Source organism: Ambystoma mexicanum, chromosome 10 (genome assembly GCF_040938575.1).
Source record: "Ambystoma mexicanum isolate Mex_15411 chromosome 10, UKY_AmexF1_1, whole genome shotgun sequence".
Classification (NCBI taxonomy): Eukaryota; Metazoa; Chordata; class Amphibia; order Caudata; family Ambystomatidae; genus Ambystoma; species Ambystoma mexicanum.
In genome coordinates, this window is record NC_090932.1 from 55,514,999 (window position 1) to 55,659,177 (window position 144,179).

At 47.3% G+C, this 144,179-nt stretch overlaps 1 protein-coding gene across 7 annotated transcripts; it reads right to left on the bottom strand.

The window, feature by feature from the left end:
• Positions 1-29,499: 29,499 nt before the first annotated feature.
• On the bottom strand, positions 29,500-79,369 carry LOC138491139 (receptor-transporting protein 3-like). Of its 7 annotated transcripts, XR_011275966.1 has the most exons (5): positions 78,976-79,107; positions 31,624-31,735; positions 31,373-31,502; positions 30,942-31,046; positions 30,467-30,506 (listed from the first exon to the last, which is right to left on the bottom strand). XR_011275966.1 is itself a non-coding variant. In XM_069617482.1 (3 exons), exons 1-3 carry the CDS (start codon positions 79,113-79,115, stop codon positions 29,720-29,722), a joined length of 1,128 nt encoding a protein of 375 aa, XP_069473583.1. In that variant the 5' UTR covers positions 79,116-79,346; the 3' UTR covers positions 29,500-29,719. The 7 variants fall into 7 exon arrangements, 2 of the variants coding, with proteins under 2 accessions (XP_069473583.1, XP_069473584.1); XR_011275963.1 differs by lacking the exon at positions 30,467-30,506 and having other exon boundaries at positions 30,706-31,046; XR_011275964.1 differs by lacking the exons at positions 30,467-30,506; positions 78,976-79,107 and adding an exon at positions 44,474-44,597 and having other exon boundaries at positions 30,706-31,046.
• Between the last annotated feature and the right edge of the window lie 64,810 nt (positions 79,370-144,179).

Genomic DNA, 144,179 nt, shown 5'->3' on the forward strand with positions numbered 1-144,179 from the left:
GAACTATATAGTATAAGTAATACTCGAGATTCCTGCATTTCCTTCAAAAGAAACGAGGTACTGGTACACGCATTGACCTAGATTGATTTAATTTCGATTTTATATTTGACCAGCTTTATGTCAGTAAATGTTTTAACCACAGGTTACACTATATGAAGCACACCTTTAAAAGGTACATTTTACTCCCTTTCATTCTAGGTTCGAAAACAGAACATCATTGTTAGGACACTCCTTTAAACACAAGGACCCCCCTTCTTTGTGGGTGTCCTCCTATCTCTCCGAGTACTGCTACTATATCTCAGGGGACCATAGCACCTCCTCCCCGCTCATCTCCTAGCGGACATTCCGGAAGGATCCACTCAAGGTCCACTTCTCTTCCGCCTCAACACCTCCAACCTCAGCAAAATCAGGTTGTATACTAATTGACCTTTTCACAATGGACTTCGGGAGAATTGACCTCGGGAGAATTGACCTAATTTAAAAGGTCAATTAGGACATATATGTAGGGGAGACCCCTGCAAACCCCACCCATTCCAAAACCCCCCACGACCCCCCACCCAATCCCCTTATATTATTTATAATCCAAAACCCAATACATATATAAAATAACTAAAATAATATAAAGGTCAATTGTGCAGAAGGTCAATTAGGACCACTATAGTTAGGTCAATTGTGCAATCATGCCCTCTTTTGGATCTAACTATCACCTCCTTGCTGGTGATACTCAAATCTTCTTCTGCTTCTCCTCCTCCAACCCTGCAACGCATAAACAATCGTACCACCAGCTGCCACTGAACGGCTTTAAGCTGCCTCATGCTCAACTCTCCAAAGACGCAGGTCCTCCTTCTGCCAACCTCCAACAACGCCACTCTCCCATCTCTTCCCCTGAACTCTTCAGCCATGGCTCGCAATCCTGGGTTCCATCTGACATCGACATGAAACTCTTGGTCAAGGCCCCTGCCACCGCAGCAAGACTCAACCCCCCAAACATAAGCACCTACACCTGACGCACCACTCAAGTAAAACACATATGGGCCTTACTTGTAATGGGACAGAGTGGGACATGGATCAGTACATGATAGGTGTAATGATTACATCCGTCCATTTCCCTCTCTGCACCGGTTTCGGGCAGTGAGGAGGTGGAGCCCAGAGAGGAAATATGATCTCGCCTCTGCTGACGTCCCGCATCTCGTTGGTGCATTTTGTTTTATGTCTGCATGAGAAGGTATAAAACGAATGCATTTCTATGGGCAGCACATAAGTGTCAACATTGGTGGTCCCCTGCAGGCAATTAAAGTTTTTTACAAAATGACCCGGTTATCTCTACTCTTGTGCTCAGCAATCTGGACTACTTCACAAGCCTAATTCCTGCTCTACTCTTATGCTCCCCGTAAAAGAAGTCCACAACTTTGGGACACGCACCATTTGCAACCTCACCACGCTAGACGGTGCTCCACACAAAATCGCTCTCTTTTCAAATTACTGCTACTTGTCTAGCAATCCATCCATGGATTTGCCCCCCACTACCTCAGTGACTGTGTCACACTGTATTCTCCCTCCCAAACTTTCTGCTCCTCATTTCTTCACAATGTACCCCCCTGCTCTCCCGTGTTAGGGCTCACCCTCAGAGCCAGAACCCAAACACATCCACCCACCGTGAAACCTACCACGCCAGGTCTAAAAAGCTGCATCTAGCAGCAGACTCCCACTGTAGCCTCTGGATGCTCCCACCCTGGTCACGAAAAGGCAATAACAAGGTGCACTTTTTGGTGCAGTTGTGAAAGACCTTGAGGGATCCTGTATCAAAGTATCGTAATGGGACTGCGCGTCCCACAATGCTGGTACAGCGGCCATCTTGACGCATTGCGGGGCTTTTTAAGCACCTGCCGCACCCAAGGCACGCTGCTTGCTGTTCTGTCTTTCTGCATGAGTGAGTGCGTTCACAAACGCTCTCGGCACACCAGGACAGCAGCCTGGGCAACAATAGGGAACCTCTGGGCTAAACTGCACAAAATACCCAGACTGACCATTAGTGGAAAAGGTTGCGTTAATGTGACAGGCCACGGCTTACAAACTACGCTAACCTGGACCCTCGGCCTTACAGACTAAACAAAACATTAAATATGTAGGTAAACACACTTCCACCCCCCTATTCCCTCCCTTCATTTTTCCTTCACCCTTCAACTCCCCCACCTCTAACAAAACTTTATCTCTTTCCTCTCCCCGTGCCACCATCCGTTCTTCTTCGCTACCTCTTCCCCTCTCTTGTATCCCCGGGCTAGCCTGTCCACCCAAGCAGCACTAACCACCCTCCTCACCGCAATAATAATCCTTTGGCTTCAACCAACAATCATTTAACCAACCAAGTCCCCGGCTACCGCTTCAATATCCCCAATCTTCCCAATATCCTCAGCTCCCAACTCACCACCACTCTCTTCTTCAATGAAAGCCAGGCTGACCTGTCACACCAGCACCAAAGAAACAACACAATACAAATCTTCCATGCCCCTGCCGCCCTGACCTGTACCCAAAAAAACACAGTCTCTCCTATTCCTCACCTCCCCTGCCCTGCACACCCCTTGAAGGAAAAAAACACTACCTCAAACTCAAAGTTAATTGGGTGGGTGGGTGGGCGGGCAACACGGAACGGCGTTAACCGCCAACTGTTTCTGAACCTTCGCCGGCACCCCTATAAATAACCTAGGAGGCACTGAAGCCCTGGGCCGGGGTGGTTGGCGGGAGTGGAGTGCCCAAAACCTCCCCAGCAAGCAACGCGTACAGCATGCTCCTCCGGGCCCCCCATCCGCAGGGCATGCATGTGCCTCCAGCCCTGACGCACCTGACCCTTAAATGCGTACATTTAAAGCGTTCCCACTTTTCCACCACTGCACCTGACAAATATGTGAAAGGATTTCTGCGCTGGGGAATTAGAGGGTCCGTCCTCGTTCACACCTACCCAGACACTCAGGGATCTCCCACAAGCTATTGTGCCGTTGCAGGCATGCTTGCTTGACACAGTCCTTGCTAGTTATAATGCCATAGAGTTTTAGAGTGCATTCTGACTGATGTACCTTTCCTTCTTTTCAGTCATAGAGAGCTGCACTCCTGATTCTGGACTTGACTTTTGACCCAAGTCATATCCAATCAAAATCACCCTAACCCTCTTCCCCCGGGGGGTCCTTTGGCAAATCAGTGTTACCATCTGTGCGGCTGGGGGACCTCTGGTGGGGTAGTTGATACTGGTGCATCCTGCTTCTGTGAAAACAGACTTGTACGTCTCTCTCGACAGAACAGCAAGTCCAAGTATGACTCTTGGCACAGGAAGGATGGGCCAGGGACAATCAGGAGCTGCATATGGAGGTGAGCGCTGTGTGGGCAGAATCCGCCACAAGAGCAACACAAATCCAGCATTTAATTGTACAAGACACACCATTCTCAACCGGGGCCGTGCCTAGGAGGCCGACTGGTTCTAGGACATCTGCTGGTCCAGGCGCAGCTGCACGAGGGCCGCCATTAGCTGTTCAAGTAACACAGGAACCGGTAATCCCCTACCTCCGCTAGAACTTTATGCGGGTCATAGCGAAGGATTTCAAGCTTCCCTGACCCAGTGTCAGTTGCACTTCCTGACCAACCCTACCACTTTCATTTCCTCTCAGGCTCGCGCAGCATTCATGATCCCCTATTTAACTGGGTGCCCTGCCAAGTGGGCCACTCCCCTCATCCAGAATGACAATCCACTGTTGTACAGCTGGGCAGACTTCAAGGACGAGCTTGGAAGAATATTTAAAGGTTGCACTCCCACCTTGGTTCTAGATAGAGAGCTTCTCACTTTGAAGCAAGGAGGTAAAGACATAACCACATACACAACTCAATTTAACCTCTTAGTGGTTGAAGCAGAGTGGCCTGAGGAAAAAATGTTAGCCATATTCTACCATGGTCTACGAGATGAGATGAAAGATATGATAGCACAAATCGACCCCAGCCTGGAACCAGTACTGCTATGATAGACTTGGTCCTCTGATTGCATTACTGCAATACCAAACAAAAGCAGAACAGAAGGAAGTGAGAAGGGGAAAAAAATGTGGTCCGTCTTGACCAGGCCAGGGTGGTGAAATAAAGTGATACACCCGAGCCCATGCAAATTGGGGAACATGCGGACCGTTATACGCAGAGGATAAGGAGGTTAGACATAAGAATAAACATTGTCTCTATTGTGGTAAAGGCAGGCATTTTGTGAGAGATTGCAGGGTCACGACAATAAAGGCTGAAAATGACTGAGTTTGCCATGCCTACAGGTCAGCGCGTTGAACGCAATTAAGGAAGAGACCTCGCACTCAGTGGCCAATACGTGCCGTTTATAGTTCCACACATAATGATACCCGTAGTTTTACTCACCACGATTGGATGCATAGAAACTCATGCTACTTTCATTTCAGGACCCACTGGCAACTTTACAGATGTCAAGTATGCCAAAAAACGTGAATTAGTTACAGAAAATACAACAACACAGAATTGGTAAGCTCCATCGAGGGGTCCGCGTTGATATCAGGACGGGTAAAGGTTCACACTGAACTCATGCAAATACAGTATCATGTAGATCGTCTATGCTTTGATTTGATAGTGATCCCCAAATTGGCATCATATTAGGTATGCCATGGTTGGCTTCCCACAAAACCTGTGATCGGCTGAGCTGCATGAATGTTGAGCTACACGTCCACCTACTGCGCAAGGCACTATTCACCCACAAAAATGTTGCAGGATATCCAAACCCAGGGGCTGTACTAGTTATGATTGTTCCACATAACAGCATAGGCTGCATCCAAACAGCAGCACCACCATCACAATAAGAAGAATATTCTGACATCTTTAGTAAGACATCGGCAGAAACCGTACATGAAGATTGACTGTATAATTGACGTATTGATCTAGTAGATGAGGCAGCACTGTCATGTAGCAGGATCTATGCTCTCACAGATGCACAGAACGAACATTCAAAAGAATACATTGAGAAGCACTTAAAGAATGGGTTTACCCGACATTCCACCTCCCCAGTATTGCCTCTCTTCTTTGTTCCCAAAACATCTGGGGAATCGAGAACATTCATCGACTCTAGGGCACTTAATGAGGTGACAATCAAGAACACGTACCCTCTTCCACTCATCCCCATGCTAGTAGATCAGGTACGTTATGCTAAGATCTTTACCAAGTTGGACCTGCTAGAAGCGTACCATCTGAGCAGAATGCGCGCAGGTGATCAGTGGAAGACTACCTTCATGACAAAAATGGTCTTATACGAATACCAGGTAATGCCATTTGGGCTTTGCAATGCCCCAACAGCCTTTCTTTGCTTCCTGTAGAAGGTCTTGCGTGGTCTACAAGATTTCTGTATTTTGTGATATGGAGGAAGACCATGCGAGACATGCCAAGGCAGTACTGGAAAGGCTTCGAGAAAACAAGCCAATGCGCCAAATTAGAAAAATATAATTTCACACCTCAGAGTTGGAGTTTTTTGGCTACATATTATCCCAGCAGGGGGTGGAAATGGATTTTTAAAAAAGGTGGAAGCTACCCATTTCTGGCCGTCTGCAACCACGATGAAAGACAAGCAAACCTTGCTCATTTTTATAGGCATTTGATAGCAATTTTCTTTCACATCATCACTCCCATCACCATACTCTTGCGTAAGGGGGTTCAATTTCAAAGGTTAAAAGAAGCGCAGAGGGCATTTCTCAAATTATGAAGGGTCTCCACAACCGCCCCCATTCTGAGAGATCCAGATATCATCTTTCCGTTCATAATCGAAACAGAAACTTCCAGTTATGACTTTGGAGCAATTTTGTCCCAGCATGACCGTCGTACAGCAATGCTTTATCAGTCACTTATTCTCAAAATCTCACCTCGCCAGAGATCAATTATACTAGAGCTGATAAAGAACTACTAACCATTAAAGCTGAATTTGAGTAGTGGCGTCAATACCCGATGAGGGTCAGACACACTAATACAATACTGATGTACCTTCGCAACCTTCAGTTCCTGAATGTTATAGACAACCAAAAGGCTGACATCCTGTGCCAATACCCAGCCGAGAACCAAGCTATCAAGGAAAAACCATACCACCAGACAAGCTAATAGAAAGAATCCAAACCCAGGTTGACTCCCTATTTGGCCAAATAACCTAAGGTATGTCACATCAAGAAATTGCTGCTTGGGTTCAACAAGCTTTGGAACGAACCATCATCGCAGGCTTCTGTACTAGGGGCAAGAAATCTACCTATCGACAGAAAAACTCCAACAACGATGCTCCAGTGTTGCCACGATTCCTTGATGAATGGGCATCCCGGGGATAAGCAAAAGGTGGTCTTAATTGGAAGATACTTCTGGTGGCCCACCCTGAAGAAGGATACCCAGCAGTAAGTGTGATCATGCGATATCTGCCCACAGGCTGAATCTAGTCATGAAAACCAGCCGGTCTGCTCAAACCAACAGAAACACCATGCAGAACCTGGCACACGCTCATGATTGACCTTATAACTGATCTACCCGATGCACAGGGCCACTCTGCAATCCTATTGATACCCTTACTAAAATCACACTTTTTGTTCCCTGCTCTGGTGTACTCACCACCAAAGAATTAGCCCAGATCTTTTTAACTCCCATAGTGAGGTTGCCAGGGGTGTCAGTTCACCTCGAGAGATACATTCTGTTAGATAATTGGAATGGAAGTATGACTATGAACCAGATATAATCCACAAGCGGAAAGCCAGACCGAATGTGTAAATCAAGTCTTAGTCATGTTTTGAACCTGTTAGAAAGGGTGGTTTTGGGCCTGAAGACAGATCCTGGGAGCCAGAAGAAAACCTTCATGCCTCCAATTGGTATGAGATTTTCATGCAATCAACCCACACAAAACTTATCCATGTTCCTTCCTGGGAGGCGGGAGAACTTTCATGGCTCATCCCCAGAGCCCGAACCCAAACATAAACACACCCCCTTGCCACCAACCTCCCAGGTCGAAACGGCTGCATATAGCAGCAGGCTCCCAAGGTGTGCCCTGGACACTCCTACCTTTCTGCACTTTTAGTGCCATTGGGAAAGCCCTTCAGGGCTCCTGTAATAAAATATATTAGCGAGACTACAAGTCCCAGGATGCGCGACCCAAGGACAAGTTCACGAAAACTCTCTATGCACCAAGGAAGCAGCCTGCAGAACAGGGAAGAGCCATCCACGGGGTATGTTCGTGTCTCCATCCCTGCCGCACCTGACAGATAAGTGCCTAAATTGTAAACGCTTGCACACCGGGGAGCCCGCCGCGGGGCATACCCGCATATCCAGCCCTGTAACATATGATAGATAAGTGAAAGCGATTCTGTGCTGGGGAATTAGAGGCTCTGCCCTCTCTGGCACCTACCCAGAGAGGCTGGGATCTGCCCTGATCACAGATGGAAGTGTAATATAAATCATTATTACGCTGTACCACTAGTTTGTTTGCTTTTTACAGAGCGTACCTTTAGTTCAAAGGCTCAAGAAACACGTTCTTGACGCTTTGGGCCTAATTCATAGAATCGTTTTATAATGACAAACCTCCATTGGAAAACGCTCTGTGAATATGGGCCAATTTGTCTTTCTCCCGAGTCAAATATGGAATCTGCTCAGGCCGGACCTTCAAGCGCTGCCAGTTTCCCATGTCTCAGTTATGCAAACACACACACAGCGTCCGTGGCTCTGCAGGTGGTTGAGGTGCTCAGGTTGCAAACACATTTCTATTATCAGTGGCAGAGACTTTCATATGCACAATGGAACATTTCCAACTCAAAGAGTAACACAAAGCACCCTTTGAAAGACTTGTTTACATCCCTAATGACTACTATCTTGACATGCAAAAAAAAATAAAGCTGCTTTATGTTAGTAATCAAATGTTTTCAACATCATGAATAACAATGAGATGGAGGTTTGCCATATCTACCGCCAGTTTATTACACAACTGCTTTTATTACATGTCTTAAATCCCTGAGAGTACAGTGGGTTTAAATAGATTTTTCAGGTTGCCATTATTTTGCATTCTGGGACTTATAGTTTACCATTCGGGATGTGAAAATTGAAGCCACAATGATTTTTTTTTTTTTTGCTTAACCCGTCATGTGGCTTTATTTTGCAATTTGTGTTTTTTATAAGTAAACTCTATGATACATTATTACTGTAAGCCTTGAAATCCAAACTATTTTTTATAGAGTAAAGCTTGGAAGGTACGTGGTCAAATTTGAAGAGTTGAATAAAATCCCTGCTTCAACGTTCAGCCAAGGTTTGTGATCCTGGTCCCCACACCCTGCGGCATTTTGTCCGGCCATCCCACTCCCTCCTTTTTGGATGCAGTCAGAGTACCACTAGTTCCTTTTTTCTACTTCCCCGATCTCTCCTGCCATTGTGGGCCTCTTGCTTACCCAAGTCCTCATGTATTTAGAGGCACACTTGCATGCTGGAGTCGTCGTACTGTGGCGGGCACGCTTGCTCGTCAGATTCCTTGCTAGATATAGCGCCACAGGGTTCAGGGTGCCTTCTGACTGATGTACCTTCCCTTTCTTTGAGGCACACAGAGCCAGGCTCCTGATTCTGGACTTTGCTTCTCGGCTGCTCCGCACTTCAAGATTCATGAATACAAATAAGCATGTTTTCGTTTTGTACTCAACTGAGGCCCTAATGAACCAATGGTTACTAATGTTGTTACTTTGTCAGGTTCACATGGGCATGCTCTAAGGTGTGTGGTATTTAATCCTTGATTGCATGTACCACCAGTGAGGTAGCTGCTATCTATTTCTGAGCTTGTGAAGGGTGTAAATCCAGACCAGTGGAGACAACAGCTTTTCTGGGATTTCAGGCTGACGGGCTAGTGAACGAAGTAGCCTTGAGCTTGTGCTGGTGAAGGTGACTAGCATCAACTAGAGCTGGTAGCATTATCAGAGTGTGCTCCGCACTGTTTAATCCATGACATAGTAGAAAGGTGTGCATGGAGTGACACGTTTGAGGAAACAAGAAAACAACCGAAGGCAACTGTTACCCTGCTACCATCTACCCATGTACAACCGCTTCCTAACCCTCTTCCTGGTTACCCTAAAACCCCTGTCCAATCCAATAAACAACGCCATAACTCTCTTCCCCCCTCGGATACTTTGCCCAATCAGTTTCACCATCTGTGCGGCTGGGTGACCAATGGTGGGGTGGTTTGTACTGGTGCCTCCCGCTTCTGCGGAGACTGGCTTGGACGTCTCGACACCCGGTTCCTCCTTGCGCTTTCTCTCCCTATCTCTACTTGCCCCACTCCACTGGAATGCTCAATACCCGGTTATCAAAGCCATATCCTCAGTGCATCTCTTCAAAATGTGACTCAAACTCTATCTGGTATCAACAGAAGGAGCCCCTCAACCCCCCCAACCTACTGTCCAACCTAACCAACTGACCTATCCCTCCTTTACTTTGCCCTAAGGAGTACTTTGTGCATTGTGTAAATGCTGGCTCTCAATGTCAAAATATGTTATGTCCACCTGTCCATGTTATATGTTCCTGATCTGGGATACGCCTCTCAATCAGGCAATGCTCTTATGCAAACACGCCTTGCCGTAGAACTGCCTCAGATTTGATCGCTCTGCAAGTCATGTCAGTTCAAAATGGCACCCGGCTCCTCAATACAAATTACTTATACAATTATAATTGCAATGCGATGTAGCACGCCCACCCCAATGACTTATCTCCTTTAAGGGCCGAGGGTGCTCATCTTTTTTGCATAGACTTGCATAATAGCCTGGCAGTTAAGCACTGACCATGTGGGAGAAGCATTGCACCAGCCACCATCGAGGATAAGCGTACAAAGGGATGTAGGGCTGCGGTGCATGAGTGTGGGGTTTTAGGATGTATGAAATAGGGTGATCATTGTGACAAGCCCCCTTTGTGGCTTGTGTCCAGTTCTAATGTTCTTGGATTGTGACACAGAACTGTGATTTACTCAGTATTGTATAACATGGACAAGTGCGGAAATGTTACATTGTTTGCTTACTAAAGAAACTCTTCTGTGACGTTTATAAAGGAGAGTAGCTTGAATTTCATCATTAATCTTTGAAGTAAAAGATATTTGATTCTTTTTGTATTACATGAATTATGCAAAATGAGGATGAGATAATGAATCCTTCGCATTTGTTTATGCACTAAGGCATTTGAACTAAACTTGGGTCAATAAATAAATATATTCCTTTGTACCAAAAGGAAGAGGTCGTTTTTTGAGGCACCTCGATTGGAGTGACCAGGTCGTTCATCAGTGTTTCTGATGAACACAATTGCAAGTTTATATTTTTCCCTGTGTAGCCAGGGTTTGACCCGTAGCACCTGAACATTTACAAAAACATCTTCACATAAACTTATATATTTTTTTAGATAATTAGAAAAACAGCAGTGCAGCCTGACCTTCATATACATTCCAGTTCTAATGCCAAGCCACGAGGTGAGCAATGTAGGTTGTATGGGGGGCGGTGCTTGCATCGTAGGCTATGGCTATGGTTATAAAGGCGTCTATCTCTGTTTGCTAAATCTGCTGGCGGGACAGTTGGTTATCCTTAATGGAAACATATCGTGCCACAGCACACAATCTCACAATGTGTGCAGTGTACTTTAAAGATAGCTCAGAGGCAACGCGCTCAGCTTGGAAGCAAGACGACACGGAGCACCACAGGTTCCATCCCTGGGTCCGCACTTAGAAACCTCTGGGTATTAAGCACGTTATAAATAGCCAATCATATCATATCATAAGATGGTGCGGAGTGGTGCAAGACCTTACCTCGCGGAAGTGCGCACCATGTATTGCTTCCACCCGGGCTGCACCTCCATGTGCTCTTCCTGCCCCAAAGTCCACTGTCCAGGCCGCCGGAGCTCGGCTATTTTGCTTTGGAAGACGCTGTGCCAAGTTTCCAGTGCCATACCGGTGGCGTTCAGCGCGTTGCCTTGTGTGTTACGGGTCCAGGTGTGGTGTGGTTGACCCCGGTGTGGAACTAGCACAGTTGAACAACAGCATTTGCGAGCAGACTTTCACTGGCTAACGATAAATAACCCTGTGTGAATACTTGCCAGAACCAGGGGGAACCTGCCTGCATAGGTTCGGTTCAGGATTTTCCGCAGCTGGGATTGGTGCTGCCAGAAGGCGCCAGGTCTGATGAATGGAAACTGAAAGTCTGGAGTAACCAGCCTGCATGCTGATAGGCTGTTTACTTTCCACCCCTTACCAGACCATGACCATGGGAGTGGCGGTCAAAGTACATGATGAGGATTGGCAGTTGATTCTTTGCTTCGCCTATCGCCTTACCCTCCTACTGCTCGGCTGCCAGAGTACAGCCTTGCTGTAACGTCTGTAACTTGACACACCTTCATTATGAGTGTGGCGGTGCAGGTAAAATGGTGGTAATGTGGTAATAATTCCGTTACTGCATTTCACCGCAACGCTGAACTCTGTGTTTGGATGTGAGATGGCGAATTTACCTATTGCAAAAATCTGGGGATATAACCTCAACTTTACCTCCAAAAATCAGAGGGTTCACTATGAGCGATAAATTGCCTTACGGCCACATTCTAGAAAACATGTTTGCGCAAGTGAGGGTATGCGCTTGCCATCTTCTCCCTTGCGCTCCAAAAAGTGTCTGTACAATTCACAAAAGACATCTGAATTAGCGCATCTTACCTGCAATCGTTAATATGCCCCTTTCCCGCCCTGTGCGTAAATAAGGGGGCGTTTCTGGGTATTTTAAAGTGCATTTCAAATTCACAATCAGGATGCACTTTAAAATGCCCAGACCCTAAGGTTTTCCCTGTGCGCCTGTTAAAAACAGTGGCAGGGGGAGACGCAAATCATGGCAGGGTCAGATCTGTTTTTGAAGTGTGACAGTCGCGGCTTAAATGGCGACTGTCACACTAGCATTTCCATCACACCAACGGTGTCTTGCCATTGCTCCAGGCGCATTCAAACAAGCTGAGCTGAGCTGAGCAGGCGCATTCTCTGCGCTCCTTTCATTTGCGCTGCATTTTGTGAATCTGGCCCTTCGTGTCCTATGGACTCCGAATATGGGGACCTAACCCAAGGCATAATCCTGGGATAAATCCGTGGGATCAAGCAGGGGAACAGTACATGAGTATGACAGCAACACCCCCTGAAATACCACCAAGCTAGTAATGAAACCTATTGCATGGAGTCGCCGAACTGGAGCAGAGCAGACATTCCCTGTTGAGTCTTCAGGCGGCATCGGAGGCAGGCAATGGAGCCTCGTTTGCGTACTGCCCCTGGCATCGACATTTCTATATATTTCTCTTTTTTATCACCCGAAACGGCCCTCACATCAGCACATCTAACCCCTAATTCGTCCCCAGTTTTTATCTCTGAAAAACAGCTAATCTAGCTGAGCGGGTCATAATTATATAACTCCATATGTGTCTCTGAAGCATTTAGTAGAGGACACATCGCCACAATGCACACAGGTGCGCCGTTCTCAGGCACATGGCATTGCCAAAGCATTGGACTAGACGTTAGAAGCCTCGCCTGGGAACCAGGAACTGGCGATTTGATCCTGGCTACTCGAGTACAGACACTGCGGAATGTATTTGGGGGAAAAAGGGATGCTTTTTTTCAGGTTGGTTTATCAGTTCTGCCCGGTTGAACCCAGAGAAAGACAGGGCTCACACAGGTGGACGGAGTCCCCCCACTTTCTTCAGAGGCCACGTTGATATGCAAATTTCTGGTGACGCCACATTAAATTGGTATGCAAATGAGCCCCCCTCCCCACCTTTTTTTTTTTTTAGGAAAAAGACATGTCAAAGACTATATCACGGTGGTCATTTTATTTTTGATTTTCACACAGACCCATTTCCTGCGAGTATGCAGGATGTACACATTTGAGCTTGATTACAGTAGGTATTTAAACCCTGAACTGCTGAGTCATGCGTGACATCAGCAGAAGAGGGGAACTGGCTGAATTAACTTGTACATTTAGCCACTGTCTAGTCCGATCCCGCCTAAGTGACCAATGATGGCTCTGGAACTGGCAGCATCTGCCAATCAAATCTCTCCACCTTTCAAAATGGCCGTCCTCTGGACTACCAATGCAGATTTCCTCTGCTTTTGTGGAGTTCTTCCCCTCTGCCTTTACCACATAATAAGAATTCTTTGTGTACTGAGCAAGTTGGATTTGGTCCTGTAGAGCGACGTCCCCACTGAGAGGCCCCCCTTTTCAGTGGACATCCACCTGCCCCCAGGGCTTTAAGTGGGATAGGAAATCAAGGGGAGCCCCTTACGAGCCGTGAACCAATATTTGAGGGCGGGGGTTAGGAAAAGTCTGGTGTGGCCTAAGAATCAGAAGTCGCCAAAGAACTTTTAAGAGATGTGCAGGCTGTGTAGATAAATGCGCGGCCTAAAAGACGCAATCGACTGTTTGTGCCTGTCATTAAAGTAAGCAAAATGTGTTTAAAATGTGTGTTACATATAATATATTTAATCGGCTGTCAGAAAATTACACAAATAAAATAACGAGACATAGCAACCAAATCAAAGCACAATAGGTCAATGAGTTGCCGATCCATCAGTACTTATGAAAGAAATCCATAATCTTTATGTATTAGTATAATTAAATCATTCTAATAACAAGCCCACAATACAATTATACATTTCAAAAATCAAACTATGTTTCTCTGTACTATATTTGCCCTTTCAGAGTATTACAAAACAAATAATCTTAACTCCAAGTGTATGAAACTGATGATGTTATTCTAAACAAGGGTGACAGTGACATCTACTGCAGAATCACTCGTAATTTTTTCATTGACTCTTAGAGTGGGAAAATCAGTTAGAGGAGGTCAGGTAGAGCTCAGACTTGAGGGACATTTTTACACCTTGCTGGTGATGCTACTCAACTAGCACCAGTTCACTTAAAGCCTTGCTTCCCCCACAGCTATCGCTGGACGGGCAGCATCTTCATTAAAATCATGGCTCACCTTAAGCTCCCCACTATAGCCAAAAGGTGATGGGTGGAAGGTTTTGAATAAATCCAAAAAACTGGCACTGCTCTAGGCAACCTTCCACACCACAGTTTTTTAGCCCGTCTGCGCCATTGCAAAAGGGGTCCAGCCATATGCAAATCATCAAGGTACTGCCACCAATGGGAGCAGGCCAGCCTGAACTGCAAGGCCAGCTCGCCTCTGCACGGAAACACAAGCAACCCCAGACATGTTTCAGCCTTGTTGGGCCTCATCAGTGCATTATTTGATACACTTGTTAATTTAACATGTACCAATGTAATTACACTATGATGGGACTAAAACAGCCTTGACAAAGACAAATGTCGAAACACGTATAGGTTGTGATCAAAACCACTTTGGAGGGAATTAAATACTACCCTATGGATATGAACTCTGATGTGTTGTATTTATTGAATTGTTAAATAACTTATACACCAATTGTTACAATTTATTATTGGCTAAGTGCGAAGCATTAGTGGAAACTTTGTATTGCACGCTAGCTCTGGGGTTTGGGGACAACCCCAGCGTATTAGTCACGCGGCTGGCCAGAATATTTCTAATACTGTGTCAAAACGCACTTAAAAGCGGATGTACCACAACATATGTACTCATTAGTGAGGTGCAGCTTGGTTCCCTAAGGCACAGCGAGCAAGGGACCCACGTCTGGGCAAACCCTCTCTCAGGAACTGAGACAAACTATAACCAAAAAGTGATGGGTGGAACTCTTCCTGTAGTGTGGCAGAGCCTCAAACAGAGAAAAGTAAGAAATATACATGAAGGAACCTCTACGTACATGACAATGTTGCTTGTAAAGCTTTTAACCCAGACTTGGATTTCAAGTGCCTCAATTACTAGCGATTTAAGTACAAACCTAGTGTTTGCCATCATCCATCATGTAATGGCACCAATCTCTAAATGGAGATCAGGAAGTTCAACGCTAGGCGGACTTCACGCAAACCGATCAAGTTCATCGATAGACCAGTGTTGACATGTGAGGCGGCTGCCATTAAAAGGACAATTCCTCAGGAGGAGAAGTCAAAAAGTGCCCCTGATTGTGCCATAGAGGAATAACTAAGTCCTCCACAGTTTCAAAGGTAAGTTATTGTGCTGGGAGTGTGTCTCTTTAATGTCTTCCTCTTTTGTGTGCTAGTATTTCTTGCATTGCCATTCGAAGAGATTGATATGTGGGGTATAGAACTGCGTGATATGTTATTGCCATTTGCAAGGGATTCATTCATTGAGTATTGGATGAGAAGTGTTAGAGAGAGAGAGAGAGAGAGAGAGAGGGGGAGAGAGAGGGAGAGAGAGAGAGAGAGAGAAAGAGAGAGACCAAGGACAAAAGGCTGACAAAACTAGAGAAAGAGAGGACTGACAGGCCGACAGAGAGAGAGAAAGAGAGACAGAGGAGAAATTCACAGAGAGGGAGAGTCCAAAAGGGGAGGGAAGGCACTAGTAAAGGGGGTGGATTGATGGCAACGGTGGACAGTGAAACTGTCCCAGTGAGTGGTCAGTACAGTGATGCAAGTTCACAGTCAATGGACTTCACACACAGCCATCTGCCCCCTGAAACCGCTCAAGATGGAGCCAGTGGGCAAAGCAAGGATGTTGCTCAAAGCATAGCAAATTGTGAGGTGGATGGTATTTAACAAAACAAAGCCCCTCCTCAAAATGTCCACCTCCATGCACACATGTAACACGCTAAATTTTATTGCAAGCAACATAGCTTATAGTGTGACACATGCCTTCCAAAAACAAAACCCCAATCACTAGAGACAAAGCAATGAGGATGCCCATGTTTGCAGCCACAGTCCCTTTGACCATAACACAACTCGGTGCAATCACACCCCTATGGAAGAGGCCGGCACCCAAGACACATTCACGTTCTTGATACAGCCCACATTACTCAGACACTGAATGATTCCGGGAGCGGTCGGCTGGTGGAGTGGGCTGGTTCCCACTGCGAGGAGGAGGAGGAGCAGCATTGCTGGGTTGGGCTGCTCTTATACACCCCCTGCCCCCAGAGTGGAGCGGGCTATTGCCCGTTGTACGAGGAGGAGGAGTGTCACCAAGTTGGGCTGAAGCTTATACATCCAATGCCCCCAGAGTGGAGCAGCTGGTGGAGTGGGGTGTTCCCTGCTGCATGGAGGAGGAGGAGCATTTCTGGGTTGGGATGCTCTTATACATCCCCTGCCCCCAGAGTGGAGCGATGATGAAGCGGGCTGTTTCACGCTGCACGAGGAGCAGAAGGAGCGTTGCCGGGTTGAGTTGCTCTTATACATCCCGTGCTCCAGAGCTGAGTGGCTGGTGGAGCGGGCTGTTTCCTGCTGCACGGGTGAGGAGGAGGAGTGTTGCCGGGTTGGGCTGCTCTTATACATCCCCTGGCCCTAGATTGGAGTGGGCTGTTTCCCACTACTCAAGGAGGAGGAGGAACGTTGCCGGATTGGGCTGCTCTTATACATCCCCTACCTCCAGAGCGGCGCGGCCGGTGGAGCGGGTTGTTTCCCGCTGCTCCCTGCTGAGCAACGTCCTGGCGTTGGTGATTGCCCTTGTGGGGTTGGGGGTGTTGTTCTGGAGCTCCTTTTCCTTACTTATCAGCGTCCCCTCCCCAGACTCCACGGGCTGCCTGATTATTTGCCTCGCCCCTTACCTTTGTTGTTTGGCTACACCGGCTGCAACTTTTATTTCTTCCTTGATGGTTATTATTGATCCCACTCCACTCAACACTGATTTTACTCTTGCCTAAATAGTTACACGATGAACATTATCTTTGTAGGTTCATAGATCTGTAATATATTGTGATGGACCTTTAATACTCACCCGGAAAGGATGCTCAGGAGCAAAGCTCTGATCTTGTAAACAAGACTACACTACACTTTGCAGGCGTTAAAAACCCAACCCGCAAAGGGACCAGGGAGCCAATTACGGTACCGCAATTTGCGGTACCATAATTAACGCCTTCCCCATTCCCATATGATATGATATGATATGATATGGTATTTGTAACGCGCCTATACACAGGTGTTTCAAGGCGCGACGAGGCAGGGAGGGGAGGGACAAGGGGAGACAGACAACGATCCTACTAGGCCAGGTGTCATTCAGATCGCGCAAGTGCAGGGGTGGGGGAGGGGGAAAAGTGCAAGGGGAAGGGGAGGGGGGGAAGTACAGTACAAGGTAAGTGGCGTAAAGTAATAAATAAATAAATAGGGCCAGCTGGTGGCAAGTGCGAGGTAAGTGCAGAGCAAGTGCTGGGGAAGGGGGGGCTGTAGGGATACAGAGACAGTCCCGCAGTGCAAAGGGGTTCCAGGGCATCAGTGCAAGTGGAGAGTGGCTGGGCCCAGGACCGAGGCCGTTTAGAGTGGTCCAGTTGCAGGATCAGTGCAGTTTCAGTGAACAATTAATTAGCTGTTCAGCAGGGGAGAGGGAGAGAGAAAGCAGAAGCAAAGAGGAAGGTTTTGAGGTGCTTCCGGAACCGGAGATGGTTCTCCTCAAGTTTCAGGGAGGCAGGAAGGCTGTTCCAGAGGGAGGCCCCTGCCGCGGAGAGAGATCTACCCCCAGCACGTTGCTTCGAGAAGCGGCTGACCCTGAGGGAGTTGGAGGCGGTTGAGCGAAGGGATCGGGAAGGAAGATATTTAGGAAGAGAGAGTTGAAGGTATTTAGGCCCCAGAAGGCCTTGTGGACAATGCAGAGGGTTTTGAACTTTATCCTCACAGCCACTGGGAGCCAGTGTAGAGATTTCAGTCCTGGAGAGATACGGTCCCTGGGCTTGAGGCCAAGGACAAGTCTCGCAGTTCTGTTCTGGATGAGTTGCAGAGGGCGGAGAGTGGAGGCAGGCAGGTTAAGATAGAGGCTGTTACAGTAGTCCAGCTTCGAGAGAACCAGGGCTCGGGAGACAGTGAGCTTCTGGGGGAAGGAGAGGAAGGGAAGAATACCTCTGAGGAGGTGCAGCTGGTAGTGTGACCTCTTGGCGACGTCAGAAATATGAGGAGAGAAGGAGAGTGTGGAGTCGAAGATGACCCCAGGGTTTTTTGCCTTGCCGGTAGGAGCAGGGAGGGGGCCAAGGGAGGCAGGCCAGAGAGCTGCAGGGAAGGAGGGAGTGGGAGTACCGATGAGTAGAATCTCAGTCTTACTGGCATTAAGGCAGAGGTCATTGGCGGCACACCATTCTTGGATAGCAGACAGACAGTCAGAGATGAGGGAAGGAGAGGGGGAGGCTGAGGGTAGCCTGAAAATGAGCTGGGTATCGTCCGCATAGCACTGGAAATTAGGGCAGAGAGCGGCGATGCAGTGGGCAAGGAGTGCCAGATACTGGTTGAACAGCCAGGGAGAGAGATTAGATCCCTGGGGGACACCACAGGTGGAGAAAAAGATGTCGGAGAGGAAGGACCCCAGTTGGACCTGGGAGGGTCGATTTGTAAGGAAAGAGGTCAGCCACGCCAGAGCCTGACCAGTGATACCCAGGTTTTCCCGGAGACGGTTGAGCAGGATGGCATGGTTGACAGTGTCAAAGGCAGAGGAGAGATCGAGCAGAATGAGAACACACGGAGTGTTGGAATCGAGGTTCAAGAGCAGGTCTTCACGGATGTTCAGGAGAGCAGTTTCCGTGCTTCTGGCAGCTCTGAAGCCAGATTGATGGTCATGAAGACTACCAACAGATTCAGGATGGAGGTTAAGCTGGGAGATGGCCAGTTTCTCCAGGAGCTTGCCCAGGAAGGGAGTGATGGAGATAGGGCGATAGTTAGCCGGGCAGGAGGGGTCGGAGGAGGGTTTCTTGAGAAGAGGGTGCACAAGGGAGTGCTTGAGGGGGGAAGGGAAGACTCCAGAGGCGAAGGAGTGGTTGCAGAAGTCAGCCAGGGCAGGAGCCAGGGAGTCGATGTGGTCCTTGATAGTTTTGGAGGAACAGGGGTGAACCTGTTTAGACGAGACTTTCATTGATGGGACTTGTCTGGAAACCTCGTCAGCAGAGAAAGGTGGAAAGGCAGAGAAAGAGGGAGGAGGGGTGACCGCAGAAGGGCCAGAGGAAGGGCCGGGTAGGGAGGGAGGGAGGTGAAAGGAGGAGAGCGAGGACAGGATGTCCTGAGTTTTAGAGATGAAGTGAGAGGCCAGTGCAGTGCAGAGGGCCTGGGAGGGGACAGGAGAGGTAGAGACTGCAATAGGGTTGGCCAGCTCCTTGCAGATTTTAAAGAGTTCGGCGGAGTTGTTTGATGCCGCAGAGATGCGGGCTTGGATAAGGGCTCTCTTCTTGGTGAGAACGGAGAGCCGGTACTGCCTTTGGAGCAGGCGGCAGGCCAGTTTGTCAGAGGATGAACATGAAGCACGCCATTTCCTCTCTGCAACCCTGCACTTGCGTTTTAGGGTGGCGAGATCCGAGTCATACCAGGAGTTACATTTGGCTTTGGGCTTCAGGCGTATTCTCATGACGGGGGCAAGGATATCAAGAGTAACAGATATAGCAAAGTGGAGCATGGAGAGGGCTGTGTCAGGGTGGGAGTCAGCCGAAGGGGCAGGGGGGGGCGAGAAGGTAGCAGCGAAAGCCTCAACTGACACACGTTTCATGGGTCGGATGACCGAGAAGGTGGGTGGCAGTGAAGAGGGTGGCTTTGCCTGTGGGGTAGGCAGGGTGAGGTGGGAGGATAGGAGAAAGTGATCACTCCAGGAGAGAGGAGTGGAGAGAGGGACGGAGAGGGGAAGGTCAGAAGAGATCAGAGCATCAAGAGTGTGCCCAGCAGAGTGAGTAGGCCCAGATGGGAGAATAGAGAGTGAGAGAGAGTCGCAGAGGTCACGAAAGAGACCAGTGGGGGGACTGGAGGCATCAAGGTGGATGTTAAAGTCGCCAAGAAAGAGGAGTTGAGTGGTTGAGGACAGGAGTGCGGAGGAGAGGTCAGCCCACTCAGAGAGGAAGGAGGAAATTTGACCAGGTGGCCGATAGATAGTAGCCACGGTAAGGGAATGGCTAGGAGAGAGAGAGAGTCGGCAGACAAGACATTCAAAAGAGGAGTAGGTCTGCGTAGGAGTGACAGTGGCAGGAATCCACTCAGGGAAGATAAGGGCAACACCCCCCCCTGCACGGTTGGGCCTGGGCATGGAGAGGATCTTGTAACCGTCAGGTAGGAGTGTGTCAAAGCAGGTGGCAGAGCTGGCTGTGAACCATGTCTCAGTGAGACAAAGGACGTCGAGGTCCAGTTCCTCAAGAAGGTGACAGATATTGGAGGAGTGCTTGATGGCAGAGCGAGTGTTTAGTGTGGCAATGTGGAGAAGGCTACCATCCTTGAAGAACTTCCGGGGAGGGGTACAGATCAGAGGTACGCCCTGCGGAGGTATTAAAGAAGGAGGTGAAGAAGGAGCACGAGAGGGGGCAGGGAGGGAGGGTAGAGGCAAGGTAGCCAAGGATAGAGGAGGGGGGACAGCAGGAGAGGAGAGGAAGTTGATGAGGTGTGGGAAGCGTCTATCGAAGAGGTGAAGGTTGGCCTGAGGGCCTTGGACCAAGACGGTCCCATTAGCGTAGACATTAATGATGGCCTTAGAGGAGCGGAAGGGGGCCAAGAGGACATCCCAACGGGTGCCACCATTAATGGGAGAGGAGGAGAAAGGAGAGAGCACAGAGACCATATGAAGGGTCCATAGGTCAGGCGAAGGCACAAAAAAGAGGATGTCAGTGAGAGTTTCCTTAGAGCAGGCATTAGTGTAGGTGTCAGCGATAGGGAGGCCTGGGTTGGAGACCAGGATGTCCTTTTTAAACTTTTTCCTACCAGATTTAGTGAGGAGAGCAGGATAGTCAATGGAGAAGCAGTTAGAGAAGATAGGCGAGACGGAGAGCACCATGGAGTAGGAGGGAGGGAGGGGGGGGGAGACAGACGAAACGAGAGCATGCAGACAGGAAGTGAGCGGGAAAGCACAAGTGACCACAATTAGAGCAAACAAACAGTAATGCGTATTAGGTACCGGGCCACCTAAGTTTGAGAATCCTGCAAGGGGAGAAAAAGCACCCTAGTATACCACAGATCAGAGCAAACAGTAATGCGTATTAGGTACCGGGCCGCCTAAGTTTGAGAATCCTGCGAGGGGAGAAAAAGCACCCTAGTATACCACAAATCAGAGCAAACATAGAGCCCTATGGGGCAAAAATGGGAATGGGGAAGGGCAATGGGGGAAGGGGGAATTACCGCCCCGCCAACCTTGGAATGGGGCGGTAATTCCCCTTTCCACCAAGGCGGTGCCGGTATTTTACCGGCATGAACCATGGCGCTGATAGCGCCATGGTTCTCCGCCATCCGTGTAATGAGGCTGATAGTATTTTGAAGCTGATTCTGCAATTGATAGGAAGCCAGTGGGTCTCCCTCCTGATGTTGGAGATATGATCCGATTTCTTTATTCCTAGTGCTGCCCGTAATGCTTTGTTCTGCATAAATTGTAATGTATTCAGATTGGTGTTGGATGTTCCAAATAACAGGGCGTTGCAGTAATCTAATTTTGATAAAATCAGTGCTCTGGCCAAGGTGATGCAATTTGTAGGTGTGAGGAACTGGCGGCTTAATGCGATTAATTTGGATGTGTAAAATGAGGAGGACGATAGTGCCGAAATATGTTTAGCCCTGCTGATGTTGGCATCCAAATAAACTCCTAGGGTTTTGACTTTATTAAGTACTGGAATCAAAGTACCATCAATATTGATTGCCGAGTAATCTGAGTGAAGGGAGCCCACAATGAGAATCTCTGTCTTCTCACCGTTAAGGCAAAGGCTGTTCAAAGCCATCCAGTTCTGGATGACAGCATAGACTTTATTTATGCTCAATGTGTCCGTGTCATAGTTCCCAGAAATCGGAATGAGGATCTGGGTGTCATCTGCAAAGTTAGTGTAGATGACACCCATATCATCTAAAGCCGCGGAAAGGAGTTTTGTGGATGCATTGAGTAGTGTTAGTGAAAGGCATGAGCCTTGCGGTACCCCAATAGGATCGGCCGCATCTTTGCCAATGGAGACTCTGCACGTAAGCTCGGCTAGAAAGGATTTTACCCAAAGGGTAGCATTGTTAGAAAAACTGAAATCTTTGGCTAGTGTGGTAAATAATTTGTCATGATCTATAAGATCAAACGCTGCGGATACTTCTAACAGCAATAGTATACATAGTTTGCCTGAGTCTCTAATGGTGTCCATCTGGGATTTCAAGTCGATGAGAGCCATTTCCGTGCTATGGTTTGGCCTAAATCCAGATTGTCGAGCACCTAGGAGCTGGTTTTGTTCAATGTGTGTTTGAATAAGCTATTTTATCAATGATTTTAAGTAAAAATAGGACCGTGGTTATTGGTCGGTAACTGGTGGGTACAGAAGGGTCAAGGGTGTTTTTTTTTTTAGATGCAGGGTGACGCAAGCTTCTTTGATGCTGGCTGGGACTAAGTTGGTGCTGAATGAGGCGTTGACAAAACTGGTGATAATGGGGGTGAGAGTAGAAGCACAAGATTTGACTAGGTGAGCTGGAAAGTTGTCTCCTTTGCAATTTGAAGCTTTCAACTTGGCAATGGTACTATTCACTAGTTCTTGGGTCACTGGAGTGAAATGGAATAATGGGGTATTATATTATGATCATTGGAGATTGTGGGAGTGTTAAGAGAGGCATTTTTTTCGGCTAGTATTTTTCTTTTCGTAGTTATTTTCTTTTGCAGCAGCTGGATTTTGGATGCTAGTGCATCTTGGATAGTAGCGCACCATTCTTTACTGGTATTAGTTGGGGTGGATGCTGGGTTGGGGTTTTCCAGTGCTCTAAGGATGGAAAACAGTTCTTTAGAATCCGAGGAGGCGTTGCTAATGCAGAGGTTTTATGAGAGATGATTGCTGCTTTGTAGGCTTTGTTTGCAGCATTGAAGGCATTTGCCGTTTCTATGGTGAGTGATTTTTTGTGGAGGTGTTCAAGTGAGCGTTTAGTTCAGTGGTCGAAGTGTACGAAAAGAAGTAGTGGAGCTATGTTCCCTACTGGCCTGCACCCACTCCCCACAAACCCCATCACCACGCTCCCTCCCACACACAATACAAATCCCCATACACATGCACCTGCTGTTTAAGGGAATGTTCAGTGCAGGGCACTGAAAGTGCAAACACATGCACCTGCTGTTTAAGGGAATGTTCAGTGCAGTGCACTGAATGTGCAAACACATGCACCTGCTGTTTAAGGGAATGTTCAGTGCAGGGCACTGAAAGTGCAAACACATGCACCTGCTGTTTAAGGGAATGTTCAGTGCAGGGCACTGAAAGTGCAAACACATGCACCTGCTGTTTAAGGGAATGTTCAGTGCAGTGCACTGAAAGTGCAAGGTTACATTTTTTTCCTACACTTTTATTTTAAAACGAAATCATTCCAGAACTGTTTCTTTTTAAAATAAAAATATAGGAAAAGTAAAACAATTTTAAAAAGTATGGGAACACAGCTCCCCATGGCTCCCGCCCACTTTGACCACTGGTTTAGTTCGCCTTAGCGATACTAATTCGTCATTGAACCAGAAGGAAGCTTTTTTTTAATCAGTACATCGCGTTTTGAGTCTATCGTAGTGGTGAGACATTTGTGATAGATATCTGCCAGGAGGCATGGATTGTCACTTGTGACCGCGTTAGTTGTAAGGGCTTTACTTAAGATTAGGTTTAGGTTCTCAGCTGTGAGTTTACGGCTGTTTCTCGTTTCATATGTGTCCAAATATTGCTTAGACCCAAAATGGTGGTCTCACGAGACAATGTAAACCATCGCCAGGCGCCGTACAAGGAAATCACCTTAGGGACTATGCATGATCTGGTGCAGCTGTGCTGTTTGTATTACTTAGCTTTGGTTCTTATATTTTTGAAGGATGTTTACTATTTGAGAGACTTTTGAAATCGAATATTCAACATTATCACAATCCTGCTTTTTTTACTACGTTAACTGTTTGGTGGCTCTTTAGTGTAATCTATATGTCAAAACTATTTAACTGGATTACAGATAGAAGTGAGATGAGATGTGAAGCGGAACACACAATTTATGGGTGTAGTTTGGCTTTTTACCCACCCATTGACCACCCATGAACATGCAAATCCCTATGGCCATTTTCCACTTTGCCCTGGCCCCCACCCAAAATACACCCTCCTTGCATCTCTTCTGGCTAAATCTAACACATATTAACATCAAACTGTGTGCTTCGTCAGGCCTGTCAGTGTTATTTCTAAGAAATGTCTTGAGACTTAATTGCTTAATTGCAGCCGTGTATTAGCTCATAATGTAATTAAAATGACATAACCAAGTGTTCCTTCATCCGCTTTTTTTATAACCAATAAGTGTATCCTCTATTAAAAACAAGCATTTACAAAGCCAACAGTTTTGGCTCATGTACAGGTGTTAGATTGCCATTTGTCAGGCACTGTCATCCCATGTCCTGTGTTACCACCCTATTCCAGTGGTTACAATGCTTTGGCGATTCCTACCCGAAAGGGGAAACTGTTGGCTTTGCCAATGCGTGTTTATTGTTGTCACGTCTGATCTTCACCACTCATAGTGGTTTCACAGACTGAGATATGTACGTATCATAAATACCATACCATTGCCCAGAATGTCATACGCCTGACCCACTGTTTGCAAGTATTCTTGTCATCATTTGCTGTTACATTTGTAAATATTTGGGATTTGTTTTCTCTCATCCTATTTAGCACTGACCAATAATTGAACAGCATGCTCGGTTGTCATACTTGATTGATTTAGTATATACTTTGGCAATCAAGGCCTCTTTGAAGAGCTGGGCTTCATTATGCGCTGGCAGTTAGTAAACAAGTGGAGTTCATTCCATTACTGACACTGTTTTTGGCATTAACAGAATTACCGCCATTTTTGCTGCACTGCCGAATTCTGGGTTAGACCTGGAAGTAGAGGCTGTACCGCCAGCATGGTGCTACAGGCGAATCCTCCACTTGAAAGCCAAAAATCCACAGACTTAAAATGTGTGATACATCTGCCACAATTCCACAAGAGAGCCCGTGGACTCCAGAAATGGGGGTTTAAACTGCCATACCCGGTACACCCCTTTTTGGTGCAGCCGTTTTGCCGCGGGCTGATTCGGCGCGCCCATTTTGACGCGGCAGCCACGTCTAAACTCCCTCACGCCAAATACTTCCACTATAAGTTGGCATGGCGGGTAACTCTGCTCTCCAGCATATGAGCCTGCTGGCAGTAGAGTGGGGCTGGCTTCAGAAAGCTCCTCCTGGCAAACATGTGCCCACCAGGGACAGCTGCTCTATCTGAGCCCTGAGTCGGGGGGAGACCCGCAGAGTCTCACAGGTCTGCTGAGGCCACAGGGCAAAGGTCCAAGAAGCCACGTGTGGGGTTGTGCGGGAATCACTGATCCCAGCACTCCCAGTGATAACATTACTGGCCATGCAACTAGGACACCTCGCTTGCAATCCCGGCTCTCGCGCAGGACCTCAACATGTGTGATCCCCGCACAATCCGTGTATCTCCATGCACTGGCCACTACCCAAAACCCCAAAAAAGGGTCCGCTGTAAAAAGATCAAATGTCCATTGCTACATTCTATCCGGTCCCAAACCGCCTGAACAAGGTTCTCGATCGGCCATGTACCGCCCAGCTCTCAGGGGGCTTGAGAAAAGCCAGGACGGGAGGCATTATGGGCGACATTCCATTCTAAAGCCACGCGGGACCCAGGGAGAAGAAAGTGCAGCTTAGCTTCTGTTTGGAAAATAAGAGAGCAAGAAACGGCTGGAGGCCAGATTTCCTAGTCTCTTCCTTGGGAGCCTAGGAGTAAGTTAATGAATAGTCTGAGATTGGAGGGGGTCAGGGAGAGGCAGAGGGTTCGCCAGTGTCACTAGAAGCACTCCATGGAAAGCAGTGCCTGCAATGGCCACCCACAGGTCTGAATAATAAGTTCCAGTTATCCCTTGCGCCCAAAGATCCCGGCGGCGAAACGTTCCCGCGTCGAAGTGGGCGCTGGCAAACTGGGCGCACCTTGTTGTCTCCTGCGCCAAAGTCGTTGCGGCGGATCGGCACGCGGCAAAGTGGCAGTGCCAATATGTCCTGCTCTGGCCATACCATCACTCATAATCCTGTAGTAAACCCACGGGACCGAGGGCAGGGATATCATTTAGGGATCACCAGGGGTCTCAACTGCGACCCCTGAGGTCTTCCCTTGCCACCCCTTAAAAAAAAAAAATAATAAGAACAGGAATGCCACAAGTCTAACACTTTCAGCACTGACCCTACATAAGAAAGAATAGGAATACCAAATAATGTGTCTTTCTGGAATTCTATACAATAATTGCTAGGCTCATTAAAGGTTTATTTCAGGCACACTTCAGGGGGTGAGTCACTGATTTAGTCTGTTCTTAAACGTCTCAACTCAGCTTTTATTCCTTCTGAGGTCGATAAATGAGTACCAACACAGGTTGGGTGATATTGGGTGTATATTTTTTCTATATAAAGCACTTAAGCGTAAGTGCTATATAATAACACATGAATATCATTTGGTCATGGACGTCTGCTTGCATTCACAGTAATTTGGTAATATGGGCCTATAAACACTGATCTTAACGATACATATGGCGATCCATTCTTGTATAAATGTATATCACATTATAGTGATATCGTAACCATATTTTTCGTAATGTACAATGCTATGTGATGCCACTTCCTGTTTTGTCAACGGGTGAAAGCTCATGTTCATTGCTTCACGCGATACCACTTCGGGGTGGGGTCAAATGACATCACTTCCTGTGATGTCATCAGGGGGTCAAGGGTCGTGTGATGTCACTTCCGCTACCCCTGGCATTTTGGTGAAATGACGTCCCTGACCGAGGGGTGGTAGCCGTAAGGCATTACCAATCGGTGGATTTACTGCCAAACTCTTGAGGTCCAAAATGTTCTTCAAGTGACTCCATTTTTCATGTAAATGGTGGTACTATTGACCTATTGTAAATGTTGATACACTTTATGAAACCAACATGTGCATATCTGGCTTTAACTGGAATTGGCGGGCATTGGGGGAGGTTTTGAGGGTGCACTCGCCATATCACGGCAGCACCTGGTTATGCCTGGCGGTAACTTACCTACTATCACTATACCTGGCAAGTGAAAAAAATGGTAGTGTCTGCAAATAACAGACACCACTTGGCATAGTATGACAGCACCAGGGAATGCAGGGCTGTACTTAGGATATAATGACTGTAGCTGGCATGTGAGAATATAACTGCCATAGGAGGGGCATTAAGTAGCCATATGAGGCTATACTGGCCCCCAGATACCCGGGTATGGGTGCACTATACAAACCTCAAAATAAATAAATAAATAAAGGCAGAGCCGTAGCTCAGCTGGGCATATTGCTGTCATTTCCACACCTCGGCCAGGTCCGATCCCCGGCAACAAGTGAGCCCCAAATCAGAATTTCAGTGAAGATTGGACTTGCGCCGAAGATTACATGATTGCGATGCCCGCAGAACGCTTTCACAATATTTACCGATGTCTGTAAATGACTGGATTCGCTTTGCAGAGAAAAGGGGCCAGATTCGCAAATAAGCGCCTACAATCAAAGTAGCATATTTATTTTACTATATTGTTTGCTTGTTAGGCGCTTATACAATAAGAAAATACTGCTTCACAGCGAATGAGCTTGCTTGATTTGAGTTACTTTTCGAACTGTGGCGGTCGCATTATCCTCAAAGGTGACCTGCACATTTCTTGGAGGCTGGCCAGAGTCTCACAATATGCACTAGTGACACTAATGTATGACAGGCCCCCATCACCATCTGGCGGGCAATTAAAGGCATCACTAGGAAGACACTCATGTGAGAGGCCCAGATCAGGGGAAGGAATTGAGGCAATCAGAGGGTCTGCAGGCAGATTTTGAGGCGGGTGGGGGGCTAGGGGCAAGCATGTGACTCCCAGTATCAGCACCACTTGGATGGATCACAGAGGCAACTATTCCAAACCCTGATCAAGTCATAGAAAACTTCAATAAAAACCCCTAACCTAAATTCATTTCAACTAAAGTGTTTCCCAAATGGAGTGAGCTGCTGAGGTCATAACCACTGATTCCGCCACATATAGGGTGCTCCAGAATTGATCTAGGCCTATATGGTCAATATGCTTTATCTTGGCGCTATAGCCCTTAACGTAGCATGCAAAAAGGGCCGGTCAACTCATTAAAAAGGTGGCGACTTGATTCCACTGCTTCCTTACCAAAACGGCAAATCCGCCTCTCAAGGAGTAGCTCACACCCAGCACCCCGATATTCTCCAGGAGGGAGAAGACTCAATCGAAGATATAGTATAAAACACTTAAGAGCAGGAGAGCAACGTGTTGTCAGATAAGATAGAGGGGTATTCAGCGTGAAGCCTTGGAAGGCAAAGTCTGTGTACCTTTTCTTGTCTGTCAAGTTTGCACTATTATTCATAATGTCCCATCCCCTAGACTTTCTTTTTATTAGCAATTCAGTACTAGGAGAGTGGGAGAGAGCCTCAGTGGATGGGTCAAGTACAGCAAGGAAACTAACAGCGGTCGAGCGTTACTCTAAAAGAAAATCATTGCTTGTACCCACCTAGTAGCCTGTCCCCATGAGTGCCATTACATCATTTTGGTACTCACGATAGAATCTCAGTTTCAAGTACAACAAGGTTCTCCAGACTAGCCATTGTGACTCCGAAAAGGCCGAGCCATACTCCGTTCGCAAAGCTTCAACAGGAACAGATTCTGGCAAATTAATAAACGAACGCAGAATTCGACCCTCCGCAGTCCCACGCCATTGTACATGTTTATGCTGTAATAGCGACAGGCCATTTAGCAGTCCTGGACAATGCTAACTTTATAAATCTACAACATCGCAGCAATGCTTTCCTTTCCTGGCTTTTTTATTGTTTCGTAGCTGCCCATTTTTTTTTCCAAACCTTCGGGATCATGACTTCCCCAGAATAGGTGTTTGAGGGTTCGGCACAAATTGAAAAGCCCAGGTAGGTGTAGTCCTTTGTTGTTTGGATTACAGAATCATGAGCCTTCCAGCTAAATGGCTGTTTCCCTTTATTTATGTTTGAGTCACCCAAGCACATTACATTGGTTTTGGAAATATTTATAATCATAAAGTTCTTTTGTGCATAGGCGAGAAGGGCTGCGATACATTGTTGGAGGCCTATCAGTGTTTGTATCCAATAACAAGGGAACATCCGCATAGGCCATCCAAGAGACCTGCCTTCCATTCATTTTCGGGGGAACCTTTCGAACTAGCTCAAGGTAAGCCTCCAGGTCCGCCACATTGCAATTACTCAGCAGGGCCATTCAGAATAAGCGAGGCACGGTGTGTGCTGGCTTGCAGCCTCTAAATGCACATCGCACATCGTATTTCACCAATTCATCCAGCAAGAAACAGTAAAAAGACCGTTTATATAAATATTTTTCCTCTGAGTGTGAGAGATGGTAGATTACTTCACAAAAGCAGATGACACACGCACAGGATGTGATATTTGAAATTCAAAATCTAAATTTATTTTCTGTAGTTTGGGAAAAATGTAAAGGATTGCTATCTCTGGAATGGAGGTTATCTTTATCCTTTAACACCTATCAGCATGTCTCTAAGTAACTAAGTATTTTGAAAACTGATTGAGGGGTGCCACATTGCCAGGTTTACACCCCTTATTTCACCAAAAACTAATCCAAAATGCCAAGTGCTCTACAGATTCAGAGCAAGACGCATTGGCAACAGATCTCCTCCACTTGAGCTGATCGGTAGCTTGGGTGATTTGCTCCTCTAATCGCGTATTTTGGCTCGTCTCTCAGTCGACGCTCATGAGGTATCCCGGTATGCAGGTCTGCATCTCTCAGATGAGGATACCCCCGTTCCATCAAGTCATCCCATTGGTCATAGGAAGTTATTCTTCTGGGCACACTTGGAGCAGTTTGCACGGCTGGTGCAGATCGTATATTTGGTGCAATTCGTACATCTGTTGCAGTTCGTACCCTTGGTGTAGTTCGTACACTTTGAGCAGTTCGTACAGCTGGTGTAGTTTGCACAGTTGGTGCAGTTCGCACGGCTGGTGCAGTTCGTATGACTGGCGCAGTTCGTACGGCTGGTACAGTTGATGCCATTTGTATAATTGGTGCAGTGTCCTTCTTGGCTGAAGGACTCTGGTCACAGAGCCCCAGGCGGCAAGCCTCGCAGTGCATACTGTCGTGGGGCCCTCCTGTCCGCCCACTAGTGAGGAAGGCGGGCACCGGTCTATCGGACACATCCTCTCTGTAGCATACCTTGCGTATTCTTGTGACCAACTGCTCCAGGGTCACATCTATGTTCTCAATGAGGAACTGAGGCTCCTCCAGTCTAGCCCCTTGACACTTCTTGCATTCCTGCTTGAAGATCCTCATAGTCACCCGGCCCTCTTGGACTCGTCTGCTGGCTTGCTTGATGTGGAATATTATACGCACTTTCGATGACTCCCACCTGCGGCCGCAGACTGAGCACCGGAAGCTAGAGAGAGAGACAATTCAAGTACAATTAACATAAGATATAGGCCCTGGAAGGCATATAATTGAGAAAAAATGAAAAACAGATTGACTACCCCTCTCTTTTAGTCTTATATGGATCTTAAGTGAGAGTTAAAGGCCTCCTAACTGTGTCGTTGGTTAGGAAGTCGCCGGTAGAGAAAAATTGCACTGAACGCTGCAACTTGTAACAAAAGTTCTATCTCTTTAATGATTATAAAACATCTTAAAAAACATTTCTAAATTGATACTCAATCATATCACTCATTCTACATTCATCTCATCTAACAGGGGAGTTCTAAAGTGAATATAAATCTATGTTGGCATAACATTTCAGTCTGAGTATGCATTTTTGACATGAGAAAAAAACATTGGATTTTCCTTGCACAGTCGACATATGTTTCGGCCCCTTATAATATACCACTTTTGTCAGCAGTGGTCACTAGAATAAGTAGAAGGCCATCTTCAGGACACCAATTGCTTTGTGGTTGATCAATCTTGTTCCCCTTTTAGTACGCACACACATCTGCAAAAAAATACATACATAAGTGTACGTGTATTAATCTCATATAAAACTCTACTATAAAACATTTGTTTAAAAAAGACAGAACAAATTGTGTATCTCAACTTTAACTGAATTTAAGAGCGATGGCTAGTTTTATGTTATTCTAAACCTGCCTTCACCCCACTAAGTCCATGTTATACAGTTTAGACTATTGAGAATGATCAGACATTGGGTGTCACTAACTGTGAAGCTACCCTAGACTCAGGTTTTCGTAACAGATGGGAAACCCTATAATCTAACTTTTTTGAACATTTTTCAAAGTGACTACATATATTAAATGCACTTACATGTCCACATCTTGTAGTTGTGTGACTAGGATTCTTTCTTGAATGAACTGCGATTGTCTCGCTGTCTGGGCTTGTTATACTCAAACCTCCTCACCAAGGTAACTTGAGTTAACCTCTGCGGTGTTGGCACCTGCAGTTAATTAAAACACCTGTTTAGATATGGCACCTGTAGTTGATTCAAAACCACTGTTTAGATATAACGATGTTTATCTCATAACTCTTAGATGATAAGTGGAAAAATAATAACTTACAGTTTGGCATCAGCTGTTTGTGCGTGAAAGGTCATTAATGCCATTGTTGAATACTGCCAAGTTCCTTTTGATGGATTAGTATGAACCAAAAGGCCGTGAATGGGTTTATTTCCTGTGGCAATGGAAACGAAACATAGTGGGCCTGGGAGCACATAAATGCGTGATGTGCCAGTTAGAATAATGCTCATAAATTGGAGCTCTGTTCGAGCTGTGAAACACGCTATTTTGTCACGTTTCACTATTACTGTTTTAAGCCTCATTGTTAAAATACCACAGCGCTTCGGTTTTTCGCCGTTAGATTTAAATACACCATTAAACTATTTGCAATCTCGTCATGTTTTATTGAACCTTGTTCGCTTCTGCACTAGCCGAGATGCTGTGAACAACAGTCTTATAAAGGAAAGGACACCCCTGCTAGGTTATCTAAACCTTGTGTAACCTTTAAACTGATTACACACCCAGACTGTCTCTCCTCGTGCAAAGTCAAAAGACAAGAAACTAAACGATTAACGTTTTTATGCTGAAGTTTCTAAAGGCGCAAGCCTATTTTACCTTTTAGTCCGCAAAACTTGCGCTGGGAAGAGAACTTGTCTCCGGCAGCGGACAGCAAGACCAAAAGTGAAGCTAAGTCTTATTTAAATAAAGTCACGATTCAGGGTTGCCATCACGTGATAACCGGTGTATTACTGAAAGCCCTAAGGATGTTGGGACTGGTAGTTTAAAACGAAAAATGACCTGAATTCGTTTATTTTTGTTCTTTTATTACACTTGTGTGCGTTTTACGAAACTGGCTTTGCTTGAATGTGCCTTATTTTTAAAATGTACGCTAATGTGAGTTACGCGAACCCTTTTATGACTATCACTATATATAGCTATGGTGATACATCCTCAACCTCGGTGGCTAATTGGTCAGTTTTGTTTTCTACAATGGCACAGCAAAAAAGCACACTCTTAAATCGTGCTTGTTAATGATCTAAATTGTACTTGTTACCTGTTTCTGTTAGGTATCTCACCCTCAGCACTGTTGGTGCGGTGTGATGATACTGTGGAGTGCTATTTCCATATCTGTTAGTTCAAACGAACAGCATATCTACGCTCATTCTTAAAGAAGTGTGTTCCATTCTATGGCGATGTTGAGGCCATGTTTCACAGTGTCAAGGTTGTATATCCATTTCTGCTCACATCTGGTCAGATTGAGGTCCATGTTGCCGCCCCTGGGGGATGGTTGGATCACTTGGATCACACACCAAAGTAATTCTGTGTATTTGTGCTGTTTATGAATATAATGAGCCACCAGGGGTTTGTTGTCCATTTTATTTCGAATGCAGGATTTGTGTTCGCAGATTCTTTGGCGTATCTGTCGTTTGGTTTTACCTATATAAACTAAATCACATGGGCATTTAATGGCATATACCGCCCATTTGGTGAGGCAGTTAGTAAAAGTCTTCAACTGTATTGTGGTGTTACATAATAGAATACTTTTCATTGTCATAGTCTGTGCGCATACAGAACAATTGCCACAACGATGATGACCTACCACCGGTGGTAAGCCCCACAATTGGGTTTGGGTGGTGATTGCCCTTGAAAGTCTCGGGTATGTATGGACTAGAAAGTCTTTTATATTGCGTTGCCTTTTGAATGCAAAACGTGGCATTAAAGGATTAAAGTCTTCCGTTTTGATCATATGCCAGTGTCTTTTGATGATTTTCGTGAGATGGCTACTGATAGGGCTGTATGTACTTACACATGTTATTTTGTCTTCTTTATTCCGTTGAATCGGTTCTAGGCATGTAGTTCTATTCATGTGTAGTGCTCTTTTATATGCCTGATGAACAGTTTTTTTAGGATACCCTCTATCTTGTAGCCTTCTTTTTAAGGATTTTCCATGCTGTTTGTACATCTCTACTTGTGTACAGTTCCTGCGAACGCGCAGAAATTGCCCATATGGCAAGCCTTCTTTCAGGCCCAAGGGGTGAAAGCTGTGATAATTAAGCAACGTGTTTTTATCTGTCGGTTTTCTGTAGAGGCTAGTTGCTATGTCTCCTGTATTTGTTTTTTGTATTTGGAGGTCCAGAAATGGAATGGTATGTAGATCTGTATGAATGGTGAACTGTATGTTAGGGTTTTGAATATTCAACCATTTATGAAAAAGTGCCAAATTGTCTGGTGTATCTCTCCATATCATATAGACATCATCTATATATCGTAGCCATGTTATGATTGATTTGGAGAAAGGATTTGATGGATCAAAAATGGAATGTTGTTCCAGGTCGTCCATATATAAGTTAGCCAAATCTGGGGCAAAAGTTGCTCCCATGCTTGTGCCTTTAAGTTGGTTGTAGTACCGACCATTATATAGAAAGACATTTTCTGTGAGGGCTAGTCTCATGCATTCTAAAATAAATGCCGTAGGGACGCTATCAAGTGTTCTAGTGCGTCTGTCTAAATACTTCGCCATCACTCTTAAAGAGTCGTTTTGTGGGATACTTGTATACAGACTAACCACATCCAAGGTAACCAAGATGTCCAATGGATTTAAATGAAACATTTCTAATGTCTTGAGCATGCTGGTGGTGTCTTTTACATACAATGTCATTTGAGACAAAAAGGGTCTGAGAAACCAATCAGAATAAATAGAAAGGGGCTCAAGGATTGAATTAATGGCCGCTACGATTGGTCTACCCGGTGGTGTTTTATCATTTTTGTGAATTTTGGGTATGATATAGAAAGCCGGGGTGGCGGGATGTGTATTGACTAAAAAGTCTTTCTCCTCCGGATCTATCCAACCCTCTTCCATCGCATGTTTCATAAGACTAGCTATTTCTTGGAGCCTTGGTGTGGGGTCCTGTACCAGTTCCCTATATGAAGTATTGGCAAATAAAATAGGCAGACAGTAAAGGATAAAGAAAATGTAAAGTACAGTAATGCTGTTTGGCTGCATCAATAGCTGCAGAAATAGCCAGTCAGACCAATTATTGGAGTAATACTGTATCACTCTGATAGCAAATCAGAAAATCACTGTACTAACAGAGTAACAATCAGACAGTGAATCGGACCAATCAAAGGATTATCTTTGAGTCACTGTGATAGCGAATCAGACCAATAACTGGCGTGACACTGTATCACTGTGATAACAAATTGAATTATATCATGCCCAAAAGGAATTATACAGATGATATATGTAACCACGTACAAAATGCATGATATGTGTGCTCAGGTAAGTGGTGGTTATGGAATTTAGGTGTAGAGGAGCACTCCTTAATTCAATGAACCTTGATATAAACTCAAAATGCGTACTTATTAGAATTAAATACAAACTTAGGTGCTAAACAGAGTTTGATTCTGGGCTACAGAATCAGAATAAACAATGGTTTGAGAGATCACTTCAGCAAAAATGATCATACTCTGTGCACACTTTTAGGCATGGACATGCACAACACAACTTAATGCAATTTTTGATTTCACATTTTATTCTTAACCAAAAACAATCAACCTTGGCTGTCTGGGTAGTTTCTCTATTCAAATTTGTTAGTAATTCAAAAAATACCAATATTTCAACAAAAATGTTACATGCAGTCTCGTGTTTCAAACAATATTCAATAAACCAAACAATATATCCGTATTTTCAAAAAGATTTTTTCAAAACGAAAGTGTTTCTAATGTCCCTTTAACACTCTTTTTCTTGTTAATCTTTTCAATTTAAAGTCCATAGTTCTCAAATGAAATAAAGGGACTATTGATCAAATAGTCTCTTATCTTTCCGTTGATGCACAACGCGTTTTGGTCTCTCTCTTAGCCCTTCATCAGGTGCGTCCAGATTCTATACTTCAATCTGATGTATCTGCAAGTTAAATATATATTTCTATTTAGACCCTCAGTTCATGTTCCATATAGCTTCACAATTACTTTTGACCAAGTAGACCTATGTACCTGTAATACTGTGGATCTCTCCCATCTGTCAGTCTCTAATACTTGTAACTTTCATTCCAGTATCGTGTTATTCATCCTCTCTTGTGTTTATCTTGAGTATTACGCCTGATCTGTAAAGAATAAATATGACGTGGTTTGTTCTACATGAATTTTGAGTGTTTATGTGCGGGTTTGGTGCTGGGAACAGTCGCTACATCATAGCGCTGTGCCCCAGTCACCCAACCCTAATTCAGCGTTTTTTTTTTTCATGCTTGACTTTTATATGTTGTCCCCGTTGTCTCACCTGACTGTACGGACTGCTGTCGGCTATTTTCTTTGGCTTGCCGTACGTGCGAGCTCGTTGTGGTTAGCTCAGCACTGCCGCAAGCCTCTCGTGTTGATGTCTCGTGCCGTTCACGATTTTGATTTTTCTCCTTCACTTGGTCCGCGCTCTCCTGTCCCATTCACAGCATGAGTGTCTCCGTAAGGTGGCTCTGTCGTTGCCTTGATTGTATTACTTAGAAATCCCTGGATGGAGTCCCTTCTTGCTTTCTACCAGGCTGTCAACTGACTGGTTTTCCGTGATTACATGGCCACCATCTTGGAATAGTTTCGATAACTGTAGTTTGAGTTCCTGTGGTGTGATAGTTGCATCTAGATCGTCGCTACAGACGTCTAGGGATGTTGCTAAACATGATGTTTGTTGTTTTCAATGTTGCTTGGCTCATTGTAAAGCACCCAAAGATAATTTTTATTTATTTCATATTCATTTGTTTTGTACCAGCCCGATTTTTTACAAATACAATTTTACACGTGGGGAGCTGTTTAGATTCTAGCTATCCGATTGGTGTTTCTGAGTTCTTTTATAGAAAACAACTTAAATCCCAATCTGCGTTCATCCCATTAGGTTGCATTGAGTTCAATTGGCAAGCAGCCGGCAAGGAGAGTTTGAGAAACATCTCTCGAGTTCTACCTTAACTGAGGTCCCTCTTGCTTCTTCGCCCATTATCTTTCTGATCTTATCATAATCTCCCTAGCCTACTCTCATTCCTCCTCCAATAATGTGGTCCTGCCTATGGCCGAACAGGTCCACCAGAATCTGTCTATGAAACTGTTTACCTCCTTCTCCTCACTCCTGCGTTCACCACTTCATGTTCCCACCATCTCCATGCTTCTATCACCTTCACTTCCAGATGTTTCCGGGTCCTTTTCCTCTCAACGCCATTACCTCCTCTTTACTGCTTTCACCTCCTGATGTTATCGCCTCCAAATTGCCACCTTATCGCCTTGGCATCATCCCCTCTGTGGTACGACCTACTCCTCCTTCCGCTACCACCTCCACCCGCTCTGTATCACCTTTCACACTTGATGTTTCCACCTCCACCGCCTCTGTATCACTTTTGCGCCATAAATGGCCACCTTCTTCTGCCGCCTTGGTCATACTAGCTCATCCTAGCTACCACCCTCTCCTCCTAATGGTGCCACCTCCCACCATATTCTTGATTTACCACTTCCTCCCTTAATCTTTTATCTCTCAGCATCTCCTTCTGCTCTTCACTACTATCCCCTCTCCAAGCTGCTCTGACTCTTCAGTCTCTACTTTCTCCAACTGTTTCCAGTCTCCAGCTACTGCTAAACCCGAGCCTCCTGCTCCTCCAACCTGCCGTTGCTGACTGGCAATCTAGTTTTTATGTTGCTCTCACTGGATTTTGTTCTTAGTAAGTGTCTGCACCTGTGTCTGGTAATTGTGGCAGGGTTGGGATTGCCTGCTGCTCCTGGGTGCTCCTAGCCTTAATTTCAGCCTATGGTCCTGGACCAAGCTGTAAACACGGTCCCAAAAATCCACACCAACCAAAATAAGGGAGCAAACAAAGGTGCACGAAGAAACCAGCTTTCTTGATACACTTGGCCAGTAGAAAGTCCAAAGATGATCTCAATTACTTTCTGGTAGCCCAGGGGTTATAAACTAAACACATTAGAACGTCATATTCATAAAACAAATTACAAGTTGGCATTGGGTGTTAAAATAAAGTCACATATACGTTATGTACTTTTCTCCTTTCAATTGGTCAATCATTATATTTAGTCCGCCCAGAGTCTCTCCCACTAAGCGAGACGTCATGTCCCGGACATCATCGGACCGTGCTCTGATTGGTTGGCACCACAACTTGCTGACAACGGTAAAATACTGGTGTCTCTTACTAATGTGGCCTTGGGTGTTACACGTATCCACAACAGCCCAATTAGCTTCTGGTGGGAAAGGAGTGAATGAAATGTTGTCCTGGCCAAAGAACTATCAAACTCACTCCCATTTCATCGTCCCACGCCGGGCCCCAACCGTCCAGACCGTTTGCTCAACCTTGGACAGCGCATCCCATACTCCTTCTGATACATACTGCTGCTTGCAGGTGTTTGATCTAATTGGGTCATGACGTGTGTAACTTATTCAGTGTAGTGTGAGGCCGGTGTATGAGACCTTTTAGCTTCAATTTATTCATCCTGTCAATGTGTTCTCTGGTCGTGCGTTGAACTGCTTTCACCATTTTGGGCACTCTGGATCTATTCTTCTAGTGTGTTATTGGCAATGTTACTGCGTGCACCTGGCAATTAAACTTCATATGTTTCTGACTGCTAACAGCAAAACTAACTACATTGTTGCTCATCTAAACTGGAAGCATGGGAAAGGACCATTCCTGCAGTTCCAATTATCGTGTACCAACAAAAATCCCATTAAGCGATTGTGAAGGCATCACGAAGCAAGACACAGACAACAGACTCAAAGTTCAAACAAAAGATATTTATTAACTTAAATGTCAGGATGGTGTAAAGCCTAACTTGCCATAAGCTAAGGTGGGATTTCCGTACAGGAACGAAACTAAGGAAAGTCTGAGTCAAAGAGTTCAACTCAAAATCCTGTCTTTGCCCAAAACCTATAGTTGCCCACACAACTAAAGCTAAACAATGCGTGGGGATATCAATCATAAAAAAAATAGTGATCAACACAAGGTTCTGAGCTTCTTACAGCTCTTAGCTTTCTCTTCAGCTTTCCTTCCCAAGTTCAAGAAAGTTCCACAGAAGTCTCAAGATTACCTTTTGTCAATTCAAGGCGATACTGTTCCACGCAATCCTCAGGGTTCCCTTCCCCAAGTTCTATGCAACACAGATCACAAAAAAGAGGGGTCTTGAGGCTCTGTCCTCAAGACAGAATTTGCAGTTCATCAAATCTCAGGGTACCCTTCCCCAAGATTTCAATGTAGCAACTTGCATGGATTTCAATCTTTCAAAGTTCAACACAAAACTAGGTCAACTTGACCCTCCTTCTAATGTGCTTTCTCAGCTCACTCACAGTGCTCCTTCTTGGTTTATTTCAAAGTGGCTTTGACTTTCAGCATTTAGGGCTCATTGGTCTGGGTGTAGTTGTCAGACCACACAGTCCACCTATCACAGATCGCGCAACCAGGAACCCCCCACTTGTTTCCCTTTGTCGGCCTCTTGGTTCTGTGTGCACTTTCATACACTCTTGGTTTCTCCTGGGTAGCCTGTTGGCTTTGCCACCAGATGTTACACACTTCTTGTCAGTATTTGGCCTTTCCGCACTGTTTTCATTCATAAAAATTCACTTTGTGGTGGTCTTTCTCACGTCCCACCGTTCTATTGTATTTCTTTCACAGTTGCGCTCTTTTCAGTAAGTTGCTTATAAATGGGCACTTTCCTTTTTGGTGGTCAGCCGTCGTTAGCTTGGCCCATAACATTTTATTCACTGTTGTATGAATTAAGCTTACTTTAGCTCAGTTTCAAGGTTTTCATACAGTTCGATATATGTGATTCATATTTGTTTCAAAGTTTCACTCATTTCAGCATTCAATAAACATCAATATACATAGTTCAGCTTTGTTTTTTCAATAACGGTATTAGCCTTGGTTCAAAGCCTCGTTCAGTTCGGTATTCAATGAATACATGCTGCACTTAATTGCCTATGCATAGCCCACTAAGAGAGCATTGGGGCAGAGTGACTTTCCCCGACACTCACCGGTCCTGGCGTTCCTCTCTGGGGCTCTGCTTCTCCTCTTCTGCTTCTCTGGATGAAAGACCGGCCTCAGTGAGCCCTGCTCGCATTCCGAAGGCAGTCATCCACACGCTGGCGGCTCTGCTGCTCCGGCACAAACGCAGACAGTGTCCTTTCTTCTTCCTTCGTTGGTCGCAGCTTCAGCTGCTCTCTTTCTCTCCAACGCGGAGGCTCCCACCTGTGGCAGCTCAACAGCCCGACTTGCCCTTGCTTCCATGGGGTCTCTGGGACACCAACCAGTGTCCTGGCTTCCTCTCAGGTCCCACCACGTCTGCCTCGTCACGACACGGGACCCGTGCTGGTTTCTGCCACACAGGCCTCCCTGTTGCTCTGTCTGCTGCACTTTTGGTCTCCCTTTATACACCTGCAACCCTTTGACAGGTCGCAGGTGTGGACTTTCAATTAGGTTTGCTGACTGTCATTAAAGGTTCATGCCTGGCCTTGCAAGTACTCTGCAGGCATCTTCTTCATCCCAGTACCAAAGTGGTGAAATTAGGTTTTAGTGTTCATTACTCTTAGTCGCCTCTTCCTCGTCTCAGTACTATCAAAGGGACAAAGTGGTTAAATGAGGGGAGAGGTCCTACAATAGCCCATAAAGGTTGGGGAAGGGTTAGGCTGATCTTCAATAGCAAAAGGGAGATACCATGTCTCACCTGCGGGCACCCCAATCCCAGAGGACCCTCCACCCAGGTGATCCTCCCTCTCTTCACCACCTCCAGGGTCGGGTTCCAAGACCGATGGCCTTTCCCTGGCCACCTGAGTAGAGGATCCAGGGGGAGTAAGAGTGAGAATACCCTCAGGTTTCTCACACTATTTAAACTGCAATGCTGTGCTTTCTTAACTATGAACTCTGCAGAGCTTTACAAAGCAAAATGGCATTTCTCTTGTCACTTATAATACTGTTTTGTATATGTATACCCTACCTAACTGTGCATATCACAATTTACTACATTCCCACTGCCTGTATTCCGCAACCTAGCCCCCCCCTATTATGTAGCAACTATCTCCTTACAATATAGCAAACTAACTCTAATGCTACTTGTGTTACATTCTACATGGCGGTGGCATGCAGAAAATGGCTACTTTACCAGGAATACAATAAGGCTTACGTATAATAATTGTCTCTTTCCAAAAGAGGAGATCCTTCTAATTTTAAACATATTAAAATCCTTTTATTCATATGTTTCAATACAAAAGTACAGAATGTTAAAAATATTATACGTCACCAGCACTATAAAGTGCGTGACCTAACCACTGTGTGACTCAAAATTCTTTATCGCAATCCATTGTTACAAATATATCAATTCAGGTTCTCGTCAGTGACCTAGACTCTTCAGAAGCTAGTTATTGTCACTCACTCACTGATTTCTTCTTTTGTATGGTGAAGATGTAACTATTGTTCTTTGTCCTTATGATGAACTTTGGTGCAGGAGGACCTTCCTCTGAAAGAGAGAACCAATGTAGCAATGTAGCAAGGGCTGTAGAATATTCTTTCTATGAGGAACAGTGCATTCTCGCTTAATAACTAGAAATACAGGAATTACCTGTATCGAGTCCGATTCGGCTTCCCTTCTAATGTGGCACCTTTCTCTTCATTATGTTACAGCATTCACTCCCATAACCTATCAGGATACATTTAGTTACCCTCTTCAGTATTCAAAGGATTGCCAGTCTGACCTCCCTTATCTCACCAGGTGCTCCCTTACCACTGTAGGTCGTTTTCCAAATGCATACGTTTTTGTACAATTGCTTGTTTGTTCACCCCTGTTTTAACGATAACAGTATGTTTACTATTTTAAAGATATAGGAGCTCTATATGTTTTGTTTTTTTTATGTTGGCTTACCTGTGGATTAAAATGTATCTCTAATAGGTTACTTTCTGATCCTGATTTACATGATCATTCTCCGCGTTATCCCATTTCCTAGGTTGGTTGTGAGTGGGGGATCTGCAACTGTGCAGAGCGAAACAAAGCTCAATGGAGCAGTAGGTCAATTAGGGGCTCTCCGTTTCTATCTTCTGACATTTTATGCAATGTTTATTCTACCTTCTTTCCTCTTATGATGTAATGTAAGGCCCACGGCATCTCTCAGTTCTGACGTGGCGCGTCACTCGAGTTTCTGCTGTGGTGTTAATTAACATCAAAAAAGGACTTCTGTACATCTGGGTGTTTTGTACGTGACATCACTATGTACGGCGGGACGCAATGTGTTATTAATGAACCCGGAAAGCCGGAAGCCCATTCAATTCAGGGCTGAATGCAAAACTGCCATGACGTGTCTTATGAACACTGCGTGACCAGGCCCGCAGCATACCGCTATGGTGCAGCACAGTCTCACACACTCAGGGGGGGCCCTACAGTAGGATACAACACTGGCGACGAGGCACGACTTGAACCACACACGCAAGCACAGTTTTCTCTGTGTGAGAAAGACATTATGCACATTTTTTTTAAAACACTGTGTCGTGCAGCGTTCCAATGGCAGGAACACATGCAGGCAAGTGCATCAACCTGTTTTGAACATTGAAAACCACCACAGTCAAGCTGGAACACATCGTCCAAGACAGGAACTCACCCCTGGCACACAGCACTACCACAGCTACCTACCAGGTGAGAGGCAATGGCCCCATCTAGCGCAGAGGAACACCATACCATGGGATATTCATATAAGAATACATGCACACCGGTTGCGCACTGCCCTGATTAGGCACCCCATCGAGGATAGCGGCATCACTGGCCTCGCTTGCCCCGACACCACAAAGTCATGGCGGTGCCACAGCAGCACTGGGACAGTCCGATCCCTACACGGACCCCTCATCAGTGGGACCGAGATGGAGGATCTGGATACAGAAATTTGAAATGGCATTGGAATATAAGGACCTAAGGACACTAAGGAAGATGAGGTCTCATCTACTACTGCTTGTCGGGGATGAGGTTTTACACATTTTCAACTCCCTGGCTGTAAGGGATGGCACGGCTGCATACCAGTCTGCTAAAGACGTGCTCACGGCGCATTTTATGCCACAACTATATGCCGACTACGAGACATTCAACTTCTGCACCACGATCCAGACAGAGGAGGAAACCCTCAACGCCTACCACACTAGGCTTTGGCTATTGGTGTTATCCTGTGAATTTGACGACATAGAGAAGGAAATCAGGCACAAATCATAAATGGCATAAACCTTGAAAAACTGCGACAGATACTACTTTGCGAGAAGGGGACTTCCCTACCAGGAATACTTGAATATGGACGCCATAGGGAACTGTCGCACACCAGAGCAGCTCAGATGGGCACCACACTGCAGAAGCTACAACTTGCCCCGCCAACCACAGTGGCACAAATTACCAATCGCACAGCGGCCAAAGACTAGAAGAATGAATCCCACACAACCCCTCGATGACAACCAAGGATACCTGGACCTAACGAATGTGGGTGTTATGGAGGTGCACGCCATGGAAAGAGAAACTGCCCCACCCAGGGCACCACGTGCGGCGCATGCAGACGCCGCGATCACTACCCACTCTTATGTCGATCGTCAGGACCACTGCAACGTGCTCAATCTCAAACAGCTCAACCTCAACCACCGAAAATCATACAGCAAGAAGAAGAAACAAGTGGACACACGGCTAGTGGCGACAACTCCACCACAGATGAATCGAGGGATGAACACAGCGGTGTAGCAGCAGCAGTTGAGACAGGACGCGCAAAGAAGAAAGGCAAGATTCACCTTATTTCGGCCTTAGAACACGGCAGCAATACATCCAAGAAAAAGAGGAGACCAAAGTGCCTCATACAAATACAAGGTCAGGAAACCGTGATGACGATTGATACCAGTGCATCTGTAAATGTAATGCCAGTTTTAAAATTTAAGCGGATGCAACCACAGCCGGAACTCCAATGCACAGACACTCTGTTGTTCGCATATGGGTGCAAAACACTGTGACCAGTTGTAGGACGATTCCAAACAATGCTGAGCAGAGGGGAAAAAGTAATCAGGTCTAAAGTATATGTCGTGAATGCAGGCAATGAGTGCCTATGCAGGTGGGAGCCAGTAGAAGAATTGGGACTAATCAAATGTATCTGCAACATCTCCGACTCCACAGACATCAATGATTTACTCACAAAACACCCCGGGCTTCTACAGGGCAGAGGGTGCCTGAAAGGTAAACTTATCAACTTAAGCATTGACGCCACAGTGCAACCCAAAGCAGTGCAACACAGAAGGACACTGTTCCACATGCAAGATCTAGTTGACAAGGAGTTACGCAAACTGGAGAATGCAGACATCAAAGAATCAGTATCGGGCCCAACGCCATGGGTGGCCCCCAGGATTGTCACTAAAAAGCCAAAACAACCTGGGAAAGTGTGAATCTGCATTGACATGCACCTACCTAATGCACCCCCACTTTGGATGCAATTGTGGCAGACCTCACAGGATCCCTGTTCTTCGCAATACTAGACATCAATGCTGGATATCACCAGCTGAAGCTAGACCGTGATTCAAGATATATCACAACGTTTTCAGACTTGCTGTAAAGTTCAATAAATAACAAGGTGGGCATGGCCTTTGCGCCCCAAAGCTACACTACTGGCTAATACGTCTTTTGTAAAAAACTAATACCAACAACTCTACCACAAGCCCTGAACTAACAGACCACCCCACTTCTGACTAGTGAACAACCTAATTTGTATGGAATGTTTGTTTGTTGTTTTGTTAATCAGTTCTATTGACCTTTCTGACTGGCTGCACAAACAGCAGAGACTTGATTGTATCATTTCCTTTACTGTTGGAATTTACTGTAATAATTATACTGTATCTTTGAAAATGCCAATAAACAAACTTTAAAATGAATCACAATGTTTACGACATACCTAGGCCTAGGATTGAGCTTCGGAATATCCTGTGCAGCAGAAGTATTCCAGCAAGAAATCCAAGAAGTCATCCAAGGGATACCTGGAGTACCAAACGTCAGCGATGACAGCAACAAAGAGGAACACCTACGCAGGCTGGAAATGGCACTCGAAAGACTGGAAACAGCTGGACTCACCATCCACAGAGAAAAGTGTGAATTCCTGAAGGAAGAAATTACTTTTTTGAATACATATACAACAGCAATGACATGTCCGCTGACCCTCTCAAGGTGGCAGATATCAAAGGAGCCTCTCCTCCCACCACACCGATGGAGGTGAGCAGCTTCCTAGGCATGGCAACGTACTGCAGCAGGTTTATCCCGAATCGGGCAACAATTTCGGAACCATTGAGGGAACTGACGAAGGCTAACACCAAGTGGGACTGGAACACCCGCTGTCAATACGCCTTCGAACAAGTTAAGACCTCACTGTCGGCAGACACTACCATCCGTACTATGATGCCACACTACAAACAGAACTATATGTGGACACCAGCCTGTCGGACTGGGAGCCATCATGGTCCAGCCGTCGCACACTGGAGAGATCAGGCCAATCGCGTATGCATCACGAGTTCTGACCAACGGAACAGTGACCCTCACACATAGAGAAGGGGGCCATTGCAGTCCTACGGGGTTGCAGACATTTCCACCTTTACCTATATGAGCGAATGTTCAAGGCATACACTGATCACAAGCCGCTACTGCCCATATTCAAGGGGTCTTCCCCGTCGGCCAGAATTGGGAAATGGTTGCTGCACTTCCACCCCTATACAACACAGTAGAATCCTGGATGGACCATAACTGGATGTGTTTAAATAGCAAGAAAACCGAGCTTATGGTATTCGGTTCACATCAAGCCAGGGCCAAACTTACTTCAAATTATGAGTCCTTCCTGATTAAGGATACTCAGATCCAGGTATTGAGTAAGGTAAAATCCCTCAGGATGATACTGGAAGCCTCTATGAGCGCCGACGTGCAAGCTCTTTACATTAGTAAAAACTGCTCCTACCACCTCCAAATGTTGAAAGCTATCAAACCCTGCTTGAGTGAAGATAACTGCACCAAAATAGCTAGAGCAACTATCTTGTCACGTCTGGATTACGGCAATACACTTTTACTGGGAGCCAACAAACAATGCGTTGACAGATACCAACACATTCAGAACAATGCGGTTTAGATAATCAAACAAAAATTCAAAAAACGAACACATCAGTAGTGCCAGAAGAGAACTTCATTGGTTGAGAGTGGAGGATAGAGTACAATTCAAGGCTCTCACGTTGATACATAAATGTATCTACGGAAAGGTGCCGGCTTACCTAAAGTCCAAGATCAATCTTTACTTGCCAAGCCGAGTGTTAAGATCAGCCACTCAGGGTACGGTATCCATCGCACCTCATGAATGCTCAAATGGTCTGGGGAAAGCCTTCCCTATTGTTGTAGCTGGCAAATGGAATAGATTGCCAGTAAATTTGAGATTGGAATCAAAATATTCACAGGCCGATTCATGGAATAAATGTGCGCCGAAAATCCCGGCGCAGAGGGGCCAATACGTGCGCTGCGCCTAAAATCAGCGCAAAGCGCAGGGAAACCAGCGCACGTCGATTCATGGAAGTCCCTGCGCAAGAAAAGCAGAGGACGTGCGCGGAAAAAACGCGCGGCGCAGGCCGGCGCACAGGTCAACCAACGTCGTGCGCCACGGCCACTGCGCCATCACTCCGAGCGCAGCGCACAGCTCTAAAGTAGGCGGGACACAGGGCGGGACACTCGGAATGGGGAATAAAATGGGGCACAACACTCGGAATGGGGAAGAATGTGGGCGGCACGGGGAAAGTTTAGGAGGCAAGTGCGCGGAACGCCCACACGCTCGCATACAACACGTATTCATGGAATAGAATAGGGCAAAAAAGCGCACGCTCAAAGCAGCGCACAGGCACAAACAGGCACAAACACGACCGCCACAAGAAAGCAGGCGGTAGCGTCTCTGCGCCTGCAAGAAATGTGCGCTAAAAGGTGCGCCAACAAATAGCACCTATATACAGACATGATCAATGTCCAATACTGTGGCCCTCCAGGACAAATGACGTACAAAGGGGTACCCACAAACACAGACACGCGCAGAGAGAAAAAATAAACGTGTGCGTGCATACCGGGGTGCGCGGTAAGTTGCACACGCGATATGGCCGGGTACGTGGATTTCAGGGGTGCGCGGGAAGTTCCACACGCGATATGGCAGGGTACGTGGATTACAGGGGTGCGCGGGAAGTTCCACACGCGATATGGCCGGGTACGTGGATTGCAGGGGTGCGCGGGAAGTTCCACACGCGATATGGCCGGCTACGTGGATTCCAGGGGTGCGCGGGAAGTTCCACACGCGATATGGCCGGGTACGTGGATTGCAGGGGTGCGCGGGAAGTTCCACACGCGATATGGCCGGCTACGTGGATTCCAGGGGTGCGCGGGAAGTTCCACACGCGATATGGCCGGGTACGTGGATTGCAGGGGTGCGCGGGAAGTTCCACACGCGATATGGCCGGGTACGTGGATTGCAGGGGTGCGCGGGAAGTTCCACACGCGATATGGCCGGCTACGTGGATTCCAGGGGTGCGCGGGAAGTTCCACACGCGATATGGCCGGGTACGTGGATTGCAGGGGTGCGCGGGAAGTTCCACACGCGATATGGCCGGCTACGTGGATTCCAGGGGTGCGCGGGAAGTTCCACACGCGATATGGCCGGGTACGTGGATTGCAGGGGTGCGCGGGAAGTTCCACACGCGATATGGCCGGCTACGTGGATTCCAGGGGTGCGCGGGAAGTTCCACACGCGATATGGCCGGGTACGTGGATTGCAGGGGTGCGCGGGAAGTTCCACACGCGATATGGCCGACTACGTGGATTCCAGGGGTGCGCGGGAAGTTCCACACGCGATATGGCCGGGTACGTGGATTGCAGGGGTGCGCGGGAAGTTCCACACGCGATATGGCCGGCTACGTGGATTCCAGGGGTGCGCGGGAAGTTCCACACGCGATATGGCAGGGAACGTGGATTTCAGGGGTGCGCGGGAAGTCCCACACGCGATATGGCCGGCTACGTGGATTCCAGGGGTGCGCGGGAAGTTCCACACGCGATATGGCCGGGTACGTGGATTTCAGGGGTGCGCGGGAAGTTCCACACGCGATATGGCAGGGTACGTGGATTCCAGGGGTGCGCGGGAAGTTCCACACGCGATATGGCCGGCTACGTGGATTCCAGGGGTGCGCGGGAAGTTCCACACGCGATATGGCAGGGAACGTGGATTCCAGGGGTGCGCGGGAAGTTCCACACGCGATATGGCCGGGTACGTGGATTGCAGGGGTGCGCGGGAAGTTCCACACGCGATATGGCCGGCTACGTGGATTCCAGGGGTGCGCGGGAAGTTCCACACGCGATATGGCCGGGTACGTGGATTTCAGGGGTGCGCGGGAAGTTCCACACGCGATATGGCAGGGTACGTGGATTACAGGGGTGCGCGGGAAGTTCCACACGCGATATGGCCGGGTACGTGGATTGCAGGGGTGCGCGGGAAGTTCCACACGCGATATGGCCGGCTACGTAGATTCCAGGGGTGCGCGGGAAGTTCCACACGCGATATGGCAGGGTACGTGGATTCCAGGGGTGCGCGGAAAGTTGCACACGCGAAATGGCTGTGTGCTCCCAGGCATTACCTGTACACCCTCCACGGCCCCTGCAGGCAGCACACACAACAGGGAACTACCCTGCACACCTGCTCATGTCTCCCACCACCCCCAACCCCCCATCCACCAGGGGCACCCTCCACCAGGCCCCCACCCATGTCCAACCCATGTCTCCCACCACCCCCACCCCCCATCCACCAGGGGCACCCTCCACCAGGCCCCCACCCATGTCTCCCACCACCCCCACCCCCAGCACTGTGGGGAACCTGTCAGCAGGCCCCCACCCATGTCCAACCCATGTCTCCCACCACCCCCAACCCCCCATCCACCAGGGGCACCCTCCACCAGGCCCCCACCCATGTCCAACCCATGTCTCCCACCACCCCCACCCCCCATCCACCAGGGGCACCCTCCACCAGGCCCCCACCCATGTCTCCCACCACCCCCACCCCCACCCCCAGCACTGTGGGGAACCTGCCAGCAGGCCCCCACCCATGTCCAACCCATGTCTCCCACAACCCCCAACCCCCCATCCACCAGGGGCACCCTCCACCAGGCCCCCACCCATGTCTCCCACCACCCCCACCCCCAGCACTGTGGGGAACCTGCCAGCAGGCCCCCACCCATGTCCAACCCATGTCTCCCACCACCCCCAACCCCCATCCACCAGGGACACCCTCCACCAGGCCCCCACCCATGTCTCCCACCACCCCCAACCCCCCATCCACCAGGGACACCCTCCACCAGGCCCCCACCCATGTCTCCCACCACCCCCACCCCCAGCACTGTGGGGAACCTGCCAGCAGGCCCCCACCCATGTCCAACCCATGTCTCCCACAACCCCCAACCCCCCATCCACCAGGGGCACCCTCCACCAGGCCCCCACCCATGTCTCCCACCACCCCCACCCCCAGCACTGTGGGGAACCTGCCAGCAGGCCCCCACCCATGTCCAACCCATGTCTCCCACCACCCCCAACCCCCATCCACCAGGGACACCCTCCACCAGGCCCCCACCCATGTCTCCCACCACCCCCAACCCCCCATCCACCAGGGACACCCTCCACCAGGCCCCCACCCATGTCTCCCACCACCCCCACCCCCAGCACTGTGGGGAACCTGCCAGCAGGCCCCCACCCATGTCCAACCCATGTCTCCCACCACCCCCAACCCCCATCCACCAGGGACACCCTCCACCAGGCCCCCACCCATGTCCAACCCATGTCTCCCACCACCCCCACCCCCCATCCACCAGGGGCACCCTCCACCAGGCCCCCACCCATGTCTCCCACCACCCCCACCCCCACCCCCAGCACTGTGGGGAACCTGCCAGCAGGCCCCCACCCATGTCCAACCCATGTCTCCCACAACCCCCAACCCCCCATCCACCAGGGGCACCCTCCACCAGGCCCCCACCCATGTCTCCCACCACCCCCACCCCCAGCACTGTGGGGAACCTGCCAGCAGGCCCCCACCCATGTCCAACCCATGTCTCCCACCACCCCAACCCCCATCCACCAGGGACACCCTCCACCAGGCCCCCACCCATGTCTCCCACCACCCCCAACCCCCCATCCACCAGGGACACCCTCCACCAGGCCCCCACCCATGTCTCCCACCACCCCCACCCCCAGCACTGTGGGGAACCTGCCAGCAGGCCCCCACCCATGTCCAACCCATGTCTCCCACCACCCCCAACCCCCATCCACCAGGGACACCCTCCACCAGGCCCCCACCCATGTCTCCCACAACCCCCAACCCCCCATCCACCAGGGACACCCTCCACCAGGCCCCCACCCATGTCTCCCACCACCCCCACCCCCAGCACTGTGGGGAACCTGCCAGCAGGCCCCCACCCATGTCCAACCCATGTCTCCCACCACCCCCAACCCCCCATCCACCAGGGACACCCTCCACCAGGCCCCCACCCATGTCCCCCTGGCCCCTGGTCCTGACGATACACAATAATGGCAGTAATGGCCAGCATACCCAGCACAAACACCCAGGCAAGGATTGCATGCACCCACATAGTGAATGCAATCACATGACACAACCCCAAAGGCAAGTATGCAAAAGAACACATGTCCGCCACACACACATACACAATGGGTGCAAGTGAATGTCAAAACACATATCATTACATGTAAGAAACCAAAGAAAAAATGACACAAGTGTAAGATAATATAAAAATGTATTAAATAAAAAAATAAGTAAACTAATACAACTATCTGGCAAAGCAAATAAAAGGTCCATGTCCGGGAACAAAAATGAGGAACCAAAAAACAAAGGATAGAAAAATCAATAGATTTTGTCCAAAGCAAACACATGTAGCATGAAATCAAAGAAAAACCATTACGACATGGTGTAAACAATATGAAATTAAAAAAATGTATCTCCCAAAAAATAACAATATATACAGGAATGTTCAAGGGTCCATGAGCCCAACACCACTAATGAAACCTAATACTAACTAAGTTAAAAAATATGTACAAAAAAGTGGCCATTGTCCAAGCGGTCCAAAATAATAAAAAGAAATAAAGGAAACCTAGCACTAACTAACTAAAAAACTATATACAAAGGCAGCGGGCTAGTCCTGCGGCTCACTTGGTGATGCTGGCCAGGGCATCCTCGAACTCCATGTCAATGTCCTGGAGGCGGGACTCAGTCCTGGCCCCGAGGTCTCGCAGGGACAACCCCATGTGCTCACCAAATTCCCTGCGAGCCTCCTCGAGGCACTCAGCCCGCCTCAATGCCTGATGCATGGAGATCTCCGCCCTGGCCATGGCGAGCCGCTCCTCTTCCGCCCGCTGCCGCTCCGCACCTATCCGCTGGCCAAACTCCTCCCACACGGAACACACCGCCATGCCAGGGTTGCCCTGCCCTCCGGCCGATGCCTGCCCCTCTGATCTTGATGGCCCTGAGCCATGATGCCTCCCACGTCGAGCCCGCTGCTGCCTCCGACGCCACTGCCTCTGCCAGCATGACGGCATCCAGGCTGATGGTAACCACCGACGCCGTCGTGCACGTGCCCTGCCGGATGATGCCGGCACATCTTCCATCTGCTGGGGTCTACTCGCTGTGTCGTCCACCCCTGCTGGACCTCCGACTCCCAACTGCGGCAGGGATGGGATCCCCACCGAGCTGGCTGCATTGGTCGGGGCAGGTCCACAGGGGGCCATGGTGGCATCTGGGCCGGAAGACGGCAAGGAGAACGACCGGTGGATAGCCTGCACAGAGGAGGAGAGGGCCGTCAGATTGGCCAACACATGCAGGAACCCCCCGAACATGGCCGATCCCAATTGGGCCACGTCGGCACGGTGCACTTCGTGATGACGTGCGTGCTCCTCCCGGGAAGCACGCACGGCATCACGAATCACAGCCGTGCGCATCGCGACCCCAATCAGGACCTGCTCCACGCGGCCAGGGGTTCCCACGGCCGCAGGTGGAGGGGAGTCAGTTGACATGGACATCCCCTCTACCTGCGGACGGGCCTGGGACGGGGCATCCCTGCTGGTGCATGGTGGTGCACTCACAGGGTCAGGGACAGCGACATGCACAGGCACCTCCACGGTGACCTGTGCTGCCTCCTGCCCCTGGCCCTGGACTGCACCACTTGCACCAGCAGGGATGCTCCCACCAGGCCCCATGTGTGCACCAGTGTCGGCCTCCTCCTCCTCTGTGCAAACCACCAACCTGGATGGCTCCTCACCGTCTCCCGCCATAGCAGGCCCCTGTGGGGGCTCACCCACCCCTTCCGCTGCAGCCGTGGGGGCATCCCCGCCGCCTTGCTCCACAGCGCCGTCTCCGCCCTCTTCTTCACTAGCCGCTGCGTAGAGGGAGACAAAGGACACAAGCATCAGGCTACTGTACAATGGTCCCCTAGACAGGAAGCAATAGCAGATGAGCACCCCTGTCAAAGTACACTTCCATCATGTCCCTCCACAACACATGGGTCAGTCCAGGCAAAACACACACAGTAACAGGCACGGTGCATGCCATGCACATTTCCATGCATGTCCAATTGACTCTTGAAACATTCAATGATATGTAACTCACATGCATCATGGCTCATGCATATCACATGCACACACTTCACCTCAGTCACATCCATCTGGCCCCAATCACACCGAACACAGGCAAAACAAGGGGAAGTTGGGTGCGTCACTGAATCTGTGCATTGTCACACACATGTGTCATGCATCCATGGCATGCACAAGTCACAGACATGCAGGTCAGGCACACAGACATGGCTACCATATATGTACCTGGCATCAGCACCCATCCTTCACCCCCATCCATGTCCAGGTACAGAGACTGGCATGCTCTCATGTCCCAAATCTGCATAGTGCTCCCCATGCCGCATTTCAACACATGCAACAACCATGTGGGTCACACATCACTGGTCGCACATGCATTACCATGATGTCCCAGCACACATACATGCATACATGGCCCATGGCACACATACAGGCAAGTATCATAGAACCAGCACACCGCAACATGCACTGTCTCACACAGTGATGCTTGGACACTTACCGCTCAACTCCAGACGGGTCTCCCTCTCAAGGATCTGGGCGTGGAGCGCTGGGCGTACGCGTTCCAGGACCCTCTTCTGGATGGAACTCATGTGGCCCCGGCCCCCCTCCACGAGGCGCCGGGCCTTCACAAGGGTCCTGGACCTCAAGTCCTCCCAGCGCTTCTTGATCTTCAAGACGTTGCGGGTTGCCACCCCCTCCGCGTTGATGGCAACCACACAGTCGGCCCAGATCCTCTCCCGTCCTTCCTTGCTGGCGCGGGACGATCCAAAGAGGGCATCATACTGCCCCAGGACATGCTCCACCAGGACACCAACTTCGGTGGCAGTGAAGCTGGTGCCCCTCTGCCCCTCTGGCCTGGGGTTGCCACTGGTGCCAGATGTAGAAGTGCCCGACATGGCAACCCCAGAGGCAGGTGTGGGTGGGCAACTGGGTCCTGGGGCTGGGCTGTGGAGCGATGTAATCCCAGTTGGGAGTCTTCAGTTCCAGCAGGGGTGGACACAGCAACTGGACCCCTGCAGATGGCTGATGTGCAGGCACCAAATGGCAGGGCACGGTGGCAGCAGGCAGGCAGGCAGGCAGGCAGCAGCAGATAGCACGTGGGAGGCTGCTCAGGGCACTGGGGGGGCAGTAACTCGGCCTTCGGGGCAGGAGCGTGGTGTTCCGTGTGTTTTCGGGTGGCCAGCTTGATACGGAGTGATTTGGCACGTGAAATTCCTGCACGTCAGCGTGAAATCCGAGGAAAGGCCCTTAGCGCGTAAGTGCGTCAGCACGCATACGCGATTCTATTGGACCAGAGTCCCTCATCGCGTAAGCGCGTCTGACGTGATCCGCACGGGCGTTCCCCACTCAGCACGTGAAGACGGAGCACACGCGGAAATACTGCACGTCAGAGTGTCATCGCGTGTAATTGGCCAAAAGTGCGCGTACACGCCATTGGCCTATGTACGTGTATTTCATCGCGTGTAATTGGCCAAAAGTGCGCGTACACGCCATTGGCCTATGTACGTGTATTTCATCGCGTGTAATTGGCCAAAAGTACACGCCATTGGCCTATGTACGTGTATTTCATCGCGTGTAATTGGCCAAAAGTGCGCGTACACGCCATTGGCCTATGTACGTGTATTTCATCGCGTGTAATTGGCCAAAAGTGCGCGTACACGCCATTGGCATAAGTACGTGTATTTCAGGGGTGCGCGGCCACTTACACAAGCAAGTACGTCAGCGCACCTGTATGCCTGCTGCGTGGGAATTTCCACACGCGATTGGAGTGGGAACTCGATTCCAGGGGTGCGAGGCTCACACGCTCGCCTACAACACGCGCAAGGCATTAATTTGCGCACTTTTCAATAAACAAGCCAGATGCCAGGATGAACATACCGTTCCTAGCAGCAGTGGCAGTGGGCTACCAAAGGAGGAGGAGGAGGAGAGTCAGGGCCAGAATATTCACACCCAGAACCAGCCTATTCGGGATGCCTGATGACCAGGTGTATGGGAGGTACAGGTTTCCAGCACACATCATACTGGACCTGGTCAGTGAGTGGGAGGATGACCTCACATCACCCACCCTGTGCTCCCAAGCACTCAGCCCCCTGCAGAAGGTCCTGAATGTACTGCACTTCTTGGCCACTGGATCCTTTCAGCGGACAAGTGCCATAGTGGGTGGTGTGTCACAGGCCACGCAGTCACGCTGCCTACACCAGGTCTTGAACATCATCACTGCACGGCCATCAGTCCGCAGGCACATATATCTCCCCAGGACTCATGCAGAAAGGCGGACGTGCATCCAGGAATTCTATGGTGCGGCTCAATTCCCCAAAGTGCTTGGTGCAATTGACTGCACACATGTGGCTCTACGTCCACCCAGGGCAACAGAGCACATCTATAGAAACCGCAAGCACTGGCATTCCATCAACGTGCAAGTTGTATGCAATGCCAAGGGAATAATCACATCAGTATATGCCAACTATCCAGGGTCCACCCACGACAGCTTCATCTACAGAATGTCTACCCTATGCCGGGACCTAGAGGCTGGACAGCATGGAGATACATGGCTGCTTGGTGAGCATGAATGCCACTGCACATGCATGCATGTCAGATACTGGGTCATGACACAACACCACTAATGATACCCATCACCACCTCCACAGGGGACAGTGCCTACCCTATCAGCCCCCACATGATGACCCCAATCCGGAACCCCACCACGCCACCCCAGGTAAGGTACAACACAGCCCACATTGCAACACGGGGCATAGTGGAGCGCACATTCGGAGTGCTCAAGTCACGCTTTCGCTCCCTTGACCGTTCTGGCGGGCAGCTGTTATATGCTCCCCGAATAGTGTGCAGGATCATAGTGGCAGCATGTGTCCTGCACAACGTTGCAACACGCCGGGGCCTGCCCGTGGACATGGTGGTGCCCCCACATCCACAACCACATGCACGCCCGCTGCGCATGGGAGGGGAAAGGGCACGGGGGGAGGCAGCCCGTACGCAACTGGTGGCCAACTTCTTCACCTAGGAATCACAGTGCTGGCTAGTGCACACTGCTCTGGCACATACCATCTGACAATCAATGATGACACTACCTGACAATGTCTGAAATTTACTTGACAATAAACTGTCAGATACACATCAGCCTGAGATTGTTAACATGGAAGTGTCAATATGTGTGCACCCCTAGCTACACATACACCAGCAATGCATCACAACGCAAAGACACAACTCCATCAATCTAATATGCATTGCCACAGGCGATTCACTACATGACAACATTGACATGTCACCCATTCCCTTCACAGTCCCGCCACTGAGGACACCATGTCATGGTATGTGACAGCAAACAAACTGGCCATCACAACATGACACCAGTGTCACAAATAGCAGTGCCCCAAATGGAACATAGCCGCACTTGAGCAGCTAACGGACCTGGAGCCACTACTACACACCTGTGTAAGAGTAATTTCAATCAAATTACACACCAACCCACCCTGAAGCCCACCCAAACAAGACACAATGCATGTAATCAATGGTAGTCTCATTACCTGATTCTGCTGGTATGTCCTCACCGTCCAGATGTACAGTGATGGCGCCATGCAAAAGTGTCAGTGCACATCTACCGACATGTAGTCTGACTCCAGAGAGTATGCCCTTGTGAAGATCTGTGTGAAATACCTGCAAAACATGAGCAACATATGTAAGTAGAGGCACATATCAAACCATCATGCATAGTTAGGTGCAACAACAATGAACACTATGAATGTCTACACAGTATTGACTATGGACTGGCCAACAGCTCATGGGAGTCCAATGTCACCGTGTAATTTGATGTCACTTGGGCACACCCTTTGCAAGCCCATGGAAACGGAAGCAGGAGGGGTGTGGATGTCTGCTACCCAAGCATCGAAACCAAACTCAGGACAAGCCTGCATGTGCCCAGCCACAATACAGTGTATGCCCAGGTACCCACACAAGGCAACACTCTTGCAAAATAAAAATAAAATAGAGAAAAAATGGCCATGAAAGGGCCGGCGGGGGGGGGAGGGGGCACCTATGAGGTCCGAGGACAGGATGCACGCCACAATCCACCTGTGTGGATCATGGGAAACGAAAACACCCCATAGGCTCGTGGCCCACACGGCTACTCTGTTGTGGGAGATGAGTCGCTATGGCTCTGGCCAGACCCTGCAGCTGACTCTGGAGGTGGGGGAGCTGCCTCAGAAGATGGTGTGACAATGGGAGGCAGCCCACGCAAAGCACGAGTTTGCTCCTCCATGGCTGCAAGCAGGCGGGTCTGGTAGTTCTGGTTCTGGGTTATAATCATGCGGAGGTCCCCATGCAGTAACTCCCGGGATGACCTGACCTCCGCACGAGTTGCCTGCATCTCGGGCGAGAGCGTCCGTGTCAGACGCTCCAGCTGCTCATCTGTCCTTCTATGGGATGAAGCCTCAAGCTCTAACAGGGTCGACCTGAGGTGACGGAGTTCTTCCCTCAGGCCTTCCCTGTGGCGCTGGGACTCCATGGAAAGTGATTCCCGCAGAGTCGCCAGTGCCGCCCGCCTGTCCATGTTGGACGCCAACATATCCTCCCTGTGTGCCTGGCAGATGGACTCTGTAGCCTGCTCCAGTCGCTCCATCAGCCTTTCTGGGGGGACAATGGAAGTGGCCACCCTATCCATGGCCTGTGCAATCATCTCGGATGATGCTGCCTGTTGGGTGGCCATACCGTAGATGGATTGCTCCCAAACGGTATTGCCAGGTGGCATACGGCCACCACGTTGACGGGCACCACACCTGCCTGGGGCAAGGCGGACTGCGCCTTGCTGTGCCGGCAAGGCCTCAGGCTGCAGGACTGCATTCCCTCTCTGATCTGCAGCCCCAGGAACAGGATCAGAGATTGGGTGGTGTGGCCCTGCATCCGTAACCACCGGAGGCTGATCTGCCGACACTGACATCCCCATTGAGGGCAATGGCCCGGCTGCAAGTGGGTCGGACAGAGGAGATTCTCTCCCAAGAACACTCACCTGCGACTGCACATAGGTGTCATCCTCCGAGTCTACACCTGAATACTGCTCGGGGGAGGAACCCCCAGAGACACCCCTCGACAGCACGACCTGCAGCACTTGTGGGTTTTCACCCACAAACACACCACGTCCCTCACTTGTGGTAGGTCGGCCCGGGTTGCCCTCCTGGGACGGCTCAACCACCACATCCCCAGCATCAACAAGTGCTTCGTCCCCTGCAAAGACATGAAAGAGAAAAATGGAAACAGGCATTAGCACCATGGCATGCAACAAGGGCTGATGAACAACAGAGGCAGTAGTTCTACGACACATGTCCCACATGACTGGGAGACCTCCTATGCATTCACCATCACTGGGTCTGTAGGGGAGGCTCAGGGCATACAATGTACAGATTGGAGAGCAACGCCTGCTCACCATGCTGCCTAGCACTGCCATCACACATTGGCCGGTGATTGCCATGTCAAAGGCACATGCCATCACACACATGGCATGTGACATAGCCACCAAGTGAAGAGGGAGAGGAGGGCGAGTTTTTTGGATTTCAACCACTCTGGTCCTGACATTGCATCGTCACTTCAATAAGTATACATGTTGTACATGGATCTGCTAGTCCAAATAGGCCACGATGCACAGTGCCTTGTCTACATCAACAAAATGCAGTAAACAATGTGATTCCACCTCCCCATCACCTGTAAAGGATTCATATTGCATTCGTGAAGCACCGGTCCAGAAATGTATGAAGGTACAGCGGAGCACTGAGGGGTGGTGGGGCAGAAGGGGATGCCAGTCAACAATCCTACTGGTGCTGGTGTCATTCATGTCACGCAAGTGCAGGGGTGGGTGGCACAATGAAGTGCAAGGGGAAGTGGCGGCTGGAAGTGCTGTACAAGGTAAGTAGGACTTGACGTCAAGGGCAGATGGTGTTAGGCGCAGACAAGTGCTGGGGGGGGTGGCCTATAGGGGTACAGAGTCAATCATGCAGTGCTGTGGGCTCGGAGGGGACAGGGGAGGTACACACTGCATCTGGCTCGGCAAGGTCCTTGCAGATTTCTATGTGTCCTGCAGAGTTGTCACATGCCGCAGATATGTGCCCTTGGATTGGGGATCTCATCTTGGTGTAAAGGGTGAGGCGCTATTGCCTTTGGAGCATGTGGCAGGCCAGTTTGCCAGAGGATGGCCATGATGCAGGACATTCCCTCTCTGCCACCCGGCACCTGTGGTTTGGGTTCACAAGATCCGAGTCATGCCAGGACTCTGCATTGGCATGGGGCTTCAGACAGGTGGTCATGACCGTGGCAAAGACATCCAGTGTACCTGACATGGAGTGGAGCATGGAGTGGGCCCTGTCAGGATGGGAGTGAGCCTAAGGGGGAGCTGGATGGGGGGGAGATTTTGGCAGCATGAGCCTCGACTGACACACACTTCATGGGTCGGAATACCAAGAAGGTGTGTGACAGTGGTGAGGGTGGCTTTGCCTGTGGGGTGGTGAGGGTGAGCTGGGAGGAGAGGAGAATGTGATCACTCCAGGAGAGAGGAGTGCAGAGATGGACGGAGAGGGGAGAGTCAGATGAGATCAGAGCATCAAGAGTGTGCCCTGCAGAATGAGTAGGGACAGACGGGAGTCTAGAGGGTGAGAGGGAGTTGCTGAGGTCACAGAAAGGTCACGTGGGGACGTCAACAAGCATGCAGGTGGATGCGTACAGCACCAAGGATGAGGATTTCTGTGTCTGGGGACATGAGTGAGGAGGAGAGGTGAGGACACTCAGAAAGGAAGTAGTACATTTGACCAGTTTTCCCAGACACAGTACGCACTGTTTGAGAATGTCAAGGTGTGGTGGAGAGAGACGTCACACAAGCCATTCCAGAGTGGAGTAGGTCTAAGTAGGAGTGACAGTGGCAGGAATACCCTCAGGGAAGCCAAGGGCACACCCCCCCTGCACAGTAGTGGCGGGCCAAGGAGAGGGTCTCCTGAACATCAGGTAGGAGTGTGTGAAGGATGCAGACAGAGCTGGCCGTCAGACATGTTTCCATGAGACCAAGGATGTCAAGGTGCATAACCTCATGTAAGTGACAGATATCGGAGGAATGCCTGATGCAGCCGCAGTGAAAGGAGTGTAATTGTGGAGGAGGTTGACAGCCTTGTAGGACTTACGGGGAGTGCTAGAGATCAGGGGTGCAGCATGTGTAGGAGTTGGAGTGGGAGGCGGAGAAGGTTCATGGGAGGGTGCAGGGAGGCAGTGCAGGATTGATGAGGAGAGAGGAGGGGGGACAGCAGGAGAGGTAAGGAAGTTGATGAGATGTGGGTAGCATTTCTCAAGGAGATTGAGGTTGGCCTAAGGGCCTTGGACTGGGACGCTCCCATTACCATGCACATCAATAGTGGCCTCTGAGGATTGGAAGGAGGCCAGGAGTACACCCCAACGGGTCCCACCATTGATGGTGGAAGAGGAGCAAGGAGAGAGGACAGGGACCATGTGAAGGGTCTATGGGACAGGCAAAGGCATGTATGAGCAGATGTCAGTGAGAGTTAGCTTTGAGTAGGCTCAGATGCACTGGTCAGCAATAGGGTGGGTCGCATTGGAGGGCAGGGTGCCCTCATTTGACTTTTGGCAAGCAGGTGTCGTGAGTAGGGCACGATGGTCTGAACTGTAGAAGTCATGGAAGATAGACCATGAAGAGCAGCATGGAGTGTGAGGGAATGGGGCTCGAAACCAGACGGTACCAAAGCCCACAGGTAGGAGGTGGATGTCAAGGCAACATCCACAGTATGACAGCATGTTGGTTGGCATTTATATACAGAGGACGCATTAGCATGTGGTATCATTGCATGTCAGGCATGTGAAGATGAAACTTGAATGGCTGGGGGAAAGTATAGGAATGGTATGTAAGACATCAGATGAATAGACAGGGGAGTATGAGCAACAATGTAGTGACAAAATGACAATTCAAGGGCAACTTCCATGGTGTCGGGCCATATGTGCACTGTTGCCAGTAGGGATAGTGCTGTGGGCAGATGGTGTTGCACTGAACATACTGGATGGGGCACATGGGTGCCACTATCAACTCTGCCACACACCCCCTTGACAGGCACCCAACATGAATGCTTCACACACACACCATGCACATGGATAATACACACATGCATGTGCACTCACCGGATGATGCCTCGTAATCAGGGAGGTCTCCCACACCTTGGAGTTGTCCCTCGGTGACGTAGGATCCAGCTACGGACTTGTGTGGTGTGAGTTCTATTTCCTGTGCTGGGGACCCACCTCCAGTCACCAAGGTTGCGGCATGACTTGAGGCCAGCTTATCCTTTGCCCTGCGCTTAAGGTCATTCCAGCGCTTCTGGCAATCACTAGCTGTGCGCCTCACTACTCCAAGGGCACTTATTCTGTCAGCAATGGTCTGCCAGTGTGCCTGGCGTCTGGCATGTGTGGTCTTGGACCCTGCAACGATGACCATTTCCCTATCATGATCTGACACATACTGAACAAGTGCATTCAGTTCGGCGTCTGTGAAGCTTGGCTTCCTTGATGGGCCGGACTGTGCAGCCGTGCCTGGTGCATCAGCCTGTGCCGGACGTGCACTCTTCCTCTTGCGCTTGGAAGGGGGTGGGGATCCAGAGTGTCCTACGCCGCTGTGGACACTAGGGGCAGGAGCCGTGGTGGACTCAGTACTGGGTGTGTGGGATTGCCCACTCAGCATGGGAGTAGGTGCAGGCATTGGGGGTAGTGGGATGGGGTCAGGCCTGATCTGAGGTGCATGAACTAGGACCGACACAGTCTTGGCAGGGTGTATGAGAGGTGGGGTGGATGGAGCCACACCCTGGCTACGGGGGCCAGCAGATGACCTATCTGGCATAGATGCGCGTGCCCTGATGACACCAATGTGCACCGGTGCACGTGCAGTGGACCTGCTGACCTGGATGTCAGCGATGGGATCACCCTCGGACAGGTCTGGTGCCACAATGGCCTGGTCCGACAAGGGCTGATCAGGGTTGGTATCAGCCACATGACTCTCAACTGGGGGGGGGGTGGAGGGGGGCATGGGTGTCCCTGACTGGTCCTCCAGACTGGGGGGGACAGGGGCACCCTGCAAGTCACAACCACGTCCCCTAGTGGATCCTCCACGGCCACCACGTGTGGCTCGGCCACCTTTGCCACCCTTACGGCTTGCACGCCTCCCAACCATGGCACTGATGGTATTGTGCGTATGGGAGTCGGTGTGCACAATTGTCCTGGGCAATTGGGTGTCAAAGGGGTTGGGTACCAGATGGTATTCGTACCCTAGTGCAGTGGCAAGGCTATATGACACCCCTGGGGAAAGATGACGGGTCACGCAACGCACAGGCACCCCAAAAAAGTTAAGGAACGTGCACAATACCCCTCCTAGACCACGTGTGCTGATGGAAAACCCTGCACTACGCTGTGGCATCCAGTAACACAATGAACGTATGCGTGTCACACGCAGCCTAGAATGACCTCTGAAGGGGTAGGCTACACACGGGGCAAGCACAGAAGTTAGATACGTGCGTGACTCACCGTCTGCCAGGTAAAAGAGCGTGAAAAATGAGCGCGTTTGGTTGGCAACACCCCCGCCAAAAGAAGATGTGTACGCTGTCTGAGGAGACAGGACAACAGTAGAAGGGGACACTGTTTGAGGGAACAGGCCCAGGTAAACCAGTACTAGAGGAAAAAGAGAAAAAGCTGTCAGAGGTAACAGGGAGTACGAACTGGAAACGCCGTGAAGTAAATCGCGTGTGAAACGACAAGAAGTACAGAATTCACCCACTAGCTCTCCACGAAAAGCACGTACAAGGAAATGGTGTTCAACACTACCTTTTATACAGGCCCACACGTACAGCGTCACTTACGGCGTGTACGTGCTTGGCCCATGTTCACCAATCACACGCTTTGTCACTTCTGCGTGTGGATCCTTTTTCACCAATCACACGCTTTGACACTCCTGCGTGTAGCTCACTTTTCACCAATCACACGCTTTGTCACTCCTGCGTGTGGATCCTTTTTCACCAATCACACGCTTTGACACTCCTGCGTGTAGCTCACTTTTCACCAATCACATGCTTTGTCACTCCTGCGTGTAGATCCTTTTTCACCAATCACACGCTTTGACACTGCACGTGCAGGTAACTATTGACGCAGATATGCTGGTGACGGCTTTTCGCGCGATTCGCTGAGTGTGGGGTTTTCACGTGCAAAATCACTCCCTATCAGGCTGTCCACGCGTTCAAACACGAAAGACCACGCTCCTGGCCAGGAGGCCGAATTAAAGTCCCCCAGAGCCCTGAGCACGCTCCCACCTGCCATCTGCTGCTGCCTGACTGCCTGCTGGCCACGTGCCCCACAGTGCTGGAGGGTGGGGGTGGTGGGAGACATGGGTGGGGGCCTGGTGGAGGGTGCCCCTGGTGGATGGGGGGTGGGGGTGGTGGGAGACATGGGTGGGGGCCTGATGGCAGGTGCCCCTGCACTGCTGGGGGGTGGGGGTGGTGGGAGACATGGGTGGGGGCCTGGTGGAGGGTGCCCCTGGTGGATGGGGGTGCAGGGGGACATGATCAGGTGTGCAGGGTAGTCCACTGTTTTGTGGGCTGCCTGCAGGGGCCGTGGAGGGTGTACAGGGTACACCTGTGAGGGCCCACCCAGCCTATTCGCGTGTGATAATTCCCGCGTACCCCTGTGATACACGTTCCCTGGCCTATCGCGTGTTCTACTTCACGCGTCCCCCTGTAATACACGTTCCCTGGCCAATCGCGTGTTGAACTTCCCGCTACCCCTGTAATACACGCACCCTGGCTGTTCGCGTGTGATAATTCCCGCGTACCCCTGTCATACACGTTCCCTGGCCTATCGCGTGTTCTACTTCACGCGTACCCCTGTAATACACGTACCCTGGCCAATCGCGTGTTGGACTTCCCGCTACCCCTGTAATACACGCACCCTGGCTGTTCGCGTGTGATAATTCCCGCGTACCCCTGTAATACACGTTCCCTGGCTTATCGCGTGTTCTACTTCACGCGTACCCCTGTAATACACGTACCCTGGCCAATCGCGTGTTGGACTTCCCGCTACCCCTGTAATACACGCACCCTGGCTGTTCGCGTGTGATGATTCCCGCGTACCCCTGTAATACACGTTCCCTGGCCTATCGCGTGTTCTACTTCACGCGTACCCCTGTAATACACGTACCCTGGCTGTTCGCGTGTGGTGATTCCCGCGTACCCCTGTAATACACGTTCCCTGGCCTATCGCGTGTTCTACTTCACGCGTACCCCTGTAATACACGCACCCTGGCTGTTCGCGTGTGGTGATTCCCGCGTACCCCTGTAATTCACGTTCCCTGCCTAGTCGCGTGTAGTACTTCCCGCGTACTCATGATTTGAAGATTGCCCGCTTTGCTTTCCTTGTTTGCCTGCCCTGTGAAGTGGTCCAGGGTTAGCGCAGCCCTTAGCGATGATTTAGCGATTTTGATGGCTTTTCCTTGCGCGAGGGCGTTCTTGGGGGCGTTACTGGCGCTGCTGCAGGCTCGCTGCGATTCTCTGCGCCACGGCTGGTTTGGGAGCTTGAAATCCATGAATACGCTGTGCGCGGAAATCTGTTTTAGCGCACGTGCCTGGCGCAGACTATCGCAGGCGCACGCTGTGCGCCAGCCGCGTGCGCTACTTGTGCGCTGGATTCTATGAATTAGCCTGTCAATGTTTAGCAAAAAATTGAAAACACACTAGTTTAAATGATCATAACTATCTTATTCCGCTAGACGGTTACCTGCTCCTCAGTGGTATTACCACTAGTCTTGTGTGTCTGTTGTACGATCCTTCAGTTGTAACGTGTTCATGTGAATGCGCCCCGATGCGTGCGAGCTTACGGCGCTATATAAATAAATACATATGAATAGGTGTATCAGGCGGGGGCAGACAACCAGGTGGACTTCCTGTCCAGACACCCAAGAGCAGAACACCACGCGAGGTAAAGGAATCAAGAGAGGAACACATTTACCAAAATTCAGCACGATGAAACCCAAGGCCATCAACATTGACGACATCCTGAAGGCAACTCAAGATGACCCCTGCTGTGACATTGTAAAGAATGCAATACTGACAGGAGAGTGGAAGTCATTTCTCCGGAATGTGCACAATCGCACGCTTGCAGCCAGGGATTTCCTCACAGGGATATTCTCAGTGCATCAAGAACTGTCAGTCACAGGCGAGGGGCTGAACGTAAGAGGCACATGCATTCTCATCCCCACTAGCCTACAGGACTGCATAATCACGCGGGCACACGAAGGTCACCAGGGAATAGTCAGAACAAAGGCCAGAATACGACACATGGTGTGATTCCCCCAAATTGACGAGAAAGTAGAAAGTACCATTGCCTCCTGCCACCCATGCCAAGTAACTGGGACACCCCCGAGACCAGACCCAATATGGTCCACGAAAAGAGGCACAGCGCAGTGGGAAGCAATCTGCATCGATTTCTGCATGCTACAGGAAGGAACATAGCTGTTGGTGGCCATAGTTGATTACTCACGATACCCCAAAATAATATCATCCACAGCAGCAGACATAGTCATTCCAGCTCTGGAAAAGATGTTCGCCAAACATCGTCTACCAAAATACATCAAGAGCAACAATGGGCTGCCATTCCAATGGAAGGAACTGAGTAAATACATGGAAGATCTGCAAATCTGCCACCACCACATTCTCAGAGGTGGCCACAAGCTAGTGGAGACGTGGAACTTTCATGAGGACCATAAACAAGGTGTTTACGGATATCAAGAGCTCAGAACAGCCAGTGGAAAGTTGATTTATATTGGTTCCTGCGGAACTACCGGTTGACCCCAAACAGCTCAACGGACATACCCCCAGCAGAGCTATTGTACGGGACAATACTAAATTCATCAATACCGCACCACCACAGTACGGCGGCGATGGAACTAGACACGGAACACAATCATGCTAAGCGAGTGGAAGCCAACGAAAACATGAGCACAAAGCAACAGGCAAAAGAATCAAATCTTGAGAAATGCAATAAAGTCAAAGCTGTCGACCCGCTATGACCTTACACCCTGGAGAGTTGTCCGGAGAGAAGGAACTATGGTAACAGCTAGCCGGGGACAGGGGACCATCACGAGGAATGCATCGTGGTTCAAGCGAGTCCCAAAGGACCTGTGGACAGAAGATCAGAACCAGCCACAAAGGGGGAGCGAAGGTGCACCACCGACCTTAAGGGAACATCACAAGAGTGAAGGTGAGCGAGGCCAAGGCCTCATAGGCCAGTCAGATGATGAGGAGTTGCCGCAAGTTCAGAGGGTGAGCAGGAAGAGGAAGAGACTGCAGAGCCTGTGCCTCGCCAGTGCTACAGGTATGACCTGAGGGTGGCACTGTGGGCCCCGGGTACGCTGAGAGACTATGGGGGTCATTACAAGGTTGGAGGTAGCCATGGCACTATTAGCGCCATGGATAGCCCCTTAGCGCATACCGGGTCCGGGTTCCCTGAATGGGGAATTACCGGGTCATTCCAACCTTGGAGGACCCGCTATTTGCCCATTCAGGGAACCCATCCCCATTCCCATTCGAGCCCCCATAGGCTCAATGGGAATGGGGACCATGCTAACAACGGGCACGTTAATAACGGACCCGTTGTTAGCATGCTGGTCCTTTAGCGGCTCCCACTAAGGGAGCCTGGTAAAACCAGCCGCCCTTAGCGGGACCTGCTAAAGGACCTCATAATACGGCAGTAAGGGGTTAATGGCACCAGCACCATTACCGGCGCCGTTAACCTCTTACCGCCAAACTCGGAATGAGGCCCCATGTTTGCTAATGCAGACTCTGTTTTTGTTGGGACTAGAATATAGACTAACAAAGCGAGTCTTTTATAGTTATCACAAGTTTTGTTATTTGGAAAAAAGGAGGAATGTTATGTATGCATCACGTCACCGCGCACGGCGGGATGTGATGTCTCATTTAAGAACCGGGAAAGCCAGAAACACAGCAGTTTGGGGCTGAATGTGAAACTGGTGCAACGTGTCTTATTAACGCTGCGCGACTAGGCCCACAGCATACCGCTATGGCGCAGCACAGTCTCACACACTGCACGGGGCCCCTGCAGTAGGATACAACACTGGGTTCCTGAACGCATGTATCCCGGGTGCCATTTCAAAAGGAAGAACTATGTCGTCTTATGTCGTCATGAGCCAACGTTTCATTACTTTTATTAACTGTGTTAGCTCCCTTGTGTATATTATATTATTTCAATCTCATTTGTATTAAATAAATATTCAATACAAATTAATATTGTTTTGGTTGCAGCACATTTTATATATATATATATATATATATATATATATATATATGTATATATATATATATATATATATATATATATATTTATTTATTTATTTTCTTCAAAAAAAGAAAAAATGCCCTAAAACAGGGCAAGATTAGATGGATTGCACTCCCAAGAGCAGCTGAGAAACGAAATCCAGTCTCAGCAAGGAAAAGGCATGATAGCAAGTCCAGGCAGCACAAATGTTTCTTTATTGATAAAAAGGTGCAGCAAAAAGGGAAAGCCTGGATACAAAACGACGCGTTTCGCGGTAGACTGACCGCTTGTTCACGTAGGTAGGGTATTTCTCTCATTTAAGTATAAAGGGTACATTCTTGGTCTACATGTCAGGTGTTTATGGCTGTTAGTTTTGTATCAGTTGTCCATTTTGTTCTTAGGCCTATATGGACTCTTTCTCAGATCATCGATCCCCTTCTTACAGACAACATTTTTATTTCCAAGCGGTATAGCTGTCATGTTTCACTGCCGCAAGCCCGGGGCTGTCAGCTGGTCGCTATGGGAATGCTGGCAAAGCGTTTTCCCGTTCCAATATGGCAGATCGGCTCTGCGACATGCAGATGCACGTTGCATGACGTCACACACCCAGAAGCCCGCTTTCACTCATCAGTCTGCAAAACAGCCGACGCGCTGAGGCTCCTTGCATTGCAATCGTCTCCATGGCCATAACGCTAGTACTCTGCTTTGGTAAGCCCTTCTTGCCCCTTCCTTGAGGCCTTTTACCTGCTCTTCCTTGCTGTCTCTATTCCTCCTTCTTGCCGCCTCCATGATTCCTCTTCCCTCCTGCCTTGGATTACTGATGTTCTGCTCCTTCAGTTCCACGGATTGTTCTTCTGCTCTACCCTTTTCAGGGATTGCTGGTATGCTACACTGCTGCATGTTTTTACCCTTGTTTGGGTGTTTTTCCCGCTATCTGCCTCTGCATTGTGTGGGCAGAGCCAGACAAGAAGTTCCATCTCCTGGGTCATGGTGGCTGCCCAGGGTAAAGGATACCATAATCAGCCAAAGAAATCGCCTTCAGACAACAAGGTAATGTGTGATCTTGATTATATCTCTTATTTTTACATAGAGATGGATTGTATTGCTATTTACTTCAGTTTATGCCATTCCACAGCCTCATTGGGGCCCACTATATGACTTTTAGTTGCCTAGATTAGTTCTTGTTCTTTTCTATGCAGTTTTTTGTCACAAGAATATTTATTTTGACTAGTTGCCTGTTGAATTATTGTCCATTTAAAGTTATTCTAATGGTGTCCTTTGTACATAAAATGCTTTATCATCGGTGCTGTGTCTGTTTTATTTTTCAAGCAACTCTGATGCTCAAAAATTCTTGGTTTTATTTTTTGATTGGTTTTTCCTAAATACTTTAGGTCGCATGGGCATGAGATCATACATATCACTCACTCTAAATTGCAATTTGTAAATCGTAGCTGTTTCCACGGCCTAGCCAGCCCAATGTCAATCTCTTCAGCATTAGAAGTATTTTTACATACTCCACAATTGCCACATGTGTTATGGCCTATAATAGCACTCATCCCCCATGTTTCTGTCAGTGTATGTTGTCTTTCAATTGGTTGTTTTGTCTTACTATGAGAAACCTGAATATTTCTCCCTAGCTAGTCCCCGGGGATCTGTCATCCAGATGGCCAGGACACGGCCATAGCTTTTGGATCCAGTTCCTGGGGGTGAACCAGTGAGGGAGGATCACCTGGATGGGGGTCCTCGGGGAGTGGGAGTGGGACACTGATGGGTAAGACACGGTATCCCCCTTCTTTCAACACCTTTTGCTCATCCTACCACGTAGGACATTCAAAACCCCTGCACCTCTGCCCCCCCTTTCCGATACAAACACTTTTGCATGACACACCAGAGAATGGACTAACACCAGAGCTGTTTACCTGACATGTCCCAATACAAGGGGCAGGCAAAGTCAGGCAATTGATCAGAATCACACACACCTGGTGGCCCTTTCCCTTCCCCACAGGGATAAAAGGTGGAGCAAGAGAGCATAGTACGAGCAGGGCAGACAGCACGACGAGACAGCTATCCAGACCCGACAGTTCAAGAGGAGGAGAAAGGCGGCAAACATCAAGAGGCTGTTGAAGAGAGACATGACCTTGCCCTCTTCAACAAAACCCTGCAAGCCTTCCGCTGAAAGAATCGTAAGGCCAAGGACAATAGCCCAAGTGTGCGGCAGTAACTGTCAACGGTACAAGGAGCGTGTTGACACTGATAAGTGGGAGCGAGGGAATCTCCTGCTACCGTGGTACCAACATTGACTACAGTAATGAGGAACGCCAAGCTGCATCACAGCCCGTGAGTCGAGGGGAGAGCCGATAAGAACCAGGCACAGGCACAATCCTCCCCAGCATCTAGGGTCCATCCTTGAAAACATCTTTGAGAGCCTTACTGGGTCACATTGCCATCTGTGCAATAGTTTAATACCTTACAGTGTATATTGGCACGCCATCAACATTTTGTGGGCATTCCTGCACAACATTCTCCACTGCTCTACACCCAAATTTAACCCCATGTCTTTCTCCCATCTGCTCTTGTGCATTTCTGCCCTCGACCAGTGCGGATATTAGGGCCTGGTACAATTTTGAGATCAGTTTCATTGTGGCTATATTGCTGCTCAACATCTCCTCAGTGGCTGCCAGCTCCCTCTACAGAGCCTCCTTCCATCTCACGCACACCCTTTGTTTTGTCCCTGCCATATAAATGTGTTAGTCTGACGCTTCAACTCTATAACATGGATGTCTGGCATTGCATCGGCAATGCTGGGTAAAGATACAATACTTTGGGGAGCAGTGTCATTTTAACTGCATTCATCCTACCGAGCCACAACAGGGTTAACCTCGATCACGCCTCCATGTCCCTGAAGAGTGTGTGCAGCAGCGGGGGTTAATTTATCAAGTACAAGTCATCTAGGTTTCTAGGTATCCGTACTCCCAGATACTTTATGCTATCTCTTTCAACCGGAAACCCGAGGTCGCCCATGTCCTCCACCTGATCCTGTGCATCTCGGCTAAAGGGGAAAAGGACCGACTTATCAATATTGACCCTGAAGCCAGATACCCATCCATAGTTACTCAGTATTCAGAGAGCTCCCCCGGACTAAGCTAGCAACATTGGAGATGTGGAGAAGAATATTGTCCGCATAGAGGTTGAGCTTGTATTCCGCATCCCCCACTCTTATGCCCGCTATCTGCTCCTCTAGCCTCCATTTTTATTCTGAATGGCTCTATAGATGGTGCAAAAAGCAGGGGGCAAAGGGTACCCCTGCCTTGTAGCTCTACTAAGGCGGAAGGCCTGAGACATCTTCCCATTGGCAACCACATGCTGAGTCGGCTCAGCATAAATGACACCAATTGGGTGCCATATTCTGCCCCAAAATCCACCTTGTGGAGCAACGAAAATAAGAACCGCAATTCCACCCAGTCGAATGTCTTTTTGGCATCGAGGTTGAGAAGTGCATAGTCTCCTGGGGCCTTCCCATTGGGGAGATGCTTAATAGCATCCAGCACTTCTTCCACGGTTATCGGACTCTCTAGGAGTTTGACTTCAGTTTCAGTGAGGAGGCCCAACATGTCCACGCCTTTGAGATATTCTTCAGACATCGCAACTGCATCTGGACATTCTGTATCGTATAAGCCTTCGTAGAACTGTGCAAAATATTCTCCTATTTCAGTGGGCGTATCCCTGGTGAGTACCCTTGCATCCTTCAGTGTTGTAACCCATATCTAAGCCCTCTGTGCTCTGAGCCTCGCGGCAAGCAGCATGTCAGCCTTATCCCCCCTCTCATAAAATGTTGTTTGCTTAAGATACTTTAACTTGCATAGTGTATCCCCTATTAGTACCCGGCGAGAGTCAAGCAGAATGCAACACGCATTCTGATTGGCTCTCGCTGGGTCATTACCCGGCCGAGAATCCTTTGATTCTCGGCCAGGATTCCAGCTGCCTTGTCCTCGGGGGGGGGCGTGGCAGCCCCTCAGCCAATGAGGAGGCTTGAAGTGGGGCCATCCCCGCTCCAAGCCTCCCCACGGCTGAGAGGCTGCCTTCGCCCCCCACACCCAAGGGGACTCAGGTAAGCTTTTGGTTTTTTTCCCCCCTTCCCTCCCTCCTCCCTGCCCTCCCCACCCCACTTACCTTCTTGCTCCTTCGTCCCCGGTGGGGGACGATGGCAGCCTCCAGCCGTGTGGAGACTCGGAGCGGGGCCATCCCTGCTCCGAGCCTCCACACGGCTGGAGGCTTCCATCGTCCCCCGCCGGGGACCAAGGTACGGTTTTCTTATTTTTTTCCCTTGACCCTCCCTTCCACCCTCCCAACCCCACTTTCCTTTTTTTTTTTTCTGGAGTGGACACGCTGGGAGCGCTTCTGTTCCCAGCGCGTCCGCTCCCGATGGCCGCCATGGAAAGGGCCATTTTCTTTGTCTTTTTTTTTCTTTTCTCTGCAGCGTTTTGGGACAAAAAAATGCTTTTTAGTGTCCCGGTCACGCAGTTCTTGTGGGCCGGGGTACTAATAGCTATATGCCCCTCACGGTGGGGGCATTACCGACTCTGGTGATGCCCTGGGGCATTCGTTAAGGCCCGAGCGAATAACTATGGGCCCCAAGTCGGTAATGCCCCCGCTGCTCGGGGCATATTGCTTTAATCTAAGTGCCTTTAACTCTGCTCTCTTCTTATGTATTGCCTCAAGCACCTCTTCATCATACCCACCCCCTGCATGCATCTGTGAGTCACTGTCTGGAATGCCTGTTCTAAGCACCTCTTCCTGCAGTCTGTGCTTTCATAAGGATCCCGCTCCAGGTGGCCTTCCCCGCATCCCAAAACACATTGATGTCCATCCCACCCATATCATTTATCTCAAAGTATTCAGTAATATACCCAGAAAGCTGTTTAGCAAAGAGCGGGTCCCTTCATAAGCAGTCATTGCACCTCCATCTATTGTCCGCTCTGTCGATCCCCACTATGTCTAACTCCATCAAAACTCTGTTGTGGTCGGTCCATCCTACCGGTCGGATAGTCCAGTGAATGACCCCTCCCCCTGATATCTGTTCAGGAGCAGATAATAAATCCTGGTATAAGTGGTGTGGTGGGTGGAGAAAAAAGTATACCCCTTCTGCCCTGGGTGCATCATTCTCCAAGCGTCCACTAGCCCCTTAGCTTCAATAGCACGGCTCAATGTCCCTCTCGCCGCTCTCCCTCTGTGATGGCCGAGCACTTCACCAATTTCCTATCCAGCGCTTTATCATCCCAAGAATTAAAGTCCCCACTGATGACAAAAGATCCCCAGCAAGGGCCAGTATGCATCTACGGCACGCTGAATGAATTCCACCTGACCCTGATTGGGGGCGTAGAGCGTTGCAAGCACAACTGTCTACCTGTCCAGGGAGCCCTGAATTGTAGGTAGGCGTACCTCAAACATTTTCCTAAACACACCCCCCTGTAGCCGACGCTGCTTGTGCAGTATTATTTCCACACCGTCCCGCTTCGCCGGCCCTGATGCCCAGGAAATTTGCCCTATTCCTGCGCCTCGCAACTGCCTCTCTTCCACTGCCACCTGCCTGGTTTCATGCAGGAACAGCATATCCAGGGCTGCATTGCGAAACTCACGCTCAACTAGGGACCTCTTTGTGGGTGAATTCATCCCTTTTACATTCAGGGTTCCCACGACCAGACTTCTCCTTTTTTTAGTTCCCATCCCCCCTTATTCCAACCTGATTGGGTCTTCACACACTCATGACATGCAAACCCCCATTGCCTCATAGCATATAGTCCATGGCATAGTTAAATCCACACATGCTACCCGTGAAACATCCCAGTGTAACTGAAACATGAACTGCGTGAACTGAAACCTGCAACCTGCAGTAAACGTTGCAGAGACGCCCTCTGTCCTGCCGAGCACCCCCTAGGGTGAGAGACAAATGCCCCCCTTCCAGCTATCTCACAGGTGCCACACTGTACCCCACATGCGTTACTCCATTCTGGAGATGGCGTGCACTCTCATCCACCACAACACCATGGGGACACTCAATGGTCCTTGTGTGGAGACGGGCCATTCAGATGCATGTACTTGTGCCCACTCTGTCCTCTCTGGTGCTGATTGAGGCCCAGGAGTGGCACCTGCTTTCTCTTCTTCTTAGTTTAGTTTAGTTTATTGTTTGCTTGTTAGGTGCTTATACAGCAAATACATTCCGTTTCAAAGTGCCCAGAGGGCAACAGGGAGGGAACATGGTATTTGCAGTACACAATAATATACAGAAATACAGTGGGGGAAGGAACGGCCGAACCTACTATGCCTTGGGAGTATTCAGAACGTGCGAGTGCAGCAAGGAAGAGGGCAGTGGGGTAAATACTGGGTGTCCGTGCTCGTGGGTGAGCAACGGGTGAAATGACAGGTATGGTAAGTGCGATGAGGCCAGGAGCCACGTTGGGTGGAAAAGTGTGCATCTCCAGTGCAGAGGGTGTGCCGAGGCAAGTGCTGAAGGAAGATAGAAGCTGGGGAGATTGGGTGTGAATGGTCAGAGGCCCCGATGATGCATAAGGGTCCAAGACACCAATCACAGCAACTGTGAGATTAGCAGAGGAGGGAAGAATGGAAGGAGGAGGAAAAGAGGAAAGACTTGAGGTGCTTTCGGAACTTAAGAAGGTCCTGCTCAAGACGCAGAGGGAGGGGGGGGCTGTTCCAGAGGAGGGATCCAGCTGAGGAAAGCGAGCAACCTCCTGCTCTCTGTTTAGCAAAATGCTTTACACACAGGCAGTTGGTTCCAGAGGAGCATAGAGGTCTAGAAGGAGAGAGTTTGTAAGAGAGAGTTGCAGATAGTGAGGTCCCAGGCCCCAGAAAGCATTGTGGATAATGCAGAGGGATTTGGATTTGATCCGTGAAGCAACCAGGAGCCAGTTTGAGACTTTTTAGGGCAGGAGAGATGCGGTCCCTGGGCTTAAGGCCAAGGATAAATCTTGCTGCTCTATTCTGGATTAGCTGAAGGGGTCGCAGAGTGGAAGAGGGGAGAGTGAGGAGGAGGCTATTGCAATAGGCAAGCCTAGAGAGAACCAGGGCTCTGGACACAGTGAGCTTCTGGGGGAAGGTGAGAAAATGGAAGATTCCTTTGAGATTGAAGAGTTGAAAGTGGGACTTCTTGGCAATGCCCCGAGTGTGAGGGAGGAAGGAGAGAGAGGAGTCAAAGATGACTCCAAGGTGTCTGGCTTCAGAAGACTGAACAGGGGGACAGCTCATAGAGGATGGCCAGAGAGAGGGGAAGAAGGAGGGAGCCGGGGTCCCAAAATGGTTTTGCTGGCATTGAGGCAAAGCTTGTTGGAGGGGACTTGCCTGCTAGTCTGGCTCTGCATCAGTGTCCGAGGTTAAATGGCATAAAGCCTGCTCTACTTCCACCGCAGGAGTGATTCGGTAGTCTATTGCATCCACTTCAAACTGCAGGGCGAATGGATACGCCCATCAGTACCTGTTCCCTTTTTCAATCAGCCACTTCGTGAGAGGCCGGCAATCTCTCCTCCGGGATAGTGTTGGGTTGGACAGATCTTAGTAGATCGCAAAATGTGATCCTTCATACTCCAGATCTTGCTGCAATCTTGCTCTAGACAGGACTTCTACTTTATCCTTGTATCTCAGGAACCTGGCTACAATGGAGCGCAGGCCATTACCGTACGGCTTGCAACCCCTGTGCGCTCTCTCCCGTTGCACCTCCTTTCCTCCTTCTGCTGCAAATAAGAGGTTGACAATGGCTTGCACCTTGCATTACACGTACAATGGGGTTTCTACGTCAGCTTCCTTCAGTCCCAATATATGGATGTTATTCCTCCTCTCCCTGTTCTCTAAGTCATCCATTTCCAGGGTCACCACCTCCATACACAGCTACAGCTCTGTCATTTGGACATAAAGGCACAATTTCAACCAAGTCGGCGTTGAGCCGATTGTTCTCCAAGCTCTCCACCTTACTTTCCACCGTTCCTTCCCTTCCTGTGAGGTCTGCAAGGGACGCTTGCAAATCTCCTCTGAGCGCCTTAATTTCTGCTAGGATACTCTCAATGTCATCTTTAGTGACGACATGCAACATGTCCACACCTGTCAGCATCCTCCCTTTAGGTGCACTCCTTGGCACCCCACTGTGTTTTCCCGTATGCATATCCCTGGGCACCGCCACTGGTCCGAGTCTCTGTGTGTGCCCTGTCCCTTTCACAAGCAATGCCTCTGGGCACCGCACAAAATGAGCTCGCCCTCTTAGGACTCTTGCAGCAGCCTCTGGAAGCACTGTGCACAGACCCCCTGGACTGGGGGTGCAGCGTCCTGTCGGGAGGTCACCCCTGTGGCTGGGAGCAGTGCTATCTTATCCCCACTGCTGTGCACGATGGTTCACACGACTGACACAGGCCTGTACCTAGGGCGTTTCATGGCTGATGGGGGTTGCCTCTCTTTCTCCTTCGACCACAGGACTGGTGTCCACCCCTCTCTACAGTCTTCACTGTAGGTCACCAGCCCATCCTGGGGGCGCATGCGATGCTGTGGCTTTTCTGCTGTCTGGTGGTGGGTGTTGCGCAGGTGCGTGCCAGATGGGGGCTGGAGGAGCCTGGGAACCCCCGCTGCCTTCTTGCTGCACTGTGACCAAAGCCTGGTGGTACCCAGGCCAGCAGCGGCAGTATCAGGCCAACCACACCTGCTGTGGCAGAGCGGGTACCTGCATGGAGGCTGTCAGCATCGAGCCGCCCCAGCCACATGTCAGATGCTGGATCCTGCAGTTCCAGTGCACTGTGTGCTCTGTGAGCAGGGGATGGGCGCTTTAGCTGCCTCCTCAATGCACCCCACCCTCCAGATGAGGACCCTGGGGACCTCAACTTGCCAGCAGGCCTCTGCTTTGTAGGTCCACCTAAGGGCTCTAAACCCCTTCCTGCCTGGGGAATGGAGTCTGCTGTATATTGACGTGACAACATGTGGGCCAATTGCTGTGGTTTCTGGCAGGCATTGCCTTCCTTAACACGCACGTACCTGTGTGGTAGGGGCCGCCAGAGCCTTTCTTCGTAGTCTCGTCCCTCCAAAGGAAGCTGGCGGGCCCCGGGCAGTGTGTTCTCAGTGGGCCCAATTCTCTGTGCCTGGCTTGTGGCTGCTCTCCGTGTGCTGGGGGGTGGGATGTCCCGCAGCATCCCAATGCCCAGCACCGTCAATGCCGGAGCCCTACAAGCCCGCGAGCCATGGCCAACCTGCTCGCCTCTGCTCTGCTGTTTCATCTGGGTACTTCAAATCCCCCTCTGCTACACTTAAGCCCCCATTGCCGGTGCCGGGACAGTGTAGTTCTGATCTTTCTCTACACTTTGTGCTGGAAGAAGTGGGAGCCTGAGCTGAGGCGGCCATACTTCTCCACCCCCCCCGGTGGTCTCCAATAAAATGATGTTTATATTGTTAAAATCAGCAGGATCTCCTCGTTTGGAAAGAGCCAACTATTACACTCAAGCCTTATTGTATTCTTAGTGTAGTATCCAGAGTCCAGGGAAATGTTTGAGTTCATTGAGTTTTTGAAACTCATGCGATCCCGGGATTCCCTTTAATGTACATAGATATGCAAAATGGCACCTTATTCTAGCTTCCTTATTCTATATGTTCGCTATCGCTTGGGAAGAGGCAGGGACATGGCCTTATGCATCACTGGTCTTATCTGCACCATCACATTCCCCCCTCTGATCAATTTACTTACCAACAGTCCCTTGTCTGCTGTGAGACTTAGGTTCACATGATCAAGATTCACATGCACATACATGCTCACCAACTGCAAAGGAAAAGAGGGTGCCGGGAAGGCGTGATAACTGCTGGTGGGCTCAGCAAATGAGTGTCAGGGTCTGGTTATGTGGCCGGCAGCCTCCTCAATGATGTCTCACTGTATTCTCCCTCTCATTCTTTGTGCTACTGGTTTCTTGACAATGTTTAGTTCCCTGCCCCGTTCCTCCTCCATCTTTGGCTCCTTTTCGCTACTTGACCCACTTCTTCATGCAGCCATCAAATCCATCTCTTCTCCACCTGCTAGCAATAGATGGAGCCACTCAAACCCCCCTCCACCCTCCTATCCAACCCAACCACCCCACCCATCTCTCCTTCATTCTGCCCTAAGCATTTCTAATTGTAATTTGTAAAAGTATAAGTACAGGCCTCAGGCCCGCAATGTTAAAAATGTTATGTCCTCCAACCTCTGTCTCTGGTAAATGGTCTTATTTGTTATTCAAACTAACAATGTCTCATGTTGCTCTACCCTGCACCAGTTTCCCTGCCTTCCAGGCAGCTACTTAAGGACACCAAGCCAGCAGCATTGAGTAGGCTGCTGGTCACGTGACCAGGCCCTGCCACTCAGTTGCTCTGCCCAACTCCAGTTTTCACACCTTCCAAGCCTTTACTTAAGGACTGTAGGCCAGTTCCAGGCAGACAGCATTGAGGAGTCTGCTGATCACGTGACCTTGCCCTGCCACTCAGTTGCTCTGCCCACCCCCAGTATTCGCACCTTCCAAGCCTTTATTTAAGGACTGTAGGCCAGTTCCAAGCAGACAGCATTGAGGAGTCTGGTGACCACGTGGCCTGGCCCTGCCACTCAGTTGCTCTGCCCACCACCAAATGGTGTGCCTTCCAGACAGCTACTGAAGGACTCTGGGCCAAAGGCACCTTACCCTAGGACTACCTCCGCTCTCTGTTCTTGGGCACTTTGTAAATCATCTCTTTCAAAATGGCACCCTGTTCTTAAATAAATAGACATATTTCAAAGATTCCATAGAGCACCTGGAGACCATTAAAATGGCAGTAGTGCGTGGTATGATATGATATAATATGGCATTTATAACGCGCCGAGACACAAGTGTTGGCATAAATCACATTAATACACGTAACATGGCTGTTTGGGATTATTCTGAGGCGGCACCAGATATGTATAAAGCCCCACCCCCTACATATTGCTTTGCCGTGCAACAGAGCCCCTTCATTTCTTCAACCACTCAAAGAACTGACTGTGTGGGTGGTGTGCATTGGACACATGGGCAGAGCAGTGTGGAGAATGTGGGGTACGATGGCAGTGTGTGTGAGGCCGCTTCAGGCTTTTGGACACACTAGAAGGGGCAATGGGCACATAGGTTTTTAGAGGAGCACTTTGACGCGAACAGTGTAGGAGCTGAGGGTCAAGAGGGGGGCAGCAGGCTCGCCATGCACTACTTAGGCTAAGTGTGCAAGGGGTTTGTAGGCAGAGCCTTAACTGGCCTGAAACTCGAGCCGCTGCTCTTAGGGGGTGCTGCCTGTCAGGGGGTTGATGCCAGAATTAAGAAACAACACTTACCTCACCTGAATGTTGCCTGTTAGGCTCTGCCCTGGCTAGCCCCGGCCCACTTAAAGCCCTCGTTGTAGGGGTTGGGGATTTTTGAAATAAGATGTTAATTGGGACAAATCTGGTCTGTGGCTTGTGTCCACTTCTAATGCGAATCCACAAAGTGTGCAATGCATGTTGTTTGGAGAGCGAGAGAGCGAGAGTGAGTAAGTGTGTGTGTCTGCGCGTGTGTGTTGGTCGCGGGCTGAAATCCCAGCTCTAGTATAGCTCAGTGCTGTAGTGTAGCTCAGTGCTGTGGTGTAGCTCAGTCAGTGCTGTAGTATAGCTCAGTCAGTGCTGTAGTGTAGTTCAGTGCTGTGGTGTAGCTCAGTGCTGTGGTGTAGCTCAGTCAGTGCTGTAGTATAGCTCAGTCAGTGCTGTAGTGTAGCTCAGTGCTGTAGTGTAGCTCAGTCAGTGCTGTAGTGTAGCTCAGTCAGTGCTGTAGTATAGCTCAGTCAGTGCTGTAGTTTAGCTCAGTCAGTGCTGTAGAATACCTCAGTGGGTCTGGTAGATTCTCTCCAATGTAAAAATCCACGCCACAGGTTCCAGCCGCGGCAAGATCGGTGGGTTTTTATTCGCACACAAATACCTGTCTGTTAGCTGCAGGGCTACGAAGTGTAACACATGCACGCCGCAAGCAAGTGCAAACGATGGTGGTGTGCAGGCAGCGTTGAGTCTTTCAATGGTCAGTAAAGGGAGTGTTAATGTTTCAGAGTTAATAAAAAGACGAGTGTGAATAGTTTACGAGTAGCGCGTTTCAGAACTGTCTGTACATTCTATAGCCCTTTTCTTTGGGGAAACGTGCTGTCATGTGCACGATATGGCACCATGTTTGCGCAATGGTCTTGAACGCACCCTCCCCTAATCGAGCCTCAAAAGTTCATATATTTACCCGCTCTACTTAGTTGGGAACGTTGACTGGAACCGGCCCTGCGTGCATTAATGGGCCGGTCTCATGCTCAGGCACAATCTCGCGATTTGTGAAGTGAAGTTTAAGGATGAAATGGGGAGAGGGGGGTGCAAGACCTTACCTCGCGGAAGTGTGCACCATGTATTGCTTGCACCCGGGCTGCTCCTCCATGTGCTCCTCCTGCCCGAAAGTCCACTGTCCAGGCCGCCGGAGCTCGGCTATTTTGCTTTGGAAGACGCTGTTCCATGTTTCCAGTGCCATACCGGTGGCGTTCAGCGCGTTGCCTCGTGCGTTACGAGGTGTGGTGTGGACCTAGCACAGTTGAACAACAGCATTTGTGGCTGACGGTTATAAACCCGTGTGAATACTTGGCAGCACCCGTAGACTGCGGGAACCCGCCTGCATAGGTTCGGTTCAGGATTTTCCGCAGCCAGGTTTCAGGTCTGGGGAATGGAAACTGAAAGTCTGAAGTCTCGCAGCCGGGAACTGAACGCCGTGCCTGGTGCCGCAGCCAGGTTTCAGGTCTGGGGAATAGAAACCGAAACTGAAAGTCTGAAGGAACCAGCCTGGATGCTGATAGCCTGTTTGCTTTCCACCCCTTTCCACCAATGTTGTCTCCAGAAATCAACAATAGGGGTCAAACTAGGGGGGCAAAAATAGAACAAGGGGGCCGGGGTGCTGGCACATCAAATAAGGGTCAACTAGGCAAACTGGGTTCAGTAAACCAAACTGGTAAAAGGGGGACATTATGCAAATGTGGAGTAGGTTTATGGTTTGCATCAGGTTAATATACACCTTAAAAGTGAACTCATGTACAAAAGACCCTCAAAAAGACGTACGCCTTTAATCTTACAAGGGTTTTGCTGTGTGCATTTAACTTAACACATTTTATCATCATTTGTTGCTGTATCTTTAAAACAATTCATACAAAATTACATAACAAAAGAAATGAACAGTCTCCCATCCCCCTTAGGCGTTTCTTGTCATGAATAACCTTCAAGGTGCAGCCCACAGCGTCCTGAGTGGCATCCCAGCTAAACGTGTAATGTACTTGTCATTTGTATAGCGCCCTTCACCACTGGTATAGTCCCAACGCGCAGTAGGTTGAACGCCCTTGGGGGACAAAAGGCCAGGTATGGGGAATTCGTCAGAGAGTTTTAGAATGCGTGTGTGCATTTTAGCTAGTACAGAGGTAGGTAGGGGTGGTCAAGTCCCTGCTAGCTACCCATGTCGAGCTGGCATGTGGGCGGGTGCAGAAAGGTAGTCTGGAGAGTATGCAAGAGAGACATTGAGCCTCATTACGACCCAGTCGCTAATGGGTTAACGGCACCGTAAAAGGCTGCGGCACCGTTAACCTATTAGCGCCTAATTACGAGGTCCCTTTGCGGGACCCGACCTTAATGGCTGATTTTACCAGCCGTTAAAGTAGGGACCCGCAAAGGGACCTTGGTGCTAATTACGGTGCCGCAAATTGCGTCACCGTACTTAGCGCCTTCCCCATTCCCATTAAGCCCTATTGGGCAAAAATGGGAATGGGGAAGGGCCATGGAGGAAGGGTGAATTACCGCCCCGCCAACCTTGGAATGGGGTGGTAATTCCCCCTTTCTCCATGGCGGAGTCGGTAACTTACCGGCATGGACCATGGTGCTAATAGCACCATGGTCTTCCACCAGGGTCGTAATGAGGCCCATTATGTGGGCAGACAGACTATGGGCCTCATTACACGGTAGGCGGTAAGGGTTTACCGGTACCGGTATTTTACCGGTACCGGTAAACCCTTACCGCCTTACTACGAGGTCCCTTTGCGGGTTGGGGAATTTAACGCCTGCTTTTTGCAGGCGTTAAAAACCAACCCGCAAAGGGACCCAGGTAGCTAATTACGGTACCGCAATTTGCGGTACCGTAATTAGCGCCTTCCCCATTCCCATAGAGCCCTATGGGGCAAAAATGGGAATGGGGAAGGGCCATGGAGGAAGGGTGAATTACTGCCCCGCCAACCTTGGAATGGGGTGGTAATTCCCCCTTTCTCCATGGCGGAGTCGGTAACTTACCGGCATGGACCATGGTGCTAATAGCACCATGGTCTTCCACCAGGGTCGTAATGAGGCCCATTATGTGGGCAGACAGACTATGGGCCTCATTACACGGTAGGCGGTAAGGGTTTACCGGTACCGGTATTTTACCGGTACCGGTAAACCCTTACCGCCTCACTACGAGGTCCCTTTGCGGGTTGGGGAATTTAACGCCTGCTTTTTGCAGGCGTTAAAAACCAACCCGCAAAGGGACCCAGGTAGCTAATTACGGTACCGCAATTTGCGGTACCGTAATTAGCGCCTTCCCCATTCCCATAGAGCCCTATGGGGCAAAAATGGGAATGGGGAAGGGCAATGGTGGAAGGGGGAATTACCGCCCCGCCAACCTTGGAATGGGTGCAGTTAGAATACTTTGTATCCTTATAACGTTTTATATAATGGCTTTTTGGTTACTTTGACAATTGGCTCAAGACAAGCTGGTGGCAGCAGTGTGATTATTACCAATTTTGTGATATTTTTCTTGTGCAATTTTGCAATTACTGTGATTGGTCACAAAAGGTGGCTAGCACGCTAAAATGGCTGTGCCACAGCATTTCTGCTTGTTCTTTGGCCATATTGTTCGTCAGCCTTCTTCCGGTCTCCCCAGGTCAGGAAACGCCTTATGTGGCAACCCCTTTCCCAGGAAAAACAGTGGCTTTTTTATGTGTGAGCCAAAGAAAGAGGCTGGGACAGTCCGATCCCAGACCACATCCTCTAGCGCCCAAAAGTCTGTAGCTGGATGGATCTGATGACCAGGACAACCCTGGGATGTTTGAATATTGCAGGTCCTTACCATGGGTGGGCTTGGGCTTATTCAAAGGCTGAATCTTGGATAAAAAGAGGGCTCCTGCAACTGTTCATGAGATCATTGTTGGAATCAAGACTTCTATGAAGAAAAGCAGCCCACTGACGACCTGAAGATGACCCCTCCAGCTGATCAGCATTGACTCCAGTGATTGGCCCGGTGAAGCCCTCCCCCTCTGCCTGTTCTCAGAAGACCCTTGTTGGAGCTTTGACCCTTGCAACAGGAGGTTGGGGGAACCAGTCTCCACCCCTGCTTGTGGATCTGTGCCTTCTGAGCATCCCTGGACCAGCCAATGGTCTGAGCAGCTCTCTCCTGGGCACCTCAATGCAACAGCCATCGTTCCAATTAGAGCCTTCAAGCTCTGCATAACTCCAGCCTATGCTTGTTTGTTTGTTTATTTTATTTATATCGCGCACCTGACCCGGAGGTAATTGGGCGCTATAGGATAGTAATGGTTACAAGGCATAGAATAGACAGTTATGTGCATGAATACAGTTTGAACATTCAAGGTAAAGTTACAATGGCACATATATACATATTAAACATTATACATATTATACATTGGGTCATAGCAGTAGTATGTGCCGATCACCTAAAGGGTAGTGGTATCAAGAGCTGTTGCTTTACGTTTTATTTAGTATCCAAGTGATAGCATGGCTTCTGAAACTGTTAAAGGTTTGGATGGTTTGAATATTCTGAGGGAGAGTGTTCCAAAGCTGGGCGGCTAATATTGGGAAGCTAGAACCTCCGGCTCTATTTAGATTGTATCTGGGCACCACCAGACATGGGGCCTCATTAGGACCCAGGCGGTAAGGGGTTTACGCTGGCGTAAACCATGGCGCCCCTTACCGCCTGAGTACGAGTTCCCGTAGCGCCATGGTGATTTTTACGCCTGCTTTTTGCAGGCGGAAAAATCCATGGCGCTAAGGGACTTGTTGTTAATTACGCCACCGTAATTTACGGTGGCGTAATTAACGCCTTCCCCACTCCCATTATGCCCTATGGGGCAAAAATGGGAATGGGGAAGGGTAAATGGGGATTGGGGACTTACCGCCCCGCCAAGGTTGGAATGGGGCAGTAAGTCCGCCAGGCCCCATGGCGGAGTTGGCAGCTTAGCGCCATGGACCATGGTGCTAATAGCGCCATGGTCCTCCGCCAAGGTCCTAATGAGGGCCATGGTATGTTGGAAGATCTGATGATTCTGTTGGATACCTTCCATGTGAACTTATCTGTAAGGTGGGGGGGCGGGCTTTGGTGGTTAAGCGCTTTGTGAGTGAGGCAGATAGTTTTTAGGGCAATTTTGTCCTGTATAGAGAGCCACCTGTGGTGCTTTCTGGTTTCTGATATATGCTCTCTTTTGGGAATATTCAGGGCGGCTCTGAGCGCATTATTTTGCATGATCTGTAGTTTATTTAAGATGGTTTTGTTTGCTCCTAGATAAAGACTGTTGTAATAATCTAATTTGGACTGTATGAGCGCTCTCACCAGAGTAAGGCAGCTAGTGGGGGATAGTAAAGGTCTACAGGCTCTGATCAACTTGCCGGTGTAGGCAGTGGCCGATGAGGTCATGTTAATCTGCTTAGTTAGGTTAGACTGGGCATCAAGGTAGAAACCTAAAGTTTTTACATGTTTGGCAATGGGTATACTGTTCCCATCGATGATGATATTTGTGTAGTGAGGACTTAGGGCCTCATTACATGGTAGGCAGAGGACCAAGGTGCTATTAGCACCTTGGTCCATGCCGGTAAAATACCGGCACCGCCTTGGAGGAAAGGAGAATTACCGCCCTATTCCAAGGTTGGTGGGGTGGTAATTCCCCCTTCCCCCATTGCCCTTCCCCATTCCCATTTTTGCCCCATAGGGCTCTATGGGAATGGGGAAGGCACTAATTACGGTGCCGCAAATTGCGGTACCGTAATTAGCAACCTGGTCCCCTTGCGGGTTGGTTTTTAATGCCTGCTAAACAGCAGACGTTAAAGTACCAACCCGCAAAGGGACCTCGTAGTAAGGCGGTAAGGGTTTACCGGTACCAGTGCCCTTACCGGTACCGGTAAACCCTTACCGCACTACGTGTAATGAGGCCCTTAGTTTGAGAAGGTTGTTAGATGATCCGACTAGGAGTAATTCAGTCTTATCATCATTCAGGCAGAGGCCATGTCTGGCCATCCATGCCTGAATGATGATGTAGACTTTGTTGATCCGTGCAACGTCTATATCATAGGTTCCTGAGAGGGGTGGGAGTATCTGGGTGTCATCCGCATAATTTGTGTGACACCCAGACGGTCCAATTTGTCAAATAGTGGATTTGTAAAAATGTTGTACAAAGTGGGCGAGACGCAGGATCCTTGAGGAACTCCGCAGGTGATGGGGATGGGGTCAGCAGCTTCTGAAGGTGAGAACACTCGCATAGTTCTGTTGGCGAGGAAAGATTGGATCCAGGCAACTGCAGAGCTGGAGAAATCGGCCGCTGAGGATAGGTGGTTACAAAGTATGGAGTGATCCACCAGATCAAAAGCCGCAGAGAGGTCGAGTAGAAGTAGGATGGCCATCTTTCCTTTGTCTTTCAGTTCATCGATCTGGCTTTTGAGGTCGACACGTGCGGTTTCTGTTCCAAGCTGAGGTCTGAAGCCAGATTGACTGGTGCCGAGTAATTTGTGGGCTTCAAGATAATCTTGTATTTGCAAGTAGGCTATCCTGTCCAAAATTTTCAATAGAAAGGGGACTGTCGTAACTGGTCTAAAGTTAGTGGCTATAGCCGGGTCAAGGGTCTGTTTCTTTAATAGTGGTAGAACCCAGGACTGTTTGAGGTTACTTGGGACGGAATTATTAGAGAAGGAGGAGTTTACAAGTTTAGTAATGAATGGGGCAAGGTCTCTAGCTGCATCTTTTATAATCTGGGCTGGGCAACTGTCGCCCTTGCAGTTAGATGGTTTAAGAGACGCGATGATTTTGTGGACTTCAGGAATGGTGACTTTTTTAAATGAGAAACCTGAGTTAATGTGAGGGGTAGGGGTAGGAGCCTGTGTAGTGACTGTTAGTTGGGATCTTTTGTCAGCTATTTTGGTCTGCAGTCCTTTGATTTTATTGGAGAGGGCATTTTGAATGCTGGTACACCAGGTTTTATCCTTAATGCATGTGTCTGGCGGTGGGTTGGGGTTCTCTAGTTCTCTTAGAATGTTGAATAATTCTTTAGTACTGGAGCTGGCTTGGGCTATTCTGTCATTATAGGTTTCTTGTTTGGCCTGGATTATCTCATTTTTGTAAGTGGCAGTGATAGTGGCCAGGTTAGTTTTGTTTTCAGGTGTACGGGATGATTTCCAACGTGATTCCCATTTCCTTTTTTCAGTGCGGAGTGTTTTTAGCTCTGGAGTGAACCACGAGTTAAGATGGGCTATGGGTTTGCTTTTACGTAGTTTTAGCGGGGCAATATCATCAATGGCTTTAGTCATGGTCTCATTGTAGATGTTAATTAGAGTGTTAGGATCATTGGGGTCCGGTAGGGCATTGAGTAGGGGGGCTACCAAAGGAACTAGAGCATCTGCTGTGATGTTACGTTTATTCCTTCCGATGCAGGGGGGGGAGCAATAATGGGCTTTTTCTTTTCCAGGTTGTTGATATGCAATTCAAAGGTGATAAGGTGGTGGTCTGACCATACTAGTGGAGTCAGATCTAGTAGGGTGATGGTACAATTGAGAACCGCAACCCAGTCAAGTATCCTTCCTTTTTCGTGTGTGGGTTTGGTGCTAATTTGAGTATAGCCTTGTTCTAGTAGTGCAGAGGCTAGAGAGATGGCGTGTGGGTCACTGGTGTCCTTATAACCGAGGTTGAAATCTCCTAAGATGATATTTTGTGCCGTGGGTTTGGTGGTGTCGGCTGCTAGGTCTGTGATATCTTCTTCAAAGGACCCCGGAGGTCCTGGAGGCCTGTAAATGATATGTAGTGTGATAGTGCTGTTAGGAGAGGTTTGGAACTTAACTGAGAGGAGTTCACATGATGCCAATGGGGTAGGGGTGGCTAGTTTTATGTTGAGAGTGTCTTTAAAGATAATGGCTATTCCTCCTCCGCGAGCCGTGTGTCTGTCTGCACGGAGAATGGAGTAATTATCTGGGACAGCTATTGCAATAGAGGGGCCTGCTGCCTCATGCAGCCAGGTTTCTGTCATTACAAGGAAGTCAAGGTTATTGTTCACAATCATGTCGGCAATCTCAGTTGCATGTGCTACCAATGACCTGACATTCAGTAATGCTCACTTAGTGGGCTGTGATTGTAGGTCCTTTGTTGGTGGACTGGGGCTAATGTCCCTTAGGTTGTTCAGAGGGGCTGTGCATCTTTTCTTTTGGCGCCCTCGATTATTGTCAGTGGATCCTGGGCGAACTGTGCGTATGATCTTATGGGAATATTCTATTGCTGAGTGCCTGCTGGACGGTAGTCTGCTGGTTAGTCTCTCGTTACGCTTAGAGATGTCAGGAGGGGAGGCGGTTGAGGCTATAGGCACGGGGGGGGCAACTTGTCAAGTGTAGTGCACATAGTGGAGGCTGGATGTAGTTTGGTTGTGGTTAGGGTGGGAAACGGGGGTAGTGTGGGAAGGAATGGTGTGGGGCAGGGGATAGGGTGGTGACGAGGACATCTCAGTCTGCCTAACCCTTCATCAAACTTAATGTAGTGACCTCTAGTGCAAGGGGTGTCAGATGGTATAATGCAGAATGGGAACATAGTTAAAGTTAGCAGTGCCTGCATTCTGTTATGATAAGGGGCAACTTTAGCGTGAGCTTGCTGATACTGGGTAGTTTACAGGGCACAAATATACTGCAACCTAGAATCGAAATTTAGCAGGTAGGGCTAAATAGATAATCAACATACAGTCAGCTGTTAACATTGATAGCAGTAGGGCGCTAATCACAAATATAGTGCTGGGTTGGACTAGGCTAAGATGCATGGAGTAGGTGCAAAATCGGCTGAGGCTTAATGGACATTGGTTTGGGCTAATATAAAAGCATAAACAGAGCACACCTAAATGCAACTTTAGCATTGGGAGCCAGAGTGGCGCTAATTCAAATGAGCACACCTAGATTCAACTTTAGCAATTCAAATGAGCACACCTAGATTCAACTTTAGCAATTCAAATGAGCACACCAGGATTCAACTTTAGCATTGGGTGCCAGAGTGGCGCTAATTCAAATGAGCACACCAGGATTCAACTTTAGCAATTCAAATGAGCACACCTAGATTCAACTTTAGCAATTCAAATGAGCACACCTGGATTTAACTTTAGCAATTCAAATGAGCACACCTAGATTCAACTTTAGCAATTCAAATGAGCACACCTGGATTTAACTTTAGCAATTCAAATGAGCACACCTGGATGTAACTTTAGCAATTCAAATGAGCACACCTAGATTCAACTTTAGCAATTCAAATGAGCACACCTGGATTCAACTTTAGCAATTCAAATGAGCACACCTGGATTCAACTTTAGCAATTGAAATGAGCACACCTGGATTTAACTTTAGCAATTCAAATGAGCACACCTGGATGTAACTTTAGCAATTCAAATGAGCACACCTGGATTCAACTTTAGCAATTGAAATGAGCACACCTGGATGTAACTTTAGCAATTCAAATGAGCACACCTGGATTCAACTTTAGCAATTCAAATGAGCACACCTGGATTTAACTTTAGCAATTCAAATGAGCACACCTGGATTCAACTTTAGCAATTCAAATGAGCACACCTGGATTCAACTTTAGCAATTCAAATGAGCACACCTGGATTCAACTTTAGCAATTCAAATGAGCACACCTGGATTTAACTTTAGCAATTCAAATGAGCACACCTGGATTCAACTTTAGCATTGGGAGCCAGGGTGGCGCTAATTCAAAAGCATAAACAGAGCAGGACAACATAGCTTCATGAGAACATTTTGTTAATCTGAAGTCGGTTGGGATACCTGTATAATCTAGCAACTCAGTATGCTAGTGCCATAATATGCAGTAGGTCAGGCCAGTACATTAGAGGCAAGCAGTAGGGTAGCAGTGGGGTGTCTAATAGGCTAGCTGAGGTAGATACTTCTCATAGCATAGTAAACAAATATGGTGGCTCACAGATAAAGGCGGTGACTGGCCGTAATGGGAGTGCATAGGGGATTAAGCTGAAGCAGTAAAGTCTTGTGGTACAGCGTTACTGGTACCTGTAGGAAGTCCAGGTGTGTAGGGTGTCCTGACCCACGTTTAAGCTACCCTGCTACAACATTTGGTGCTGTGGGCTTAGGAAATTCAAGATGGCGGAAAACCCACATGTGCGCCGAAATCCAGGAAAGCTGCGCAGTTGTGCGCACACCAAAATGGTTACCTAACTTGCCACCCACCAGGGTAAAGAAAGGTCTTTGTTAACAAAATCCACTTTTACTGATGTCAAAAAGTTGCTGAAATCGTGACTCATTGGACCACTTTAAAGATTCAACCCTTTTTGTGGGGTTCCACATAACCATCTTACTGTAAGGAGCCCCATCAAAACAATGTTAAGCAAGGATTTACTACCATGTAAGAACCATTCCTGTTTAGAATGCATTAATCCAAGAAAATCCCAAAAATGGGTGCAGTACCAGTACTCACCACTATCCAAAAGCCGGCGTTTTAAAACCCACTGTGTGTTTTTCTGAAGGCAAGCAAAATGCCTATTTCAAACCTTGCAACATGTGCAAAATATTCACTGAACACCAGCAGACATTTGGCAGAATGGAGTTTTGTGTGCCTACAAAATCTGGGAAATGAAGAGCCCAAAAACAATGCTTATAACAAAAATGCTATGGAGTCAGCAGCTTAAGCCTAACTGCAACTGGATTTAAAACCACCAAAATCGAAAATGTTAAATTAAATGAGTGACCTATGTTTGGTGTCACATGCCTTTGTAACTGTTGAAATGTCATAGTTTTGCACTTAGAATCAGCATTCTAGCTGCATGTGTAAAATTACAAGTTATTTTAAAAGCAACAAAAAGTTAGCTGAAGGTCTGGCTTAAGGAACTTGATTTTGCCTAGCAACGGATCCCATCAGGAGTGAAACTTGAGTCACAACTATGTTCCCAGGCCAATGTTCCTTTTGCTGCCCACACTAAGGATATGCCATCTATCTGATAATTGAATTTCCTGTGCTCTGCCAGAGAGTGAACAAAGCCCTCTCCACTCAGGCAAAGGTTTTTATTACAGACGTCGTAAAAAGTGGCTTCCTCCTGGAGAAGCTGGTGGGGCACTGCCTGTGAGAAGCAAGCTGGCTTGGCAGAAACTGGAAAGACTGGTTTCTGTACCATGTGACCTGAAAAGACACACCCCTGCAGCAAGGATATGGTTTTATAAAAAGGGGGATAATTCATAGTGCGGACATGTGAAAATTTTATAAATGATACCATAATTCTTGTGATTTTTCTGCCCACAGTTTAAGACGTGGTAGGAACCGGTGGTATGTTCAGGGGGGTTTTAGCGGAAAAGTGGATATTACTCTAAATGTGTGCATGTTAAAAATCTGAAACTTCATCAGTTAATGTCCCTACCCCTGCACACATGTATGTAAAGTTGGGTCCATGTCGGAAATTGAAAAAGCAGTTAAAAAGTCAATTATGTACACTCTTTGAATGCAAGCTCCGAGAATGAGCAGATTTGGACATAGACATGGCTAAATTCAGCCACACCATGTATATGTAATTTCAAACAACTGTGTAACTCTGAAGTATGGATTTTGATCATATATATATTTGGGTGCACAGATGATAAGGGAGGTTGTTTCAAGAGATCATAAAATGACATCAATCTGACTCACAGTTCAGTTTGCCAATCAAGCGGAGGAATGGAAGCCTGACCAATGACGAATGAGAGGGGCAAGTCTAGTGATGCAACACACACACCCATTCTCAAGAAACAGATAAAAGCAGAGAGTCAGGACACATAGAGACATTCAATTTCATCTGCCGCTGGAAGCCCTGCCGGAAAAATCCATACTTACCTCCATCAAACTCCAGAAAGCCAAACTAGAGACTTCAATCTATCCAGAGCAGAGACCAGACCAGAGAGAAAGCAGTGCTGTGCCTAGCCGAGACCAGACCAGGCGCTGTGAGCAGAATCCGGAAAGACCTGACCAGACTGAAGATCGTGACCAAGTCGCTTTCCTGTTCAAAATCTCTTGTGAGTACTTAGCAAAACTCAGAACACATCTCTTAGTTTAAATTCATCTAATTCAATCTATTTAACCTAAGTAGAACTGCCTCCTATCTGTCACCTGTCATTTCTAGTAAAATTTGTCATTTTGAAAAAGTGTGCGTTTAAAATTTACAATAACTTTCATTTGGAAGCTGAGATCCCCAGGCTTTCCTAGGACCCCAAAACGGTAGAGATAGTCCTTGCGGTTCCTTTGTAATAGCGCTCGGCGCATCCGCGAATTTTGCCGCGATTTGCAATTTCTTCACATGTAAAAAAACTGCTGCTGCCTGATTTCATTTGCCAGAAATTCGTTTAACCTGCTAACTATCCCTGCATCATTGCTAGTGTGAGCCTGGACTAATATTAACTAGATACCACTCATCCTGAACCTCTAAAAGGGAATTAAGAGCGTTTCCAGCATATTTCTCATTCATTGCTAGCACCTATCAAAGCATTTGCCTGTGTTTTCAAACTTCTGTTTAAGCTTGCTGGATTGAACTGAATTACAGTTGATTGCATTTCTGAGAACTGTGTGTTTTCCTTCCATTTCCTTGCCTTGCATCAAGGGGGGGAGGGGAGTAGCCAGAGAAAAGTGATTACATTGTTTGGTTGAAATCATATTGCGTATTTTCTGTACTGCATTCATTGAATATTGCATCCACCTGAGCTACATAAAGCATCCTCTACCACATTATACTTTTGTTCCTATTTACCAGTGTGCTACCTTATCCATTTCATGTCAACTCATTAGTGATTAAAGAAGTGTGCTAGTGCCAGATTCTCCGTTGTTAATATTTACCATATCAGATTAAGTGTGATATTCAATTATTAATTTATTAAAAAGTGTGATATATATTTTAATTTATCAAATAAACCTTTTAAACTTGCAAAACAGAATTACTTCTTGGCTCAGTGGGGTCAGGGGGATTCCAAGAGAGGGGTGTTATACAAGGGTAGTCATCCAGAACGCATGAACTGGACCTAAAGATATATCAATAAGGGTTTTCATTCAGTATTCTAGACTAGGCGTTAACTTGGCTGTAGTGCTGAATTGAATCCTCTTACAAAGTGGGGGCTCGAGCCGAGACGTTGGGTTAGATTTACCAGTTGTGCAGCTTAATACAGTGTGCTAACTGACGGGATACATACACCCGGTCGGATCACCATGCTGCATTACGCTGTGAAGCATTCCTCAAAAGGGACACTCCAAGAAAAGTTCTGTTCTGCAAAAATAAAATACTAACTTCTGTAAGTCAGGACAGAGACCAATCTCTAGAATGACGACCTTAGTAGACATGAAAATAGCCAGAGAGCACCTCTTGCATAAGCTATTTGTGAGAGGTGAATGGACCGAACAGGGCCAGGATGTGTGGTTGCAGGCCATCACACAACAGGTCACTGAAACAGGGTCAGATATATATAGAGATCAGGGTCCCTTACATGTGGCCCTGAGTGAACTATATATGGCTCCTAAAGCCAAAGAGGAACACAATAAGATCGCCAGGATAGCAGCATACCTGTACCTATATATGGGAGACATGCAGGATAGATGTGCTGAAAGCCAAAATCTGGCAAATAGGCAACAGATGGCATTACAGAAGGTCCAATCTGATCTGGACTCTTCTGAGCAGAGGCTGCAGAGGAGCCAGGAGTCAGAAAATGACAGCAGACTGTACATTACTAAAATAAAGGAGGATATGGATGTGCTGCAAAAGGAAAAGTCAGAACAGGATACTAGATTTCTGGCCCTGCAGAAGGAGCACCAAGACAGTTTGGACTCCTTACTGCAGAGCCAGAAAAAGCTGGAGCAACAGATCAATTTCAACAGGGCATGCACAGAGCAGGTAGCCACCCTGCAAATCCAACTAGACAGAGAGAAAGAGGAGAGCAATAAACTGATCCTGAAAGACCTGGATACCCAGGCAGAGTTTGATCAGGAGCGCCAGAAAGCTGGTGCCTTCCAAAGGCAAAGGGACGACCTGGCGGCACAAATGCAGGCTCTTAGTCAGGAAAGAGACGCCTTAGGCCAGGAAGTCTGCCATTTAAAAAGGAAAATGGAAGAAAATCACCTGGCCCACCAGGGACTGGGTGACCTCCAAAAAGAAAACCAGAACTTGCTAGAGCACACCAGGAGGGTGGAGGATGCTCTAGCAAGAAAGGAGCAGGCCAATAGGGACACAGCTCAGGAGGTAACCCTCCTGCAGCAAAGACTGGCCCAGTTCTCCAGGACCAACCAGGAAGCACAGAGGGAAAATGAGGCCCTCTGTCAACACAATGATAGGCTCCAACAGCAGGTAGCGATGCAGGAGAGACTGATAGAGTCGAGTAAGGCCTTAACTGAGGAACTGAAGGCACAAATGCAGGCTCTTGCATTGCAACAGGGAGCAGGGGCGGATAGAGATGAGGTTCGCTGGGAAATGGAAACTCCGGAGCATAACCTCAGGAGCCCTAGTACCAGAGGCCCTCATACCTCTCAGTCCCTGGACTCTGCCACCCCCATGTCCCCTGGCGCACATGAGCACAGGGCCACAGGGATGGCAGATTACTATCCAGCCAGAAGCATGGGGCTCATAGGCCAGTACCATCCAGGAATGGAGGGGTGGGCATCCGGGTATGGGCACCCAAGTACAATACAGTTCAGTGGGGAACCCCAGGAGAGTAGGCCCATTAAGGGCATCCTGAAAACCTCTGCCCAGTTAGGTCAGTGGAGGGGGTACCCATCAAATCCTGACAGCAAGGAGGAATCTGAAGACTCCTCTGAACTGCGCAGGACACAGGAGACCAGGTCCCCACATTCTGCCAGCCATTCCCAGGCTCGCAGAATCCGGGAAAACCTGGAAGAACAGACGGGAACCTCTGGGAGCAGTGCCTCTGAGTCCGACGAAGAATGGACAAGGGTTACCCGAACCAAAAAGGCCAATAAGGCAAAAAGGGCCTTGCTCAAGGACCCCTTAAAGCAGATTAAGGCGATCAGGAGCGTCATCACGCCTTACCATAAGAACGCTAAGTATTCTGTTTGGGAGCACTTAGAGTTGTTTGAACAAATGATGGAGACTTTCCATTTGAAGGACAGCCAAAGCTGCATTCAATATGTAAAGTGGACCTTCTCCCCGGAATACTCCAGTTTCTTTGCGGGGCTGGAGGACCAAAATCATTTAAGATGGTCCACCTATAAGGCGGCCATCCTGAAACATTTTTCTGTTCACAGAAATCCTCAAGAGGCTCGCAAGGCAGCCTACAATTTGCAATGTGGGGAGGATCAGGCCCCACAAGAATTTGTGCAGGAGTTAAAGCGGGCTTTTGCACAGACCACAAGAAGGGTGCGCACGGATAGCCGTGAATTTATAAACACGTTTTTCCATGCCTTGCCCAAATATATCATGACCCAGCTCGTGAGGGATTTTCACGAGAAAAGATCTTTAGACTGGGTCATTGAACAGGCTACCCGCATCTATGAGGTGCAGAAGCCCATAGAAAATAAGAGCAATGCCCAGAAAAACCCCAAAGCCAACAGCACCCCTGCTGCTGCCAAGGTGGCAGAGGTAAAGGTCACCCCCGTTTTGGATTTGGAGATGGGGGGGCCTAAAAACCTACCTGCACCTAATAATGCTAGGCCCAGAAGGTCCTCGGGCCAGTCGCAGACAGGGAGCCAGGGAGGCAGCCCCACAAATGGGGTCCCTCGCTCTCCTGACTATGTAAGTCCTCGCTACAAAGGTAACAGACCCATCCTGGGTTATGTGTGGACTCCTCCAGCCCAAGGGGGGGGATCCAGCCAAGCACCTAACCCAGGGAACTTCCCTCCAAACTTCCCACAGGAGGGCAGAAATTTACCAAACCCTGGGCAGAACTTTTTCCCCAGATATCCACCCGACTTCCAACCCCAAAATCATCCATCCTTCTTTCCTCAATTCCCTGAGCCCAGACCACTGAATCCGGGAGAGGGGAGGCCAAGGGTGGAGGGGTACCAAAATCTTCCCAACCAGGGGTACTACCAGAGGAGGGACAGCTACCCTTCCCGGGATCAGCCCAGGGGAGAAAACAGGGCCCCGTATCAGCCTGAGCGGGTTTCCCAGTTAGAGCGCCAGGTTCAAAACATGGCGCGGGATATGGGTCATATACTGAGGGCACAGCAGAACCCTCAGATCAGCATGCCGGCGCAGAACGCACCCAACTCTGGACCTGGTGCTCCAGAACAATGACGGGGGCAGCACCCCGATAAATCACCGGTTCCCAGGGAGGAGGCACAAAGGGAAGGGGGGTGTAAAGCCTTGGAGGAAGCTTCCTTCCTCACTTGTAAACAGCCCCTGGAAACCCAGGAACCGGAAACAAAATCTCTTGCCCCTGAAAGTCTGCCTCCTAAGGAGCAGAGGGGGGGTAGGAGAAACAAAAGACCCAAACAGACTCAGTTTGAGGAGGAGGTACAGATCTTCCAATTTGAGGGAGAGGGATCCTCAGAGGATCCTGGGAAAAGGATCTTCTCCTTCAGAGAGGGGGGAACTCCTCCCAAAGAAAAATGGGTCCCTAGGGATGCAAATCCAGACTGGGGAGATGTGGAGACTGAGCTACCGCCGCCCACCATCTCATCCCAGAACCAACAGCAAGAAAATCCCCTGGTTCAAACCCATCCTGGCGACTGCCTCCAAAAAGGGGGGGGCGGCCCAGAAACGGAGCCAGGGGAACCCACAATGGCTCTGATCTCCAGTTGCAAATTTTTTCTTTCAGATTCCCAAGACTCTCCACAGAATTCTGCCCAAATCTCCTCGCTAGCGATGTCCAAAACCAGAAAATTAGCCCACCAGTTGTCCAAAAATGTACATTATCTGTGCCCCCTTGAGGAGAAGGAGGGAAGATATTATGCACCGGTACAAGTACAGGGGCAGGGTACAATCTCGGCACTGGTGGACACTGGATCTCAAGCTACCCTTCTGTCCAGAAGGGCCTTTGACGAACTGAATGCAGGAAGGGGAGAGAATTACCAAATTCCTCTCACCTCTCTTCCTGGACAACTGCAGAACTTTGACGGGAAGGAAATTCCCGTTGAGGGGACTGCAGACTTGGACATTAAGATCGGGCGACACAAGTTGAAACACCCGGTCATAGTTGTGACCCCGGAGGGCACCCCTTGTTTACTAGGGAATGACCTCCTGAGAAGGTTGTCACCCCTAATAGATTGTGTAAACAAGGTCCTCTGGACCCAGACTAGCCGACCGATAAAATTAAAACAGAGTGTCAACCATGTTAGTTTAAACGGCACCTGCCACATGGTTGAACAAAAATCTGACCAAGTAGAATTTCACTTCCAGAACAACCAAATTCCAGACGTGACAGTCATAGCAGTAGGACAACAGACTGGTGATGGGGGGTCCTCTCTATTTCTGAAAATCAACCTTCCTTCCAGTCTAAAGTGGTATTCCACGCTGGAAGGAAACACTTTGAAATTCTATACCAATCCACAATCTGAAACTCCCACTTCTATAGTCCAGAAAGATGTGAAATCAGCTCAAAGCCTGGCTGATATTCAGCAAATTGGAGAGCAGTTGTTCATCCCTGTTCAGTTAAATGATGGGAAGGACTCTGTTCTCGCTCGAGTGTGTGTGAGCAACGGTAAGAGCTTCATCAGCGAAGCCATGTTTCGCCAACTCCCAAAAGATCCAGCCATTCCCACCTTCAAACTGATAGACAAATGGGAAATGGACCTGGAAGCACCTAATTCCAAACATCTCCTGCCAAGCAGGTGTATGCTCAAAATCTCCATTGGCAACAAGAGCATAGTCCACAATTGTTGGGTCGTGCGAGACGTCACTGCCGCCTTTTACTTAGGCAGTGACATTCTCAATCGCTTTGCCATTAGTTTGGACCTAATAAACTTCAAAGCTTGGTCCCGATTAGCGGATAATCCCATGGGCTTTGATGATCCAGAAAAAGCATTTAGGTCAGCTCAATTGCTACCTTATGCAGATGAAATTCAGATTAAAGAGGAAGTCACCATCCCAGAAAGGACCCGACAATTCTCCCTGGAAGTGAAAGTTAAAAGGGGACAAGAGTTGAAAAACCCTGATGCTTACATACATCTAAATGCTTCTCTCCAACAGCAAGGGTTGGGGGTAAACCCAACTCCATTAGTCAACATAGAACATGACACCATTCCAATAGAGGTGGATAACAGCGACTTAAAGAGTATTACTCTAGCCGCAGGCACCATTATTGGAATGGCGGTTGATGACCGACATTTTTCCATCGACTTAGTAAATGAACTGTTAGGACCAATCCCCAAGGACTGTTTTGACAGTGACAGTGAGGACAACGCAACACCAGACAGGATTTTTACCCGGCATGGGGGGAACTTCCTGGTGTACACTTCCTGCCCCTATGGTAAGGAAGATGTGACGTGTGACTTCAGGAGGGATGAGGTGATTTTCCAGGTACATGAGGGCTGCCTTTCCCACCTGAAGCCTCCGGTCCAAATCAGCACTCTGACCAGGGACTTCTCCACCCAGTTGGAGGAGGCCGCTGAGATAGCCAAACCAGAAGTCTTTCCAGGCTTCAGGCAGATGGTGGAAGAGAGAGTCAACCTAGCTGATGCCTGTGTGACTCTGGAACAAAAGCAAAAGTTGAAACAAGTTTTCTTGGATTTCCAAGATCTCTTTGCGGTAGACTCATATGACTGTGGTCGCACTGACATCCACACAACAACAATCCCCACGGACCCTGGCATGACTCCTGTGTTTGTGAAGCAATATCGCTTGCCTCTCGCATCAATGGAGTCCCTTACTGAAATAATTAAGAACCTTGAGTCCCGGGGAATAATCCGTCCAGTCCACAGCACCTTCAATAATCCGGTGCTGGGAATATTGAAGCCAGACGGCCAGTGGAGACTCTGTGCCGACCTCAGGGAGCTCAACAAACGGGTCCATACTTCCCGATGGCCTCTGCCCTACATTGACCAAGGGCTGGCCCAGATCCAGGGGTCACAGGTATTCACTGCAATAGACCTGACCAATGGATACTGGACTGTGCCTGTCAGTAGGGAGGACCAATACAAGCTGGCTTTTACCTTTGGGGGCCAGCAGTACACCTGGACCCGGACTCCCTTCGGATACCTCAACTCCGGCAATGAATTCAACATTTTTCTACACAAGGCCATGCCTGACTTGGGTGCAAGGGGTAACCTGGCTTATGTAGATGATGTCCTCATCAAAAGCTCAACTGTTGAGGAACACATAGCGGAGATCCGTTATGTTCTGACACAGTTGAGGGCCGCCGGAGCAAAACTTTCCTTTCAGAAAGCACAGTGGTGTAGAACCCGTGTTAATTTCTTGGGGCATGAGATTACTCCTCAGGGCCTCTGTCCCCAGGAAAAGAAAGTGGAAGCACTTCAGAAACTGAAAGACCCCACAACTCTGCGGGAACTAAGGAGCCTCCTTGGACTGACTAATTACAGCAGAAAGTTCATTGAGGGCTACGCAGAGATCACCAGACCCCTGATTCATCTCCTGAAGGGGGGGGTCAAGTGGGAATGGGGTCCAGAACAAGCCGAGGCAGTAAAACAACTCAAAAGAAGCCTCTCACAAGCGCCTTGCCTAGCTTACCCGGTCAGAAACAAGGAGTTCTTCCTGGAGACAGGGTTCTCTAATACGTGCTTGACGGCAGTATTATATCAAAAGCATGACAAGGTCAATAAAGTAATCTCCTATGCGAGCAAAACTTTATCCTCTGTGGAGGAAAAATTCAACGATTGTGAGAAGGCACTCCTGGCAACGGTGTGGGCATTGAAGAATTACCGCCCGTTTATCCAGGGGGAACACATCATAGTGGAGACTCCACACCAGCCTCTGCAATATCTCCAAAGTGACAGAATCCGGGCCGGAAATGTGAGTAATTCCCGAATTACTTCCTGGATTCTGTCAATGCAAGGCTTTCCTGTGGAGGTCAGATATGGCCAAAACAAGAAGAGTCCCCTCGCGCAAGGTCTGGCTGACTTGCATGATTGTGCCAGAGAAAACTGTCTCGAGGACGAAAGTCTGAAAATCAAGGACAACATGGAGGCATACCTTAATTCCCCCCACAAAGTCTTTGAAGAAGACAAGTGTGAGGGAATGCCCACTGTGTATGTGGATGGATGCTCTTACCATGTTGACAACAATGGGGAGAAAGAACTGGTGGCTGGCGTAGGGAATGCATGGGTGAATGAGTCCCCAGAACCCTCCGCTGGATACAAAATTGGTCCCCGATAAGTCAGGTGGCAGAATTGATGGCTGTGCATCAGGCCATCCTCACTGCTGTCCAGCATCAACTCCACGAACTGGTCATAATCACAGATTCGGATTATGTACGGAACGGGTTCGTGGAGCACCTGGTTAATTGGAAAACCAGAGGCATGTTATGTGCTAACAACAAACCCTTGAAACATGGGAAGTTGATCCAAAACATTGATGATCTGGTCACATCGAATGGGATGACCATCTACTGGAAAAAGATCAAGGGTCATTCCAAAGTAGAGGGACCAGACAAAACTGGAAATGACTTAGCTGATCAGCTGGCCAAAACCGGGGCCATCCAAGGGGATCTAATTGAGATTGAGTCCCTGTTGGGGGAAATCCAGGTCACTGCCATCACTAGGTCCCAGACAAATGCTCACAACGACCTTTCAATTGCACAATGGAGTAAGGAGACCCCTGATGCTGATTTGATTACTGCTCAGAAGGGGGATCCAATAATTGGTAAATTTTACCAGCACCTTGAGGACCCTGAGAACTTTCCCCTGACGGATACCGATTACATTGGGAAAGAGGACCTAAGAGTGTTGATGAAATGTCCCAAAATGTTCCGGATCCAAGACGGTTTGTTGGTAAGGAAATCCAAAGCTGGCCACGATCAGTGGGTGGTTCCTACCTCATTCCGAAGCCTGATGTTAAGTCACGCCCATGATGCGGCCACTGCCGGTCATAGGGGGTTTCACACAACATTGGAAATCTTAAGAGAGGTTGCATACTGGCCACACATGGGGCAGGACCTCGACCAGTACCTGAAGGGTTGCCTTGTGTGTGCACAATTTCAGCCATCATCCCTCACACACCGGGCGCCTTTACAAAAGAGGGGAATGACACTGCCATGGTCAGATTTACAAATCGACTTTGTAGGCCCTGTGATTCGCTCGGCTAGGGGGAATAAGTACATGTTGACCGTGACATGCTTGTTTACCAAGTGGGTGGAATGTCTCCCTGCCCCAAATTGCAAGGCAGAAACTGCAGCGGCCTTGATGATTAACCACATCTTTTCCCGTTTTGGTCTACCTCAAAGGATTGAGTCAGACAGAGGTAGCCACTTCACCAGTGAAGTAATGACAAAGATGTGGGAGATACTGGGGGTCAAGAGAAAGCTGCATATTGCTTATAGACCAGCTTCTTCTGGGGCAGTAGAGAGATATAACCGGACAATTGTGAGCATATTAAAGAAGTTTGTGGCAGATTCTGGGCCAAGTTGGGATATCCGATTACCTCTGGTCCTAATGGCCATCAGATCTACCCCTTCATCTGCAACCAAAATGTCACCATTTGAGTTGATGACTGGGCGCAAGATGGTGCTTCCGCAGCATTTGCTCTACAGGACCCAAGAGCAGACACTGATAAATGCCTCCACTACTCATGAGTATGTAGAGAATTTAAGGAAACACCTCCAACATGCTTTTGCTTATGCTCAGCGGAATCTAGAAAGATCGACTGATAGCATGAAGACCCATTATGACCTGAAAACTTCCAGGAAGGAATATCAGGTGGGAGACCGGGTTTATCTATACAACTTCCAAAGGAACCAGGCCAAGCAGCGCAAATTTTTGCCTACATGGAAGGGACCCTTTGAGATCGTCGATAAGATCTCCCCTGTGGCCTACAAGATCCGCATCCCCAAAGGTGGTTCGGCAGAGGGGGAAGACAAGTGGGTCCACATAAACCAGTTGAAATGTTGCCATCCCAGGCACACTCTGCAACAACTGGAGGAATCCTCTGGAATCCTAGCGGGTACTGTATCAGACTAATTCAGTTCCAATCATAAAACCTACCACATCTAGTCTCTAAAATATTGTGATTTACATGAAACTGTCTCTAGTGATGCTGTTTTTTTTTTCAAAATAAGAATGTAATATTTCGTTACGATGAAATGCATATGCTGCCCCACTATCTCAACAGTGGTGGAAAAAAAAATCGTCTATGAGTAGATATTGCCGCTCTTCCTTTATCATCCTAGGAGAGATGAAACCATGAAGGATGACCAAGAAGGACGATCCGGAGACCGGGAGCAAAGACACAACGGGCCCGGGGTACCGCCCAATCTTCCCATCAGGACCGGCGAGGAGAACTGATCGATCTGACCGGATGGAGAAGAAGATGCTGAACTGTGCCATCTACAGAAGAGGAAGAAGATTATGCGGACAGACCGGTGCGTGGGTCAAAACCCTTGGGCACGCGACTCCCCATCGACCCAAACTCAAAGTGCAGTCACGTGGGGGGGCTTGTAGGGTGTCCTGACCCACGTTTAAGCTACCCTGCTACAACATTTGGTGCTGTGGGCTTAGGAAATTCAAGATGGCGGAAAACCCACATGTGCGCCGAAATCCAGGAAAGCTGCGCAGTTGTGCGCACACCAAAATGGTTACCTAACTTGCCACCCACCAGGGTAAAGAAAGGTCTTTGTTAACAAAATCCACTTTTACTGATGTCAAAAAGTTGCTGAAATCGTGACTCATTGGACCACTTTAAAGATTCAACCCTTTTTGTGGGGTTCCACATAACCATCTTACTGTAAGGAGCCCCATCAAAACAATGTTAAGCAAGGATTTACTACCATGTAAGAACCATTCCTGTTTAGAATGCATTAATCCAAGAAAATCCCAAAAATGGGTGCAGTACCAGTACTCACCACTATCCAAAAGCCGGCGTTTTAAAACCCACTGTGTGTTTTTCTGAAGGCAAGCAAAATGCCTATTTCAAACCTTGCAACATGTGCAAAATATTCACTGAACACCAGCAGACATTTGGCAGAATGGAGTTTTGTGTGCCTACAAAATCTGGGAAATGAAGAGCCCAAAAACAATGCTTATAACAAAAATGCTATGGAGTCAGCAGCTTAAGCCTAACTGCAACTGGATTTAAAACCACCAAAATCGAAAATGTTAAATTAAATGAGTGACCTATGTTTGGTGTCACATGCCTTTGTAACTGTTGAAATGTCATAGTTTTGCACTTAGAATCAGCATTCTAGCTGCATGTGTAAAATTACAAGTTATTTTAAAAGCAACAAAAAGTTAGCTGAAGGTCTGGCTTAAGGAACTTGATTTTGCCTAGCAACGGATCCCATCAGGAGTGAAACTTGAGTCACAACTATGTTCCCAGGCCAATGTTCCTTTTGCTGCCCACACTAAGGATATGCCATCTATCTGATAATTGAATTTCCTGTGCTCTGCCAGAGAGTGAACAAAGCCCTCTCCACTCAGGCAAAGGTTTTTATTACAGACGTCGTAAAAAGTGGCTTCCTCCTGGAGAAGCTGGGAGGGGCACTGCCTGTGAGAAGCAAGCTGGCTTGGCAGAAACTGGAAAGACTGGTTTCTGTACCATGTGACCTGAAAAGACACACCCCTGCAGCAAGGATATGGTTTTATAAAAAGGGGGATAATTCATAGTGCGGACATGTGAAAATTTTATAAATGATACCATAATTCTTGTGATTTTTCTGCCCACAGTTTAAGACGTGGTAGGAACCGGTGGTATGTTCAGGGGGGTTTTAGCGGAAAAGTGGATATTACTCTAAATGTGTGCATGTTAAAAATCTGAAACTTCATCAGTTAATGTCCCTACCCCTGCACACATGTATGTAAAGTTGGGTCCATGTCGGAAATTGAAAAAGCAGTTAAAAAGTCAATTATGTACACTCTTTGAATGCAAGCTCCGAGAATGAGCAGATTTGGACATAGACATGGCTAAATTCAGCCACACCATGTATATGTAATTTCAAACAACTGTGTAACTCTGAAGTATGGATTTTGATCATATATATATTTGGGTGCACAGATGATAAGGGAGGTTGTTTCAAGAGATCATAAAATGACATCAATCTGACTCACAGTTCAGTTTGCCAATCAAGCGGAGGAATGGAAGCCTGACCAATGACGAATGAGAGGGGCAAGTCTAGTGATGCAACACACACACCCATTCTCAAGAAACAGATAAAAGCAGAGAGTCAGGACACATAGAGACATTCAATTTCATCTGCCGCTGGAAGCCCTGCCGGAAAAATCCATACTTACCTCCATCAAACTCCAGAAAGCCAAACTAGAGACTTCAATCTATCCAGAGCAGAGACCAGACCAGAGAGAAAGCAGTGCTGTGCCTAGCCGAGACCAGACCAGGCGCTGTGAGCAGAATCCGGAAAGACCTGACCAGACTGAAGATCGTGACCAAGTCGCTTTCCTGTTCAGAATCTCTTGTGAGTACTTAGCAAAACTCAGAACACATCTCTTAGTTTAAATTCATCTAATTCAATCTATTTAACCTAAGTAGAACTGCCTCCTATCTGTCACCTGTCATTTCTAGTAAAATTTGTCATTTTGAAAAAGTGTGCGTTTAAAATTTACAAAACCAAAAACGACCTTTACTAAATTACTCATATCTCCGCAACCGTTTGGGCTAGAGACTTGCAATAACTTTCATTTGGAAGCTGAGATCCCCAGGCTTTCCTATGACCCCAAAACGGTAGAGATAGTCCTTGCGGTTCCTTTGTAATAGCGCTCGGCGCATCCGCGAATTTTGCCGCGATTTGCAATTTCTTCACATGTAAAAAAACTGCTGCTGCCTGATTTCATTTGCCAGAAATTCGTTTAACCTGCTAACTATCCCTGCATCATTGCTAGTGTGAGCCTGGACTAATATTAACTAGATACCACTCATCCTGAACCTCTAAAAGGGAATTAAGAGCGTTTCCAGCATATTTCTCATTCATTGCTAGCACCTATCAAAGCATTTGCCTGTGTTTTCAAACTTCTGTTTAAGCTTGCTGGATTGAACTGAATTACAGTTGATTGCATTTCTGAGAACTGTGTGTTTTCCTTCCATTTCCTTGCCTTGCATCAAGGGGGGGAGGGGAGTAGCCAGAGAAAAGTGATTACATTGTTTGGTTGAAATCATATTGCGTATTTTCTGTACTGCATTCATTGAATATTGCATCCACCTGAGCTACATAAAGCATCCTCTACCACATTATACTTTTGTTCCTATTTACCAGTGTGCTACCTTATCCATTTCATGTCAACTCATTAGTGATTAAAGAAGTGTGCTAGTGCCAGATTCTCTGTTGTTAATATTTACCATATCAGATTAAGTGTGATATTCAATTATTAATTTATTAAAAAGTGTGATATATATTTTAATTTATCAAATAAACCTTTTAAACTTGCAAAACAGAATTACTTCTTGGCTCAGTGGGGTCAGGGGGATTCCAAGAGAGGGGTGTTATACAAGGGTAGTCATCCAGAACGCATGAACTGGACCTAAAGATATATCAATAAGGGTTTTCATTCAGTATTCTAGACTAGGCGTTAACTTGGCTGTAGTGCTGAATTGAATCCTCTTACAGGTACAGGTGGGTGGCAGGTTGCAGGGCTTAGGGTCCAGGCGCAGACCGCAGCACGGCATGCTCGGTCAGCTCCGTCAGCTGGAAGCCTTCTTTCAGTGGCCTTACTTCAGTGGGCCGGCTCTCGCCTGCCGGCGAGGTGTGATTGGTTTAGATAGATAGTATCAGCCAATCGGCGGGAGGATGCAGGCGGGGAAGTCAGGCAGCAGGTATGGACAGGGTCAGGCGCAGGGTGCCCGCGAGGCGGCGGCCATCTTGGGGCAGTGAATCCCAGTTTCGGTCAATGGGATTTGCTTTAAATGCCCTCGAGATGTGGCTGATTTTAAATTGATTTAAATGCAAATATGCAAATTAGGAGCGCATTGCTGGCGCTTGGGGAATTCGAACGTGGAGGGGCTGGTAGGCAGCAGGTAATATGCCTACAGCTTACCTGTAGTCAAATACAGACACTGTTGAATGCATTTGGCATCTTTTCATCAGATCCTGGACTCTTCTTCGGGATTCCATGGTCCATATCTGACCTTTGCTGTCTACTTAGGTATAGGTCTGTCTGCCTGATGTTTTTATGTTCGTACCCTATATTGGGTTAGTGCCCTTACTCCTTCGGGCCCTCCGGCGCTTTACACATTCATTAGATAAAATTAAATTTGGGAGGAAAGGTTTTACAAGTCAGTTTACCCAGGGCCATCTTAAGCACTTTTGGGACCCTGGGCACAGACATCTTTGGGGCCCCCTCCACCAAACCAAAGGAATTAAGTGATCAAAAATACAGGGTTGCACTCTTCCCTCCTCGTCGTGATCACAACCTATACGTTGATATGCTGCCTCGCAGCATGCAAAAGTAAGCATCTTTACTGCCTTTAATTCTCCTTAAACAAGTAGCATTTGAAGGCCAACATTAGCATTCTACGAAGAGGTTCCTTCTGTTCTAGTATAGATACAGGAGACTTTTTAACAATAGCATGCAGGAAGGTCTACAGCTTGTAGTATTATTTCAGGGCTGTATGTAAAAGGTACATGAAACCCAGAATAGACAGACTCACATTAGCTGACTCACAGAATGCAAAAGTGCTCAAGCATGGAGACCAATTGGAAGGAAGGAAGGAAGGAAGGACGGAAGGAGAAAGCTACACATACTATAGCATGAATAGTGGCTACAGATTAAAAGTCACCAGGAAGGTGTCTGTGTCCAGACAAACAGAGATCAGAAGTGGGACATGGTTTACAAATAGTGTTGCCATTAGAGATCAAAAGGAACAAGTGCCTGTGGTGTGCAATATATTAATACTCATTCTTAGAGTGGAAGCAACAATATAGCCAGTGAAACCATGAGTGAGGCTTATTTGAAGATCATACCCTGAGAAGGATATCACTCTGAAGGGCTGACAATTTTGAAAGGTTTAGGGACTGGCAATTTTCAGAGGTTGGGCAATACAAGATTAAATTAGATGCCCAGGACCACACATTGGTTAAGGGGTGAAGCTGGGATGTATGCCATCTCTGCAATTTCTACATTTAAGAACTTTCTTTTCCAGTTCTTACCATGAACTAAAATAATCTCATTTTATAAAACACGCTTTGAAAGTACACAAATCACATTACGAAACATGACAATTTTTTAAAACTAAATGTGATAGAAGGGCGTTTTGCAAAATGGGAATGATTCTAGCTTCGTTCTCTCCATCATCTAGGGAAGTATGTAGGTACCCGCATATGTGATTTAATATATTTAATCTGGGTTTGTCTTTTGTATTTTAAAGCTTTAAATACTTCCAAAACACTGGCTGTGAAATAGTCATTTATAAACGTGCAGTAAAACCTTTTGACTTTTACAAAAAAGAAGTTTTTTTTGGGTCAAATGAGCAGACATTAAAATATGCTTTCCTGAGGCCTGCAACATCTGGTCCGCTATGTTCTGTCTACCACCCCTTCCACTCAAATGGCCTCCATAAGAAGAAAGATCAAGTAATGGGCTAAACAAGGCCACCAGCATGTGAGAAGGCAAACCTCACAGAACAGTAATGTAAGACCTATTCCATGATTAGACCAGGATCACTGTATCGTCTGCTGGCAAATCCTGGATACAAGCATGAACGCTGTTTCCACAGTCTTGAATTTGGATACTCATTCACCTTTTGGACTAACAGTTTATGCTCATCATTGGAGGCGATTGCCTAGGTTTTACAACGCCGCATCTGAAGAAGCCAATTTCTAGACCTTCAGCATACGATGACATGTTAGTCTGTATAGCAACCCCTATCTGGTGCAGGTACATTGCTGAAAATAGCACTGTTTGTGCTGCAAACCGAAGTACATATGCAGGCACATTTATAAACTTCAGTCATAGGAAAGGCTCAGCCAGACCTGCTAGAATGTGCTATTCTAATCTTGCATATAAACACATATCTCTGCAATGAGTGTTCAACAGGCTGAGCTAACTTCTGAACTATCAATATGCATTAGACATTTGGCTATTACACATGATCAACATAATTCCCACAGGAAGAAAGGAATGCTACAGAAGGAAGGAATGCTACAGGAGTTGTGCAGTAGTGAGCACACTGGCTATGTATACCGCGGTGAACACAGACAGCATTACATGTTGAATTGATCAAGGCAGAACAACCGACAGGCAATAGATTCAGAGTCTCAGCAGCAGGCCATCAAATATCCTGATGTGTGCTGTTTATGTCTGGTGACATATGGAATCTTACTTATTTACATCAGGCAGTCTTGTGGGGCCCCCTCCAAGTTGGGGGCCCAGGGCAAGTGCCCCTTTTGCCCTCCCATAAAAATGTCTCTGAGTTTACCGGTTCTGCCCGGTTCTATCCAGATCAAGACATGTTAAACACTACATCACAGTGGTCATTTGAGTTTTTATTCTCACACAGACCTTTTTAATGGTGCACTCAACTCCTGCGATTATGCAGGATATACAAATTTGAGCTAGATTACAGTAGGTATTTAAACCCTGAACTGCTGAGTCATGCGTGACATCAGCAGAAGAGGGGAACTGGCGGAATGAACTTGTACATTTAGCCACTGTCTAGTCCGATCCCGCCTAAGTGACCAATGATGGTTCTGGAACTGGCGGCATCTACCAATGAAACCTCTCCAGTTTTTAAAATGTCCGTCCTCTGGACTACCAATGCCGATTTCCTCTCCTTTTGTGGAATTCTTCCTCTCTGCCCTTAACACATAATAAGAATTCTTTGTGTATTGAGCAGGTTGGCTTTACTGGGTCCTGTAGAGCACACGTCCCCACTGGGAGGCCCCCTTCTCAGGGGACATCCCCCTTCCTCCAGGGCTTTGGGCTGGATAAGAAATGAAGGGGAGGCCCTATCGAGCTGTGAAAGAATATTTGAGGGAAGGGTTTAGGAAAAATCTAGTGTGGCCTAAGAATCAGAAGTCGCCAAAGAACATTTAAAAGATGTGTTGCCTGTGTAAATAAAGGAGTGGCCTACCAGACACGGTCATTTTTTGTGCCTGGCATTGAAGGTAGCAAAATAATTAATCTTAGCGATTACCTAGCCATCATCCAGTCCTGGATGTCGACTATCTACCTCAAACTAAACCCATCCAAGACTGAATTCGTCCACATAGGTCCGCCTGCTAAAAAACAACTTGGCCAACAATGGCTCAATGATATGCACTTAGAAGGATTTGATCCACAACTTTCAGACTCAGCAAAATCCTTAGGCTTCACCACTGACAGCCATCTGTCCTTCCAGAAACACAAAGCCAAGAAGGCCCAAATAGCCTGGCTCAGAATCTCTACCTTTTGAAAAATCAAACCCTTCATCCTGCTGCAGGACCTCCGAACTATAGTGCAGGCCCATGTGGTCTCGCACATCGATGGGGTAAATGCTCTCCTGACAGAGTTCCCAGCTGCTCACTTGGCTCCCATAAAAGCAGTCCACCATGCTGCAGCATGTCTTATTACGGGAGCACAGAATTTGTACCAAATTGCCCCCATCCTAAGCGAACAACATTGGCTTCCACTCCAAGCCAGAATACTGTACAAGACTGCATGTATCATCTACAAAGCAGTCACGAGCAGCACACCAACGTACCTAATGGCCAGCTCCACATATCTGGTGGCACACACTCCTCGCGCAGCAAGTCGACCAACCAGCTTGACTCACAACTCGCCCGCAAAAGAGAGAACCCGTAAATAATCCTTTTCTTGTCATGCATCCACCCTCTGGAACTTGATCCTGGTGTCAGCTCGGAATGCCTCAACAATTCTCCAATTTCGAAAATCTCCTAAAACATGGCTCTTTTAACAACACCTGGCCAAGGACTAATCCCAATGGACACACATACTGATAAACAGACCGACCTCCCACTGTGAGGGGTCAGAAGTCAGAGGCAGACACATGTTTTTAACAATAGACATTTTATTAAATTAAAGGGGTTGTATAAAGGCCTTTCTGTCCCTATCCTAAAAAGAGTTTCCCTACCTAGGAAACTAAAGCTAAAGATTAATCTGTGTCTTGTCATTGAAATTATGCAATCAGTCCTTGTGTCTGAAACATATCTGACCCTCACACTTAAACAAACAATCAAAGGTGCAAGGCAAATGTTTCTGTTTTTTACTTTAAGAAAAGTATGTAATTCAAGTATGAACATTCAGCAAATACTTCTTGATTCCAGGAGGAGTTCCCTTGCCCTGGATTATTTTAAGTAGGAAAAAGTGTCCTTCTTAATGTCTAATTCTTTAAGAGTAGTTGAAATGTCTCTTTCCCAAAACACTTTCTTAAGAATGGCAAAAAGTGTCTTTTCCAAACAATGACTTCTCAGAGTTATTAGAAATGTCTTTTTCACATAACACTGTTCGGAGGATGGCAAAAAAGAAATCTCTTCTAATTTAAAAGATGGCAAAATGTCTATTTCCAAACACAGGAAAAGCATGAATATGTTTTCCCACAACTGCCTCACAGGTGACAAAGTATCTCTTTCACACTACTGTTCCAAGGATGGTTTCCTGGTATACTCCCCTGCTACAAATTCTTCAAATTACTCTTTAGATCTCCTGGTGTACTCTCCTGCCAGGTATCTTTCACAATGTCTTCTTCTTTCATATGCTTTATGGATTATGTTGTATACTCCCCTGCCCAGAACCCCCACCACCTCCAGGATCTTGCAGATCCCCTGGTGTACTCTCTTGCCAGGTATCTTTATCTAACATGTTTTCACTCCCTGGTGTGTTTCTTTCACCAGGTCTTCCTACAATGTTCACTTTCTTTCCAAGTATAACACATTTGCACCTCCTCACTGTTTATACCTCATTGACTTCAGGTACTACTTGTTCAAACTTCCCCAATATTGATATCGCATATATGGGGGTTTGTTGAGGTTCTGTCTGTCAGTCTCTTCATAAGTACTTCTTGGCTCTTGGCAATGCTTATTCCAATGTTCCCCAAAATGACATTTCATATATTGAGATTTGTACAACATTTGCCTTTCAGCTTCTTCATTCATATCTCTTGGCTTGTGGCAATGCTTGTTCCAAGTTTCCCCAAATTGACATTTCATAAAAGGAGATTTGTACAACTTTTGCCTTTCCCATCTATTTGGTTGGTTTTCAAAATAGTTATTCAATTGTTCGTAAGTTTGCTGACACATCTCAAGACCCCCAACTTCTCAGGGCCAACTCTCCAGTGTAACTTGTATCCGCAGCAAAGTTCTGTCTTTCGGAAGCCTTCCTCTGTCTTGCAGATAGTTCCCACTTCAGCTTCACACCCACTTTCCAATGGAACCGAAACAGCCCTATAGGACCGCGTCTCCTGCAGCCTTGCGGTGGCTGTTTGCCTAACAGCGGCCCTTCCCAGGTAACCACTGCACTTTCACCGGACTCCCGTTCCTCCGGTAATGTATGCTTCCAGGTGGTTGCCTGTAAACGCCTGGATCTCCCAACATGGCACGTCTCCACGTGTCTGCTTCTGCTGTTGGGTCCGCTTCCCGCTTCGATTACTCAGCAGCTCTCCTCTCCTTACTTGCAGGTGTTCCTCAGGTTTAAATGACCAGCACAGCTGATCATTAGTATGACAACTATTCTGCATGTTTAACTTGATGTTACCTTCATTCCACATTGACTTCTTCTTCCTCTTCCTCGTCTCAATACTTGAGACTTTATGGGAGTTGGAGTCCAATTTTAAACCTTTTAAAGTTAAATTGCTTACATCTGTGTTTAAATAACAACCATCAGAAACAAGAGATGTTAAATGTGTTTTATGGAAGTTATGCGTCGGAAGTGTGAATGGTATTCTATTTAGGAGGTTTGACAAGAAGGGGTTTTAGAGTTTTATGACTGGAGGAATTTCAATAATGACAACATGCCATCAAGACCTCTGGAATAATAGGGTCTTCTTCACAGAGAAGGGAAGAACACTCCATCTCTCCTGATGGAGTCACCACATCTCCCCGACAGCCATCTCCTCCCGTGCGATCCTCCCTCATAATACCATGCCTTCTCCTGGTCACATGGGAGGATACTTTAGGGTGGGGTTCAGTGAGGACTCCATAGGATTCATCAAAACACACTCTGTATAGCACTCCACTTCTCTCAAGCGAGGTCCATGATTCAAACAATAAAAAATAGTATTTTAAAAGTGTATTAAATATAATATATGCAATCAGCTGTAAAAAAATTACTCAAATAAAATAATCAGGCATACCTACAAAATTAAATCAAAATAAGTCAATGAAGGTTCGGATCCAACAGTACTTTTGAAAGAAATTTATGATTTTTGTGTATTAATGTTATTATATCATTCTAATGACAAGACCGCAATACAATAATATGTTGCAGAAATCACACAATGCATCTCTTTACTATGTGTGCCTCTTAAGAGTATTATAAAACAAATAAACTAACTCCAAATGTCTAAAACTGATAATGTGATTCTAAATATGGGCAATAGCGACATCTACTGGGCTAGAACAGTATGACTAACTCATCACTGGCACTCATCATCTTTTCATTGACTCTTAGCATGGAAAAATCAGTTTGGGGAGGTCAGGTAGAGCGTGTGCTTGAGGGTCATTTTTAGACCTTGCTGGAGATGGACGCTGGCTAGCACAAGATCAATTAAAGCCTTATCCCCCTTAGCTGTGGCTGGACGGGAAGCATCTTCACAAAAATATTTGCTCACCTTACGCTCCACACTCATTTACACAAGAGGGTCTGCCAGAGCTACAGTATTCAGGTGATCAATTATACTGTAGTACTTTCCCTGCATCGTTGTTTTGCCTTCCAAAAAGTGCACAGGCAGACATATATCTTTTTATCACCAGTACACTGAAGGGCAAACCTTGGACGCAGATAGGCGATGCAATGATTCACACATACACACGCAGTTAGAAGATAAGTTAGCTCTTATACGGCTATTTATTCATATTTAAGCATACATAAAGGAATAAACTGTAATGGAAATAAATCACAGAAAAGACAGTAATCTAAAGAGAATACATCACTGTTGCTGCGACTTCATTCCTCATCTTGCCAGACGTGGGTGGAAAGCCCCGGAACACAGCCATGCACATAGCACAGCAACCAACAGGTTTGGAGCGAAGCGTCCCCCCTCCGACTGAAGCCTTTGCTTTCTACCTGACCTTTCCAGAGCACCGCATTATAAGCCCTCCACAAAGTCGCGGTGGAATTTTCTCAAACCTTTTGGCATGAGTGTCTGCGCATTGGCGGCTAACCGCTAATCCACGGCCGGAGTGACCTACGGTAACCTCAAGGAGCAGAGCTCTTCCCTTTCTCAAACCAGCAAAGAAAACAACTCTGTAACTCATCTTGAACTTTGACAGTGCCCCTAGCAACCTTATCAGGTACCAGCCTGCACCTGCAGATCTCCGTTTTTGCAAGCACTGTGTCCTTGGATCAGCCACGCAGACCAACATAAGCAACAAATAACATTAAAAACATGTTTTTCCAGTAAAATACTGCTAACAGTGCTGAAAATATGTGTGCAAGTGCAGCTTTCTCTGAGGCATGGAGCAAATGGCTATTATGGCTCTGAGTGACCCCAGAATGCACTGCACAGCAGCGCCATATTTTAACTCAAGCATTACAATCCACCCTTGGATATTTGACTACTGTAGCCCAGTGGCATTAGAGTCGGTTTCTGAAACCGACGAAACATCATAACTAAGTTGGGAATGCATCGAATACAACAGCACCCAGCAATTATAAGAACTAGTATTACACAAATGCAAGCAAAGGCGTAAAGCAGGGTACCGCCAATATCCGGAATCCTTGAAAATAGACAGTCTTACCAATTCCCAGATTGATCTTGAGACATTTGGGATATTAAGTCTTTCAAACCTTGAACATGGCTTTCAATGGATTGTGAATGATCGTTCAGATTAATACAACACATACCTTCAACTGTGTAACAACCCAGGTTATGTTTCAGCAACAAATAATCAATGGCAGCTCGGTTTTGCAAAGCTGCCTTTCTAATAATTTTGCTATCAAGAAGCAACGCCTGAGAAGTGTGATTGAGTCCTTTCACTACTAAACATGCTAATTTGGTTAAAGATGTATAGCCCTTCAGCAGCTAAACTCCAAACTCCCACTAATGATTAGGCCAGGGCTAATACCTTGGCCTCTGACAACAAATGCACATGGTAATCAAAATTTGGGGATAGCCCTGCAGATTCGAAAGTTGATCTTTTGCTTCGATATACTGCTGGGTGTAAAGGAAACATCATTAATCCGAATCGGGTTAAGGTACATGGACCTCCAGAAATGTTAGCTGGAATGTACATGTGTGTGATGTTGCCAAATGAAAAACGCCATCCCGTTGGAAGTTTCACATGATTTAGGTGACTGGCAGCTACCACTGTGTAATTACAGGTCATGGTGGTATTTACATTGGTGCATGTGTATGGAAATTATGCACACAATTTCTTCTCGAATGCAGTTTGATTTTCCTGTTTAGTTAGGTTCAGCTGTTGGCATTTGCCAATTTCTTTCGGTTCACAGGTCATACAATAGCAAACATCGCCTTGAGTCACATTATAGGTTATAATTTGTGTCAAGTTTCTCCATTTGCAATTGGTTTTTTGGCAAAATTTGCAATACCCGTAGACAGAAGAAGACTGAGGCACATCAGAATCCTGTACTGCAGAATCATTGTGCATGACCCTGAAAATTTGCTTCACGATCGGAGCAGGCATTGGCACTGGTACTAAACAGGTAGTCAACAAAGATTCTGCATGATGCACATCAGTCAGGCAGAAATGTGAAATGTTTAAATCTTGCCGTGCTAGATATGTCCACATGTTCTCTGATTGGGCAATCATCAGTGAATATCTTTGCCGCCCTAAGGACATCTGTTGCATAGCCAGCATAAATGTTGTTTGTGCTCGCACCTGACGTGTCTTTCACATTCCACAAATCCTGTGCTTTGGTCTTCCTGGTTTTTTGCATTGGGCTGCTTTTGGACATCATTGCTCATCATCATCAGACTCCCATGGATCACTGGCACAGATGTGACATATTGCATTGATTGCAGCATGCCGTTTGACTCTCCAGAACGGAGTCCATTTAGTCCCACAATTATACCAGCCAGACACAGGATCTACAAAGCAAACCCTGAAAAGAGATATCAGTGTTGATAATCACTCTCCACTCTCTTAAGTAACATTTGTCTGTGGGCACATACTGCCATGTTTTCTTGGCAGGTTCCATCACTAAGACTACTTGGTCCTTGCCTGATGCAATAACATATGCGGGCACCGGTGGGCCACTTGGTCTTTCGACCCACACTTTTGTACCCAGTACCATGCTGTCTAAAGAGCCGAAACCACGATCCCCACCAGTAGTTAACACTGTGGGGGATCCCCTTTTTTGATCATGGACAACTTAACTGGGACAATAATCAGTTGGGCTACTTGATCGCCCTTATGAATCGGTAACGCATGATCTCCACTGTGCATTAAAATGACTTTGATTTCACCTTGGTAATCTGCATCTATAACCCCTCCTAGCACTTGAATGCCTTTCAATGCTAATCCAGATCTAGGAGCATTCCATTCCATGTGTTCTGGTGGAATCCGTATCCAATCCCTGTTTCAATCACAATTATCCCTCTTGGGTCTAACCTGATCTCTTCATGAGAATATAAGTCTACCCCTGCTGATTCTGGGGTTGCTCGATAAACTAAAGCACCCAGTATAATATACCAGTGCATTAAAGTCTCTCTAGCTGAATTGGGTTGAATCTATAAAGCAGGAGTCATTAATCGCAGCAATGGGGTCTCATGTTTATTCACTGGTCTATTATTCAACACCTGTACCACATCAAACACGCAATCACGCCACCCTGCTAAAATACCATTGCCAGATTTGCGCAGCTGTTCTTTCAACAACCCATTAATTCTCTCAATCAAACCTGATGCCTCTGGCTGGTAAGGGATTTAGTACACCCACTCAATGCTCTTTTCCTGACAATGTACTGAATAAACTTGTCTTTAAAGTGTGACCCATTGTCACTTTGAATTTCAAGTGTACACCGTAATACAGCATAATCTGATTTTACAACTTAATGATGTTCAGTTGTGTAGCATGTTTACACGGCAATACCATCAAATACACAATGGTGCATATATACTGACAGCCTTTACTGATTGGCATAGGACTGGTATAATCGATCTGCCAGAGTTGACCTGGTAACTTTCCTCTTCGCAACAGACCCTGGACAATTTGAGGGATGGGTCTATGATGTTGGTGTTGACACACCGCACATTGGAAAATAATTGTCTTCACTACCTCTCCCTCAAGCTTGTGCCCACCTGATAGTAGCTTTTTCTGCAAGGTGCCCATATTTTTGGTGAGCCCACTTGGCCAGACCCTCCAAATCGTCCTCCTGAGCCTCTGGATCCACAGATGAAATCTTGGTGTGTTCATCTGCAACAGAATGAAACCAATGTTCTAATGAATCTGTACCACAATGCGCATCCACATGATACACAGTGACTTCACTTTGTGATAACATTTCCACAATATCCTACCACAGTTCCTTTCCCCACAACTCTTTTGAATGAATTCTCCATCCATTCTTTTGCCAGGTTGGCAGCCACACCGCCAACCCATCCGCCACCGATCATGAATCTGTGTACACATAACATTTAACGCTTGGTAAACTGCACAGAGTTCTGCAAACTGGCTGCTCTTTACTTTCCCTGATGTTGCCAAAATCATTTTTGGCTTGGGATTGCATGACAGCGCTTTCCAGTATTGCTCGGTTCCCACATAGCGAGCTGAGCTATAGGTAAACCACAATGCTCTGTCTGCTCTACTGTCAGATCGCCATAAGGTCCCCCCCATTTCACAGGAGACACATATTTCAGTCACTTCCTGTGGTATGTAATCTGTGGGTGGTATGTTGGCCACTTGCTCTTGTAATTGTGCAACTTCACCCTTTCCTGATTCCGCTCTGTCTTGAATGTACCATTTCCACTTGATTATACAGGCTTCTTCAGCATGTCCTATTCTGTGTGTCTTAGGAGAGCTCAACACCCATTGCATAATCGGGATTTCGGGCCTCATCAATGCATCATGCCCCACTGTCATTTGTTCAGTATCAACAAGGGCCCAATAACATGCTAGCAACTGCTTCTCAAACAGAGTGTATGTGTTACCAGCCTCGTGCAACGTACAACTAGGGAATCCTGATGGAACACGTTTCCTGTCTTGTTTCTGTCACACACTGCAGTTAGCATAATTGTATTGTACAGACACATTTAACTCCACTTCGCCCTCCTTCAATGGCCACAAATCAAGAACCTGCTGCACGCTGTCTTTTGCCAAATCAAATGTTCTTTGCTGCTCCTGCCCCCACTGAAACTCATATTTCTTTTGTGTCACTTTATAGAGGGGGGTAAGTATCTGCCCTGCATGGGGTATGTGCTGTCTCCAAAACACAAACAGCCCTATGAACTGCTGAGCTTGTTTTTATTCACAGGAGTGGTTAACCCCAGTATTTTCTGTCAGGCCTTTGGGATCTCTCGATCCCCATTATACCACTGAATTCCTAAGAGTACCATGGTCTGAGCTGGCCCTTGAATTTTGTTAGGGTTAATCTCCCACCTTTCCTTCTTCAACCCTTCCATGATGACTTCTAACTGAGATTGCACACTTAGCTTATCTTTTCCCTGAATCAAAATATCGTCAATGTAGTGAGAGATTTGTATGTCAGGTTTACATGGTATATTGTCTAAGTGTTCTGCCACCAGCCGGTGACAGATGTTGGGGCTATGTATGTACCCCAGAGGTAATCTTGTGACGGTGTACTGATGCCCGTTCCAAGAAAATGCTAACTGCGCTTGGCACACCTCAGCAATTGGCACAGAGAAAAATGCATTGGCTAAGTCTACCACTGCATACCAGGTTCCCTCAAACCTTTGGACATTCTCAATCAAAGTAATGGCGTATGGGACTGCAGGCACTAAAAGAGGAGTGTGTTTAACCAACTCGCGATAATCCATAGTCATCTTCCAGCTTCCATCCTCCTTTTTCAAAAGCCAAGGCGGATTGTTCCAACGCTGTAGTAACAGGGTGTAACACTCCTGCCTCTACATACCCTTTGATGGGGTCTGAAATGTCCTTGTGCATCCCGGGATGAAGGTATTGCTTCATTGCTACCAGCTTGTTTGCCAACAGCACATGCACTGGGGGCATTTTTAATTTGCCTACGGTAACAGGAGTACAGGTGTAAAGGCCCACTCACCGTTTTACACGTGCAATACAAGAAATAAGACACACCCCAACGGGGAATGAGACTAAGAGAACAGGCTGTGAGAGTTAGTTGTTTTTATGTAAAATTGGCATCCAGAAAACTCTGCTGCCCGAGAGCGCTCTGGCAAACATTACTGTTACATGAACATATAAAGCAAAACCGCGTCATAGATGAGGTAACTAACATAGGGTACTAGGCCAGTGCAGGATTGGATAAGCAGTAAAGTTCCATATGGATACATATTTGTTTATTCATCTGGATTGGGTGCCCAGTTGGCGGGAGGGTGAACATCACGTGGTCCGGCTGCCGGTGTCCAGGAGAGGAGGGGTGAGGGTCAGGTCGCTGTGAAGCAGGGCAGGCACTAACTAATCTAGTATGAGATACTACTATTAGGCATGCACTAAAAAATAATCACTACAGCTCCTTTGAGCAAATCATCATAAACCTATATATTTTATATACACAATTACACCATCACTCATTAAGACTTATATGGAGTACCGGGCTTAGGGATCTTGGCAAGTGTAATAACATTGATCATGGGGTGGGTCTGGGTGCATCAAAGAAACTCGCGGGCGTTCTGACGTTTGTTAGTTTTAGAGTCCAATATACTGTGACAGAGGTCTGATTATGGTTGGGAGCACACTGAGGTGGGCTTCATGGCAGGGTGGCGTTTCTGGTACATCAATAGAATACCTTACAGGGACACAGGGTTATACTAGCAGTAATTTTCCAACAGCGGGGGTAAGAGGGCACAGGCGGGTTTAGGGAGACGGATGAGCTACAGGGCATGGTTTCAGCCGGTTCACACATGGGACAGTGATCTCAGAGGAAGGGTGAGATGTTACATTTGTTTTGTTGCAATTACCTCTAGCCCAGGCGTGAGAATGGAGCTGCAAAGCTTTCAGACACTGGGAGAAAAGGTGGGGGCCATGAGAGCAATGTGCGCGGCGCTGCAGATGGGAGAGAAGCCTTTTTGTATTATCGCAGTGAGGCCTAGTCCAAAATGGAGTCAAGGGTGCACAAAATGGATGTCAAGTGTCTCTGCAACAGTCCTACCTATGCCATTGTCAGCATGAGGCTGGTCATGAGCATAATGGCAATGGAAGCGTCCCCCACTGTTGGTCGAGCAAGTGATGCACTTTGCACTGACTGCATGAGGGGGGCCCAAACGACCCTTCATTCCCACACATTCCCCCCTTTTGTTACATCTAAAGTAACAAACTACTTTTTATTATTATTCTCATTCCGATAATACTCTGCTTCTGCTATCGCTCCGTCCCAAGCAGGTGTATCTTTTATTGGCATCCAAGCCCGACATACACTTCCCAGGCTATGCCCATTCCTAGCATACTCGTCAGGTGTACTTGTCATATATATACCTCCATCCCCATCCAGGTCCACCCACACCTCCCTGTACGATTGCAGCTCCCTTGGTTCCTTTATGGTCGTGTGATACAAATTATCCACCCTGTTCCCATTTTGGCGGTAGACCGCGGTCAGGCGATACTTTGGTGGGTTTGACTCCCCTGTTTGTATTTGTGCATCTATCATGGTGGCTACCGTTGTCTGTCTGCCCATTGTTACCATCATCATTGCTAAATTAGGCATAGATTTTGCACAGCATCGGATACCTAGTTGGCACACACAAAAAAATAGTAAAATAAAAACGATGACTGGAACAAAAACTTTCATCAGGATGCTATCCAATTGAACATGTTACTTGGCTCAATCCCTCCTTCTTCCCACAGTCTTTGCCCCAGGCTGTGTACTGCTGAGATGACATGGGAGAGGGACCCATTATCTGCATCTTCAGAAGGTACGAATGTACAGCATGCGCTCCCGATTTTTCACCAAACACCGCCGTCCATTGCTGTGAGGAGGTCTACGACGTACCGGTTTTGCATTGTCATTAGACGCAAGGCACGAAGTTCCACCTTGATCATGTTGAATCCCTCTTCTGTGTCGTTGGCCAGTTGGATCAGTTCCCATCGGATGATCTTTAACCATTTGGCGTTAGTCTGTGCCTGGAGTCCTGGCGTTAGGAGGGAGGCAAAGAATGTCTCTGCAGAGTTGAAGAGCTTATACTTCGATGGGATTTCTGCAGAAAGAGTTGTTGACTCGCTGGAGATATAGTTTGACGACCTCTTTTTGTGGGACAATCTGTTTTTTAAGTCACTTTCAAGCAGAATGTCGTATGAGTAAAGCTCTGTGGTTGCTTGTTGGGGTGCTGCCGATGTGTCAGCTGATTGCCCTGCTGCCGATATGCCAGCCGATCCTCTCCCCCCTTGGATATTGCTCTCTGGTATTACCATCAGTGTGGAGTGCAGTGTGGCTAGGGCGCAAGTGCCTTTGCATGATGCTGACAGATGCAGGTAGGCTTGTTTGCCACACACCCAGTACATGTCCATGAGCGCAGCTGTACCTTTTTTCATATCTGGAATTATGATCGTCTTGTTGCATCTTTTGTTGGTACCCATTGGCACCTTCCCTTCTCCATGGAAGCAAAGTTCATGTGAGATTTCCTTTTGAGTCTTGATGGGTTTTTCGAGAGCTATAACCCATGTAAGTTTTGCAATATGCTGTGACCAGACGGGAGTACACGTTTCCTTGACCCATTGAAAGTTTTCTTCAGTTAATCCTCTGAGTGCCTCAGCTTTGCACTTGATCATCTCATCATGCCATTTATTGCCTGCAAATCTGGTTCCTCTTATGACGAAAAAAGGTTCTTTAATACAAATTACTCCTTGACGCCTGCTTGTGTATGTTCTTTAGTTCTCCAGCATTTCTATTGTAACTGTGTGTGCCTGAAAGGTGCTGCGAATCCTACATAACACGAGATGAATCAAACATTGGGCATCTGACAAGGGCACTTCTTGGGGGATGAGTATTTTAGGCATGCCAGATGCATGCGGTATGAGAGAGCAGACATAGCAGCTCTCGTTTGTGGCTTGTTTTGCTGTTGCACTCATGTCTGAGTACCATTTGTTGGACTGGTCAGGGTGGCGGGGGTCTTCTATTTCATCTAATCCCAGGCCATGATAAATATCATATCTTTTCCCTCCCGCCCCCCTTTTCCGTCTCCTCCTCCCCCCTTCTTTGTCATGTACTCTTTGGTAGTTTATGGGAAAGACATCTGCCCATGTTGTGTCATTGTGTTCACTAGCAGCTTGCCAGACCTGTGGGTTTGGCATTTCTTGTTCATTGGCAGCAGTAATGTTAAAGTGCATCATATTACTTTGTGAGGTAGGATCTGTGGTTGTTTGAACATCTGTATCTAGCACATTAGGTTAATTCTCCCAAAAGTAATCTCCATCATACTGATTGGTCTCGCTCACATTACTCGCCCTTATAGTAACAAGTGGAAAAAGGGGCACTGGTTCTGTGCGGTTTTTTTGCAGCGTACTGAGGTTTGCATGGGTAGAGGGATTATGGGCCTCATTAGGACCCTGGCGGAGAGGGTTTTACGCCAGCGTAGTGCATGGCGTACCTCTCCGCCATACTACGAGTTCCCGTAGCGCCATGGAGGTTTTCTCCGCCTGGTTTTACCAGGCGGAGAAAACCATGGCGCTACGGGACCTCGTTGTTAATTACGCCACCGTATTTTACGGTGGCGTAATTAACTCCTTCCCCACTCCCATTATACCCTATGGGGCAAGAATGGGAATGGGGAAGGGCAGAATGGGGATTGGGGATTTACCGCTCCGCCGAGGTCGGAATGGGGCGGTAAATCCGCCAACCCCCATGGCGCTATCGACGGCTTTCCGCCGTGCTTCGCGGTGCATTTAGCACCGCGAAATCCGCCTGGGTCCTAATGAGGCCCTATGTTTCCACATTGTTTGCACCCCGGCCCATATAAGTGTTGCGCCTTCTCGTATTAAGTTTACCCCACTCCCCCCTTCTTTTATGTCACTCACAATAAAAGACACAGTGTAGTACCATGCCATAAAGAATAACATTGCAGAAAACACTATTATTGAATACTTTATGCCATACTCATAATTATAATACTTGTTCATTCTATTGACTACCCTATTGCTAACTAACATTGTGTTGTCATCGGTGAGTGCACTTCTCTCGCCATTGTGTCACCTGACAGGACGACATAAAATTATTAAGTAATATGCATACATACGTTATCATTTTACAGTTATTTATTTCTCACTACTCTAATACTTTATTTAAATCTCTACTGGTGTGCACACCATGTCATTATTCTCATAGCTTTTTTGGAACTACAATATGAAGCATTTCTTATTCTTTATATATTGTATTTTGCAATATACCAAACACTTGTTGCATACACCAAATCAATTATATACAAAATCAATCATATTGCTCCTTATTAATCAACAGATAGAGAGACAGAGAGAGAGAGAGAGAGAGAGAGAGAGAGAGAGAGGGAGGGAGGGAGAGAGAGAGAGAGAGAGAGAGAGAGAGAGAGAGAGAAAGAGAAAGAACAATATTTCAGCATTATTATTTGTCATTTCTCTATAGTTTTACTCATGTCTTTCTTCGTAATCCTTTTTAATTTGCTTTTACCCACTTGCAACTTCGTTGCTGTTATTGTGTTAATTTTGAGCGATTGCACTATCGCGTGCTCGTCTCACATCAGACACATGCACCCGATATTTCAATCCTTTAACTTTCACTGCAGTGGGTGTGCAGTAAATCACTTGGTATGGCCCATGAAATCTTGGGGAGTTCCATCTCCGCACAAAGCTACGTACATACACATTTTCTCCTGGTATCAATTGACCTTTTGGGCTGTTTATTGCTGGCATTGCAGTGTCTGTTGCAGCATTTTCTGTAAATGGCGGTTCAATCTGACTTGCTATGCTATGCACTGCACATGTCAGGTGGGTGAGATACTCCTTAAATTCATCCCCCAGCACTGTTGCAGCTCTGTGAGCATCTGAAGCTCCTCTCACAGGGGAAAGTGGCATATGAATGCGCCTTCCTGTCACTATTTTGTGCGGGCTCAAATGATGGTCCTTACTTGGCTGTGTTTTGAGTTGGAACAGTGCTAGGGGCAAGCAGTAAACCCAATTCTTTTTGAGCGTGTTATATAGCTTTGATAACTTGCTTTTTAGCAGGCCGTTGATCTTTTCTACCACTCCATTAGCCATCGGATGATAAATGGAACACAATTTGTGCTTGATCCTCAGTAACGATGTTACTTCCTTGAAGAGGTCATTCACGAAGTGTGTGCCATTGTCTAATCTTATTACATCACATATACCCCACCGTAAGAAAACCTCCCTCACCAAAAACTTTGCGGCACACTTGGCTTCTGGGTGGGGGCATGGTCCAGCTTCCACCCATCTTGAAAATGGGCAAACTATTACAATCAGGTATCTTGCTCAATTACACCTTTCCCCCATGTCGGAGTAATCGATGTGGAGCTCTCTGAACGGGCCCACTGCGTGCGGTAGTGTTCCTCGCAATGTTCTTAAAGTCATTCCTGAATTATATGTCTGACATGTGGTGCATTCTACAGTAAGTTTGGACAAGAGTTCATACATATTTGGAATGAACCACTGCTCCTGTATTTCTGCCGCTATGTGCTGTTTACTCACATGTGTAGGGAAGTGCAATTGTTGGAATGCTACCTCTAATAATTCCACCGGCATTACTACTTTTCCCGTTAATTCTTGTCGCCATATTAGATCTGTCGGTGACTGCTTACATCCTCTCTTCCCCCACAGTTCTTGTTCTTCTATAGGAGCACGCTTTTGGAGCTCTATTATCTAGGCAATTGTTGTGTGGCTGAATCCTTTTGCTAGTGGCTGTGTATCTGTTGTTTTAACAATGCATTATATTGCTGGTGGAACATTGAAATACGCGGCCTCTTTCGCTGATGTGTCTGCTGCCGCGTTTCCCAATGAGATCGCGTCTGTGTTGTTGGTGTGTGCTTGGCATTTCACCAAAGCCACTACTGATGGTTCTGCTAGTGCTTATATTAGTTCATTTACTAATGCGGCATGTTCTACTGGTGAACCATCTGCCCTTCGGAACCCTCTTCGTTGCCATTGTGACAGACCTGAGTGTATTGTTTTTGTAGCATATGCTGAGTCAGAGTATATTGTTACTGCACATCCTTTAGCTGTGCACAGCGCTTCAATTAGCGCTGTCAATTCCGCTGCTCGAGCTGAGTAGTGAGAGGGGAGGTGTTTTTGTACAATGATCTCATATTCTTCCTCTTCCATTCTTAAAACTGACGCTCCCACATGTTTTTCTCCTGTTTCGCTATCTATTGATGTTGACCTATCCACAAAGTATATTTCTCTCTCCTGTAATGCATTTTCACTTGCTTTGGGTATATCATCTTCTTCTCCCTCATACGTAGCACAGTCATGTGTCTGAATATCTTCAACTGTGCATGGCTCTGTGATGAATGTTGCAGGGTTCACTGTTTTACACCGAACCACATGAACGTTTGGGCTTGAAATTATTATTTCATAAGCAGTTGCCCTCTGTGTTGTCAGTGTTGATTTGGACCTTTCTAAAATTGCAAAGAGTGAGTGTTCTGCGTATAGTGTTACTGAGCATCACATTACAATCGTTGCGCTTTTTTCTATTGCGAAGGCCGCTGCAGCGATAGCTTGTTCGCACGCGAAGTGGCCTTGCATAACTCAGTCTAGTGTACCGCTGTAATAGGCCAATGGCTTGTGGCCTAATGATGTCTTTTGTGTTAATAATGCGGTCATTAATATGCCATTGCAGTGAGAGAATATATAAAACTCCCGGTCATAATCAGGATTTGCCAAAACTGCTGCGTGGGCAATGAGATCCTTTAGTTTAAAATACTGTGTCGTCATGTCATCTGTCCATTTTAATGGGACATTATTCTTCTGCGCTTCCTTCAGTGCCTGTAACAAGGGACGTGTGTATGCTGCATATTCAAGTATCCATGCACTGCAGTAATTACAAATGCAGAGAAAATTCTGCATCTCTTACTGTTTTTGGTATAATCAGGTGGCGTATTGCTGCTGCTCTGTCTGGTAGTATTCTTTTGCCATCTTTTGAAATTAATTGTCCTAGGTATAATACCTCTGCTAGACAGTATTGTAGTGTGACCTTGTTGACCTTGTACCCTTTTGTGGCCAACAAATTTAGCAATGTTATTGAGTCTGCTCTGCACTGCTCTTCGCTTTTATTACAAACGAGTAAATCATCTACGTACTGTATTATCGTGCTTTCTACATCAATGTTGGCGAGATCTTCATGCAAAATTCTATTGAAAATGCTGGGGCTTTCACAATATCCTTTGCGGTAATCTACAATGTTCATATCTGTTCCCCCCTAGGGTAAACGCTGAGAGGTACCGGGAGCTTGGGTCAAGTGGTATTGAGAAGAAAGCATTCTTCAAGTCCACTACTGTGAAACACGTGGCCTCTTTAGGTATACTGCACAATATTGATGCGGGATTAGGCACTGATAGGAACTCTTTCTGCACGACGTCGTTTAGTGGGCGTAAGTCCTGGATCATCCTCCAAGCCCCGCCCTTCGCTTTTTTGATTGGTCAAATCAATGTGTTACACAGTGAATTTGATGGCACTATTATTCCTTGTTCTAGCAGTGTGTTTATTGCTTCCTTTAGTCCTTCCTCCGCTTCCCTCGATAGAGGGTATTGTTTTACTCTAGGTAGTATGGCACCTGGCTTTAGTTTTGTCCTGATTGGCGTAACTTCCTGCAATAGCCCTACATCATGGGGGTTTGTGGTCCATATCTGTGGCAAGACCTTTTCCATATCTTTCTCGAATATGGTAGGCGGTACATTAACACTGGCCATGAGGGGGTTGTGTATCTCTCTGTGTTGGATCATGATGTCACATGGTACACTAATTTGCATCATTATTTCCCCATCACTCTCACTGTCAGTGAACAGCTCTTCATCAGTTAAATCTCGCAACATTACACTTGGGTCTATGCACAACACGGTTCTCCACTCGCATCCATGTGTATCCAGTCCTATCACTGCAATACATTTGCTCGAAACCCCTTCTAGGTCAATGGACAAGATTGTTCCTGGCACAATATCTGTATTCACAATTGGGCGGAAAACAAAATCTGAAGGCACCTTCCATTCCTTTCTTGTTATCTCTGGCACCACTCTGGCCAACACTCTGATACCATAAATGAACATATCCATGTCAATGGGCACCCCTATTACCGCAACCTCGTTTGTCATTGTGCTAATCATCAACATTGTCCACACGGGGCACACTCCAGGGGTGGAACAAACTATTCCCTGTTCAGTAAAGGAGATGGTAATGTTCAATTTACTTAGGAGATCTCTTCCCAACAAATTTATTGGCGAGTCTTCGTGATGTTGTTGCATTCAGTGCCGCGACCTTCACTAATTTATTTTGCACCAGCTTTGCCTCATCTGCCAACCTTCACTGTGCTATCTCCTTTTCTCTTTCTTTGATCCTCCTACAATGGTGTACAATTATGAATCTCGGGCCAGCCCTTGGCTTCTATCCCAGCTATTTTATCCAAGGCCTTCTGTACCTCCTTCGGGAGCCCTTTTTTTATTATGAAGTAGAACAAGGTGGTAGATTGGTCCCACGGCGTACCCGTTTCACTTCTCCACAGGTCTTGCATCCGGAGGATGAATTGCTTAGGCTCCTTCTCCTCTCCCATTGTGCATTGCATCACTAAGTGTAAGTCTGGAGTGTCTGGAACCGTTCTCCGTAATGCATCCCATACTTGAGCTCTAACGTTATTGAATGCTGACCCATCATGGCGGTCACAGTTCGTAGTCACTCCCGGAACCCCGCCTTCACCCACACTGCGTCTGCTTGATCACCAACGGCTGACACCAATAAACTCTTCACATCCCCTATAGCTAAAGGGACCCCTGCTGTGTGTTTCTGGAATGCATGTATCCACTTCCCCGCCCCACCCGAAAGTGGAATGAGGAGTTTCAACAAGTTATTCATATCCATCTGTGCCCATGGTATGTAGTGGGGCCTTCCGGCTCCCTTATGTATCAGGGGCATTTGCAGTTTCGTTTTTCCTCCGTTCTTACTTACCGTTCCCTTCTTTGTTTTACGCACAAGCATGTTCCCTACTCTTTGCCTTAATCTCCCTTGCCACCTTGGTGCTGCCCCTTCATCCTCTTGGTCAAAGCAGAATGGCAGCGGAGATCCCGCTGCTGCCACTCCTTCTTCGTACTCATCTAGATCACTCCAAACTTCTTCTACCTCTTCCTCCGGGCTCCCACACTCCTTGTACCTCCTCATTCTGGCTGTCTGGCGTTGTAAGAACTCGCCTCTTTGCCACTCTTGTTCCTGCCCTTTCGGTATTGATGCCGACGACGATGGGGAGGGTGTGGATCCCCCTGCAACACTCGGCAGGGGTGTGAGGTCAACAGGTGTTAATGGTGGTACCTCCCCTCCCCCTGGCAACATTTGGCCCTTGTCACATAATGCTCTCAACCATGTTATTTCCATATGTGCGTGTGCACGCTGTCGGTCTAGGTATCCCGTTAGTTGCTTTAGGTTCACTGGTGGGGCGCTAGTTGGGCCATATAGCCCACCTGTTTCATATGGAGGCGGGGCGGTGGCTGATGTTGTTCTCCTGGTAACGGGTGTGGTGCATGCTGGCACGTACAGAGGCTCGCTGTATCCTACCGCAGGCCTTGTCAGCAACAGGTATATTTTGGTGAGGTCATTCTCTTTGTAGTAATCGCACATTCTCACCCTATGGCCCCATCTCCGCCCTCTGGGCCCTTCTCCTTTTCAATTATTGTGTCCTTACTTACTTCGCCACTAGGCCCTATTTCTTCGAACATCCGCCACAAATCTAGCACTTCCCTTCTGTTCTGCAGTTGTTTTCCCCTGTATTTCGTTAGCAAGTGCGTTGATGCTAGATCCAATACCCTCTTATCAAATGACCCTCCGTCCGGCCATATTGGCTGTACGCTGTCCCCTTTTATTTCCACCACCCACTGATCATGATATTTTTGTATGTTCTCACTATACAAAGGGAGATGCTGACAGATATGTGCTAATGGTGTAGTCCCTCCCACGATGATGTATTTTTTACTCGTACTTGTGTTTACCTCTTTTTGTTCTGTGCGTAACTATGCACTTTCAATTACTTAACAATCCTTGCAACGTTTCTATTCAATCTTGCTTTACTCCTGACACCACAAATTTCAACAATCTCTGTACATATACCCTTTTGCTGGAACCACAAATTATCTCAACAGGAAACATTAATTGTTTATCAATATTCACATTATTTTTCAACATGAATCTCAATTTGCATTACCAATATTTTTTTTAACCTTTATGCTTGTCAAATCACAGATACAGAGCTACTTACTGACAAAACAACATGTAACACTTTACCATAGAACACATAGAACATGTAACATAAACTACCTTCCCTTTTTTCTCCCCTCTTTGATTATTCAATTTTATTGCCCTTCCCTCTCACTTTCTCATGCACTCCCCACCTCTAAGCCACCTCAGGCTACTTCTCCAAGAATTCTGCTCACATGGAAAAAGAATATTCTAAATTACTACTCCGAGTCCACTCAATAAATGAGACTCCTACTTTTTTCTCTTTATCTGCACTGGACGAGACAGTGCTATGCGGCGCCGCCTTCTACCCCGTTCGGGCTAGGCTCCCTTATTTCTCTTTAACTATTTTTACCACAAAACCTAATGGCCATTTAAAGGATAGATAAGAAAAAGCATCAGTAACATTCACACAGACCCTAAGTTTTATCCCAACTTTTGTATTTCTACCTACTCCTTTATCTGCTCCCCTTTTCCCAAACCCTCTTCTTCCCCTTGAAGTTCTTGCAACCGGTACTCACGTGTTCAGTCTGGTGGTCTGAGAGCCACGGTTCACGGTCTATCCTCAATCTGGTCCGTACCCCAACCAAGCCATGGCCCGCCTCGGCCAGCAGTTTTTAGTTGGGTATTTGGCAAGTGGAAACCCTTGGACCCTCTCGTTGTGCGCGCAAACTGGTCATCCGCGGAGATGATCGTTTCGATGGGGGGCATCCCGGATCTCGCCGCACGGCACGGGGCCTCAGGGCACCTGTCCCAATCATGTCACCAGTGGCGGCCGCTTATAAAGGGCGGGGGGGCGTCGCCCCCCTAGAGAACAGAGAGGACGTCAGTGTGCATTCAAGAGAGTTTTACGCTCCGTTCGTGTCTGCATGCATAATTTTTTTTGTTGCTTTTTTGCAGAGCTGACTAACCAAATTAATAAATAAATAATGAATGCCGCTTCAACAGAGGCTCTCTGTTGTTCACGGCTGGCGGGGCTGTTACAGAGGGGCGCGTCCCCTTTTACGCAGCTTTTTTCAATGTAAAGTGCGTGGAGCTCGTAGCTCCACGCACTCTACGTAACCCCCATTGCAGTGCAAAGGCTAGCGGGGCGCTAGAGTGGTGGCCCCGCTAGTAATAATGTGTGCGCAAACAGCGCACCTGCTGAGAACTTCGGCTTGCAACACCAAATCACTGAATGTCATTGGCTGTTTTCGAGCCAATGACATTACTGTGACTGGGCGCACGCGCGTGCGGAAGGAAATCCAGCGCGAAGTCGACGTCACAAGTTAGAAGCTTCCCTGAGAACAGCAGTCAACTTGAAAGACTGCGGTAATTGCAGTACGGGATCTTTCCTCTGATGCCACATAAGCAGGTCAGATGTAATGCATTTGGTTGAGTATCTGAACTGAAACTTCTTTCTAACGACACAGTCTTTAGTAGCAGCGAGGTCACAAGTGCAGGGCCTGTCGCTTCAGAGTTTCAGGGGCGCATGCCCACCGTGGGCCAAGCTTTCATTTCCCTGCGTTCATTCTCGGCTGCCTGCTACTCGTCGGTCATTGTATTCTGGGCCTCGACTCGGGCACGCTCCTGAAGCCCCCCTCTACAATCCCCATCTGCATCCTCGCATGCTGCGTACTGAGGGCAGTGGAGGTCACACGGCATGCTCATGTGCAGCGCACTGTGTGCAGCGCACTTCACACTGCATGCCCAGATACTGCGACTGCCTGCCGTGATGCTCACACGCCGCGTACTGCCTGCCGTGATCGTCAGTGTATGCGCACCTGCTGTGCACTAAGTGCAATGAACTCCACACTGCAAGCTTGCGTGCTGCACACTTAACAATGCGTGTCCATGTTCTGCAAACTGCACGCAGTGAACTTAACGCTGCCTGCTCACATGATACGAACTTTGTGCAGTGTACTTAATGCTGTCTGCTCACATACTTCATGCAATGAATTTGACACAGCCTGCTCACATGCTGGGCACTACGTGCAGTGAACTTCACACTGCATGCTGCCTTCGGCGAACTTACATTCCAAGGATTGCATTGTTTTCAGGATAAAGGGGCTCACAAACACTTGTGGCGAGATATGTAGGTGAGGGATCAACAGTTACGTAGACTCAAATTATCCATCTATCCAGATGTTCCATGTAAATGGTGTTTATGTTAAGGGAGTCATGTTCAGTGTGACTGGAGCACGTAGAAACTGATGGTGTTGGCACTTTGCATTAAGCTCTCCTTCTGAGCCGAAATAGCAATTTAAACAGGCAGCTGAAATATTCAGCTCTTGTGTTTTATTTTTTTATTTTTATTTGAAGCTGCACAGCCTGGGACAGTGCTTCCACGACTGTCCTGGTCCTGGGCCCTGCCCTGGGGAATCCACGGCAGGCCTAGTTGTTCGAAGTCTTTGTTACATGAACCGTATGAATCCGTTTGGTCTGTCTGATGCTATTTAGTTGATAGCCCCTCCCGATTTGTCATAGGTTTCCAACCCCGTTATTGACTTCATTTAGGAAAAGTTTGTTATCGATATACATAAACATATTCTATATGTAGGATAAATGTTTTTTTTTTTTTAAACAAAACTTTGCTTTTAATAGGGTTTTACTCTTACCCCGAAACAAGCCCCCCTCGCCCTGTACAGGTCAATGAGCAAATTGCACTCTCTAGCTTCAACGTGAAAATCTCCCCTTTTGTGATCGCAAACGTTGGAATCTAGAGCCTGCATATGATCTCTAATGGTGATCATCACACTTCTAAGCAGTGTAATAAAAAGGCACTCAGTGTATCTACATCGAAAGGGGTAAGGGCAGAGCAGGGGTGGACTGGGAACCAAAAGAGGCCCTGGAAATAATTTTAAAAGTGGCCCTCCTTTTACAAAATTTCAGCAAGCCCAACCATTTTTCTATGAGAAATGTTGGACATAAAATAGGTCACCACACAAAAGAAGCCCAGGGTGCAGAGGCCTAACGAGAAATCTCCAGAGTTCCCTGTAGGCCAGTCCACCCCTGGGCCAGTCCACCCCTGGGCCAGCCTCAGCACCTCTGTATTTTGCCCTTCCTAAGAGGCAGAGAGGGAAGGAAGGAGGGTGCATGTCTGTCACTCTTTCTCTTTCTTCCTGTTCTTACACTTGCTCCCTTCCTCAGCTTAAGGGCCTGTGCCCTTTAGCCGCGTGTGAAGCCACGGGTGGACATAGTTTCAGTCAGTGTTATTTTTAATGAAAACTCTCAAACACATACAAATCAATGTGATGCTGCCTGTATATGGTGCATAGTAATCTTCTTTTTTCAGTGGCCTCGGAGGGTCTCATGGGATTTGTTTGTGTAACATATTCAACGGCAGCCTTCTGTGACATCTGGGGATGAACATTTTCTTTTTGTGTTGAGTGGTAGCCGTGCAGATATTGTCATCACCAGTGGAATGCTTGTGTACCCCACACACAGCCTGTGGTAGCAGCATCTGGCCCTAAATCAGAGTCTTTCAGTATTCTTTTTAATGGGCCTTCACGCCTTTGGAGTGGGGGGTGTACTAGTATGTAAAATTAATGCTTTTTATGTCAAATGTCTGTGGGTTTGAACATTAAATTGCACATTTTGGAAGCCATTATTCCAACTATTTCACAGAGGAGAACGCCCACGCACCCCCTTGATGTGGGTTGGGCTCGCTCGCTGCGCTCCAAAATTCACCCAGATAAATGTACGCCCCACCACCTTTCAAAGTCACCAGCCGCCACTGCATGTCACGGGGTCACCAAATGTAAAGGCCCACTCCCCCTCTAACACGTGCAATACAAAGAAATAGACACACCCCAACGGGGAATGAGACTAAGAGAACAGGCTGAGAGAGTTAGTTGTTCTTATGTAAAATTGGCATCCAGAGTACTATGCTGCCCGAGAGAGCTCTGGCAAACATGACAATTATATGAACATATAAAGCAAAACTGCATCAAAGATGATGTAACTAACATAGGGTACTAGCCCAGTGCAGGATTGGATAATCAGTACAGTTCCATATGGATACATAAGTGTTTCTTCATCTGGATTGGGTGCCCCGTTGGTGGGAGGGTGAACATCACGTGGTCCGGCTGCCGGTGTCCAGGAGGGGTGAGGGTCAGGTCGCTGTGAAGCAGGGCAGGCACTACCTAATCTAGTATGAGATACTACCATTAGGCATGTGCTAAATAATAATCACTACAGCTCCTTTGAGCAAATCATCATAAACCTATATATTTTATACACACAATTACACCAACACTCATTAAGACTTATATGGAGTACCGGGCTTAGGGTTCTTTGCAAGTGTAATAACATTGATCTGGACGCATCAAAGAAACTCTGGAGCGTTCTGACGTTTGTTAGTTTAGAGTGCAATATACTGTGACAGAGGTCTGATCGTAGTTGGGGGCAGACTGAGGTGGGCTTCATGGCAGGGTCGCGTTTCTGGTACATCAAGAGAATACCTTACAGGGACATAGGGTTATACTGGCAGTAATTTTCCAACAGCGGGGGTTAGAGGGCACAGCATCTCATAACAGGCATAGCTTTTGATTAAGTTCTGACTTAGATTCTGCCTCCCACTCCGAGGCGCTCTTGGAGCCGGTTGAGTTAAATATGTCTCCATTACACCTGTCGGGGTCCCAGTCTATGCCTGCTGTGGTGATTACAGTCACTACTTTCATTCAGCTGTAAAATATCCTCTTTCAACTCCACATTCCTCTGGTGTAGCTTTCGATAAGAATGTAAGAGGACCCACCCCTTCTACCTAAAGCGGCGCATTCCTTTCCCTTCTTCACTAAAACCTGCTGTAAACAAAACACTACCTCTGCAGGGCTTGCGTCTCCTAAACTCTGATCCCATGGTTCACTTAAGCCTGCCCCACACGCCCAGGCCTGGGCTCATTTATCATATGGAATCTTGGCCCACCCGGGAATCATGACATCGGGACATTCTCCGCCAGCGGAAGCCCTTTTTCTCTTAAACAAACTATTAATGGTAACAATCTTTTAGAAACCTCTTTTTTCTACAGTCACTCCTTCACTTGTGCAATGTGCACACAGAGAACACTGATTAAGGCAGTCTGGCTCTCACTTTCACATGCAAACAAACTTTCACTTGCAATGTAAATCTTGCCTACCAGCGTTCAAGCACAGATTCTTGGATATTTGGAATGCTGCATCAAAAATACCCAGCGCCAAAATGTTTTGCCTGCCAAAAGGTGCACGGACAGACATATATCTTTTTATCACCAGTACACTGAAGGGCAAACCTTGGACGCAGGTAGCCAATGCAAGGATTCACACAAGCACACACAGTTAGAAGATAAGTTAGCTCCTATAGGGCTATTTATTCATATGTAAGCATACATAAAGGAATAAACTGTAACGGAAATAAATCACAGAAAAGACAGTAATCTAACAAGAATACATCACCCTTGGTGCGACTTCATTCCTCATCTTGCCAGAAGCAGCTGGAAAAATCCGGAACACAGCCAGGCACAGAGCACAGCAACCAACAGGTTTGGGGCGAAACATCCCCCCTTCGACTGAGGTCTTTGCTTTCTACCTAACCCTGCCAGAGCACCGCATTATAAGCCCTCCACAGGGCGGGGTGGCAATTTCTCAAACCTTCTGGCATGAGCGTCTGCGCATTGGCAGCTAACCGCTAGTTCCCGGCTGGAGTGACCTACGGTAACCTCAAGGAGCAGAGCTCTTCCCTTTCTCAAAACAGCAAAGAAAACAACTCTGCAACTCATCCTCAACTTTCACAGTGCCCCTAGCAACCTTATCCGGTACCAGTCTGCATCTACAATCCCAGTTTTTGTGAGCACCGTGTCCTTGGATGAGCCATGCAGACCAACATGAGCAACGAATAACGTTAATAACATGTTTTCCAGTAAAACACTACGAACGATGCTGAAAATCTGTGTACAAATGCAGCTTTCACTGAGGCATGGAGCAAAAATCCATTATGGCTCTGAGTGCCCCCAGAATGCACTGTACAGCAGCGCCATATTTTAGCTCAAGCATTACAATCGTCCAACTCAACACCATCAGTGAGCCCTTCCCATAGTTCGGCAGAGCCTCCAACAGAGAATGGCAAGACGTGCATGGTTGAACGTTTTCTGGCATGACAGTGTTCCTTGTAGAACTTCAAACTAAGGCCTAGTGTTCAAGTGCCACCATCACTGCTGATTCAAATATAAACCAGCAGCTGCAGAGCTGGCTTCATACCAAAGTTCGGCTGGGCATGTGTATTGCAACATATGTCTGAATATTAGTGCACATGGAACGCTGTATTTGATTTCTGCAACTTTTAAATTGTATGACGTGCTTTTAGGCTTCTGTGGTGAAGGGGTGGAAAAAACCCACTGTAAAAGCTAGAGGTCTGGTTTGGGGTAAATCCCTACACCCAAGAAATGGAAAAGTCCAGAAAGGTAACAAAACCACTGCTTTATTAACAAAATCGGGTAAAAAAGGGACAGTAATGGACATCTCAGGATTTCCAGTGCTCTCGACTGGTTACAGGCGTCAACAGTTTATAAAGGGTTATGATGCAGAAATGACAAGTTACTCCACAAAACCTAAGATACACTGGTGTTGGTTAGTGGCGTAAAGTACATATAGCTTTCATATAGGGTCAGTGTTCTGATTGGTTAAACATCATCTGGTGTCTCCACCTGCGACCACCTCTCAAATGTTGTAAGTAGGGGCATGTCAGGTTAGTGCATTATAACTGGTTGATGCAACAAAATGTAAATTGGCGCGGGAGGCGAGTAGGGATTGGTCAGCGAGGGTCATCTCAGCCTTGGTTCCTTGGAAGGTTACCAGCCCATGGGCAACAATCCAAGGTGATGAGAACAGACCCAAAGGTGCTGTCTGTACCAATAAGGTGACCATCTCCGATCCTCTAGGCCTTGAGTCAAGACATTTAAGTTTCAACCTAGTATTACTTTGTATCGTCTGTCCTAAAATGGACGGGAACAATGGTCTCTGTCTGGCTCAAATGAATAGGCTTTGTCCCTCAATCTCAGATCATGGGCCTCATTACAACTCAGGCGGTAAGGGGTTTACGGCAGCGTTAACAGCACCGACCCTTACCGCCTGATTACGAGGTCCCCTAGCGCCATGGTGCTTTTAACACCTGCTTTTAGCAGGTGTTAAAATCCATGGCGCTAAGGGACCATGGAGTTAATTACGCCACCGTAATTTACGGTGGCGTAATTAACGCCTTCCCCACTCCCATTATGCCCTATGGGGCAAAAATGGGAATGGGGAAGGGTAAATGGGGATTGGGGACTTACCGCCCCGCCAAGGTCGGAATGGGGCGGTAAGTCCGCCAACCACCATGGCGTAAACGTAGTTTACGCCATGGTGGTAAAGTCACGGCCCAGGCGGTAACTTACCGCCTGGGTCGTAATGAGGCCCCATGTGTGTAAAGACCACAGACTTGATTTTCCCACTCAACATTTACAAGGATTTGTAGCCTTTCCCTGTCCTCTGGAGACTTGGTTGAGCTACATGTCAGTCATGTTCAGTCTGATTTGGTGTATCTCTGTTCTTCCAGCAACATTTATTTCTTTATTAATCTAAGAAAACTGTTTCTTCCGTCTGCCCTTGTCTGTACCTTTGGGTCCCAATTTGAAACTCTCCCTCCCTTGATAGCCTTGGCAAAAATATGCACACTGGCTGCATGAGCAGTCTGGTCTAAGGTTTCCTGCTAAATCAGCGGGTCAGGTCTCTCCCTGCGTCCTCGAGCCTTCCCAGGGCCTTCCATCCACTTCAATGTGGCTGCATCTTCCATCTTGATTTTCGTGCCTACTTATGTTAACTGCGATCTGCATTGTGCAAGCCTCATGTTTATTCTTGTGCATCTTGCGTTGCAGCATAGCAAAAGAGCATATGTCCTCTATCCTAGTGGGTCAAAGCATGTTCTTCAGTGTCTGTGTGCAATGTGGCCTATTGTCCGTGCGCCTTTGTGATGGATGAGTATATGCTTTGTGTCTAATGCATCTTCGTCTTAGTCCTAGACGGAACGTTATTGGCTCCCCGCACAGTCACAGTCAGTCCAATTGCTCCATTGTCTGCAAATGTATCTCTTTTGCAATGTCATCAGGGTAGGGTCTGTATGGTTGTCTGAGTGAATAGTACTTCTCGCATCTGTGGTACGGTGGTGATGGGGACGAGGGGGCCAAGAATAATGTACACCTTTCATTCCTGTAACGTCAAGATGAGGGAGGGACCGGCACAATGAGGGCCACATTCATATGCCTCTCCACTTCTATATTCTGTAGGAATTTTAACATGCTTTATATGTTTTGAGGACCTTACTTTTTAAATATATTTGATGATTGAATTCCTGAACTGCACTTCACATCTGGCACACCATTTGTCAGGGCCACAGGCCTTAACTGGGGCTCACGCGAAGCCTGTTTAGGCCTGTTTATGGATGTGTCAGCGGTCAGTGGAGGACGCTGTGTGACGGCCCAGGATTTATAGCTCATTTGGGCGCTATGTAGCGCCTGGAGCCTGTTTTGCATGAACCCTTAGGTGATACAATTAATAGCAGAAACATTTTTATTGAAGCTGAATAATAAACTAGGCCAAATTACACTTCGGATGCTAAACCAAATTTGCGCACTTGGGACAAAGAGGCATCACATGAACCTTGTTAGAGCCTAAGTGCCGCATTTAACCACCGCAATAAAGGCTGCCGTAGTGAATGCAAGGCCTGCTGTGCTTCACGCCGCCAACATTTTTGATTTCATAGAAGAATATAGGCTTGGTAGATTTTTAATGACTGAATCATGGCTTAAGGATGTGTCACATGCAATGTTTAATATACTAGGACCTGAGGGCTAAACAATTCAATGTATTAATGTATTAATCACCTTTCAAAAAGAGGAGGTGACATAGCTGTTATTCACAAAGCCATGCTTAAGGTCTCCCATTTGGACCCCCTTAACTGGGACGATATGTCTCAGTTAAGACAGATGCTAATTTGACTCTCTTCCTCAGTCTCCTATAAAATATTACTGGGATACAGACCTCCTGCTCGAGCAAACCTCTTTTTGGAAAACTTGGACTCATTTGTGTCTTCTATACGTATAAAGCATTTCACGTTGGTCTGTATTGGTGATTTCAATAATTGGCTTGATGAACTAAATGCTCCAGACTCCAAGGAATTTTTGTAAGTCTTGGATAGCCATAGTTTGAATCCTCTGGAAGTGACCCCTTCTCATATACAAGGGCATTGTCATGACCCTAGCCTGGTACGCAGTGTAGGAATAGCCATGCTTGACACTCTACCTGTTACCTGGTCAGATCACTTTGTTAGGTTGTTCTCTTTCGATATCAAGATGGAAAGGGGCCTTCTATTCCAGCCTTTATGGCTGTACGCCATAGGCCTTAAGATGTATTGGGCCCCGTTAGCTGCGCCGACCCCTTACCGCCAATTACGAGGTCCCCTAGCGCCATGGTGCTTTTAACACCTGCTTTTAGCAGGTGTTAAAATCCATGGCGCTAAGGGACCATGGAGTTAATTACGCCACCGTAATTTACGGTGGCGTAATTAACGCCTTCCCCACTCCCATTATGCCCTATGGGGCAAAAATGGGAATGGGGAAGGGTAAATGGGGATTGGGGACTTACCGCCCCGCCAAGGTCGGAATGGGGCGGTAAGTCCGCCAACCACCATGGCATAAACGTAGTTTACGCCATGGTGGTAAAGTCACGGCCCAGGCGGTAACTTACCGCCTGGGTCGTAATGAGGCCCATTGACTATTCCTGGGGCAGTATTACAGCAGGCCCTAGAGTGTATAGACTCATCAGTACAATGGGATGACTTTTTCTCCCATGGTACGTCAATCAAACTTATGGTTTACGCATGATTTAGTTTCGCTGACAGAAACATTTAGAGCTTTAGAAAGAAAATGTAGGCAATCCAGAACTCCTGACTTGGCTCCAGCTACAAACAGGGCCTTGAAGGAATAAAAGGAGGCTATTTTCAAAGCCAAGTCAAATGTTCTGCGCAAAAAGATTGAGGCAGCTAACAACAGGCCTAAAGAACTCTTTTCAGTCATTTCTAACTTTACTCGGCCTGGTAGTTTTTCATCGGCCTTTGAACCATCTGTTCAACCAGCCAATGACTTTAACATGTTTTCTAGAAGCACAATTAAAATCATTCAAGGGAAAATCTTGCAAAATAGGACTACAGTCCAGATCTAGACCTCGGCACTGGAGCCAGAGTCTGTTTTTAAACCCAATGGGGCTGGAGAGCCCCCTCCTTGAGTCTCTAGTCGCTCTCTGCAGAGCTGGTGGGTTATGTTATGTTATGTACCTGCTTGTAACACGCTGATAGCCCGCAGGTATCAGGGCGCAGGAACCAAGAAAGATCAAATACACATAGTTCTCTTCTTTGAACTAAGGTTGGATACTGGAGAGAAAAGTCTGCTCTACTCATTGGAACAAAAAGGTTTTAAGAAATTTCCTGAACCTCTGGTCCTCTGCACCTGGTGCCAGTGTTCTTTCATTGCTGGGGCTTTTGCTTTCAAGGCTCCAGGTTGAGTTGGGCTACGTTGGGGGGCCTCGAGGCTGCTGGAATTTGGAAAACTTGGAAATTGGAGCTTGGAAAAGGAGTTAAATTAATGCTGTGGTAAGTGCTGTGTCTTAGAGGTGTGGTGCACTTTGGAGCCCGGCCGAGTGCTGCGCTTGGCCCTCTGCCCGCTGGGCTCATCTTGGAGTAGGGGGGTGGATAGTAACTGGAGATAGTGATTTAGCATTTGGAGCTGTTGCTGGCTGAAGCGGTGATTGAAGTGCAGATAAGCAGTTAATGCTGTGAGCGCCACTCTCAGACTTCTGTCTGCGCTTTCTTTGGAGCCTTTTTCGCTGCTTAGTTAAATTAGTGCATTTACCAACAGGTTTTGGTGCTTGCCTAACTTTTATATTGGAACCTTTGCCTGGTAACTTGTGTGTTCTTGGCCAGTGAGGGTCTTAAGTACGCCTTAAGAAGCAAATCCTGCATGGCCCACATGTCACTGAATGAGCCGTTCAGTGCAAATCAACTTGAAATGGCCCGGCCGCTTCCTTTGCCCACTTTTCCCAAGGAGGTGGTTTTACCATCTACAAGTGGGTTGGGGCCTCCCGAAAAAAAAGATAAACATAATGAGCCCTCACTCATCACTTTATTTTTTCCGTCTCTGTCTGGAGAGAGGACTTCTACAGCAACGGGGGAAAGGTCACGGATGAAAGAAGACTCTCAGTTTCCGATAGAGATCTGCAGAACTGAATTACCAGTCGAATTGTAGATAGAGAGAATGACTTCTATTTAAATCCTCCTGTATATACTAAAGGGACTGACACAAACAGTGAATGATCATTTGGCTCTGCCTCCAGTACTGCGCGCAGCGGGATGCTGACATGCTTAGACAATCGCAATGTGGGGACGCAAATTCTTCTGCGTTAGTATCACTTCATTGTGCATTATCTTCCTTCCTGACTTGATAAGAATATATACATGCGGAAGTGAGACAGCATTCGTCCCAATTAGATACAATTTCTAGAACTTTGAACAAAACTATGAAATGTGTCACTATGAGCCTCACTAGGGATGGTAACATTAGGGGTGTTACTGGATCACAATATGGTACCAATGCTACTTGTGTGCTGTTCTTTCCCGTTAATCCTCCAGCGAGCGCAGATCCGGCATCACAATGTATTGTTATAGCCTCTGAACCCCAAAGTACTAATGAAGTAACTAAAGCTGGTGCGATCAGGAATGAGGGCGACCAGAAATCCCTGTGATCTCCTTTATGGCATTCACTTTGCCCCAGTCTACCCCAAAGGGCCCAGGATGGGTGCATGTTTCTGTCCCGGATGATATGACAAGGGTTCCTGTCATTGACATCACTACTTCCCAACCTATAAAAGTTCAGTTGGACAAGAAGAGCAAAGCCAAAGCACCTAAATACCAAGACCAATTATCTAAAAATGTTCATGCGAAAAAGATCAAGGGTAATTCCTCTCTGAAATGCTTGAGGAATCTGAATGCTCCAAATGTTACATCGAATATTACTCTGAGTGACAATTTAAACAAAAATGTGAACTCTCCTAAATTGCAATCTGGGCCTTCAAATAGTATGGAGAATGACAATAAGCTCTTGATTCAGGAACTGGGTGGTAAACTACAACATTAACTGCCCTTGATTCTGCAAAGTCAGTATGATCAGCAAAAGTCTTTTTTTTTATCTCTGGCTCTGCAAAAAAGTGGGAATAACACCCATAGATGTGCCCTTGGAAGGTGTGAACTCCCAGTCTGACATCAAAACAAGGGCTATTTGTCTATTGAGCCCCCTGAAAGTTGTGGGTCCAGTTAATCAGGATGTCTGTTTGGCTAATGGTGGTCCAATTTGCCCTGTATCTAAAGTGATTAAAATGTTTAGCATCTTAAAAGGGGCCCTTTCCTCCTCATTGGGGGGTCAAGGAAGGTCAGGAAAGGCTGCTGACGCAACCTCTCAGGTCAGCAATTAGTAGAGTGGATAATAGGGGCCCAACATCTACATTGCTAAATCACCTAAATCGACTGCAATTGGAAGATATTTCATGTGACCAGTGTCATGTGGCACTTTATTGCTCGACCATCTTAGCCCTGTTTCCGGAAGTACCGAATCTCAGGGCCATATCCACAAGAGACATTGCAAGAATGGAATTTATAGACAATTCTAGGTTAGACTTGGTTACAATGGACATAGCCTCCAAAATTGTATATGACGTCATTTTAATGGAATTAATATTATTAAGGCAGTTGGGTTATGATATTGCCCCATTTAGCCCTGTGATGCCTCAGTCTTGGGGTAAAACTTTGATTCCTAAGAGTAACTTATCATTAAGAGATATTGTAGTTTCCGTTAAGGAGGGGCCGCAGCATGGTTGTTCACAACAGTGGGCCTCTCCAGACATATCTACTAAGAATGTGAACAACAACTGGTCTTGGCTCGCTCGCATTCTGAATGAAAAATATGCTTCTAGAAATTCGGTAAAGCAGAATCTTTAGTGAGGAGTAAAATTAATATTGTGGAATTCTCGAGGACATAGCCATTTATTTACTAATCCTGTTTCAGGTCAATTTTGGGTAAGCTACAATATTTTATTACTGCAATAAACTTGGCTAATGAACCAACCCCTTTTAGATGGTTTCATTTTTTATTTCAAGCAGCGGAGAAGGTCTAGAAGGTCGCTCTTCGGGTGGAATTTTGACTGCCGTAAGATTCCACCTCGTGGAGACGACCCATAGATAATTTTATATTCAGAAGGGGGCCTTGGGTGTACATTTTGATGCCTCGTTCAATGGTGACTTAATGAATTTGCTAATTGTAATTATTTATTCGTACACAGGTACCTGTAACTTAGCGGAATTCTTAACCACATAGATGACTTTGTTATGAAATGTTTTGAGAATACCGGGAAGGACCATATTAGAATTGCTGGAGATTTTAACGCTACGTGTCCGATATCTGTAGATGATGACCATTTTAATGAACATGTTATACCTTTCAATACGAATACTGTGAAGGATGCTTATGGCCTACAATGGTCATCTACTCTAAGTTCTCTAGGTTTCAAAATGCTAAATGAAAATGTTACTGGGGATATTCCCAGGCAGTTCACCTAGAAGTGAAGCTCGTCCGAGTCAACTTTGGAATACATCTATTTAGATTATGGCTTATTTCGTCACTGCAAATCCTTAGTGGTTGCCGAGAACCCATTTAGTGTTTGATCACCATATGCTAAACTGCAAGTGGTTACTAAGAAGGTTGAATATATGGCTGGCTCCCTATTAGTAGTCAATAATGAGAGAAATATGATAAAGTGGACGCCTAATCATATTTCTGATTTTAATAACTTGATGAATAACATTTGGTTAAATATCTCCCATGAATGGAAACTATTCACATTTAACCAGAAGACATTCCATCCCTTTATAGCGGGGGCATTATCACAGATCTCATTTAATGCGTCTTCTGGGATAGCCCTTAATAGATCAGGTGCTAAACATCTGCATCAGTTTGACTCCCAGGTAGCAGTAAGGAGAAATCAGCTTAAACGTTTGATAAGGGTCCTAAAAAAACGAATTGGGATGTTGAAGCTAAGGTGTCTGCAATTAAAAAGGGGAAACAATCCTTATAGAACTGGATGAAAAGTCATCAGAATTTACTCTACCAAAAAGACAGTGAAAGAATGCTGCAAACTTTAGGTCAAAAGAACTCCACCAATTTTTGGCAAATCATTAACGATCTGAAGAACTGCCAAGCGATATTGCAGATTAATCCTATTTCTGAAACCACCTGGACATAGCCTTTTGAGGGTATTTATAAAAGGAAGTTCTGCAAGGTGCTTTTACTCGGCACTTGGATATTGATGCAGCATGTGGTCTTTACATTTTACCCAGGAAGCTATTTTAAATGTAATACTGGCATTGAATTCTACAAGAGCGGCGGGTCCTAACAACCTGTCCAATATGATTTTTAAAGTGGCACCTGAAAGGTGGGCGGATGTCTTGGCACCCTTATTTAGACAGATTTTGATAATTGGGATATTTCCCACTTCATGGCAGACATCTTTTCTAATGCCCATTTGTGAACAGGTAACCATAATAACCCGGCCAATTCTAGACCTATAATGATCGTGCACTCCTATACCAAGAGCTTCACCGCTCTTGTTTGGAAACATCTGAAGCATGGTCAGTGGATGCTGGCAGGCTGCAAAAATCAGGTTGGTTTCGGGAAAGAACAAGGCACTGCCGTTCGTGGATCTTTATTGAGATGCCTTTAGGATTTGGCCTGGAATACGCTAAATCATCATCATCCATGTAGCTTACATTGATCTTTCTCTTATGCAATAAATTGGCTAAGTGGGGCATACCAATGGGTTTACTGAAACTCTTAATAAAGCTACTTGAGAATTCCAATATACAAGTACGATTAGACTACAAGGCCACTCTATCTAGAAAGATCTGCACAAACACAGGTTTGAGAATGGGATGCATTTTGGCTCCCTGCCTATTTAACTTGTATGTGTCTGATATCGAGGAGGATCAATGTAACAGTGTTTGCCTCCCCCAAGTTGGCTACCATCAAATATTACTGGTTGGCTATGCTGATTACTTCCTGCTTTTTGACTGTACTATGCGGGCGTTGCATATGTTATGAATGCATTTGCACTTTATGCCTAGAAGAATTTCCTGAAGATCAATCCGGTCAAGACGAAGGTCCTGCATTTTACTTCAATGAAGTAAACCCAAAATGATACTTGGGTTTTAAATAATGAGAAACTGGACATAATGGATAATGTAATCTATCTGGGTTTTCCAGTTTTTAACTATTCTGCGAAAGCTTGTATTTTAGATGTTTTAAGATATAAAGCTGAAATGTTGGTGGGGCAAATGTGCAAGATTAACAATACATTTGGTAAATTCTCCATGTTACCCCTGATTAGATGCTGTGGAGGAGAACGTGTTCCTAAGCTAATTTATGGAATCCAAGTTATGCAATTGTGAGTACGGTAAAATCTTGACGGCTTCGTAGCTCTAATTTTGAGAAACATGTTACACCTATCTAATTGCATTCTGCTAGCTGGAATTAGGTATGAGTTAAGCCTCAAATATTTGAGGGCCAGGGTGGACTGGAAATATCTGTCCTTGATGCATACATTTTTAGTCCCCCCCCCCAAATGACCTTGTATTGTGATATGATGTTCTTAATGGAAAAAGAAAAGGTGAAAACTATTCCTAGTTTCCAGGATTGTTGTTTGAATATACTGAAGGGGTTAAACTATGATTTGGGGGATTTTATCTGGAATATCTCAAACATTAAGAGCAAATTATATCAGGAGGATTGGAGATCGACATTTGAGAGATTGCATAGCTTTGTTTCCTTGGGAAATTTAAATTGGGAACATAAGAAGTTGAGCTGCCTTCCATCTTATTTGAAGTTGTTCCCTAAGATAAGGGGCTGTATACATTTTTATGAGATTTCGTTTTAATTTATGGCCCACTGGAGAACTTCAAGTAAGAAGAGGCAGGTTGACCAATAAATATGCATATTGTAGGTTTCGTAGAGATACCAGCATGTTTGAAACGTTAAAACATCTAATAATGTATTGTCCAGCTTTAAGATAAAAATGCATTTAGTATTTTAGAGGCATGATTTATAATGCAGATCTTATTGATCTGGAATGCTTATGGAAGTATATGCTTAATGGTAACCCTAGAGCTGCTGTAATTGTTTTCTTCTGCTATTTAGATAGCTTGGAAATTAACTCTGATTGCTGCTAGTAGGAGGTTGTCTTATAATGTTGTATTTTTTTTAAAACGACTTTCTTATCTATTTATTTATATTGTTGTGATATTTAGTGATTATCAATTGTCTTTTCTGTTTTTGATATATAGTGTAAAGGTTGAAATGCTTTATTTTTATCCATAAACAATTTTTAAAAATGGTCTCTGAGGATTCCATTTTAAATTTGATAAAGACCCTCAAACCTACCAAATGGTCTGCTTTCGATTTACCAGCTTGTACTGCCCAACGTATGGCACCAGAGATCACTGCTTTGATGACTCTGTTTGTTAATGCCTCTTTATCGCAAGGCGTTGGATCCACCAGGCAAAAAGAATCCAGCATAACCCCCCTACTGAAAAAAGCTACTTTAGACCCCGATGATTTGCAAAACCTCACCCAGTGGCAGGATTGCCCGGTCCTGGTAAAATCCTGGAAAAGGTTGTTACAATTCAGCTCCAGGACCATGTAGAAAATGTATCCTTGCTTGACCACTGTTGGTTTCGGCCAGGATTTGGTACAGAGTCAGTATTGATGATGGTCTGGGACTAACTCTTCCGGACCTCTGATGAGGGAGCAATGTCCCTGCTAATCATGTTAGATTTGTCAGCGGCATTCAATACCAATAATGTAATACCACAGTATCATTCTAGACGATTGGAAAGGTCTCCGATCATGCCGTTAAATGGTTCTGTTCTTTTTTGACTGAACGCTGCCAGCAGGTGTGTCTAGGGAGTTTCCTTTCACATTAATTTCCCCAAGAGTGTGGGGTCCCTCAGGGATCCTCCCCCTCACCCCTGCTTTTCAATCTAAACATGCAACCTTTAAAGGGTATTCTGAAGAGTCACAGAGTGGGGTTTCAATCTTATGTGGATGACACTTAGATCTTTCTACAGCGGGGGGGACGTAAGAAATTCATTCCCTAGACATAGGCAGTGCCTGGATGAGGTGGGAGACTGGATTGTGTCCAATTGGTTCCAATTTAATGCTAGCAAAACAGAGGTGGCACTGTTCGGTCCAAAAGACTTTTTGTCAGACAATGACAAACGCCCCCCTAATCCATGTCTGATGGACTCTAATCTGAAATGTGCCCCAAAAATAGAAATAAATGTTGTACATGGCCGGACAATCTCGGTTGTGAGACGCAGGTAGGAGCTAAACTTCAATCAGTCTTTTATTCATCGAGGCTCAGTTGATCTGCTCTGCTGCATCTTCGTCCTGAAGATCATGCAAGTACTGTGAGGTCTTTGGTGAGCTCTC

Excerpts from the sequence above, each read along its gene's own strand:
- LOC138491139 (XM_069617482.1), bottom strand. The coding sequence starts at position 79,115 with ATGGCACTGGAAACATGGAACAGCGTCTTCCAAAGCAAAATAGCCGAG. Across the intron at positions 44,675-78,975 it reads ATGGTGCACACTTCCGCGAG|GAATTCACACTTTTCTCTGT; the intron begins GTAAGGTCTTGC and ends TTCTTCCTTCAG. Across the intron at positions 30,507-44,473 it reads AAGCTCAATCCTAGGCCTAG|CTTCCGGTGCTCAGTCTGCG; the intron begins GTATGTCGTAAA and ends CTCTCTCTCTAG.